Here is a 144,179-nt window from a genome sequence, read left to right on the forward strand (position 1 = left end):
CTTTCAAGTCCGCCTGCTTATTATTTTAAAGAAGGTTACATTTGTCCAAATTTTAATTGATATTCTTGCCATTGGCTAAGCAGCCTCTCATATTATTATTATTTATGTATTTAGGTTGTTTAAAATTTTTAAAATTTTATATTACTGAAGGTAAAATTGTATTACCTTCTTAAAAATAATAATAATTTAATTTAATCTTTTAAAATTTATAAAGATATAAACAATTAAAATGATGAAATTAAATTTTACTATCGTAAAAATTATAATTTAATTTCGATTTCTCTTAAAAAATTATATCAAATAAGTTTTTAATTCATAAAATATGATCGTTAAAGGTTGACGAGTGAACCATTTAGTACATATATCATATCACATGGCCACTCTCGTGATACTATTTTATTTTATATATCATATTATAATGGTGTTTTGGATCACTAGAAGAATGTTAGAAAAAAATCATAAAAATATCAATTTAAAAAAACAAATCTATTAAAAATGAGAGTACACATTAATCTTTTTAATTACGCATTGATTAAACAATTATTAAATCTCATTTTATAAAAAATTTAAAATACATTTAAATTAACTATAATTTATTTACACAAAAAAAACTATAATTCATAGAGTCTACATTAAAGAATGAGTTAGTATAGGAAAGGTTATAGCAATGGATGTTTAATCTTTTTGGTGCTGTGATCTAAGCCAACAAAGGAACAATAGAAAAGACAGAAATTGAGCGATAAAGTATATACATATTTATTATGTTTTTGAAGGTTTCATTAACCTGGAGTTTTTATATTATAAAACTTTTGGGTTTATGGACTGCATACTTTAAGGTTAAAAACTTGTGTTCATCCATGTGATCTAGTTTTATCCAATGATAAAACTATGCCTTTTGTATGCCCATACTCCAAATGTAAACAACTAGCATCTACAATAAACTTCATATTTCACTAGCATTGTATATCCCCTCCACCGCCACCCCTGTGGCTATCAATAAGTTCAGAATTAAGTAGCTGTGGTTTTCTCTTGTAAGGATGAGAACACAAGTTTCAATCTAAAAAAATATTATTTGTTGTGTTAAGATATAATAAATCTGTTAAAGAAGTAGTTACAGATTAGCTGAGTTGTCAACTATATTGTTAAGAGAAGCAGTTAGTTAGAGAGTCTATAAATGTTCACGATTGGCATTGTATTGAATCAAGTTAGCAGTCTAAATTCAGAATTGAAAACATTGTTCATTAAGAATTCTTTAGTTTCTTAGAACTTACCTATATTTCTTCATGGTATCAATCGCCAGGTGATCTTCTGACATGGCTACCACGAATTCTGCTGCTTCTGATTCTGTAGAACCGCAAGTGTCTGCGTTTGTTGCTAATCGAGTTGTAAATTCATTTCCTCGTCATGAGGTTGTGAAGCTAGATAAAGGCACCTTTGTTCAGTGGAAGCAACAGGTGCGTTTTATTGTTAATGGTTACGATTTGTTTGGATTTCTTGATGGATCGGTTTCTCCTCAGCTGCGATTCATGCAAGCACCGGATGGTGCCCTTGTGGTGAATTCAACAGCCTCTGTTTATCACCAATAGGGTAATTTGATTACATCCTGGCTTCTATCAACAATCAATTCTTCGATCTTGTCTTTTTTTACAGATGTGCAAACCGCTTCGGATGTGTGGACGACGGCGTTGGCCTTGTTTGCAGCGGACACAGATCTAAAACAGTCCCGCCTGAGACATGATCTTCATTCCATCAAGAAGGGAAATCTGTCCATCCGAGATTATGTTGGATGTGTGCTCTTTTGGAGGCCTCTGGTTCTTCGATCTCGATGGCGGAATGAACGACGGTGTTTCTTCCCGGTCTTCCCTCGGAGTTTGACGCCGTGGTGTCGTCTGCTTCACTGTCTTCGACCTCTCTTCCTTTCCAGCGTCTTGTCGATGTGCTGATCGAGTGTGAAAATCGTCAGGCGCAAGCGGCTAAAGAAGTTGTTTATGCCGTGAATTTAGTGGAAGACTGGTCACCGGTTGTGGATGTTTCATCACGTGGGGGACGTTCGATGGTGCGTGGCCGTGGTCGGAGCTTTTAGCCTCGGCTTCAGTTTCAGATCTGCTCAAGGTTTAGTCACGTTGCTCAACGGTGCTATTACCGGTACCATCGTGACGACGCATCTCCGGTGCAATTTCCGTCGTCGACTCCTCCTGCTCCTGGGTTTCGTGGCTGGCCTTCACAGCAAAATACAAGGCCTAGAATTTCTAATGTTGGTCAAAATGGTTATGGGTTTGGTCAACATGGTGATAATGGTCAAAATTGGTTTGTTGATGGACCATTTAATACACAGCAGTGGGGGCCGCATGAACTTCAAAATGTTGGGCTCAATAATGGTTGGCCCAGGCAAAATATTGATGAGGGCCGTATGTTTAGGCCTCCATATTATGGGCCGAATGTGCTTGGGCCTAATCATGGGCCGAATGAAGGATTAGACAGGGGATTTGGGCCTGCTCATGATAATGGGCCGAATGATGTTGGGCTGAATGCTTCTTTATTAGCACCTAACCCTGTTTCGAATAATGTGCAGCTTGACCCGGCTAAGCCATTCGGTAATGTTGGTGTTCCATGGCGTACTAAACCACGAGCCCATGTGTTTTCAGCGTCCAATATTTGTTTTGGGCTTCCTAGATTGGGAGATCTTCATGTGTCTGACTATTCTGATCCGTCTATCTCCGGTTCGCATATAAACTCCACACAACATGGGATTAGTGGAGATGGCTCTGACTCTCCGGTTCTTGGGCCAGCTGGCACTACATCCTGGTATCCTAATTCGGGTGCTAGTAATCACGTGTGTCAAGATCCTTCTGCACTGCGGATGCTGTTCCATATTCAGGTACGTCCTCTCTTTTAATAGGTGATGGTACGCCTGCTATGATATCGTCTGTTGGTCAGGGTTTTTTGTCTACACAGTCTAGGTTACTTCGGTTATCTAATGTTTTGTGTGTTTCGGCTATTCGAAAAAAATTGTTGTCAGTATCACAGTTTGCAACTGATAATGGTTTTTTTTTTAGTTTCACTCCACTTATTGTGTGATTAAGGACAACATGACACAAGAGATTTTGCTGACAGGCCGTATACATAATGGGCTATATCAGTTTTCTATATCAGATGCTTCTATTCCTGTTACATTTCATCCGTCTACTGCTCAGGTTAAAATTCCAACTCGGACTGCCGACAATGAGTTTTGTTTACTATGGCATAAGCGTCTTGGCCACCCATCATCGAATGTTGTTAAGAATGTTCTTGATAAATGTCATTTCCATTTGAATAAAGTTGCGATAAGCGATGTTTGTACTGCTTCTAAAAAAGGAAAGTTTCATAAGTTGTTGTTTCCTCTTTCTAGTACTGAATATACTGATCCCTTCTCTTTGGTTATTTCAGATTTGTGGGGACCTACATCAATTGCTTCTAGTAACAATTGGTATTATGTATCGTTTATCGATATGAGTTTTCGATTTACTTGGGTGTATTTGATTAGGCAGAAATCTCAGGCTGTGACTTGCTTTATTCAGTTTCAGAAACTTATTCAGAATCAGTTTGGCAAGACCATCAAACAGTTCCAAAGTGACTGGGGTGGGAAGTATCGAGCATTTGCTTCGGTTCTGGCCTCTCAAGGTATCATCCATCGCATTTCATGTCCTCATACCTCTGAACAAAATGGTGTTGCTGAGCATAAACATAGACATATTGTGGAAATGAGACTCACTCTTTTAGCTCTAGCTGGTCTTTCAATGGAGTTCTGGGCATATGCCTTTACATGTGCAGTTCATTTAATAAATCGTCTTCCCACACCAGTTCTGGATTGTAAGACTCCGTATAGAGCTCTGCATGGGACTGAACCTACCTATGATCATCTGCGTATTTTTGGATGTTACTGCTATCCGTATTTACGCCCTTTTCAGCGGCACAAGTTAGAGTTTAGGTCTCAACCGTGCACATTCTTGGGTTACAGCTCTTGTCACAAAGGGTATCAATGCCTTTTGCCTGATGGTCGAATTATTATCTCGCGTCATGTGGAGTTTAATGAATCAAGGTTTCCCTCTCCAACGTCTCTATCACGGTCTACTCGGGAGGTGAGTACTATACCTACATGTTTTCCTGTATTTAAGACTAAATCATTGTGTCAAAGGAACTCAGTAACTAGTCCTATTTGTCCGAGTACGGTGCATGGGTCTTCGATTCCTCAGAATGGAGTAGATAATAGTCCGGAAAATACTAATGGTTCTAATACTCCCTATTTAACTAGGTCTTCGATTCCTCAGAATGGAGTAGATAGTTCTCAAAATAATTTTTCTTCCTCTGGTGATCAGTCTCCCACACATGTGGTTCCAGTTCCATCTGTTCCTACAGGACCAGAGGTTTCTGTGCCTGACATGAATGTTCATTCCATGACCACTCGGTCAAAGGCTGGTATTTTTAAACCTAAAGTTCTTGCTATTGAAGTTGTAGAACCATCAACGATTGAGGAAGCCTTTACTAGCCTTGAATGGCAGACTACTGCTCAATCTAAGTATGATGCCTTAATCCGTAATGGTACCTAGGAACTTGTCCCTATGCCATCAGGCAGGAAAGTCATTGGCTGCAAATGGCTATTTAAGATCAAGAAAAACCTGGATGGTACGGTTGAAAGGTGCAAAGCATGTTTGGTTGCGAAAGGTTGTTCTCAAGTTCCGGGTTGTGATTTTCAAGAGACGTTTAGTCCAATGGTAAAACTTGCCACTATTCGAGTTATCCTATCGGTCACGGTCACTAAAGGATGGTCGCTTCGACAGGTTGATGTCGATAATGCCTTTTTAAATGGTGATGTTGATAATGAAGTGTTTATGCAACAACCCCCAAGATATGTTCAACTTGGCTTTGATGGGAGACCCTTGGTCTGTCGATTAAAAAAGGCTTTATATGGACTGCGTCAGGCTCCACGAGCATGGTTTGAGAAGTTGAGATCGTTTCTTCTAACCGTTGGGTTTGTTGGTTCAAAGTCAGATGCGTCGCTAATTGTTCATATCTGTTCTGACTCTACTCTCTATGTTCTTATGTATGTTGATGACATAATCATAACTGGTAATTTGTCGTCATCTATTGACTGGTTTGTGAAGCTGCTGAATGATGAGTTCTCGTTAAAAGACATGGGTGATCTTCATTATTTTTTAGGTATTGAGGTTACTAGGTCCTCCTCTGGGTGTCTTCATCTTTGTCAAAAGAAGTACATCCGAGATATGTTGGAGCGTAGTGGTTTATCTAATGCTAAAAGTGTCCACACGCCCATGATTAGCTCGTCACATTTGTCTAAAAATGATGGTGATCCTCTTTCCGATCCAATTGCGTATAGGAGCCTGGCTGGTGCATTACAATATGTTGTTATTACTAGGCCTGATATTGCATATGCGGTAAACAGGATTTGTCAGTTTATGCATAGTCCTACCACAGTTCATATGGCTGCTCTTAAGAGGATATTGCGGTACTTGTCTGGTACTCTTGAATTTGGGATTGTTTTTAGTCATTTTGATTCACTATCTCTAGTTGGTTTTTCGGATGCCAATTGGGGGTTGGATTTCGATGATCGGCGTTCTACTTCAGGATATTGTGTTTTTTGGATATCGTGGTCCTCTAAGAAACAGCAAGTGGTGTCTCGGTCTACGGCTGAGGCTGAATACCGAAGTCTTGCTGCAGTCACTAGTGATGTTTTGTGGTTACTCTCGTTGCTTCAGGAGCTACATATTAGGTCTGTTAATCCGCCTAATATCTGGTGTAACAGTTCCAGTGCCGTAGTAGTTGCTACCAATCTTGTGTTACACTCCAAATTTAAACACGTCGAGTTAGATCTGTTCTTTGTTCGTGAAAAGGTTACTGCTGGTTCTGTTCTGGTCGGGGAAGTTCCTGCGTCCGATCAAGTTTCTGATGTCTTAACTAAACCACTCTCAGTTTCGTATTTCACTCGATTTAGGAATTTTCTTCGGGTCGTTTCGGTGGAGAAGATGGATGCATGTTAAGATATAATAAATCTATTAAAGAAGTAATTCTGATTAGTGAGTTGTCACTATCTTTATTAAGAGAAGCGATTAGTTAGAGAGTCTATAAATGTTCACGATTGGCATTGTATTGAATCAAGTTAGAAGTCTAAATTGAATTGAAAACATTGTTCATTAAGAATTCTTTAGTTTCTTAGAACTTACCTATATTTCTTCATGTTGGAATGATTTTATAGCTACCAAGTTTCAATTAATGAGATCTGTTGAAACTTGTTTTTTTTTGGTTATGAAAATAAAAATACACATGTATAATATGTTTAGTGAACACATTTAAAATTAATTTGTAAAAATTATTTAGACATCTGTTGAAACAGATACAAAATATACTAAAGGTGCGACTGAAACAGAATGAAACTTTAGACTTGTCTTAATTTTCGATTAGAAAATTGAAGTGTTACAACAGTTAGTACACCACTTTATGCATAATCTACATGAATTACGGAATAACCAGCATCCTCAAGCTAAGATCATTGAAACCATTTTTATCAACCATAGCAATCACAACCAACAAACTATAACCTACACTTAAAACGGTTCCTTTCAGAAACTCATCATATAAGAAACGGAATAACAACAATTCTTGAATTATACCTAAATTTATTTGTAAATTATCTAAAGCCAAAATAGAAGTACAAGGAAATAATCAACTTTCTACTATTGAAACACTGAATTTTGACAGCTGGTATGCAATACACATGAACACCAAATTATTGAAATTATATGGATAAGTTTAGATGCTAAATGGGGAGTAGGTATATATAAAAGATATTGATTGATTGATTGAACCATAAGTAGTACTTGAAGCCTCACATTGTGCTTCCCATCTGTTGAGACAGTTACGTAAACAATAATTCGTGTAATGATGTAATTAGTGTTCATTGCGCTTGGGGCTGCACAAGTCACATAATTTGCTATATTTGGGTTTAATTATGGAGACAAGCCAGTAACTAAATTTTGGTTCCAAAGTTCACGGGTATTGAAACATGGGCCCTCAAGCAGTCGATTCTTGGGATTGTGAGGTTGGGGATGGTTGAAAATAGAAATCTTGGGATTTTTCAGTCCCATCCAAAGGTGTTTATCTTCATGTTGGAGCTACGGTTCACTTTTAGTGTAAAACATGGGAGAGGTTTCCACTTTCAAAGGTGCTTATATAAGAATTTATACTTTCATTCGGTTCTTATGACTTCTTTTTTAAAGTAAATCCTAATATGATATTAATCTCTAATGTTAATCTAATATTTATCCTAATTATATTGTCGTCAACACCAAGAAGAAGAAGAAGAAGAAAAAAGAAAACAGAAACTCTATCTTATTACCTAAAGGAATTTTGAAAAAATAAATCTAAAAATTATTTAGAATTCTAATTAGGTATTAATTTATTGGTATGTTAAAATAATTTAACAGTGTTATTGTAACTGACTTAAGTTGTTAATAATTAAAATGAAATGATTTTTTATTAAAATGAAAGTTTATAATGTAAATTATCTAATATCCATTGTATTTATTTTCACTAAATGAGAATTACAAGTTAAAATAAGTTAAAATCTTTAGTAGTAATTATTAATATTAAGTATTGTTTTTTATCTTTAATTTATTGGCACATATGGGAAAGATATAATTTTATATTCTTTTAATTTTTAAAACTTTTAATAATTAAAGCAAAAAATAAAAAGAATAGGGGTCAAATTTGTTATTGTATCTAATTTTTAACAGAGTTAATAGAAAAATGAACAAAGGGGTTGAAAATGAGCAAATTGAAAAGTAGAAAGATCAATTTTGAGCAAATAAAAGTAGAGAAACCAAATCTACACAAACTGAGAATCCAGGGCTATCCTTACAATTTAACCTAACATATAAAAAATTAAATACATAAATATTATTTTAGTAATTTCTAAACAAAGTTAGCACTTTAATGTAGGGGTGTTCAAATTTCAGTTAAAATCGAATTAATCATTTGAACCAATCTAATTCGGTTAATCGGTCGGTCAATTAATCTAATTCGGTCGGAGGCCGATTAATGATTTTTTTGAAAATTCGGTTGTCGGTTAATTCGATTTGAAATTGGGTAATTAACTGAATTTAATAATTAATAACACAATTATATGTATTTTTAATTCAGTTAATTCGGATAATTCAATCAAATGAACCTTATCAAATTATTTTTATTTATGTAATATTTATTTTAACCAAAAAATACAAATTTCGATTAACTGTTTTTAAAAAAATTCCGTAATTTTTCCTACAATTAGCGTATGCAGGTAAATTTTTTATTTTTTGCATTTATTGGTAAATTAATGGTTAATAAATCCTTTCATTCTTTAATCTTTCCCCATTTTCTCTCCTTTAATTATATTTATCCAAATATAGGGTTAATGTAGAATTTTTATTTTATTTTAATTTTTACCATTATCCTTTATATTTTATCTTTAAAATTAAAATTACATTTAATAAATAGTATAATTATATTTCGAAATAAATTTTAAATGATATATAAATATATTTTAAATTTAATTCTCAAAAACTTAACTTTTTAATATTTAATTTTTCTATTTATCCAACAACGTTTAAGTATTGCACTCACACTCGTAAATAAATAAATAAATGAAGGCCTTGTGTAATTAAGAAAGTTGAGAATGGGTTGCTCCTCATATGGTGGAATTGGCTACAATAATGAAGGAGAAAAACAGTAAGGAATATCCAATAATTGGGAGGCAATGGCATGCCCTACACATACTTTTTACTGTCTGTGGTAATGGATCAATTGCACCTATTTTGTTTTCTTCACTTGTTCTTGTCCTGCATTATTTGGATTTGTGAGTAAATTAACCGAGACAACTTATTCATCTGTACGAAGTATCATCTCTCGAGAGAGCACACAAACTCTTCATATATAGGTATCACTTAAGGAGAAATGTAAAATTTTAGATTACATTATCTTTTTTATCGATCTTACCCATTATATATAAAATTTGGGATTTAGAGATTAAGAAAAATGAAAAATAAAATTTTAATAATTTCTTTATTCGCACGAGTTATATTAAAAAAATTATTTATTACACATCCAGTAAAAGAGTGAATAAAAGATTTTGAAAATTAAAAATTATTAAAAGAATTGTGAGCTATATTTTTCAGTTTCCACATGACGATGGTCAAATTCATGCTTATCCAAACCTGCAGGTGTATGCAGAACGATAAAGCTAATCTTTACTGCTAGTCTTTCTTCTTTTTTACTTTTTAATACTCTTCTCTTGTTGCTTTCATTGAAATAATGTCGGACTGTAATCTTGAATACCATTTAAATTTTTTTAGTATAAATATTAAAATTATAACCATTTTAGTTATTTAATTTAATCAAATATTATAACTTGTTGAAATCATAAAATAAAAATCAATTCAAAAACAAAATCTCTTTTGTTCAATTCTAATTGAATTGGTGTCTCTAATCAATTGGACATCAATTCGATTAGGGAATTACGAAAACATCTTTTCATATTTAAAATAATTAATATTATTCGAAAGTATTTTAATCTTTTTATGCAAACTTATCAATAAAAACATGAATCTAATGGGATTTGACGTAAGACTCATCTATAGATGAATTCAAAATTTTTACTCGATTCAATCGAACAATCACCCCTAAGTATTACACCTTTTGAATCTTCATGTTGGTAAAGATAAAATGGAGAAGTTATCCTTTATGTGTATGTGTGTTTTAGTATTTCCTTTAATTGTGTGGCTAATTAAGTGCCTTTAATGACACTTTTAAGCAATCATATCCATTTTATTTATGAAGGAACTTTATGGTCATGATCGGGAGATCCGAATTTAGCATATTTACAGAGAAAGAAATCTTGTTTCAGATTTCTTGGCCCATACGGGATCTGGCTCCGGCTTTGATCTAAGTTTACTACGAGAGCCACCTGGAAATGCTCTCTCAACTTCAACTACACTATGTGATTATATTGCTGGTTCTTTGCCCTAGCGCCTCTGTTCGTTTGTGGGTAATTAGTTGTTGTTAAGGCTTTTGCCTCTTTCTAATTTTATTTAAAAAAAAAAAAAGGAAAAAACTTGGCACGATGGATCCATCTTAGCTAATAAAAATTTTCAATCACCAAATTGTACAAAATTCTAACTTAAATTTAAATGTAACAACCAGAATCATTCATCAATCCACAATATCAACAAATCTCAATTCAAACACAAAAATAACGAGTGAAAAAAATAGTTCAACCCATAAACATTGACCACAAAGGGAAATTTGAAACACTTACCACCATCCCCATCAGAAAGTCTTTCCCCCATTCAACAACTAGAAATCAGAGCTCACCAAAATGTCTATTCTTTTCAATCTGAACCGACTCTACAATCACATATTGCTCATGGTCATCAGCCTATAAAGCCAGGAGCATTATTAACTTCTAAATCCAAAACACTAATATCAGCATCCAACCCTACAATGATAGTCTAATTGACTCATTTAAACAAGTTTCGTTTGTCAATCTACATTCCGTATTCGGTAATCTCCAATATTGTCTCGGAATTTAGGATAGCTGGAACAAGAATACCAGCAAAGATGCAAAGGGAAACGACTTGTAGGAGGAGGAAGAACCTTCTTTTGGGTACAAACCTGTATAGCATATAATAGGATGTCCTGTATAACGTCACGAGAGCCAGTACCGTTGCCAAGCAGTAATTAGCAATGCTGAGACGAGGATAGGAAACGGATCCAGGAGTCGAAAGAGAGAACAAATACTCAAGTGCGAGTGTCCGTATGGAAACAGCAACTAAAAGCATGTAACAGGTCCCAAACAAGGAAAGTGTTATGAGAATAAACAAGCAGATTGAACGGCTGGGTAGGAGATAGGCCGTTAAAACAGTTGCTGCCCAAAAAGTTAAAGTGTTGTATAACCAAAACATTGTGGACACGTCTAGTATATTTTTAAATTTTTCTTCTTCAGCGGGTGGAGGAGTTGGTGCGGGTCCAGTGCTGGTTGAACCTACAGATGCGTCATACCTGAGATGGAAATTCCGGGAATTTGAAATGGTATCAGGCTGCTTTGGAGGGTTCAAAGTGGCAGTGTATGTGGCTGTTATAATTAGCACTGTGACCACTAAAAATGTGTTACGCATCTCATGTGGGATTCCCTTCTTTCCACGACTTGCCATTGTTGCAAATTTTTGAAGAACTGACACCTTTCCTTTTAAAGATTCGATGTGGACTGAGGTTTTGGGAAGCGAGGAACCACTCAAACCTCCTGCTTTGCTTATCATGTCTTTAATGGACGCCTTATAGTCCACTTTCCCTTCAACCAATGGGTATTGTGATGGGATATCAAGTGCAGTCAATCCCTCCGCATTTTTGGCATTGATATGGTCACCACACAAGCGTTCCAGCAGTACTTTTACCACCTGTTAATTAGAATATTCATACAAGAGTAACCTTTGAGTATATATATATACATAAATAATTTCACTAGCAAAATTATCATACCTGAGGTCTGTTTCTGATAGCAGCGACATGTAAAACAGTGTTGCCATCAATGTCTGCCCAACTCAGTAGTTCTTTCTCCCAACGGTTGGCAGCTTTATGGCGGCTCCTTATAAGCCACCCCACCAAGACTTGGAAAGCTTCAAACCTGTCATTTTTTACGGCAAGATGGAAAACCGTCTCATCTCGAACAGTCACATCTTCAATAGCCTCGGGGCAAACCTCAAGGAACTTGATCAAAAAATCAACATTTCCATTTTGAACCACATGATGCAAAGGAGTGAAGCCCTCCCGCCCTTTGACACGAACAAGGCCTTCATCAAACCTGAGGAGTCGAAGCACTGCTTGAGTGTGTTGATTTTGCAGAGCCAAGTGCATGGGGCTAAACCCAGCTTGGTTTAGCTTTCTTGCAAACGATGGCTTTAAGTTGATCATCTCCATCATAAAATCAATATGCCCTGCAGAGGCTGCTACATGCAAAGGAGTATGGAAAAAAGGTACATCATCGATACGCTGAAAAACATATGGATCATTCAGAATTAACTCATACAAGATGTTTATGTCTCCTGTTTGTGCAGCACCTATCATCCTCTCATCCATAGCAAGGTGCGGAAATTTGCAGAATATAGAAATGGAGTGAAGAAAAAACGCTTTAGCAGACGATGTGATTATGTTAAGGATATACTGAAGTGTTTGATTATTTTTTCCAGATGGAGTGTGTGACATTTTATAGCACTTAATTATTTTGGATTTATATGTGATGTCAGCCACTACACGTATACATGTGAATGTCACCTATTAGAAAGAAATAGTAATTATATTTAGTAATTAAATTCATATTTAATATATATTTTTAATCTAATTTTTAACTCAATTTAATTTTAGTTAAAACGTTTAAAACATTTATTTAATTTCTTTAATATATTAAATAAATTGAATTAGAGAATATATTAAATATGGATGAATACTATATCATACTAATTTTATGTCTCTAAAAATTAATAAGGTGTCATTATTTTATTGGTGCTTAAAAATTAAAATATTTAGAATCATCCTAATATAAGTTATTCTATTAATAATAATATTTTGTACTCCCACGAGTAAGTTCAATAGTTTGACAAATATCTTATAAAAGTATAGTAAAATATAAAAAAATTATTTAGTGACTTAATTTTTAAGAACATTTGATAATTTATAAAGAAAATAAATAATAATTTTTTCAATAAAAAAGTGTGAAAAAATGATAAGTAGATAATAACTATTATCACTTACAACATGTTTGGATTAAAAAGATAGAAAAAAGGAGGGAAAATTAAGTAAAATGAGGGAAAGAAAATTCGGTTTCTTTGTTTAAGTTAAGTAAATATCGTATTATTAGATTTTATATTTTAGGGTCTGTTTGATTGAAGGAATTGATTTTCCGGAAAATCATTTCCAACTTTTCCAGCATTTGATTGGCGGAAAACATTTTCCATTTGGAAAATGAACTCCAAAACATGGGAAAATGGGTTACATTTTAGGGAAAATGTCTTACCCTTTCAATTTCCGTAAGACATTTTCCGTGCTCTCCTCTCTATCGCCTCATTCATTCCTTCCTTCATTTCCGGTAAAAAATTGTTACTGTTTATCGATTTTCTAGTAACTTGTTTTTTTAATTATTCAATACTTGTTTTTTTAACACAATTACAAATAATTTATTTGATATTAATTTTTTTCAATTTATAATGATTAATATTGTAGCTTAATAATTGAGTATTATTATAAATAAATCATTGCAATATATGTAAAAATAATTTAAAATATAAAAATTATTAATATATATCAATATATGTAAAAACAATTTTTTCGAAAAATATTTCCAAGAAATCGCCAAAAAATTGAAAATATTTTACACTGATTTAATCAAACACCAGAAAATATTTTCCACTAAATCATTTTACAGAAAAGTAAAATATTTTCCCGAAATCATTTTACGGAAAATATTTTACTGGCAATCAAACAGACCCTTAGATTATTATCTCTTCTTCTTCTTCTTCTTTTAACTTGTAACCATCTTATTTTTATTTTTATTTGTTTAGGTTACTAGAAATATTTAATTTTAAATTTGTTTGATATATATTTTAAAAATTTTAACAATATTTTTTATTAACTATTTTGTTAAATTATTAGGAATCCTTCATTTGTAATTTGGTTAGGATATATTTTTAGTTTGATCAAATAAGCTTATTTAAAAAAGAGAATATACCAATATATTATTGGTTAACATTTTAATTATTATTTTATATAGACTATTGATATTGTTCTATAATTTTAATTTGCTGTGATTTAATTTTGTTATTATATATTATTTATGAACTGTTAAAATTAAAAATAAAAGTAAAATAATTCATTTTCTTTCCTTTTCACAGTTTAGCAAAACAAGTCCACAAGGTCGCCCCATTCAACAAAAATTAAATTGTTTAAATATATATATGTATATAGGGACTAGTTTTAACAAATGAAAAATATAGAAAAACTACATTAAAAAAATGGAGAATGGAGGAAAACAGAGGGAGAAGCAGAAGACAATAAAAAATAAAGGAAAGTTAAAAGAACATAAAAAAAATTAAATTGAATTGCTCAAAATGAAAAAAATATGGGGATCAGTTGTATAAATCACCCTAAATTTTTTGTTTGAAAGATGATTTAACATGTCACATCAGCTTATCGTTATATGGTTAACGGAAATTAACAGCTCAGTGACTAAAATGTTACAACGCGATAACGTAAGTGACTAAAATGTAACATTTCAAACATAAATGACTAAAATGTAAGCAAAAGTGACTATTTTAATAATTTACCCTTACATTTATCTAAACATACTCTTAATGTAAACATTTTCAATTATTTTATTTCATTTTATTTTTAACCATTATCCATTATCCTTACTTTAAAAAGTATAATTAATAAATCGTATAATTATTTTTCAAAATTAATTTTAAGTAATACACCAAATAGATTTTATAACTTAAATTTAATATTTAAGTTTATAATATTTTTTTATCAAACAACATTTACTCCTAAGTAAATAAATAAATAAAGGCCTTGTGTAATTAAGAAAGTTGAGAAAGGGTTAATCCTCACATGGAAAAAATTGGCTACAATAATGAAGGAAAGAGAAAAACACTAAGGAATATCCAATAATTGGGAGGCAATATGTCAATTATGAGCATACCCCATACTGTCAATGGTGATGGATGAATTGTCTACTATACATGGATTTTGTTTTCCCTTTTTTTTTTCTTTTTTTTTTGTTCTTGTCCTGTATTATTTGGATTTGAGATCCCAAGCTATGTATGTCATCACATTTTAAATATATATATATTTATTATGTATTGAATATCAGTTTTATTGGTATAAATATTATTGTTAATGTATGAGAATATAGGTTCAAGTGTGCACTACACCAAAACAGGCTTTTAGCGGCGTTTTGAGCGAAGACGCTGCTAAAAATCGAGAAATAGCAGCGTTTTAGGAAAAGCGCCGCTAAAGAGTGAGCATTAGCGGCGTTTAAGTAAAAGTGCCGCTAAAGAGTGAGCATTAGCGGTGTTTATAAAAAACGCCGCAAATAATACACCTAGACGGTGCCGTTTTATGTCCTTTCGGGGGAATTAGTGGCGTTTTTTGTAAAGCGCCGCTAAGGCTAAGACTTTTAGTGGCGTTTTTTGAAAATCGTCGCTAATCTAGGTGTTTTAGCGGCGTTTTTTGTTTATGCGCCGCAAAAATAATTTATCTTAATTGAACTATTATTTATATTGTTTAAATCAAATTAAACATATTTCTAATAGAATATTTAAAATCTTCAATAAAAAATTACAGGTATAAATAATTTGAAATAAAACACATGGAAAAATTAAAATAGTATTATTTAAAATAATTTTAAAGTTTGTTGGGTACATTCTTGATTGTTTTTAATTTATATATTAAAATTTGAAATTATTATCGTAATTAAAAGAGATAGTATTAATTTAAATTTAAAATATTGAATTAAGCGTATCACTATAGTTAATATAGGGTTTTAGGTTTTAGGGTATATATATGATATTATTAATTTAAGATTTTAAGTCGATTTAGGGTTACTATTTTAAGGTTATTATTATAATTGATCAGAGTATATATATAATATTTGATTTAAGGATATGGTTTAAGGGTGAGATATAATGTTTAGGGTTAGGGTGGGGTTAGCACTTAGGGGCTATTAATTAGGAGTTAATTAAGGATTTAGGGTTTAGTTAGGGTTGGGTTAGGGAACGTAGGGTTTTAGATTAATTAGTATTGCCAAATTATATTTTAAATATGTTCTTATATATATAATTGTAAAAGAGGTAATAATAAATTTGTTTAGGATTTTTCGGTTCGGTATATGATTTGGTTTCGTATATTATTAATTTAAATACTAATTTGAATAGTAATGCTCAAATATATAATTCATGAATAACACTTAAATACTTAAATAAATTTGTGAATTTGAATTGAAATCATCCAAAATATGCATATACCGAAGTCGGTATCTTTCCTATTTTGATCACTTCAATAAAAAATCCCATATATATATATATATTTAGTACTCCTTAATTATTTGTTTTCATTAATTTATCTATTTGATGAAGATCAATATAATAAATTAGTTAATTACACAAATTTATTCATTTATCAATAAAATAAAATATTATAAATTTCAAATTTTATACAAAAAATAAATATTATAAAGATAATATTGTTTATTGCTACTTTATACAAAAAGTTTTTAGTATTAATTATTCTTTAATCAATTATAACTATTTTATGATATTTATTAAAGATTTAGGGATTATTTTGGATGGCCGTGCTATTTTAAGGATTAGGGGTACAGATTTAGGGTTTGGGATATAAGAGTTATCTAGGGGTTTAGGGGTTACAAGTTATGATTTAGGGGTTAAAGATTTAAGGTTTAGGGGTTTAGGGGTCGGATAAGGATTTTAGGTTAGTTTAGATTAATTTCTTTAAATAATTTTTTAAAAAACCAATCTAAAGTACCAATTGATATATTTAAATATTATTTTAAATAGAATTCATAAATAAGTTAAAAAATATATTGATTTATATTATATGGATATGGTTATATATATTTAGGTATAATTATTTATTTTGGAAATATATATATAGGACCAAATACATAAGAAATGAAGTAAAAAAATAATAAAAAATTTTAAAACGGCGCCGTTTTCGAATGAATAGTTAAACTTTTAGTGGCGTTTTAACTATTAAACGCCGCAAATATGGGAAAGCAGTCGTGGCGTTTGTACAAGAAACGCCGCAAAAGTGTCTTTAAAATTTGAGTAAACGACACCATCTGTCTACACGATTTTTAACTTATAAAAAGTTTAGAATTATTTACTTGAAACGTCACCATTTGGCTTGTTGTACGTTAAGTATTAGTGGCGTTTTTACAAAAAGCCACAAAATGTACAATTTGAGAACCAAAAAACAGCGCCGTTTCTGCATACAGGTTTAAATTTTTATGGCGTTTTCGCAAAAACGCAGGAAATTTAGGAAGCAATAGCGGCGTTTTTCAGTAAACGCCGCAAAAGGGTATTAAAATAATGTCTAAACGGTGCCGTTTCTGTACATGATTTGTAACTTAGAAAAATTTTAGAATTATTTATTCAAAACATCAATTAAGTATTCGTGGCGTTTTTACACAAAACGCAACTAATAATACAATTTGAGACTAGCAAAACGGCGACATTTCTGTTTCAAACTTGAACTTTTAGTGGTGATTTTATATCAAACGCCGCAAATGGGTTTTAAAAAAATGGGTAAACGGCGTCGTTTCTGTACAGTATATTTTACTTTGACAAAATTTAGTGGCATTTGTGCTTAAAACGCCAGAAATAATGCAATTCCAGACCACGAAAACGGTGTCGTTTCATTCACGGTAGTCATCGTAGTGGCGTTTTTAGGAAAACGCCGGAAATGTGGAAGAAGTTGCGGCGTTTGTACCTAAAACGCCGCAAAACGATGTTAATATAATGGCTAAACGACATCGTTTCCGTAACCGATTTTTAACTTATAAAAATCTTAGAATAATATATTTAAAACGTCACCATTTGGCTTAAAATAGATTAAGCATACAGGTTTAAATTTTTATGGCATTTTCGTAAAAACGCAGGAAATTTAGGAAGCAATAGCGGCGTTTTTCAATAAACGCCACAAAAGGGTATTAAAATAATGTCTAAACGGCGCCGTTTCTGTACATGATTTGTAACTTAGAAAAATTTGAGAATTATTTATTCAAAACATCAATTAAGTATTTGTGGCGTTTTTACACAAAACGCAACTAATAATACAATTTGAGACTAGCAAAACGACGCCATTTCTGTTTAAAACTTGAACTTTTAGTGGCGATTTTATATCAAACGCCGCAAATGGGTTTTAAAAAAATGGGTAAACGGCGTCATTTCTGTACAGTATATTTTACTTTGACAAATTTTAGTGGCATTTGTGCTTAAAACGCCAGAAATAATGCAATTCCAGACCACGAAAACGGTGTCGTTTCTGTTCACAGCTGTAATATGTAGTGGCGTTTTTAGGAAAACGCCGAAAATGTGGAAGAAGTTGCGGCGTTTGTACCTGAAACGCCACAAAACGGTGTTAATATAATGGCTAAACGACATCGTTTCCATAACTGATTTTTAACTTATAAAAATCTTAGAATAATATATTTAAAACGTCACCGTTTGGCTTAAAATAGATTAAGTATAAGTGGCGGTTTTTATTAAACGCCACAAAAAATGCAATTTCAGAGTAACAGAACGGCGCCGTTTCTGTTAAAAGGTTTAATTTTTTGTGGCGTTTGGTCTATAAACGCCAGAAATTTGGAATAAGTAGTGGCGTTTTTTCAAGAAACGCCACAAATGTGTTTTAATATTTTTTTCTCAACGATGCCGTTTCCGCAGATGTTCTTTAACTTAGCATTTACACTCGACAAAGCACAAAAAGCAAAAGCCAAGTGCAGAGGCCAATTGGGAAGGGGAAAAAACCTAAGAAAAAAATCTAAGGAAGAAAGTGGAGGAGAAATCAGAAATCATCAAAAAGGAAGCAACGATTGCGTCATTCTTGACAGTAGTTGCAGAATTTCTGGTTAAAAGGTATGCGTTTAATCCTTCTGAAGAACATCGTCTTGATTTAGGGTAATTTTGGGTGCATTGTGTTTTGCAAATTTGGGGTTTAGGAAAAAAATTTAGATTTTAGGGTTTGCGGTTTAGGTTAAAACACCATTCTTGTTTGGGAATTTGGGGAACTTGTAAATTATTTATTTAGCAATTTAAATAGAAGGGTTTATTTAGGAAAAATTTGTGTATTTAGGGGTTGCCTGAATACAAATATGGGTCCTTAACACAGCCTGTTGTTTCTCCATTACAGCGATTTTTGGAGAAGCATAAAAGGGTAAGGACAGCCCTTCTGGTTGTGGTAGTATTTGGTGCTTCTATGGTCATCTTTATGGCTGTGGATTCTAGAGTTTAATCTCGGTTCCTCTTAAACATATGTGGCAACTAGGACAATAAGCAAAACTATTAATCATGACAGTATATATGATTGTGGATGGTGCTAGTGAGCTTGAGAATACATTCCCTTTAATAGCTCTACTAATATTTTGCATATGGACTAGACAAGAGATACCAATAAATAACTCGTCTGGTCTTACACCTGAAAGACTCAAATTAACACAGATTTAAACCCAAGCTAGCTGGTGAAGGTTAAACAAACCATTTTCCTAAAATTTTCTTGGCTGAGCCATTATTCGGACCATGCAATCATTGTTGCAATAGTGCATAATTATGTTTGATTCGTTTAGTGTGCTTATTTCTCAGCTGGACATAGTTGATCTCCCATGACAGAGTTATGGATACTGATATCAGAAGTTCTTTAATGAACATAGTGGTGTCATCCTAACTTCCACATTACTTTGATAACTTTAATTGGTTGCATTATTCCTCCTATCTATAGTATATTGTTTGTGGTGGATGGTTTGACATGTCTCAGTGCTGATGTTTCATTATTCAAATAAGATTTTTAATTTTGGATTTTGTTATATTTAAGCTTTATACTAATTTTTTCCTAGTACTAACTTACTTGTGTTTTCCTTTTTATTTTTTTTTTGCAGTAGTTTGCTTCGAAGTCCAGGAAATTGAGGTATTTATTCCTATGTTTCCCACCTTGGTTTTCTTAAAAAAACACCTCCAAATGTTTAAATTTTGGATTTTGTTATATTTTATCTATGTACTTTAATTATTATTTTTGAGTTTTAAAAGGGAGTTTTAATTAAGAATTTTTTTTTAAGTTGTGGGTATCGGTTTTAATTATCATTTTTGATTTATATGTTGCTAGCTCAATTTGCATGTTACTTTGCCAAATTTTTCCATAACTGCAAGGTATAAATTATGATTGTAAATCTTGTACGTATTTTTACCCAAGCAAAAACAATTACATAAATTATTAAAATTCTTAAATCACTTTATATATTGGAGTAAGTGAATAAATTATGGGCGAATAGTGGATTCGTTTTAAAGTGAACAAATTATCGATTTTCAATTTTATGCCAATTAATAAATTATCGACGTTAGTTCTCATTTATGCAATTGAATGTTAATGTTTAATAATATATGATTATTCAATAAATTGATCTATTAATTGATTGAATGTCAATGAATTATCAATTTTGTAAGTTAATTTGGTTAAATTTATTACTTAAATACATTACTTACTAAAATTTGTTTAAATTTATTACTTAAATATGTTACTTAAATACATTACTTACTAAAATTTAAGTATATATTACATTACTTACATAACTTGTTAAAATATATTATAATTTTAAAAATAATTATAATTAAGATACATAAAAGTGCAATACTTACATCATACATTATTTACACAACCAAAAATTGAAATTTACAAGAACTTACATAACTTGTTAATATTTATATAAACTTACATAACTATCACATAAACTTACATAATATATAACTTACATGTTACCTTACATAATACATAACTTATATAAAATTTTATATAAACTTACATAATACATTATTTACATATTAACTTACATAAGTTATCTACAAGCTTGTGGTTAAACTTGCATAACTTACATAATAACATAACAACTTACATAATATATAACTTACATGTTACCTTACATAATACATAACTTATATAAAATTTTTATATAAACTTACATAATACATTATTTACATATTAACTTACATAAGTTATCTACAAGCTTGTGGTTAAACTTGCATAACTTACATAATAACATAACAACTTACATAATACATAGCATACATAACTTACATAACTTACATAATACAAAACTTACATAACTTAAATATCTTACACAACTTACATAACGTATATAATACATAACTTACATAATACATAATAACTTACAACTTACATAACATACATGACTTTGATAACTTACATAACTTACATAATACACAACTTGTTAAGCTTACTTAATACATAACTTACATAACTTATACACGTACATAACTTACATAATTTACTTAATACATAAATATATATCATATGATATACTTACATAACTCATTTATACTTACCACTCAACAACTTACCCTTGTAATTTCTGGTGAAAATCAGACGTCAAGAAATAAGAAATGGACCGGTCTTGGATGAATTTATCAAGGGTAAGTGACGGTTATCGAAATGGAGTACAGACTTTTCTAAATTTTGCATTTCAATATGCAAGCCAGGAGAACATGATTCTTTGCCCGTGTAAGAAGTGTGTCAACATAAACTCGCATTATCGTGAAGTGTGTCAATATGAAAACGATGGGTTTGTTCGGGGTTATAAACAATGGTTTTTTCATGGAGAATGCCCGCCTAGTACTTCCTCATCAAGGATGGATGTATCTTATGACAGTACTACTTACCATCAGTCTGTTAGAGGGGATGGCATGGAAGGGATGTTGCGGGAAGCATTTAATATTCACAACCATGGTTTACAGTCGTTCCCAGCCGACTTTGTGGCACCTGATGATTGTAATATCGGTGGAAATGCTTTTACCGAACCTGAAAGAAGTGTACATCATGAAGAGCCGAATGGAGAAGTGGCAAAGTTCTACGTGCTACTTAATGACATGAATGAAGAACTGTTTGAGGGATCAAAATTCTCGAAATTATCTTTCTGTATTCGTCTTTTCCAGTTAAAGTGTTTGGGAGGGTGGACCGGGAACTCTTTAACAATGCTGTTAGAGTTTCTGAGAGAGATGTTTCCGTTTGCAAAAATCCCTCAATCATGCAAAGATATAAAGAAAATGATAAAAGATTTAGGTCTTGGGTACACCAAAATCCATAGTTGCCCGAATGACTGCATGTTGTATTGGGGCGATCGAAGAAACCAGCAATGCTGTCACATATGCGGCCAATCACGTTGGATAAATAGAAACACAGAAGATGGGAACGACGATGAAAATGATACACTGGCAAGAAAGAAGCCGGTCAAGATTTTGTGGTATTTTCCGCTCATACCAATGCTTCAAAGGCTTTTCATGTCGTCGAAGACAGCGGAGTCTATGACGTGGCACCATGATGGACGAACCGATGATGGGAAGATGAGGCATTCAGCAGATTCTTTAGCTTGGAAATCATTTAACAATAAATTTCCAAGCTTTGCAAGCGATCCTAGGAGTGTAAGGCTTGGCTTAGCATCTGATGGATTTAATCCGTACAAGATCATGAGTACTGCGTACAGTACTTGGCCAGTAGTGCTTGTTGCTTACAATCTGCCTCCGTGGATTTGCATGAAGCAATCTTCCTTTATCTTATCTATGATTATCCCTGGAGAGAAAGGGCCCGGGAATGATATCGACATTTATTTACAGCCACTTATTGAAGAGTTAAAACAATTGTGGGCTGGTGTCGAGACATACGATCTGCTGAGAAAGGAGAACTTTAATCTACGTGCAGCTTTGATGTGGATCATTAATGACTTTCCCGCTTATGCCAATTTATCCAGTTGGAGTACAAAGGGTCGTTATGCGTGTCCTTGTTGTGCTGCACAAACATGTTCGCAATGGTTGTACAATGGGAAGAAGTTCTCTTACATGGGGCATCGTCGGTGGTTACCGGAAAATCATAGATTTAGATTTCAAAGTTCAGATTTGATGATCTTGAAGAGTTCAGAGAAGCTCCTTCGTAGACCAGTGGCTCTGAAATCTTGTTCATGTTGGAAGATATGAATTTCATTTATGGGAAGATGAACCAACCGCCAAACACGCAAAGAAGTAGAAGATCAAACGATGAAGCTGATGATGACTCTGATGAAGAGGACGATCCTAATGAGGCGGACTTGTGGAAAAAAAGAAGTATTTTTTTTGAGTTGCCTTATTGGGAGCATCACCTTTTACGACATAATCTTGATGTTATGCACATTAAGAAAAATGTCTGCGAGAACATTGTGGGTACAATTTTGAATGTCGACGGAAAATCAAAAGACAATCTTCAAAGTCGACTTGATTTAGTACAAATGGGAATCCGACCTGATCGTCATCCCAATCCACTTTCGAATGGGAAATATCGGTTGCCGCCATCTATTTTTTCAATGTCGAAGACGGAAAAAGAAGTGTTCTGCACGGTGTTGAAGGATATAAAGGTTCCAGATGCGTATGCATCAAATATATCTCGATGTGTTAGTGTTAAAGATCGAAGATTATATTCGCTAAAATCACATGACTATCACATCTTGATGCAAGATTTACTGCCAGTGGCTCTACGATGTTGTATGTCCAAGAAGGTGACGTCTTGTATAATTGAACTATCCAACATAATGAAAGCCATTTGTGGCAAAGTTTTGGATGTTCAAGAACTTCAGAAGGTACAAGATCGAGCCGCTTTGACTTTATGCAACATGGAGAAAATCTTTCCACCTTTCTTCTTCACCATTATGGTTCACTTGATAATCCATCTCCCACACGAAGCAATTCTTGGCGGACCCGTTTTCTATTGATGGATGTATCCCATAGAAAGGTGTTAATTAAAATTTTTAAAATTTTCCTTCATTCACCTCTATCCTTTAGTTTCAATAATTAAGAAATGTTATATATTGTGTTTAGGTTTCTATCCAAATTAAAGTCTTACTGCCGCAACAAGCGATATCCAGAAGGATCAATTGCAGAAGGCTACTTGGCAGAAGAATGTATGACCTTCTGCTCAAGATATTTGGAAGATGTTGAAACAAGGTTAAACAGACCAAATAGGAATGCTGGACTCACGGACCATAACTTAGCCGATACTTATTTGTTCCAAAGTTTTGGAGAACCAATCGACAAAGTTGAAATTGCAGAATTAGATCATTTATCGTGGGTACAAGCACATCGATATGTTCTGTTTCACCACGAATCATTGGAACCTTTACGGAAGTAAGTTCTACAAATTTGATAAATATTTATCAAACTAATAATTGTTTATCTTCTAACAAAGTGAACATTTTTTTAACATAGTGAGTACAAACAAATATTGAGATCTCGTTCGCGCTCCCGAAGAATACAACATCGAGATATCAATAAGTTGTTTACAAAATCTTTTTATGAATGGTTAAGCCAAACGGTATGCAGTTCGAGCTTCCGCTTACAAATAATAAAATCTGTTTTCTCATAACATTTTTAATTACTCAGTTTACTTTCCATTCAATAGGTTTGGAGTGGGAAGAACGTAAACGACGAAGTTAAATGGCTCTCCCAAGGTCCAAATCGAGTGGTTAAAAGATATAGTTCGTTCCTCATCAACGGATTCAGATTTCATACAAAATATCGCGAGAGGTTGAGGAGAATGCAAAATTGTAGAATAGTTGTCAATTCTACAATTACAAGTTATGCTAGTGCAAGGGACAATAATCCTGTCGAGGGAAATATGGAATATTTCGGACATCTTACTGACATAATTGAGTTGGATTACTACGGCAAATGGAAAGTTGTCTTATTTCGTAGTGATTGGGCCGATGTTAATACAACTCATGGAATTAAGCAAGATCAATTTGGTTTTACAATGGTGAACTTTGACCGATTGATTCACACAGGACAACAACTGATAGATGAGCCGTATGTATTCTCATCTCAAGTCAAACAAGTTTTTTACTCAAAAGATCCAACTGATGAGGGTTGGTACGTTGTACTCCGTAACATCCCTAGAGACTTGTTTGACATGGGCAGTGGAAGTAGAGATAACATCGACGACAGATCAGAAACTTTGCCCTTTCCAGAACAAAACTTAAACGATAATATCCCTAGTACTAGTGCACAATTTCAATGTGTTCGTCAGGATACCGATGAAGATATTTACGAATAATGATGTAGTAAGATTTTACGATTGTTTAATTATAAGTATTTTGTCATAATTTAAATATTGGTCTTATTATATATTTCAACTGTTTTATATGTGCTGTTATTGTTGTAATTAGTTATTAAGTTGTCAACTATTTTATGTGTATTGCAGATAAAATGCCTAGAAGAAAAATTCTAAGGGGAAGCATTGTTCAAAATGATCCAAACACGAGCGAAACAAATAGTCTTGAACAATGAATGACAATTGGATCTTGAATGTTCCGATTACGGTGATGATCCTCTGAAGTTCAAAGTAATTTTACATTTAATTTACATGTGTGTTGACTTATAGTTGATTTTTTTTTCAAATTCTTATATTATAATATACCATTTGTAGCTGAAAATGGTGGGATGCGCAGAGGTCGAGGACGTACGCTACTTAGAGAGTTATACGAGTTAGATCCAGTCGAGCGTGTCAAAGTTGGACGAAACAGTTTTGGTCAGCCTGTTGGATCAGAACCTCGACTTTTAGCAGGATACATGGGCATTTTAGCACGAAATCCGAATATGTTGCCTATCAACTACGACTCATGGCATCAAATGCCCGATAGCAACAAAAACCAAGCCGTCGATAATATTAAGGTAACAAAATGTTAATGTCATCTGTAATGCTTGGGAAATAGTTTCATTTATATTTACTTTATTAACTTGTTTTTTTTATTTTTTGTAGACGAGGTTTGCTTTAGAGGTCTCGGATGCTTATGTAAAGAAGGCATTGGGAAAAAGATGGAGAGACAATAAAAGTACTTTGAAGAGAAATTATTATAAGACAAAAACAACCCTTGATGAGAAATTACAAAATGTCCCGCCGGGTATGTTGAGGTACCAATGGGAAGATGCGGTTAGATTTTAGCATTCGAAGAAAGGCGAGGTATGACGTACTTCCAAACTATTGTAATTATTTTGGTAAATAGTATTTTCTATTTACATACTAAAAATTTCATAACGTAGGATCGTGAACAAGTTGGAAAAAGTAGCAGGCAGAAACAAAAATTCACCCACACAGCCGGGTCGAGAAGTTTTGCATGTGTAGCTGAGGCGGAGGTATTTTTAATTTTTTAATATTGTCGAATATGTATAACTTTCTATTAAATAATATTTTTACTACTATATTGTAGGAACTGTCGTCCGGTCAAAAAGTTGGACGCCTTCAACTTTTTGAAATTACACATAGGAAGAAAGATGGATCTCCCATGACTTCTGAAGCTGGTGAAATAATGGTACGTTTACTTAATACGATTTGACTTGTTTTAGTTATTTATAGTGTTTATTTTCTAATGGTTTAATTCATTGCTTGTAATGCGACTATTGTTATGTTGCATATGTTTTTTAATATATAATATTATGTTCCTAACTATGTGATTTATTTATTAGGAAAAACTAAAGGATAAAAGGTGGAGTACTGGCGATTGCTTCTAGTGATAGTTCTGTTCATCTTGAAGACATTGATAATCGGATTATTATGAAGTTTTGGGTCCCGAAAGGTATGGTCGGGTTCGATTTCAAGGATCTTTTGTTAGCCCAACCCAATATTTTGGATCCAGCTCCCACCAATACATGGCTTGGGAGTCGGGCTCAAGTCAAGTTCGGAGGTTAAAAGACCGATGGCTCGGATGCAAGCGACCACAGTTGAGGTTCAAAGGAAATATGAAGAACTCCGGCTACAACTTAAAAAGAGGCAATGAGGGAAGCAATGCTGCGAGAGAAGCGAGAAAGGACCAAAAAGTACAACGAACTCCAGCAGCAGCTTCAGATTATGATGAAGATGTTTCAGTCGCAACTTCCGCCTTCATAGTGTATGGCATAAATATTTTTATCATTTTATCATTTAACATTTTTGCAAAATAATATGAATTCACTTTTATTTATTGATATTAATATTATTTTATTCGTTTAATTTGAAATATTATATAAATTTATTGCTTTTGGCTATTTTAGATCTGGTTGCTTTTGATTTGTTGTTACAGGAGGGCTGAAAAAATGAAAAATTTAATAAAAAAATCCCAAAAATAGTGGCGTTTTTGTATAAAAACGCCGCTAAAGACCGTGTTCTTTAGCGGCGCTTAGAAAAAAACGCCGCTAAAGAACATGGTCTTTAGCGGCGTTTTTTTTTTGTAAACGCTGCAAATGTTTGTGACGTTTTCCTTAGCGGCATTTAGTGGCGTTAAAAAGCGCTGCTAAAGGCTTAAAAAAACGCCGCTAAAGACCTGTTTTGGTGTAGTGGTGTTAAAACGCATTATCCTCTTATTTATGAATTAGGAAGTAGTTATTGGTAGTTCTAGACATTGCGTAGAAAATAATAGATATGATGAGAATCTATATTGAAACTTTTCGAAAAAATATATTTATTACACATGAACTAAAAGAAATTTCTTTATGGGTAGTTCAAGAATATTGTTGAAGCTATAAAATAAAAATTCAATTGGAAAATAGAAATCTCTTTTGTTTAACAAAATATTAATCATTGATTGAGTTAATATTATGAGTCAATCGGACACCAATTTAATTAAGAAATTACAAAATATCATTCCATAATTAAAATAAATTATATTATTTGAGGATATTTTAATATTTTTATGTCAAAAAATCAATAAAAATATATATTTATTTTTCACAAATATATTATTCTATCAATTTTCATCAACCAAAAAAAAGTAATTAAAGTAAAATTTACCTTTGATATACCAGATGATTTCAAAGAGAATGATTATATCAATGAGTTTAACAATTAAAAATATATTTTTTCAAAGATTTTATAATATCAAAATTTTAAAATTTTATATAAAAATTAAATAAATATTTTAAATGATATTTGGACCAATTTTAATAATTAGTTTATAATTTAGAGTTGTATATAATATGGCTGATATATATAATGTCTTGGTCAAGTCATGGTTTTATATATGTTTATTTGTGAGCCCTACACTCACATCAAATTTAGATATCACAAACATGATTTAAAATATTATTAACTGTGAGCAATTTAAAGAAATTTAATTTCTTTTTACAATTTTAAGTTAATCAATTATTTGATTTTTTTAGGCTAATTCAGAAAAGTTTTTAGGGGCGAAATGAATTTTTAATTTTATTAGTCTATATATTTATATTTTTAAAGGATTAAATTAAAATTTTTATAATTTTAGGGGGCCAAAATGTAATTTTATCTCTACTAATTTAAAACTTTAAAATTTTTAAAGGACCTAAATAATAATTTTTCATTTTAAGGGGCAGGGCCCCTACCAACCCTTTAGATTTGCCTCTGATATATATATTATTTATGTTTTGCAACTCAAAATTTAGTCATATTATCAATAATATTTTAATATGAAAATTTACTTTTTAAAAATTTATGTTGAACAAACTTATTTAGCTTGTCTCAATTAAATTAAAAAATTAAAATCAAATTAGAATAATAAAATAATACCCATTTACGCGATTGAATCTAATACTCACCTCTCAATATTACACCTTTTGAATCTTCCTAGATCATAAAAGGGAAGTTATCCTTGGCGTGTGTGTTTTAGTGCTCCTTATTTCCTTTAAAAACAGAGTTTATTTTTTCCTTTTTATAGAAATGAATTGATATTTAAACTGCAAAAGAAGAACCACTATTTGAACATGTATAAATTAATATTGTACGCAAATATAAACTTTAATACCAATTAGAGAAGTAAAATAAGATATTGGTGAATCAAATTTATTAAATAATTTATATACAGAATGGATGATATAATATTTCTGAAGTCTTCCCTTGGTTGACCATAAAAGGAGAAGTCATTGTTTTGTTTTTTGGTATTTATTTGTGACCCTACACACACATCAAAATCACATATCATAAACATTGATTTAGAATTAAACTATATAATATTAGACCTTTTGTAATCTTCCTATTGTTGACCATAAAAGGAGAAGTCATCCTCTTCTGTCTTTTGTCCCCTTTAACTCTGTGGCTAATTATGTCAAAACAAGGTTTTTTTTTCCCTTCTTTGGTAGGAATTAAATTAATAAAGATTATTGTAATTTAAAATCCAATTAAAGTTACTATTTGAACTGGTATGAATTAATATGGTTATGTCTAACATTTATATCCAATAATTTTTACTATAGAGAAAAGAAGTAAGAAAATAATATATGATGTAAAATTGTTAATTTGAGTCTTAACACGTCGGTATTTGTATGTTGTTTATGTAATTTTTCTTTCTAGTTAAAGGTTGGAGAGGAGTTAGGGTGAAGCTAGAAATTTCTTTTTTAGGAGACGAAATTAAGTTGTATATTTTACAAGAGTTAAAATATAATTTCACAATTTCAATAGCTTATATCTTTACAATTTTAATGGACTAAATCAATATTTTATCATTTTTAGGGCTAAAGTACAATTTTACTATTTATTAACTTAATTTAAAGGGTTAAATTTTAAATTTCACATTTTAAGGGGAGGGATAGAACCCTGCTAGGCTCCCCTCTTGCCGCCCCTGAGAGGATATAAAGTAAAGCCATAAGGGTCTAAAATATATGAATTATGAGTACTTATTACACTTGACCAATTGCTTTTCTTCAAACAAAACAAAAACTAATGCACATGAAAATGCAAATTCACATGCAACCTAGATATGCATTCTATATACAATGCAATGCAATAAATAAATAAACAAATATTATTTAACTATGGAGTTGCCTCTCCGTAAGCACTTTTGTTTAACATTTTCTACTAGATGTTTTTAAATGTTATTTCACCATAGAATGATTCGGATAACATCTTGACTTAGTAAAATTGAACATTAGGAACAACTTAAAAGTCGAGGGAACTTGAGAGTTTTGATCCCCTTTTGGTTCTTTAACCAACCATTCTCACCCCTAATTATAATTCCAATACAGTAAAAGTACGTGATTGAGTTGAATGGATGGTGGTTGTTTGACATAATATGTAGAAAGTGAAAAAATAGTTGAAAATAAATCAAGTATTAAAACTAAAAGTTTATGAAAGAAATTCTAGTATTATCAATTTTTCGTGAGGCTCAAAGCTATTTGGAACAAAAATAAAATCAATGTGTATAGGCTTAACAAAATAGCTATTATCTTGCATTGTTATTTCATCCTAACCTCTTCCCTCATAACTTCATCTTCTATTTTCTGTTCGACTTTATCAAAAGTCTCAAGAATTTCCTCCTCGTCCTTTTTAACTTCAACGAAACTTTCTAGGGAAGGAAGCTCTATCGTGAATGACTTCGGTTCTAGTCAAAGTAAAACATAGTTTTTTTAGGTTTTTCGACTATTTATGCATCAAACTTTTAGGCCATTTTGGACATCTTCCTAATGTTTTTAGGCTTTAATCTGTGAAATAAATTTAGATAAATCTTTCAAGTCACATCAACATTTTATTAATGATTTAATAAATTATTAATAAAAGATTTAAGGTTAATGTACAAATTTGTCACTATACTTCAATTTGATTGATATTTGATATTGAATTTTATTGCTTTACTTTAATTTAATTGAATTTTGCCACTAAAGTAAGATTTTTTATTGAATTTTCTATTCAATTTAATTTTAAAATAACTTGAAGGCTAAATTGAATAAAAATAGTTTTATATTTCGCTTTTATATTTAATAATTATCCTCTCATCCATGGCAAGGTGCGGAAATTTGCAGAATATAGAAATGGAGTGAAGAAAAACCGCTTTAGCAGACGATATGATTATGTTAAGGATATACTGAAGTGTTTGATTATTTTTTCCAGATGGAGTGTTTGACATTTTATATCACTTAATTATTTTGGATTTATATGTGATGTCAGCGTCTACACGTATACATGTGAATGTCACCTATTCGAAATTAAGAAATAGTAATTATATTTAATAATTAAATTCATATTTAATATATATTTTGATCTAATTTTTAATTCAATTTAATTTTAGTTAAAACGTTTAAAACATTTATTTAATCTAATTTCTTTAATATATTAAATAAATTGGATTAGAAAATATATTAAATATGGATGAATACTATATCTCTAAAAATTAATATATTATTATTTTATTGGTGCTTAAAAAATTAAAATATTAAGAATCATTTTAATATAAGTTATTCCTTGATAATAATATTTGGTATTTCCACGAGTAAGTTCAATAGTTGACAAATATTTTATATAAGTACAATAAAATATTTAAAAAGTTATTTAGTGACTTAATTTTTAAGAATATTTGATAATTCATAAAGAAAATAAATAATATTTAAAAAAAAGAGTGAAAATGATAAGTAGATAATAGCTATTATCACTTACAACATGTTTGGATTAAAAAGAAGAAAAAGGAGGAAAATTAAGTAAATTGAGGGAAAGAAAATTCGGTTTCTTTGTTTAAGTTAAGTAAAGTTGTTAATTTTTATTAGATTTTATATTTTAGATTATTATCTCTTCTTCTTCTTTTTTAGCTTGTAACAACCTTATTTTTATTTTCTATTTGTTTAGGTTACTAGAAATATTTAATTTTAAATTTGTTTGATATATATTTTAAAAATTTTAACAATATTTTTTATTAACTATTTTGTTAAATTATTAGGAATCCTTCATTTATAATTTGGTTAAGATATTTTTTAGTTTGATAAAATAAGCTTATTAAAAAAGAGAATATACCAATATATTATTGGTTAACATTTTAATTATTATTTTATATAGAATATTGATATTTTCTATAATTTTAATTTGCTGTGATTTAATTTTGTTATTATATATTATTTATGAACTGTTAAAATTAAAAAAATAAAAGTAAAATAATTCATTTTCTTTCCTTTTCATAGTTTAGTAAAACAAGTCCACAAGCTCGCCTCATTTGAAAAAAATTAAATTGTTTAAATATATTTATCTATATATATATAGGGACTAATTTTAACAAATGAAAAACATAGAAAAACTACATTAAAAGAAATGGAAAAGGGAAGAAAACAAAAGGAGAAGCAGAAGAGAATGAAATATAAAGGAAAGTTAAAAGAACATAAAAAAATTAAATTAAATTGCTCAAAACGAAAAAAATATGGGGATTAGTTGCATAAATCATCCTAAAATTTTTGTTTGAAAGATGATTTAACATGTCACATCAGCTTATTGTTACACGGTTAACAAAAATTAATAGCTCAGTGACTAAAATGTTATAACGTGATAACGTAAGTGACTAAAATGTAACATTTCAAACATAAATAAGTAAAATGTAAGCAAAAGTGGCTATTTTAATAGTTTACCCTAACATTTATCCAAACATAAGCTTAATGTAAACATTTTTTCAATTATTTTTATTTTATTTTATTTTTTACCATTATCCTTTATCCTTATTTTAAAAAAGTATAATTATTTTTCAAAATTAATTTTAAGCAATACATCAAATAGATTTTATAACTTAAATGTAATATTTAATTTTATAATATTTTTTATCAAACAACGTTTACTCCTAAGTAAATAAATAAATAAAGGCCTTGTGTAATTAAGAAAGTTGAGAAATGGCTAATCCTCACATGGCAAAAATTGGCTACAATAATGAAGGAAAGAGAAAAACACTTAGGAATGTCAATGAGCATACCCCACACACATACTATTTACTGTCAACGGTGATGGATGAATTGTCTACTATACATGGATTTTTTTTTTTTTTGGTTCTTGTCCTGTATTATTTGGATTTGTGATCCCATGTAAAATTCCAGTCACTATTTCATCGCATTTAAAAAAAATTATTTATTATCAATTGAGTATTAACTTGATTGGTATAAGTATTATTGTCAATGTATGAGAACATAAGTTCGAGTGTATTAAAGCTCATTATCTTTTATTTATGGATTAGAAAGTGATTATTGGTAGTTCTAAACATTGTGTTGAAAAGAATAGACATAATCGAAGTTATGTTGAAATTTTTCAAAACAATTGTTTATTACACATTAATTAAAAGAAATCTCTTTATGGGCAGTTCAAGATTGTGAAGTTATAAAATAAAAAATTCGATACGAAAACAAAAATCTCTTTTGTTTAACAAAATATTAATCATTGATTGAGTTAATATTATGAGTCAATCAAACATCAATTTAATCAAGAAATTACGAAAATATTATTTTATAATTAAAATAAATTATATTATTTGAGGATATTTTAATATTTTATGTCAAAAAATCAATAAAAATATGAATATGATGGGATTTGAAATAAAATCTTGAATTTACCACTCAACCAAAACTTTATTTTATCATATTTTATACATTTTTATTTTAATACGCACAATTTATTATCTTCATCAGTTGTATATATATTAATAAATTTATTGATTGAGTTGATATCACAAGTCAACTCAACACTAATCGACAATTGACGACAACACTTTGATAGACAGTTGTATTATGCTTAATTAGTATTTTTAATTTGATGTATTTATATGTTTAAATTTTATTTTTGCTCCCAAATTAATTTGATTTTTTATTTTAATGCCATACATATTTTATATATTCTTATAATTAATTATCTTGAAACCATATGTTTCATTATTTACTTCTTTCTTTTAAGCATGCATCTGTGTTTCAAATCTAAACATGGTTGATTATGTTAATTAATGTTACAAATTGAGAAATTTATTAAAAGTATTGAAAGATGTTGGAAGATGCTATTGATCTTCTTCAAGTGGTTTTTCACAAATATATTATTCTATCAATTTTCATCAACCAAAAAAAAGTAATTGAAGTGAAATTTACCTTTGATATACCAGATGATTTCAAAGAGAATGATTATATCAATGAGTTTAACAATTAAAAATATATTTTTTCAAAGATTTTATAATATCAAATATTTTAAAATTTTATATAAACTTAAATAAATATTTTAAATGATACAATTCGACCAATTTTAGTAATTAGTTTATAATTTAGAGTTGTAGATAATATGGCTGATATATATAATGTCTTGGTCAAGTCATGGTTTTATATATGTTTATTTGTGAGCCCTACACTCACATCAAATTTAGATATCACAAACATGATTTAAAACATTACTAGCTGTGAGCAATTTAAAGAAATTTAATTTCTTTTTACAATTTTAAGTTAATCAATTATTTGATTTTTTTAGGGGCGAAATGAATTTTTAATTTTTAATGGTCTATATCTTTATATTTTTAAAGGATTAAATTAAAATTTTTATAATTTTGGGGGTCAAAGTGTAATTTTACCTCTACTAATTTAAAACTTTAAAATTTTTAAAAGACCTAAATAGTAATTTTTCATTTTAAGGGGCGGAGCCTTACCAACCCTTTAGATTTGCCTCTGATATATATATTATGTATGTTCTTTAAATCAAAATTTAGTCATATTATCAATAATATTTTAATATGGAAAATTTACTTTTTAAAAATTTATCTTGAACAAACTTGTTTAGCTTAACTCAATTAAATTAAAAAATTTAAATCAAATTAAAATGATAAAATAATACTCATTTACTCGATTCGATCTAGTACTCACCCTCAATATGACACCTTTTGAATCTTCCATGACAGAAGTTATCCTTAGTGCTCCTTATTTCCTTTAAAAACAAGGTTTATTTTTTCCTTTTTATAGAAATGAATTGATATTTAAACTGCAAAAGAAAAACCACTATTTGAACATGTACAAATAACTTGTAGTTGATAGTTATATACAGAATGGATGATATAATATTTCTGAAGTCTTTTGGTATTTATTTGTGACTCCTACAAATTATATATAAGAAATTCTAGTGTTATCAATTTTTTGGAGGCTCAAAGCTATTTGGCATTGTTATTTCATCCTAACCTCTTCCCTCGTAACTCCATCTTCTATTTTCTGTTAGACTTTGAGAGTTCAATTACGAAAAGGGAAGTGTTTTTTTCGGCTCTTAATGTAATTGATAGTAGGCTAGGAAATAAAGATTATTCGTTTGTTTGTTTAAGCCTGATTTTGACTTGTGTACTATAATTAAATTATCACACTAATATATTTTTATCAGTTTGATTTATGTACTTTCATTCTATATACTTCGTTATCTTATTTATATTTTTAGAAAAAAATTTTCTATCTAATTAAATGCTGTCACCTATGAAAAATTTAAAATTCCACTAAAGTATATAAAATTCATAAAAATCGTAAAAAATAAAAAAAGCATAAAACTCTAAAGAAATTAATAAAATTTTATAAGCACAAATTTCCAAAAATAAAATTAAAATATTTTATTAAAATTTTTAAATTTTTAAAGTTTCATATATTTATTGTTTAAAATTATATCATTTTCAAAAAAGATTATGAATTTTTTAGGTATTTTAAAATATTTTTCTAAGTCTTAAGATTTTATTTTTGCATTTTATGATTTCTTTTTGGATTTTTAATGGTTTTAAAATTTTATAATATTTTCTAAAATGTTTTAACTATTTTGGTCGTCCAGGTTTTGTGAATGAAGCGAAGGGTATCTTTATTGTGGTGAACTTTTAATTTACTCAAAACGAAGTGATTTATTACGTTGTGTGATTTGCAGATAAGTGTTAAATATGAAATGTGTAAGGCCCAATATTTGCCCGGCCCGTAATAAATAAACCAAATCAAAATTTAAAAAGTCCAAAGTCCAAAATTACAAAAATCTATCAGACCCAAAATATAAATCGAGCCCATTTATAAATGGCCCAGTACAAACCCAAATTACAGCTAGCCCAATAGCCAAAACCAGCCCAGATTTTTTCATTTTGCAGAAACCCTAAACAGTTTCAGAGGTACCAGGCGCCGCAGCCAAGCCCTCGCACATGCCCCACGAACCACGCTTCCAACGCCTCTCCCCACATACACCTAGCCACGTCCCTGACACCGTACGGCCGTACCTGCAGCAAACGCAAACGAAAAACGCAGCAGAGAAAGAAACTGTATTTTTCATTTTTATTATTTTAAAACGAAGGGATATAAAACAGGAGAAACCTTTTGTATTTGAGGGGGGATTGATACGCAATATCAACACACGCATATTGTATCAGAAAAACGAAATCAATACAGAAGAAAGGTTTTCTTTTTCTCTTTTCTCGATTGGGTTCCTTTTTCTTTGGCTTTTCATTTTTCTGTTTTGCTGTTAGCCCTATACATAAGCATATGCATATAATAAAAGGGAAAGGAAGTACTTACCTCGGTGACCCTGTCGTCGTTCTCATCGGTTTCGTGGATACCAGAGAGGCTAGGTATGGTTTTAGCCTGAGAACGGCGCGAGGGGAGAGGGGAAAGGCAAAGTTTTTTTTCTGCTGTTTTTTTAGTGGCCGAATAACCTTGTTTAGGGTTTTAAAATTGGTTTTTTTGGGGTGTTGAAACGGCGTCGTTTGGGGCCTGAATCAGTGGCCACCAAAACGGCGTCGTTTCGCGCTTAGTCCCTTGCCTTTAAAGCGCATCCAAATCAATCTTTTTATTTTTTTAGATTTTGCCTGATATGTCACTGTTGTTTCATTTTGGTCCCTTCTGCCAATATGCGTTTTGAAGGGCGGGGAATATTTCCCATTTAATCCCTCATGTAATGCGCAGGCTTCATTTTGCCTTTTAATTTCCTTTTAATTTATTTTCTTTTTTCGATTAAGCATTAAATCCATTTTAATCTCTATTTTAGTTTGTTCATATTAATTAATTTAAATATTTTGGTTCTGTTTTCTTTAATATATTTCAGTTTAATCTAATGTTATTTTAATAATTCAACTTATTAGTATAAATTCATTATTGGTATTATTTAAATCTATTGAACCATTATTCTAAAAGTTCTCTTTCGTGTGTTATTTTAAGTTTTCATATATTATTATTAAAATTTAATACTTATTATTTTTATGATAACTAAATATAATTTGTACAATTCTATAGTTTTATAATATTTATTTTTAAATTTATTGGGATACTATTATTTTATGAAGTATTTGTTTTTAATTATATTTTCATTTATTTCAAACTTTCATGTGTATATATATTATTTTAAACTTATTTTAATATATAATTTCCTTCTTTTATGTTACTTTTTTGTTTTTGTTATTTAAAAAAAACTTGTTACATTTTATTTAATTCGCTTGTTACCCTTTTTAATAATAACTTTTTAATTCATTTTGCTTGCTAATATGGATGTTAGTATTTGCATAATGTAGGATATAAAATTGTTGCTCTTTTGTATATGATATTGTTTATTCATATATTAAATTTTTGTTATTCATTAGTGTATGCTTTAGTTTACGAATAATCAATTCGCATAGTACATTATTATACGATCGTTTTTATTTATTCAAAAGATTACAAATTACAAAGTTATTCTATTCAAAAACTTTCAAAAATACTCGAAGTTTGAAATCCTCGAGAGAATTGAGCCCTAACGTATTGGGTTCCAATTTTCTTCGTCGAATCTAAATAATTGAACATTTTTTAACATACAAATTTCAAATAACCCATTCTCGGGAATTCAACACGTTGTGTCCTAACGTATTGGATATGACATGTTATTTTCTCGAGATGAGGATTTTAAAAAAATAATAAATAAAGGCAATGTTCGGTATTTGGGAATTTGGTGAAATCGAACCCTAACTTACTGGGTTTTGATCTTCTCTTTTGGCCCAAATAATTAGATATCCTTCTCAAAATGCATAGTTTTAAAAATCAAATTTAACTTCAAAATAAAAGGATTGTATTTTAAAATTTTTTCAAAATCTCGACATTAAGACATTGAACAATCAATTTGGTACCAATTTTGGGCGTATCGAGGGTGCTAATCCTTCCTCGTGCGTAACCGACTCCCGAACCTGTTTTTTTGAATTTCGTAGACCAAAACCGTTGTTTTAATAAAATCAAATCGTTTATTAAAAACAACCACTTTTTAAGGTGATCCGATCACACCTTATCAAAAAAAGATTGGTGGCGACTCCCTTTTTCCGTTTTCGTTTTCAAAATCCAAGTCGACCCCGTTTTCATCAAAGAAATGGTGTCTACAAAATGAATTGTTGAATTTGAAAACAATGGTTTAATATTGCAGGGATTTCCAGCATTATCATAAATTTTAGTGAATTTAGAGACGAAATCAGAGTTCCACTGAGTTTTGTTCAAATCTGGGGATTTCATCGTCATATAGGGTCGATTTGGATATCTAGGATACAAAGCTTCATATCATTGATGTTCGATGGCCATGGGTATATGTTGATTTTGAGTTTATCGTTGCCCCATAAGTTGGTTGCACTAAAAAAAATGGGTATTACCAATGCTAAAAATTGTTACTAAAATTTTATTGTAGCAATAAAAGTTGTTACGGGATTGTTGTGTATATTTTCGTTGTTTAAAGTATACGCAACTCTACTCAATTATGTAATATCTACTCTTAAATATGGTCTATTTAACTACATATTTAAGCACATCAAACACAAATTAATAATTTAGAAATATCAAACCAAGAATTAATCACACATAATTGGGAACAATAAACTAAGTATTTATTGCATAAAATAAAAAATGATAGAATCCATCATAGGGTTCATTTCCCTAGGTATTTAGAAAATTAGTTCAAGCTTGAAAATAAAAACATCCAAGATATAGTATAACCGAAAGAAATAAAAAAATTCATGATAATCTCCTAGGAAATCAACTGAGAATCTTCAATCTTGACGTAAATTTGTTTTCAAGATGGCTTCAATGGCATTTTTCGAGTTGCTTTCTTGAATATTTTATGACGGCTCTCTCATATATCTTCTTAATTTTTCACATATACGTTTCATAATGCCCCAAAAATCTAAAAATCTTGATTTTACATTGTTTGTGTGGCAATTCCATGAAATTGACATAGCCTACCACACACTCGTGTGGGTCACATGACTATGTGGTTTGCTCATGTGAAATTTAGAAAATGTAAAAGATTCAAATATGTATGCATCCGTATATTGCATATATTGTTGGGATGTTAGACAAACATTTAAGCAACTCTAGTATAGGCCATTAGATAACAACCAAGAGGGTTATGAGGTATCTTTAGAAAACAAAATATTACATGCTCACATATTGGATGTTTGATAAGTTAGAGAACATCAAGTATACAAACTCCAATTTTGATGAAATATTGATGCAAAATTTTGTCACTAGAGTGCAAATTGTAACAATAGTTAGTAGTCTTTTATTCCAATTGTACAAGCCCAAATTTGCCCGAGGCCCAAAAACCCAATACACCCAAACCTCAGCCTAATTACAATATTTAACTCAGCAGACCCAACCCAACACCGATGACCCAAACCTCAATCCAATAGCACCTAGCCCAACAAGATTAAACCCAAACCCGAGGCCCAATATCCAACCCAAAAAAAATGAAGGCCCAGTAGCCCAAAATGTTTGAGACTTTTTCAGAAAAAATGAAACCCTAGCCTACTGCCTAACCCTAGCCGCCTTTGCCTCCTCTGACATCTTCTAGTCTGGCTGCCGCTCGTAGCCTCTGCCACCGCCACCTCTGACGCCGAGCCGCCCATCAATCACCTACTCCATCAACGTCAACACCTGCAAACAAGAGAAAAAGCAATAGCAAATAATAGCAAAAATATTGTAAAAAATGGCTATAAAGCCATAACCACCACTGTAAACGGGGTTCTTCCCCCCCTCCCCCCGATTTTTGTATAAAAAAATATTAGCAGGGAAATAAAGGAAAAAAGATTGAAGGTGATTTTTTCTTTTCTTTTCTTTTCGGTTTTGTAGACCCGTTTTTCTGTTCTCTTTTCTTTTTTCGTTTACACGTATGTAAATAAAGGTAGTAAATAAAAGGAAAGAATGAAGACTTACCCATTTCGCCTTTCGGTTACGCCGCCGTCGGGGTCTGCTCATAATTGAAATCGGCCCGAAAGGTCGAGTTAGGGGGTCCTTTGTCTTGATTTTCGGGCCAAACGAATCTAGCCTTCGATTGGGTCTTAAAACGGGGACTAGAATGCCCATTTTGCGCAACGCCGGCCACCGTCCACGATGGCGCTATGGCGGTGCTAAGAAGACCCAAAGGCCGAACGTTTGAGAGGGATGAGGAAATGTTTTTTTTGTTTTTTTTTTAAATTAGTGGCTGATATGTTTTTTTTTTTGAAGAAAATATGGCTTAAATACTATTTTCGAAATAGCATAGTTTCAATTTGGCCCTCCAGATGCCAAAACGGCGTCGTTTTGAAAGGGGCCGGTTCTACTCGACCCGTTTGGCCAGGATCCGCGTGTTTTAGCCTTGAGGGGTTATTTATGCGGGGAGTCCCTCCGCTTCTGCAGCGTAGCCGATATGATCCTTTTTGGTCTTTTTGTTATTTGGCCCGCGAATTTTGCCTCTATTTCGATTTGGTCCTTAGACCATGTGCTGCCCCTAGTCGAAACGCAGCATTTTAGGACTGGGAAATATTTCCCCACAAGTCCCTCACGCTTTAAGCGCGTTTTACTTCAGTCATGCACTATTCCTTTTGTTTGTTTGCATATTTAAACCCCGAAGTTCGTTTCAAGTTTTAATTTAGTCCTTTTGTATTTTGTTTATTTTCTTATTAAGTAATAAATTTGATGTTATACTGTTATTATTAATTATAATAAATATTATTTGCTCATTTTTACCTTTAGAATTTCAAATTTTATCATATATATTTGTATATACTTATTTTGATATTTTATAATTTATATCTATATATCTATATACATATTTATACATATATACACATACCTATATGTTTTATATTTTCATATAGTTTTATATACATATATATTCTTATATGCACATGCTTATGTTTTTTATACTTTATATATATATATATATATACACCTAAACATGCATATTTTTTATATGTACATACATTCATATATTTTATAATTTAAGTACATATACATATATATGTACATAAACTTTATTATTATTATTATTTTGTAATTTATATTGTTATTAATTGTTTTATTTGATATTTATTTATTTGCTCATCTTTATTTTTATGAAATGCTTTAGTTCTTTTTACATTATTTTTATGAAATGCTTTAGTTCTTTTTACTTACTCATTATTTCATGTATAATTGTTTTTTTTATATATGTGTCCTTTTTATTGTTGCTCGTATTATTTTACTTACATTATCATAATTGTCATTCCATTACGTCAATTTTCACCCAAATTCAAAAAAAAAAATTTTAAAAATATAAATAATACTCGGTATTTGGGATCTTCGAGAGAATCGAGCCCTAACGTATTGGGTTCCGATTTTCTTCGTTGAATCTAAATAATCGAGACTACTCTTTTTTATATATAAAAAAACATAAATAAAAGCTCATTATCGGGAATTCAATACGTTGTGTCCTAACGCATTGGATATGATACATTGTTTTCTCGAGATGAGGATTTTTCTAAAAAAATAAAAATAAGGCAATGTTTTGAGTTTGGGAAATTCAAGAAAACGTGCCCTAATGTGCTGGGTTTCGATTTCTCGTTTAGCCAAATATTCTCTTAAATCTTAATCTATGTCATTTAAGTTTTTTTAGGATTGTATTTTAAATCTCTTTAAAGTTTTCAGTTTTTCGACACTAAGATATTAAGTAATCAACTAGGTACCAATTTTGGGCGTATCGAGGGTGCTAATCCTTCCTCGTGCATAACCGACTCCCGAACCCATTTTTCTAAATTTCGTGGACCAAACTTGTTGTTTTAATAAAATCAAATCATTTATTAAAACAACCACTTTTTGAGGTGATCCGATCACACCTTATCAAAAAAGATTGGTGGCGACTCCCACTTTCGTTTTCATTTTTCAAAACCCAAGTCGACCCCGTTTTATCAAAAAAATGGTGCCAACAGCTTGGCGACTCCACTGGGGACCCAAGAACGAGAGTCAAGCCACGAGTTGATTATTTTTTTATTTTTTTGTCGAAAATCAAAAAATTGGTTTAAACATACGATCCTTTCGTTGCATTTCATTCGTCTTTATTATGATCTTCATCATTATAGTTTATAATTGTTGTGTTAGTTTAAGTTTTGGTATCAATCTGTACATTGCATTGCATAACCGTTGGTCACACCCTTCTTAGTGGGAGTGAGAAACTACGCTTTCGTGAGGTTTTCACCTCCGCATAGGATAGTGAATCGCTTCTGGTATATATCCGTACCTATGTTTTCGTGAGATTTTCATCTCCGCATGGCCATAGGGAAATGTATTCCCCTGAACTGAACTCAGTCTGCATGAGCCTATAATGGGTCAGGACCGAGGAATCTGCTGGTTCAGGTACCCTTACTTTAGAGCCGAACAGCATGTAATGAGCCCTAGGAGCCTACCCTAGGTAGAACCACACCAAATACCTAGAGGTCACCTGAAAACTTGGTTTAAATTTACGATCATTTTGTTGTATTTCGTCCGTTTTGGTATGATTTTCATTACTTCGGTTTGTAATTACTCTATTGGTTTGAATTCTCGATATGTTTCTGCGCATTGCATTACATGACCACTCAGTTACACCCTTTTAAGTTTGAGTGAGAAGCTACTCCTTCGTGAGGTTTTCACCTCTGTGCAGGATAGTGGATCACTTTTGGGATACATCTGTACCTATGTCTTCGTGAGATTTTCATCTCCGTGCAGCCATAGGGAAATGTATTCCCCTGAACCGAACTCGGTCCGTATGAGCCTATAATGGGTGAAGATCGAGGAATCGGCTGGTTTGGGTACCCTTGCTTTAGAACCAAACCACATGTAGAAGACCTTAGGAGCCCACCCTAGGTATAACTACTTTGAACCCCTAGTAGTTACCCTAATATGTGCTCTTTTTGTTTTTTTTTCTTGTTTACTTTTGCTTTGTACTAACCTGTTTTGTTTTGGTTATAACTGCATTGCATTTTCATCATAGAAAAGAGGTGTTGATTCAAATTTGATTGCTAAATAGAAAAGCTTGTCATGGAAAACGAATTTCTTGATAAAGTAGAATATGATGCGACTGTCTGATTATGGACTAATTAAACACAACAAGAGAAGGTTAGAAGTTTGTGGAGGAATATACGACTATGCTTCACTGCCTGAGGATTCAAACCGACAAAGATCATTCGAGAGTGGTCACGAAACTAAAGAGCATCGTAAGGGAGCAATGGGTCGTGGCTCAGATCAATCAAAAAAGAAGATAGTAAAGGTAAATTTTGGGAAATTCGCAAGATTTGATCCTAACATCTGGATATGAAGAAAAGATCGATGTATTCGCCAGGAATATGGGGGCAAAGCAGCAGATGTAATCTATTTTATGTAAAGAAATTTGTTCTCTAGAAAAGTTGTTCTAATGGAATTGAATTAGGAATCAATGCCTCTCTTTCTTTTTGCATTCATTTCACGCATTTGTATTACATAACATCACATGCATTAAGGACCATCAAAAGACTCTAATTGAGTAAAATGATTTCAGCTAATCTAGAGAACCAACACCCTTACGGAATTCGAGCAAAAACTAAAAGAATGGACCAAAGATTGGAGAGATTAAAGCAAAGGCAAATACAGATGCAAGAGCAATTTACCAAATTTCAACAAGATATGAAGGATCAGATGCTAGAAGTCCAAAGAAATCTAATAAGTCAGTTAACCCAGTTATTGGATAGAGGGTTAGAAAAAGGAAAAAACCCAGTGGTCCACTTTGGAGATAATGATGAAGACCCTGCTCATTTTCTAGGTTTTACCCCAACAAACCTCCAAGCACAACCGAATGCATGTCCACAAAAGGTAAATGTTAACATCCGACCACAATACCAGACCAGTACCTCGACACCGGTGAATTTCACGACAGGCTCAGGTTACAACCTTAGGGGAAATCTAACTAGTCCCGTTGTCCTTGATGATCTAGCGGGAACAAAACAGGTGAGAGTAGAGCTCTCAAAACCATTTGGAGATCGTTACAAACAGAAAGGGCAAGAGTGGAATCCTCAAATCAATACTTCGAGGGCCCCGAGGAAGAGGAAAGATGACGTGAATGATGTGAGTAGGTATAATGAGGGTTATTCAAAGCTGATTACAACAAGCCAGAAAAGGACGGTTGATTCTAGCCATCAGATCTCCCAGAGCAAGAATTCGGCACAAAGAAAAACATTGAGAAGTCCAAATTTGTACCAATCCCAATGTCATTTCGGGAGCTGTATCATAATTTATTTAACGCACACATCGCCTCCCCTTTCTACTTGAAGCCTTTACAACCTCCGTACCCTAAATGGTACGAAACGAATGCACAATGTGACTATCATGCAGGAATTACGGGGCATTCAATAAAAGATTGCGTTACCTTTAAAAAGGTGGTTGAAAGGCTCATCAGTATAGGCATTGTCAAGTTCGATACAAAAAAATCTGCTGCCTAATCATATTGATAATCGGGGTGAATGCGATGAATGAGGAAATATTAGGAAACGTTCAAATTAACGCTGTGCGAAGAAACAACTGAAGAATGGACCTTGTTAGATATTTACCCGTACATACTTAGGGGTGTTTTGAGCAATGGGACTGTGGAAGAGATCCCTGTATTTTGTAGAGCTAATTCTGAGTAATATCCAAAACACGCTTATTGCTTTAAGCCTAGGGGCAATAAGAATCCTTTTGTGAGATAGGCTTATGTCCAACATCTTTATTTCAATAAAATGCATCTTTGTTTCTCACTTCGAGCAAATTTTTATTCTTAGATTCTTTTATTCTTTGGATATACTTTCGTCCCTATAATAGGTCTTCAGATATCAATGATATGAGCGACACTGCTATTGACTCAGAACCTCCTTTTGAGCAAGATATGTGTCCAGATTAAACTTCAAGACTTTGGAGATAACTGAGACTGTAGCTTATCTCTTAGTTTGTTAAGGACGGGAGAACAAGATCCTACCTTACAAAGAATCAATGGAAGCCATGGCCTTTCTCTGGATGGGGCACGGATGTCATTAGGCCAATCTCGCCTAAGGTTTTTGACGGCTATCTTTATAGTCATCGATTACTTAACCAAGTGGGCAGAAGTTGCTTCATATGTCAATGTCGCAAAGTTAACAGTTTGTAAATTCTTGAAAAATCATATGTCAGTATGGAATGTCAAAAAGGAACATATCTGACAATATACTAAAAGTGAACAACGACACAATATCAGAAGTTTGCAGTCTGTTCAAGGTTAACACATTTTGCCCTAGAATGCACGGTGCAGTGGGAGCAAAAACAAAACAAAAAAGAGGAAAAATTACTGCAATGGCAACACATTGGCTTAGCGCAGTTTTGCTCATTGAGGTCAAGATTCCTTCCCTCCGAGTGTTGGATCAGATCCCGATTGAAGAGAAATGTTCAAAGTTATCCGTCTGGGTCAAATACACCAAAAACAAAAGATGCGAGCTCACCAAAGAAGGTTCACCCTAAAGAGTTCCATGAATGGAACCTAACATCGAAGAAAATCCTCCCCATACAAAAAGGACTTTATAAGAAAGAGGATCTGAAAAAGTGTTGATTTCGACCAGAAAGGATAGCAAGGACTTACCTAATCCTATGAGTGCGGATTCAATCAAAGAATGTAAAAAACAAACAAACAAACAAACGAAAAGAGAAAGAAAAGAAAAGAAGAATGAAAAAAGAAAAAGGAGAGGCCAAGATGAAAACCCGCAAAGGGCGCTTTGAGACCAAAGGGGTTTTGAATTGAAAACCCAGGAATGAGTAGTTCAAATTTTGATCAAAGGTGGGGCATACGGTGGCCTTGTCCTTTCTGAATTAGCAAGAAGGTGAGACGCTACATCTCAGGCCATCAACAAAGTCTTTTAGGGCTTCTAGACACATATCAAGTTCAAAAGAGTCCTCAAGAAGCTTATACAGAAAAGCTCATGCTGCGATATCTGGGGCACCTGTTTCCATTTTATTCATTTTTATTTTGGCAAAATATGCCATCTTGATTAATTTATTCTCATTTCGTATCTTAGCAAATTTACTATCTTGATTATTTATTTCAAGCTTTGTTCTTAATAAAATTTCATCTTGTCCATTGTGATAATCCTTTTCATCTTATTCATTTTGAATCTTAGCAAAATTCGCTGTTCTGCTTAATTTATTTGTTTAGAGCTCTGCTCTCAATAAAATTTCATCTTTCCCACTATGATAATCTTTTTCATCTTATCTTAGCAAAATTTGTTATCTTGATTAATTTATTCATTTTGAGCTTTGTTCTTAATAAAATTTCATCTTATCCATATTGATAATCTTTTTCAAGCATTTTACATTGAAATAACGATTAATTGACTGAATATTCAAGCAAAAGGAGTTTTGCATATTACTCTGAAAGTTTCTAAATAATACAGGAACCTGAAATAGGACTATTGTTTAGAGCATACCAAGTTTAAAGGGTGAAATGTCTAAGAAGGAAAAGTCTAAATTAAGACTATCCTTTCGAACTTTGTTGTCCAAGCATGAATTGAACAAAACGAAAAAATGTCGAGATGGTGACAAAGTTTCAATGAACAAACGAGCAATGATCACCGAGTGATAAAAAGAGGTTTTTGGAAGAGAAAATTCCACAATCGTGCATAAACATTTGGTATGACACCTTGGGAATGGTGTAGAAGACCAAAGAGATTCAGATACTGTATCCCTGAATTACAGTGGGAGAGGATTGAGAAAAGTCAGATCTTATACTCAGTGGGAGGAAGATGGCTCGAATTTTATGCCCCAAAATTACCATGGACTTAACCTTGAAGATTACAACGGATTGAACTCTGAAGATTACAGTAGGGGGCAATCTGGCTAAGTAAGAGATGAGTGTTACCAGCTGAGCAAGATAGCATTCTGATATGTTGGTAATAAAACCTTATTGAATAACGAGCAATAACAACCCTAACATTAAAAAGGGATCATTCTCATGACATTCTGCATTCATGCAAATATAATTCACATACACACCTAGTTAGGAGCATTTGATTCGTTCTGATCATAATATCCTAATCATTAGGCATAAATAGATTCATAAAATGGACTTTACAGGTCATGTTCCCCAGAGAACATATTAATAAAGTTACCCATACCCCTAAAGTTGCAATGGGATGAATTGAAGTTGTCATATCAAGTCTTATCTCTCAGAAATTACAGAGGAGTGGACTAGAGATAGCAGATCTTATCTTCCTGTATTTGGCAGCGAAGTAGATCGTAGATAGCAGATCTTGTCTTCCTGTATTTGGCAGCGAAGTAGATCGTAGATAGCAGATCTTGTTTTCCTGTATTTGGCAGCAGAGTAGATCATAGATAGCAGATCTTGTCTTCTTATATTTGGCAGCGGAATAGATCGAAGATAGCAGATCTTGCCTTCCTGTATTTGGCAGCGAAGCGTAGATAGCAGATCTTGTCTTTCTGTATTTGGCAGCGAAGTAGATCGTAGATAACAGATCTTGTCTTCCTGTATTTGGTAGAGGAGTAGATCATAGATAGCAGATCTTGTCTTCTTGTATTTGGCAGCAGAGTAGATCGAAGATAGCAGATATTGTCTTCCTGTATTTGGCAGCGAAGTAGATTGAAGATAACAGATCTTGTCTTCCTGTATTTGGCAATAGAGTAGATCGTAGATAGTAGATCTTGTCTTCCTGTATTTGGCAGTGGAGTAGGTTAAAAATTACTGATTCTGTCACCTTAAGCAGTAGTGGAGCAGATTAAAAGGATGGATCTTATCTCTCCGAAGTTGCAGTAGAACAGATCGCATCAAACTTTATTGAAGCTACAAGTCTTATCTCACTGAGGTTGCAGTAGAATAGACTGAAGATAGCAGATATTATCTCTCTGGAGTTGCAGTAGAGCAGACCACCATGATTTTATCTCCCTAAAGTTGCAATGGAGTGTACCAAAATAATAAATCCTATACCTCTGAAGTTGCAGTAGGTCGGACTAAATCTACCATAACAAATCCTATCTCCCTGAAGATGCAGTGGAGCAAATTGAAGACCGACTACAAGTCTTATCTCCCTGAAGTTGTAGTGGAGCAGACTGTCGATAACGGATCTTATCATATTAAAACCTTATCTTCTTGAAGTTACGTGAAGCAGGTTGAAGCAACAAGTCTTATCTCCCTGACGTTGCAGTAGAGTAGATTAAAACCACGGATCTCGTCCCCCTGAAGTTGCAATAGAATGGATTGAAGCTACGAGCTGTATCTCTCTGAAGTGCAGTGGAGTGGATTGAAGCAACAAGACACAGTGGATTGGAATGAGGCTACCTGAAGAAGAGAAGCACTAGAAGAAGTCAAGACTCGGCGAGACCGGGTAAATTTGGTCTTTCTTGGTCTTTGCTCTATTCTCATTACACGACAACGAGGAAAGAGGGGCAGCTGTACAAGCCCAAATTTGCCCGGGGCCCAAGAACCCAATGCACCCAAACCTCAGCTTAATTACAAATTTAACTCAGCAGACCCAACCCACCTAAACACCAACCCAACACCCATGACCCAAACCTCAATCCAATAACACCTAGCCCAACAAGATTAAACCCAAACCCGAGGCCCAATATCCAACCAAAAAAAAATGAAGGCCCAGTAGCCCAACATGTTTGAGACTTTTTCAGAAAAAATGAAACCCTAGCCTACTGCCTAACCCTAGCCGCCTCTGCCTCCTCTAACATCTTCTAGTATGGCCGCCGCTCGTAGCCTCTGCCACCACCACCTTTGACGCCGAGCCGCCCGTCAATCACCTACTCCATCAACGTCAACACCTGCAAACAAGAGAAAAAGCAATAGCAAATAATAGCAAAAATATTGTAAAAAATGGCTATAAAGCCATAACCACCACTGTAAATGGGGTACTCCCTCCCCCCCCGATTTTGTATAAAAAAATATTAGCAGGGAAATAAAGAAAAAAAGATTGAAGGTGATTTTTTCTTTTCTTTTCTTTTCGATTTTGTAGACCCGTTTTTCTGTTCTCTTTTCTTTTTTCGTTTACACGTATGTAAATAAAGGTAGTAAATAAAAGGAAAGAATGAAGACTTACCCATTTCGCCTTTCGTTCTTGCCATGTAGGGTGCGCTCATCGTTGAAATCGGCCCCGAAAGGTCGAGTTAGGGGGTCCTTCGTCTTGATTTTTGGGCCAAACGAATATAGCCTTCGATTGGGTCTTAAAACGGGGACTAGAATGCCCATTTTTATAGCAACGCCCTTTATCCTGAGTAGCGCTATGGCGCTTAAGAAGACCCAAAGGCCGAACGTTTGAGAGGGATGAGGAAAGGTTTTTTTTTGTTTTTTTTTAAATTAGTGGCTGAAATGTTTTATATTTTCATATAGTTTTTATATACATATATATATATATTCTTATATGCACATACTTATGTTTTTTTATACTTTATATATATATACACCTAAACATGCATACTTTTTATATGTACATACATTCATATATTTTATAATTTATAATTTAAGTATATATATATATATATATATATATATATACATAAACATTATTTTTTTGTAATTTATATTGTTATTAATTGTTTTATTTGATATTTATTTATTTGCTTATCATTATTTTTATGAAATGCTTTAGTTCTTTTTACTTACTCATTATTTCATGTATAATTTTTTTATATATGTGTCCTTTTATTGTTGCTCGTATTATTTTACTTACATTATCATAATTGTCATTCCATTACGTTAATTTTCACCCAGATTCAAAAAAAGAAATTTTAAAAATATAAATAATACTCGGTATTTGGGATCTTCGAGAGAATCGAGTCCTAACGTATTGGGTTCCGATTTTCTTCGTTGAATCTAAATAATTGAGACTACTCTTTTTTTATATATATAAAAAAACATAAATAAAAGCTCATTATCGGGAATTCAATACGTTGTGTCCTAACGCATTGGATATGATACATTGTTTTCTCGAGATGAGGATTTTTCTAAAAAAATAAAAATAAGGCAATGTTTTGAGTTTGGGAAATTCGAGAAAACGTGCCCTAATGTCTTTGGGTTTCGATTCTCGTTTAGCCAAATATTCTCTTAAATCTTAATCTATGTCATTTAAGTTTTTTTAGGATCGTATTTTAAATCTCTTTAAAGTTTTCAGTTTTTCGACGCTAAGACATTAAGTAATCAACTAGGTACCAATTTTGGGCGTATCGAGCGTGCTAATCCTTCCTCGTGCGTAACCGACTCCCGAACCCGTTTTTCTGAATTTCGTGGACCAAACTTGTTGTTTTAATAAAATCAAATCATTTATTAAAACAACCACTTTTTGAGGTGATCCGATCACACCTTATCAAAAAAGATTGGTGGCGACTCCCACTTTCGTTTTCATTTTTCAAAACCCAAGTCGACCCCTTTTTATCAAAAAAATGGTGTCAACAACAATAACAATAGAAGCACATCAAAGTCAAAGCACATAGGCTTTAAGTTCATTGTTATTATAATAAAAGTTCAGGGTGGTTAGATGTCTATAAAGTATATTGAGACGAACTCCATGATTACGGATTCGCTTATTAAGTGACTACCACCCAAAGTTTTTTTCCTGAGCACACTGTTGATATGGGTGTAATGTCATTTAAGAATATTTGATTTTAGTAGGAGTTTGTACTTTTAAATGTTTTTATGTTATAAACACATTTTCAATTATTTTAGTTTACGAATATTAAGTTTATTTTTATAGAAATAAAGTTTTTTGGTAAAGTTTGATCTCACTAAGGTTAATAAGGACCAGTTAGAATATGCATGTTTGAATCATATTACATATAATTTTCATGTTACACATCCATACTTGATCTATGTCATTTGGTTGTGCTAATATATGTGATTAGGGATGTATTTAATTATGATATATGTAACAAAAGTTGCATTCGTTCTATGTTAACATAATTAATGGACGAGATTGTTCGAAATATCTTTTGGATATGATAGTAAAATTTTGAGCTCATAAGATTATATAATAACATGTAATTATAAAGTAATCGGTATATATCAAAAGTCTTTCCCACATTCATCAACTAGAAATCAGAGCTCACCAAATGTCTATTCTTTTCAATCTGAACCGACTCTACAATCACTTATTGCTCATGGTCATCAGCCTATAAACCCAGGAGCATTGTTAACTTCTAAATCCAAAACACTAATATCAGCATCCAACCCTACAATGATAGTCTTATTGACTCATTTAAACAAGTTTCCTTTGTCAATCTATATTCCGTATTTGGTAATCTCCAGTATGAATTCAGAATTTAGGATAGCTGGAATAAGAATAGCAGCAAAGATGCAAAGGGAAACGACTTGTAGGAGGAGGAAGAACCTTCTTTTGGGTACAGACCTGTATAGCATATAATAGGATGTCCTGTATAATGTCACGAGAGCTAGTACCGTTGCCAAGCAGTAATTAGTAATGCTGAGTCTAGAATAGGAAACGGATCCAGGAGTCGAAAGAGAGAAAAAATACTGAAGTTCGAGTGTCCGTATGGAAACAGCAACTAAAAGCATGTAACAGGTCCCAAACAAGGAAAGTGTTATGAGAATAAACAAGCAGATTGAACGGCTGGGTAGGAGATAGGCAGTTAAAACAGTTGCTGCCCAAAAGGTTAAAGTGTTGTATAACCAAAACATTGTGGACACGTCTAGTATATTTTTTAAATCTTCTTTTTCAGCGGGTGGAGGACTTGGTACGGGTCCAGTGCTGGTTGAACCTAAAGATGCGTCATACATGAGATGGAAATTCTGGGAATTTGAAATGGTATCAGGCTGCTTTGGAGGGTTCAAAGTGGCAGTATATGTGGCTGTTATAATTAGCACTGTGACTACTAAAAATGTGTTACGCATCTCATATGGGATTCCCTTCTTTCCACGACTTGCTATTGTTGCAAAATTTTGAAGAACTGACACCTTTCCTTTTAAATATGCGATGTGGAATGAAGAGATGGAGGTTTTGGGAAGCGAGGAAGAGGAACCACTCAAACCTCCTGCTTTGCTTATCATGTCTTTAATGGACTCCTTATAGTCCACTTTCTCTTCATCCAATGTGTATTGTGATGGGATATCAAGTGCAGTCAATCCCTCCGCATTTTTGGCATTGATATGGTCACCACACAAGCGTTCCAGCAGTACTTTTACCACCTGTTAATTAGAATATTCATACAAGTAACCTTTGAGTATATATATACATAAAAAATTTCACTAGCAAAATTATCATACCTGAGGTCTATTTCTGATAGCAGCAACATGTAAAACAGTGTTGCCATCAATGTCTGCCCAACTCAGTAGTTCTTTCTCCCAACGGCTGGCAGCTTTATGGCGGCTCCTTATAAGCCACCCCACCAAGACTTGGAAAGCTTCAAACCTGTCATTTTTTACGGCAAGATGGAAAACCGTCTCATCTCGAACAGTCATATCTTCAATAGCCTCGGGGCAAACCTCAAGGAACTTGATCAAAAAATCAACATTTCCATTTTGAACCACATCATGCAAAGGAGTCAAGCCCTCCCGCCCTTTGACACGAGCAAGGCCTTCATCAAACCTGAGGAGTCGAAGCACTGTTTGAGTTTTTTGATTTTGCAGAGCCAAGTGCATGGGGCTAAACCCAGCTTGGTTTAGCTTTCTTGCAAACGATGGCTTTAAGTTGATCATCTCCATCATAAAATCAATATGCCCTGCAGAGGCTGCTACATGCAAAGGAGTATGGAAAAAAGGTACATCATCGATACGCTGTAAAGCATATGGATCATTCAGAATTAACTCATACAAGATGTTTATGTCTCCTGTTTGTGCAGCCCCCTTCATCCTCTCATCCATAGCAAGGTGCGGAAATTTGCAGAATATAGAAATGGAGTGAAGAAAAAACGCTTTAGCAGAGGATATGATTATGTTAAGGATACAATGAAGTGTTTGATTATTTTTTCCAGATGAAGTGTTTGACATTTTATAGCACTTTAATTATTTTGGATTTATATGTGATGTCAGCCTCTACACGTATACAGGTGAATTGTTGCCTATTAGAAAGAAATAGTAATTAAATTCATATTTAATATATATTTTAATCTAATTTTTTTAATTCAATTTAATTTTAGTTAAAACGTTTAAAACATTTATTTAATCTAATTTCTTTAATATATTAAATAAAATAGATTAGAGAATATATTGAATATGGATGAATACTATATCATACTAATTTTATGTCTCTAAAAATTAATAAGGTGTTATTATTTTATTGGTGCTTAAAATTTAAAATATTTAGAATCATTCTAATATAAGTTATTCTTTTAATAATAATATTTGGTACTTCCACGACAAGTTCAATGGTTGACAAATATCTTATAAAAGTATTATAAAATATTTAAAAATATATTATTTAGTGACTTAATTTTTAAGAACATTTGATAATTCATAAAGAAAATAAATAATATTTTTTTCCAATAAAAAGGTGGGAAAATGATAAGTAGATAAGAGCTACCATCACTTACAACATGTTTGGACTAAAAGAAGAAAAAGGAGGAAAATTAAGTAAAATGAGTAAAGAAAATTTGGTTTTTTTGTTTAAGTTAAGTAAAGTTGTTTATTTTTTATCGTATTATTAGATTTTATTTTTTAGATTATTATCTCTTTTTCTTCTTTTGTTGACTCTTTTTCATTAGTTTGTTATTTCTCTATGAATCAGTATCCCAACCAACTCAATTTTGTTCAGGTAACCATGTCTATATGTTTAAAAGCATTAATGCACTAATCGAAATCTGAACGTAATAACTGTTCTCACATTGAGGTATAGAAGGTTCTTTTGGTGAAAAGATGAAGCATTGCAAAAAAAAATTGAATAAGATATTTTGAAAGAAAGCGGAGAGGAAGACTAAAACATATTTAGTAACATTAAGCATCGTACAAGTAAAAAAAAATAAAGTAAATAATTTTAAAACACAAAATTATAACTTTAAAAAGATAAAACTCACAATAAAATATTTTTTTATAATTTTATACTGTTTAATATAACTTTAATAGTTTTTAATTTTTAAAAATAATTTTATATTTTTTGAATTTTTTAAATTAAAAAATAAATTAATTGCTTACATGACAATTTAATGTATGTCATGTCAACAAAGTTAACAAACGCTAACTTTTCTATTCATTTTGGGGCGATTTGATAAACCAACTTAGTTTAGCTTTCTAGCAAACGACGACTTTAAGTTCATCTCCATCATAAACTCAAAATGCCCTGCAAAGGCTGCTACGTGCAATGGGGTATCAAGAAAAGGAACATGATCAATACGCTCTAAAACATATTGATCATTCTGAGTCAACTCATATAAGACGTTAATATGTCCTTGTGCAGTCTTTCTCATCGTCTCATCCACGGCAAGGTGTGTGTGTGTTGGGGGGAGAGGATGAAATATGCCGGAACATAAGAGTCCAACCAATTGAGAAGGTACACATATATTGAAAGGACCGATGAAATCTTAGACCGCACAAAACGGAAGCTAAAGGATTGATGAAAGAACGCTTTAGCAGAAGGATAATATTGAAGTGTTTGATTTTTCTTCTTCTTGTTATAATGTTTGACGTTTTGTTTGATACCAAATCCCACTTGTTAAAAAATATACAATAATTATATATTTTTTTAATGATTTTTTAGATATTAAATAAATGGTAACACGTCATAATAAAACTCTAAAACTAGATGCATTTAATTTTAATATAAATATTATATCAATGTATCAATATGGTTGACTTAAATACAAATAGTTGATTAATTAATAAAAAATATTTATTGAATTATTTAAATATTATCTAAACTAATTTAATTTTTAATTTTCAACCCTATAAAACATTTCACCATCATTTTTAACAATAATACCTAATATTTTAAATTAACAAACCACAACCTTTTAAATATTAATTATCTTGAAATTCAACTTTTTAGAAGTTATTTTTTAACCGTCAACAACGTCAAACTGGCACTAAAGTCTTCCACTCACACTTGTAAATTAATAAAAGGACTCCGGTAATCAAGGGACTTGAGAATTTAATCCAGTATGAATCTCCGTCACTCACGTATTTGCTGTCAATAGTGATGGATGAATACGAATTTTGTCCCATATACTGCTTGGATTTATAACCCCAAGCAATGCAAGTGGTAATATTGTAGGGATTTTCAACATTATCATAAATTTTAGGGAGGAATTAAGTGAATTCAGAGACGAAATTAGATGCCCATTGAGTTTTGTTCAAATCTAGGGATTTCATCGTCATATAGGGTCGATTTTGATAGCTATTTTTAGCAACAACTTGATTTAATTAATTAAATTAATTATGATTAGTTAAGTTTAATTTAAGTATAAAAGTTAAAATTAAATGAAAAACAAAACATTTTTCTCTTCATCTTCTTCTCCACTGTTTCTAGGGTTTTGGAGCTTTCTACTTTAGCCCTCAATTTGGTAAATAATTTCAAGTTTTTTTTATTATAAATTTGAGCTTGATTTGATTTAACTAAACCATATTCTATTTTTGCAAAACCGTTAAAATTTTCAAACAGGAAATGTTGATCTTTTGATCAAGTTACTTAAGGTTTGTCCTGAGGCTATTGCAGATGTGACTGTTCGAGATGAGACAATATTCCATCTTGCTGTGAAAAACGACATGTTTGAAGCTTCCAAGTCTTGGTGGGGTGCTTATGAGAAGCTTCCATGAGCCTGCCCAATGGAAGAAATAACTGCTGAGTTGGCCAGACATCGATGGCAACACTGTTTTACACATTGCAACTATTAGAAACAGACCTTGGGTATATGCTCATTTTTGTCATTAAGTCAGTTACTGATGTGCATATATGCATGATAAAAGGGTTACTTATAGGAATATTCTAATTGATAGGTGGCAAAACTATTGCTGAAACACATGCCGTGACCAAATCAATGCCAAAAATTTGGAGGGATTGACAGCACTAGATATCCAATCTCAGTACCCATGGAATGAAAGGCAAGCAGATAGGATTATAGATGCTAAGAAAAGCAGGAGGTTTGAGTGGTTCCTCTTCCTCACTTCCAATACCTTCATCCCTTCATTCCTAATCGAATCTTTAAAAGACAAGATGCACGGTCTCAAAAATGGGCAACTTCTGAATTTCCACAATACTTACATTAAGAGTTCTTATCAGAATTTCCAGCACCACTACCACCACTACCTTTTGCAGCAACTTCTGATCCACTACTGGCACCACTCTTCTTCCCTTTCCACTTCTAGTCCTTTCCTTCTTCACCCTGCTACATCTTAGCCTTCAATGCTTCCTTCCTGCCTCATTAGTCTCTTCTACTACTGTGCTTGTAAAGCACTGATCAACTCGACTACTCTCAGTTGAGTCAAGTCATTTGTGTTCTCCAAAGAAGTAATTGTTCCTTCATACTTCTCAAGCACAGAGATTAGTATTTTCTACATTAGTCTACAATCAGAGAGATTAGTCACTACAACAAAATAGACTTTTAGCGGCATTTTTAAGCGCCGCTAAAAGTATTAGCAGCACTTTAACAAGTGCCGCAAAAAACGCCGCTATAGACAACGCTGCTAATTTTAGCGGTGTTTATGTGAAAAAACACTGCTAAAGATCATGACCTTTAGCGGCGCTTCTACCACAAACGCCACTATAAAGAATGACTTTCATGATTTTTAAAAAAAATATTTTAATTAAATAATATTTATTTCTATGATAAATATTATATTATGTTTTATTTTTGAAATTTAAACTTTAAACTATATGCTTTTAAGGATAAAAATATTAAATAAATTAAAATTTCTATTAAAATTTTAACTTTAAAGCTAAATATAAAAATTAATGAATTTAAATTTAGAATTAAAATATTATGTTTAAATAAATGAGCAATCTACCTCACAGCTCATCTGATCTATATTAACTCGGCCAAATATAAAAGAAGCTACAAAACACGTAATAATTAACAATCATGGTTAAAGAAGCTAGTACACAAGGTAGCTACAAAACCCTGTTTCAATAACACCAAATTCAAGTTCCGACTAAGATAAAAGACCATGACGATGTGCTTGTTTCCTTCTATATATCTTTGGAAGAATTCCTTCAAGAAATCATCCATGGAAGTCACTCCACCTGCAGTCAATATTAAAAGATAAACAGTGTCATCATCTTGAAATAAGTATCTTATTGAGCTCTTTTGAATCAAATAACATAAATCTTCTAGCAAAAAGAAACAAATACATAATCTATAATGCAAGTAGCTTAGGAATCATTGATAATTCCCAAATACCAAATAATATATGAAGATTATATTTTGACGATTAAAGAAAATATGTAGAGAGGGTTCTTCTCAAGACATCATTTTGATTGAAAAGCAAATCAGTAAATCTGGAAGATAGGATACAAATCTAAAAAGATTTCAGCAATTGCTAATACTTAATATAAATGAATAGAATTCATAAACAGGCTGAAAAAAATGCCGCGAATGCTCATTTTTAGCGGCGTTTTTTCAAAAATTGCCGCAAATGCTCAATCTTTAGTGGCGATTTCCATAAAGCGCTGCTAATGCTCAATTTTTATCGGTGTTTTTTGTCCAAGTGCTGCTAAAAGCCTATTTTGGTGTAGTGAGTCCCGAAACCCTTACCTTATTAGCAATATCTATCAACTTGTTTGAGTATTCTTTGATTGACTCAAAATCTTTTATTTGTAGCCTATCGAATTCCCTGGTCAAGTTCAACACCTTCATGATCTAGAACCTCTTATCTCCTTGATACTCAACCTTGAGGTAGTATCTCCTTTATTGATCCAAAAATAATAATTCTATTGAATATGGCTAGTGAAACAACAACATAAAGGCAAACCTTTACATTTGCTTTCCAAGTGGTTCTTTCTTTGTGCAGTTTGATCTGGTTCATAGTTGGATTTTTGGAAAGTGAAACCACCTCATAGTCTTCCTCGATAACTTCCCAATAATCACAACCATCCATGTATGCTTGCATTCTCATAGCCTATGCTTGATAGTTCTTTCCATCAAACACATGTGGGGTTAAGACAGACAAATTGCTTGATCTTGATTCCATTTTTCTCAATTCCTTACAAGTGTATCTCTCAATTTTTGTCTTAGGATTCTCATAAGGCCTCTCTCACAGGTCCCTCAAGAAAAAGAGGCTCTCGATACCACTATTGTTTCAATGGAGAACTAACTAAAGGCACAAAAATTGAAAATGGAGAAAGTTGATTAAAATTTATTAACCAAGCAATGCTTATTTACATGACTCAAGCAATGCTTATTAAATCAAATTTTTATTATTTTTGGGGGCCAAAGTGTAATTTTACCATTACTAATTTAGAATTTTATAAATTATAAAGGGTCTAACTGAAAATTTTTCTATTTCAGGAGGGCCGAGGGCCCTGCCACCCCCCCTTGGCTTCGCCACTGATATTAGTTCTCGTGGTATTATACTAGATAGCCAGTTATATACTATATAGGTTTGTACCCAAAAGAAAAATATCTTCCTCCTTATGGCATACTAGTTCATATGCTTTTATTTTTAAGAATTTAAACTATCCTTAATCATATAGTCCGCTATATCATTCAGTCATCACTCTCTTCACCGCTCATTTATCTTGTTTTTTATTTGATTTAAGATTTCGTACATCGAAATTTCCTTTGACCTTTCAAGAAGTTTTATTTTCTAAAATTAGTGCGTTTTAATCACCTATAAAATCAAAATTTTTATTCAAGTTGCAGTTGATTTGGACTGGATGTACATTATCTATGGCTTTGGGATACTTGGAAGTTTCCTACGACCTTCGAAGAAATCTGTTTTTTGAGACAAGAGTGATCGAGTCGTGTATAAATTTTGGTCAGGTTCCTGTGTTTTGCAAATTTCCTTTCCTACATTCTCTTCTGGTTCTTTTTTCTGTGTTTCGTTGCAAATTTCCTTAGTTTTCAATTTTCAATTATCTGAAGATTAACTGCTCAATTTATTACCCCCAAAAGAAAAGTTATGGATGAGAGGATGATAGAGGCTGCCCAAACAGGAGATTTTAACCTCTTGTATGAGTTGATTCTGAATGATCCATATGTTTTAGAGCGTATTGATGATGTGCCTTTTTTCCATACACCATTGCATGTAGCTGCCTCTGTTGGGCATATTGAGTTTATGATGGAGATGATCAAATTAAAGCCAACGTTTGCAAGAAAGCTAAACCAAGCTGGGTTTAGCCCCATGCACTTGGCTCTGCAAAATCACAGAACTCATGCAGTGCTTCGACTCCTCAGGTTTGATGAAGGACTTGTTCGTGTTAAAGGGAGGGAGGACCTCACTCCTCTGCATCATGTGGTTCAAAATGAAAACTTGAATCTTTTGAAAAAGTTTCTTGAGGTTTGTCCTGAGGCTATTGAAGATATGACTGTTCGAGATGAGACGGTTTTCCATCTTGCTGTGAAAAACGACATGTTCGAAGCTTTCCAAGTCTTGGTGGGGTGGCTTATGAGAAGCTGGTATGAGTCTCCCCGATGGGAGAAAGAATTACTTAGTTGGCCAGACATTGATGGCAACACTGTTTTACACATTGCAGCTATCAGAAACAGACCTCGGGTATATGCTAATTTTTGTCATTAAGTCAGTTATTGATGAGTATATATGTATGATAAAAGGGTTACTTATATGAATATTTTATTAACAGGTGGTAAACGTATTGCTGGAACACATGAGGCGAGACCAAATCAATGCCAAAAATTTGGAGGGATTGACAGCACTAGATATCCAATCACAGTACCCATGGAATGAAAGGCAAGCGGATAAGATTATAGATATGCTAAGCAAAGCTGGAGGTTTGAGTGGTTCCTCTTCCTCGCTTCCCAATACCTCCATCTCTTCATTCCACATCGAATCTTTAAAAGACAAGATGTCACGGTCTCAAAAATGGGCAACAAGAGCAGGTCGAGGAAAGAAGGGTATGGGACATGAGATGCGCAACACATTTCTAGTAGTGACAGTGCTAATTATAACAACCACATACGAAGCCTCTTTAAACCCTCCAAAGAAGCCTAATGACAGTCCATCCATGAAATACCAAGTCTCTTCAAGTCAAGATGAGCCTCTCAATTCCCACACATTTTTGCATAAAACCGACTTCAATACTGCTCCCATACCCAGTCCCTCCGCAATTGACGTTTTGGATCTAGATGATTGGACATTTAAATACTCCTCATTTTTGTTTTGCAACACGTTCACCTTTTGGGTAGCAGTGTTCTTAACAGCACTTCTCCTACCACCTCATTCATTCTCTTCCTTGATTCTCCTAACACTTTCCTTCTTTGGGAGATCTTACATGAATTTATTTGATGTTTCCGCATGGTCATGGGGAGATTCATATGAGTTTTCCAATGAAAACGCACACTTATTATATGTTGTAGCCTCCTTTTGTAATGTTTTCTTCTCAACGTTGCTAGTTTTCCTTGTATCATACCAGACAATATTTTATTTTTGCAGTAGGGTAAACATTACCAAACCAAAATTCTTCTTCCTCCTACTAGTCGTTGTCATTGGCTGCATGGTTTTTATGTTTGGTTAGCTTAGTGATGTGATGGCCATCGATAAATAAAATCAAGTTTGGTGAATGTACCCTTTCATTCCATTGATAAAAGAAGTTTATCTTTAAGTTTTAAAGTTGTTATATATCATCTATCTTGCTCCATATATAAATATGGAGTGCAAATCTGTTAAATACTTAAATGTGATAGACTAAAACATCATTCTAATATATTAAATTTAAAATATTTTGATATTATTAAAAGCAATGATTAAATTATTTTAACATATAATATCTTTTTTAAGAGTATTGATTTTATTTTTAGCTTTAAAAAACACAAGTAAAAACAAAATTTAATTAACAAAATTTTTATACAATGCCACAAATTTATGTTTTCTTTACACTAATAGTAATATCGATACTAACTAAATTAAAATTCAATCGATAAATAATTTAAATTATTAATAAATTAAAATCTATATTATATATTATACTTTAAAATATTTATGATATAAAAATATATTAATATAATACCGACATATTGATTATTGATTGTCGTGTTTAATTAAGACTAGTATAGCGTCTTAAGGTCAGATGGGACTATTGAAGAAACTTTTACCCTAAGTGCCAATTCGTTTGGAATAAGAAAAAACAATAAAAAGTGCTACTACTTTTTCTTTTCTTCTTTCTGTTTAAGACTTCTATGGCTTGGGACCATACGAGAATTGTATGTTCTACTTTTAATTCTAGGACGACGTGAGTACAAATTAAATATTTTTGTATTGGTAACAATATTGATTGTAATCAATTAAAATATTAAATTTTACACTAAAGAACTTAATAGAAAGAATGTTGATGATGCTAACAACTAAACTTGAATTTTAAATTCGAAAATTAGAAAGATTAAATCTTAAAAGTAAAAGTAGATGGACTAATTAAATTTCTAATGTATAAAGTGATAAGGACTTAAAGTATATTTTAACACTTAAATTTTTATTTTATAATTTCAGACAATCAAATAATCAATCCAATATAAAACGTGGTCAAAAAAATTCTATTTTCATTTCAAGCCTTCAAACAAACAAGCAAAAACAAAATAAAATCAAAAGAAGAGATCAAGTTGTCACTAGATAACAATTCTAGGTAGGATTGGACCGATGAGGTTCCGGTCCACAATGAGCAAAACGGTGAGAGTGATCCGATTAAGTGAAGAAATTTGAGAAGGGGGGGAGGGGGAACTTTCATCGTTGTAAAGTGAAAAAGCTAAGGGAGTGATTACAATTTGATTATTATTTCATATGCAAATTCAATTTTAATTTAAAATAACTTGAAGGCTAAATTCAATAAAAAAATACTTTTATATTTCACTTTAATATTTAACAATAATAAGTTAATTAATATAATATTAAATTTAAATAAAATGGTTATTTTATAAAATAATTGTTTTTTCATTTATGATATATGGACTTTTATTTCTCAAGTTTTTATAAAATAAGGCTGTTAGGGTTGTTGCGTATGTATGCATGTGTGTATGCCTTGCATGGGTGACATTAGCAAACAATATCCCTCAGTTAGTATATAAGCTGAGCGATAGTTGCTGAAATGTGTGAGTTCCGGAATAATAAAAGTTCAAGTTTATGCTTCTATTTACTTTCTTGGCAAGTTTTCTCAGCTGCCAAACAGCTACATATGATCGTTTGATGTTCTTAACTATCGACTTGTTGGAGTTTAGAGAAGTTGAGAGAGCAAATAAAGAGAAAAAAAAGGAAAATATTTGCTTTCAAAATTTTTCATTATTATTATTTTTACACATGTAATACAATATATGGGTGTAGTGGTTACAGATAATTCAACAAATCCTACTAATACACCTTGAAAATATAAAGCTAAAATTTATACAGAAACTGATTAGGTAAAATCAATACCTAAAAATATCAATTCAATACTAACTCTGCTTGCTTTAACAAGTAATCTCAGCAAATAAATTAATTACAAAACATTTATATCAGCAAAGGTGAACCCTACCAGCATTACAACTAGTGGTTCACCAAAAACTTTACTAGCTCATACTTTGATGAGCTCCCAGCTTCAATTGAACTCGCACTTTTTGTTCAACTCACAGCTTCACCGGAAGAATTCGCCACTGCATGCCACTTCACAACACGATTGCAAGAAAGCTAAACCAAGCTGGGCTTAGCCCTCTGCTCTTGGCTCCTCAAAATGACAAAACTCAAGCGGTGCTTCGACTCCTCAAGTTGACAAAGGCCTTTGTTCGTGTGAAAGGGAGGACGGCCTCACTCCTCTGCACCAAGTTGTTCAAACTGGAAAGGTTGATCTTTTGTTCAAGTTTCTTGAGGTTTGTCCTGAGGCTATTGAAGATCTGACTGTTCCAGATGAAACGGTTTTCCATCTTGCCGTAAAAACCAGCATGTTTTAAGCTTTTGAGCTCTTGGTGGGTGGCTTATAAGAAGCCGCCATGGAGCTGCCAAATGTTGGGAGAAAGAACTACTTAGTTGGCCAGACATTGATGACAGTACTGTTCTGCACGTTGCAGTTTTAAACTCACCTCAGGTATGCTAATTTTGTTAGTTAATTCAATTATTAAATATACATATAATAGGGTTACATATTTGATTTTTTTTTAACTAACAGGTGATAAAAGTATTGTTGGAACATTTGTGTCGACATCTGTTGGAACAAAGAGACAATAACAGGCTGTTTTGTATCTTGCTTGAATAGCAAGCCTCGAGCCTTGGTGAAGAAACAAACTCAGAAGCAGAAACAGAAAATGAAACTAGCAAGTGAATAACAGAAAAGAGAGAAGAAGAATGAATGAAAAATGAGCTGATATTTTTCATTAACACACAACAAGGCATTAAGCCATTACATATTTCAGTCAACAAGTAAAACAAACAAGTAATCACCTAATCAACTACCTAACTCCACTAATTTGCATTGAAACTTACAAGATTAGCTTGTACAACTTGCATTGCTGACTTTTCAGTCAATCAATATCAAAACATTTACCTACTTAGTTCAACATGAACTAGATTACAAAACAATCAAAATGGAACTAAAAAGCAGCAAGTGGATTGGCGACTTCAAACTTGATTCTTGCACACAATGACATCATCGCTTGTCGCTATTTCTTCGAGCATGACCACCTTTGCATGTCGTGCATGGCCACCTTTGCATGGGAACTAAACTTAACACTCCTCCTTAGTTTCCATGCTAGTAACACCTAATTCCCTTTTAAATTTAACAAATTTAGACACATTGAGTGCCTTTGTGAAGATATCAGCAATTTGCGCTTCTGAATTGCAATGAATCAGCTCGATTTCATGAGCTTGTTCCATCTCCCTTATAACATGCAACTTAATGTTGAAGTGCTTGGTTCTACCATGAAAAATGAGATTTTTTGCAATTGCAACAAGCAGATTTGTTGTCACAATAAATCTCTGTTGCCTCTTTTGGTTTTGGTTTAAATCACTAAGATTTTTCTAAGCCATATGGCTTGATTCACAGCAGATCTGCTGAAGAACATATTAAACCTTCTTTGTTGATTGTGCCACCTGACTTTGTTTCTTAGAACTCCAGCAAAACATGCCTGAGCCAAGACTAAATGCATATCCGGATGTGCTCCTCATGTCATCACTCGATCCAGCCCAGTCACTATCAACATAGCCTATCAGCTTCATGTTTTCAGCCCTTTTGAACAATACATCATGATCAATGGTGCCTTTGATGTATCTTAGCACTCTTTTAGCTGCTTGAAAGTGCTGATCATTGCAGCAATTCATGTATCTCGATAGCATACTAACAGCAAACATGATATCGGGTCTTGTTGCAGTCAAATACAACAGACTACCAATGAGACTCTTGTACATAGTCTCGCAAATTGGTTCACCACTCCCTTGCCTCGAAAGCTTCACTCCAATGACCATTGGTGTGTTTGTTGGCTTGCGTTCTTCATAAAGAACTTATCCAGATCTTCATAGTAAAAGAACTCGACTAAGAAAGATTCCCTTTTCATTTGCTTCACTTCCATTCCAAGGAAGTAGTTCATTCGCCTAAATCGGACATTTCAAACATTTCCATCATTTTCTTTTGAAATCTTGAGCATTCTTCTATCTCCTCCAGTTACCAATAAATCATCAACATAGAGTGACAGGATAAGCTGAGTTTCAGCTTGGTTCTTCTTCACATACAGTGTTGGTTCACTGGGACTTCTCTCAAATTCCAAACTGAGCAAGTAAGAGTCAATTCGAGCATACCAGGCTCGAGGAGCCTGTTTCAGCCATATAAAGCCTTTTTTAGTCTGTACACCATGTGTTCTTTGCCAGTGATCACAAAACCTTGAGGCTGCTCGATGTAGATCTCTTCTTCCAGGAAACCATTAAGAAATGCAGACTTAACATCAAGCTGATGAATGGTCCACTGATGTTGAGCAGCCAAGGCAACTATCATTCTAATCGTGTCAAGCACAGCTCATCGGTGCAAATGTCTCCAGGTAGTCCAGACCATACCTTTGGCTAAATCCTTTGACAACAAGCCTGGCTTTTAGCTTGTTCAGACTGCCATCTGCATTCTGTTTTACTCGATAGACCCATTTTACTCCAATGGTCTTCTTTCCAAGCAGTTTATCAACTAGCTCCCATGTCCGGTTCTTCTCAATCATGTTGATTTCATTGACCATAGCTAGTTTCCACCTTCATCGCCTCACCTCTTCAAAACTGCTAGGTTACGCTATTGCAACTGTGCCCTTTCATAAATATCATCTAGGGCCTTGTGCCTCTCACAGCACATCATCAACATCCATTTCAGTCCTAGCTGCTCAAGTTCACTTGATTAGGCACTAGGTCTTCAAACCGCTTCGCTCATTTTTCTCCCAATTCCAAAGAGCTTTTTCATCAAAGATGACATCTCTGCTCACTGGACTTTGTTTGTCAAGGGATCCGAACCTCAGCCCTTCTTGGACCGAAATGTAGCCTACTAGAACACTGGTTGAGCCCTTTTAGAGAGCTTGTCTCTCTTTTCTTGCTGGTATTTGTGCATAACACAGCAACCAAACACCTTCAGATGTGCCAAAGAAGGCTTGAAATCGAACCAAGCCTCGAAGGTGTCTCGGATGCAAGAGCTTTGGTAGGAAGCCTATTCGAAGGTAAGCAAAGAGTGTTCTTGCCTCGGCCCACATGGTTTTGGGCGTTTCTTTTCAAACAGAAACATCCGCCATATCCATCGAGCTTCGTTCTTTCTTTCGGCTACCCCATTCTGCGAGGTGTGTAGACATTTGTAAGCTGATGTTTGATACCAGCATCATTGCAAATGGCTTGAAACTGAGCTGAAGTGTACTCAGTGCCATTATCTAACCTTATCGATTTCAACTTGCTGCCTGTTTTTGTTTCAACAGCAGTTTTAAACTTCACAAACACTTGAGCTACCTCAGACTTGTGTTTTAAGAAGAAAATCCAGCAAAACCTTGTAAGATCATCAATGAAGAGGATGAAATACTTTTTTCTTTGAGTGATTCGATCCTCATCGGCCACATACATCAGAGTGCACCAGCTGCAGTCTTTCAGTAGCTCTCCAAGCTGAATTTGTAGGAAATGGCAGTCTTGCCTGTTTCCCCATTTGGCAAACTTCACATACATCCTCATGCTCCACCGAAGTGGTGAAGTTCTCTTGCCAAACCCTCTTTGGCCATTCGAGCCATTGATCTGAAGTTGGCATGTCCAAGCCTTTGATGCCAAAGCTTGGAGTCATCAACAGAGGTGTATCTTTGAGTTTGAGTCATTTGCCTAGTGAACCTCAAAGCATTTATCGGTCATTGTGGATCATAAGGCTTGATCCACTTGGATCAAGAATGTGGCATTGTTTGTCCTTGAACACAATGAATAACCTTTCTCGGCAGTTGAGCTATCTTGAGAAGGTTTCATCAATTCGCACCAACAAGACATTTGGAATGATCTTGTTGCTGTGGGAGTACATATCAAGACTTCTCCTCTTCCTCCATCCTTATAAATCGACCATTTCCAACCTTGACCTTGGTTTTATAACTTCGTCCAAGGTTTTAAACAAGGAGGCATCTCGGTGACATGTGGTTAGTGCAACCACGCGTCAAAGAACCAAATTTTTGAGCATTTCTTCGAACAACTAAGCGAGAAACAAGAAAGACACATTCTTCTTGGTCACTACTGTCCTCAGCTACTCGAGCTTCAACCTTTGACTTCTGAAATTGATTCTGCCTTGGCTTACTCCTGTTTTTACAGACCCTTTCAACATGGCCCTTCTTCTTGCAGTGTTGGCATACTGCATCTGGCCTAAACCAGCATCTGTCTTCTGGATGACCTGGCCTCTTGCAATGTCTGCAGGGCTGGTCATTACTCCTTGCAGTATCAGTCTTAGGCCTGTTTTTCCAAGGCCTTTTGCCTCTTGGAGCTTTGAAGCTCGAGGCTTCTCTGGCCTTGGCATTGAATGCACCTTCCTGGTGATCTTCAGCTCTGCTAGCTCTCCTTTGTTCCTGAGCATAGAAAGTGTTGATTAGCTCAGTCAAAGAGATGGTAGCAAGGTCTCTTGAGTCCTCTAAGGAGGATATCTTGGCCTCATATCTCTCAGGCAAAGTGGAGAGGACCTTTTCCACAATTCTTGCCTCATCAAAGTGCTCACCAAGGAGCCTTATCTTTGTTAACCATCTGCTATGATTACATCTGATCTCGCTTCACTGCTTTCTTCTTCCTTCATCTTTAGATTCTCAAATCCTTCTCAAATTTAATAGCTGCTGTTGCCTTGTTCTCTCAAAGTGCCTTGAAACTCCTCCTTAAGCTTATCCCAGCCTGTTTTGGAGTCTCACAGCCATAATTCGTGAAGATGACATCGATACATTCGGATGCGGACATGGCTTTATGCCTTTTGGTCCTCTCATCAGCATGCTGCCTTATCTGAGCTACTGTGGGATTAGCCCTCAGTGGTGCTGGCTCAGCATCTGTGTTAACAACTTCCCACAGATCAAAGGCCTGCAGGTAAGTCTTCATCTTGACCAGCCATATGTGGAAGCCATCTCCATTGAAGACTGGTGGGGCTGCTGGTGAAAAACTTGAGGAAGACATTCAGCTTTCTTAGTTTAATACAACAGGTCCACTAAGAATGAAGCTCTAGATACCAATTGTTGGAACAAAGAGACAATAACAGGCTGTTTTGTATCTTGCTTGAATAGCAAGCCTCGAGCCTTGGTGAAGAAACAAACTCAGAAGCAAAAACAGAAAATGAAACTAGCAAGTGAATAACAGAAAAGAGAGAAGAAGAATGAATGAAAAATGAGCTGATATTTTTCATTAACACACAACAAGACATTAAGCCATTACATATTTCAGTCAACAAGTAAAACAAACAAGTAATCACCTAATCAACTACCTAACTCCACTAATTTGCATTGAAACTTACAAGATTAGCTTGTACAACTTGCATTGCTGACTTTTCAGTCAATCAATATCAAAACATTTACCTACTTAGTTCAACATGAACTAGATTACAAAACAATCAAAATGGAACTAAAAACAGCAAGTGGATTGGCGACTTCAAACTTGATTCTGTTGCACACAATGGCATCACCGCTGTCGCTATTTCTTCGAGCATGACCACCTTTGCATGTCGTGCATGGCCACCTTTGCATGGGAACTAAACTTAACAACATCATATCAATGCCAAAAATTTGGATGGATTCACTGCCCTAGATATCGAACCAGAGTTACCAGAATGGCCATTGGATGAAGGGCAAGTGGATAATCGGGACTCCATTAAAGATATGCTAAGCAAAGCAGGAGTTTGAGTGGTTCTTCGCTACCTATGAGGCTCCGGTCTACAATGGGAAAAACGGTGAGAGTGGTCCAATTGTGTCGTCCTTATTTGGGACCTGTTGCCCGCTTTTAGCTGCTGTTAACATATGGGCACTCATCCTATCATGATGGCCACAGCATTGTTAATTACTGCTGTTAACAATGTTAACAAAAAATTGTTAACTGTTTATCCTGAATTTTAAAATATGAAAATAAAAAAGATTAAATTATTAAAAATAAAATATATGAAAAAAAATTTAAAATTTTGAAAAGTACATCGTCAATCATATGGTCTGCTAAACCATTCTTTCATCACTCCTTCCACCACTCATTTAGGTTGTTTTCTGTTTGATCTAAGATTTCCTACTTGGAAATTTCCTTTGATCTTTCAAGATGTTTTATTTTCTCAAATTAGTGCGTTTTACTCACCTCTCAAATCAAAACTTTTATTCAACCTGAGTTGCATTTGATTTGGACTGGGTGTCTATTTTCTATGGCTTTGGGGTACTTGGAAATTTCCTTCGACCTTGGAAGATAATTGTTTTTTGAGACAAGAGTGTTCGAGTCATGTATAAATTTTGGTCAGATTCCTGTGTTTTTGCAAAATATAAGTTCTATTTCCTTTCTATCTTGTCTTCTGGTTCTTTCTTCTTTGTGTTTTGTTGCAAATTTCATCAGCTTTCACTAATCTGAAAATTTACTGCCTAATTTATTACCCCCACAAAAAAAGCTATGGATGAGAGGATGATAGAAGCTGCCCACATGGGAGATATTAACTTCTTGTATGAGTTGATTCTGAATGATCCATATGTTTTACAGCGTATTGATGATGTGCCTTTTTTTAATACTCAATTGCAAGTAGCAACCTCTGTTGGGCATATTGAATTTATGATGGAGATGATCAAATTAAAGCCAACGTTTGCAAGAAAGCTAAACCAAGCAGGGTTTAGCCCCATGCACTTGGCTCTGCAAAATCACAGAACTCATGCAGTGCTTCGACTCCTCAGGTTTGATGAAGGCCTTGTTCGTGTCTAAGGGAGGGAGGACCTCACTCCTCTGCATCATGTGGTTCAAACTGAAAACTTTAATCTTTTGAAAAAAATTCTTGAGGTTTGTCCTGAGGCTATTGAAGATATGACTGTTCGAGATGAGATGGTTTTCCATCTTGCTGTAGAAAACGACACGTTTGAAGCTTTCCAAGTCTTGGTGGGGTGGCTTATGAGAAGCTGCCATGAGTCTGCCCAATGGGAGAAAGAACTACTGAGTTTGGCAGACATTGATGACAACACTGTTTTACACATTGCAGCTATTAGAAACAGAGCTGGGGTATATGCTAATTTTTGTCATTAAGTCAGTTATTGATGTGCATATATGGATGATAAAAGGGTTACTTAGAGGAATATTCTAATTAACAGGTGGTAAAAGTATTGCTGGAACACATGCGGCGAGACCAAATCAATGCCAAAAATTTGGAGGGATTGACAGCACTAGATATCCAATCACAATACCTGTGGAATGAAAGGCAAGCGGATAGGATTATAGATATGCTAAGCAAAGCAGGTGGTTTGAGTGCTTCCTCTTCCTCGTTTCCCAATACCTCCATCTCTTCATTCCACATCGAATCATTAAAGAAAAAGATGTCACGGTCTCAAAAATGGGCAACAAGAGCAGGTCCAGAAAAGAAGGGTATGCCACATGAGATCCGTAACACATTTCTAGTAGTTATGACACATGCCCATGTGAAGGAGGCACACGCCTATGTGAAAAGAGGCACACACACGACCGTGTGCCCTAGAGACATGACTGTGCGAATAACCCATGTTACTCTTTGTCCGAAATTGTTAAAATAAGGTGCAAAGAAGACACAGCCGTGTGAAAGTCTCACATGCTCGTGTGCCACGGAACACTACTGTGTGCCCAGAACACACGCCCATGTGATTATCAACTAAAATCTCCAAATCGAAACCACAAGATCGTATGACACCAAAAATCATCGAAAAACCCTAATTCCTAAATTCGCACAGCCGTATGAACTGCCCGTGTGTGGCACAAGCCCATGTGGTTACGAAACCACACCGAAACAAGCTACAGAACATGCATTTGCTACCGAAACAACCCTCAATCCTCGTTAACATAGTAATACACCAAAAACAAATAGTATTTCAAGCAATTCCACAACAATCGACACTTCGATTGGTAAATTTCAGAAACACACAAAATATGTCGAATTTCACGGAGCCAAATCAAAATTTTAAAAATGAAAATGATGAGTTTTCAAACCCACACCTAAATTTGTGATCAAAGCACGAGGAGAACAACAAAGAAGAAAGCCAGAACGTAGGAGAAGGAAATAATAAAATCTCCCCAACAAAAACAAAAAAAAATTTGGAACAAAAAAAAATGGAAACAAATCTAACGTGAGGAAGAGGGAGGGAGAGGAGGAACGTGAAAAGATTTTTTAGGATAACTCCCTGTTTTAGACACAAAATAATAATAATAATAAAATAAAAAGAATTAAATTAAATAAAAATAACAAATAAGTATTGAAACTTTAAACAAGCTAAAATAAAATTGATTCCTCTAAAACACTCATGAGGGCTCAAACTTGAAATCCGAAGGTAAACTAACACACTCGCCACTACCAACCAGCAGACTCATTCTAACATTAAAACGCAAAAACAAGCACAATTACTCAGCCTACTCACTAACCCTTACTTAAAACCTCAAATCTTCTAACCCCAAAATTTAGGATGTTACATGTAATGTCCATATTTTTCTAATACAATTTTATACATGAATTTTGGTTTTGTGCAGTTTTGCACATGATTTTTTTATTTAATTTATTTTCACAAACTACTAACAAAATTATTGATATATATCACCATTTTAAGTTTACATATTATATACATAAATAAGTATATTTATAAGATATCAAAATAAATCGATGTCTTTAAACGTAACACCAAAACAAAGTTTGATATATAACTCAACATATAAAAAGAAGTTATTAAACAATACATATAATGTTTAGAACTATAGTTCTAATATTATTGGTAAATTTATAATTTTCGGTTCACGTAAATCGTAATTATAAAAATAAAATTATGACTTATCTTGGATTAAACTTACATTATATTATTTAAATAAATAATTTACTAGTTTTTAATGTCAGGTAGATGTATGTAATTTTATGCTTTTAATATTTAATTAATTTTAAATATTATATTTTTAATTGAAATAATTAATGTAAAATAATATTTTTATTTGAATTATTGAATGTAATTAAAATATATTAACTTATCACTTCAAATATTATAATAGAAATTTTTAAATCAAAATTGCATTTTTAACATAATCGACCTACAATGTAATTTTACTTTTATGTAACTAATACAAGTAACATTATTCAAAACAATAACTAATCAATATAATTAAATCTAGTAATAATTAATTTTTAATTAAGATACTTAAAATTTTAGTAATAATTCAATTTTACATTGATAAATATATTAATATAATTTTTATTTGTAAATATAAATATAATAATATGATAGAAAATAAAAAGTATTTTAATATGGATAAATAAATTTTAAAATTTAAAATTCAACATATATATTTACATATTTCGCTAATTCACCAACGTATATGCCTTGATTTGATATAGTTAATATTCGGATAATGTTGTGAATCACATATATATATATTTTGAAGTTTTATCATATTTTCATGGGTAAAATACTTTAGAAGTTGTTGTACTCTTTGAAAATTTAGAATTTAGTTTTTATGCTTTTATTTTTAAGAATTTAGTTCATTTATTTTTCAGATTTTAAAATTCAAATCCAATTGTTAATATTGTTAATATTTTTAATTTCTTTATGTTAAATTCAAGTTCATTACAACATATTTTTAGTTACATGGTTTCCAAGTGTTTTTTTTTTAAATGTCACACCAACAAATTTAACAAAAAAATTTGAGTGTTAACAATTGGACCTGAGTTTTGAAATTGAAAGGTAGAGGACTAAGTTTTGGAAATAAAAGTATATGGATTAAATTTCAAAATTTTGAAGAGTACAGATACTTATAACATCTTTTAACCTATTTTAAAATGTTTTGAATCATTACTTAACTTATTTAGCTCTTCCAATAATTATTTTAGAATCTTTTAAATTTTATCTTTCCTTATATAATCTTTATAATTTTTAAAATAAATATTTTGAATTTATTTTTGTAATTTTTGTTGAGAGAGAGACTAACCTACTCATTTTCAAAATTGTCAAGGACCAAACGAATATTTACATCAATCTAATATTTGAATTATTTGAATCGAAACTCAAATTACTAATTCGAGTTGAGTTGAAAAATCGAATAACTCAGTTTCATTAAATAGAAATTTAATTTTTCTTTCTTTATTCGAATTAAATTGAGTTTAAGTCGCCCTTAGTTTTACTCTATAAATAGGATATTTTTAATAATTTTTACCGTTCCTTCAACTTGCTTTTTGTTTGGTCCAAGGTTTTATAGTTGGAAATTCCCTTGGACCTTTAAATATGTTTATTTTCTCAAATTAGTGCGTTTATGTCATAAATAAAATCAACCTTTTTATTTAATGTGTATTTCATGTGGACTGGATACCTGTTTTCTGTGGCTTTAGTTCTTGGAAATTTCCTTGGACCTTGGAACAAATTTGTTTCCTCAAACTAAAGTGTTCAAATCATGTATAAATTGTGGTCAGATGCCTGTGCTTTTGCAGAATACAGGTTCTATTCCCTTTTCTGTATTGTCTTCTGGTTCTTTCTTCTTTATGTTTTGTTGCGAATTTCATCAGCTTTCAGTAATCTGAAAATTTACTGCCTAATTTATTACCCCAAAAAAAGCTATGGATGAGAGGATGATAGAGGCTGCCCAAACAGGAGATATAATTAACCTCTTGTATGAGTTGATTCTGAATGATCCATACGTTTTAGAGCGTATTGATGCTGTACCTTTTTCTCATACTCCATTGCATATAGCAGCCTCTGCTGGGCATATTGAGTTTATGATGGAGATGATCAAATTAAAGCCAACGTTTGCAAGAAAGCTAAACCAAGCTGGGTTTAGCCCCATGCACTTGGCTCTGCAAAATGACAGAACTAAAGCAGTGCTTCGACTCCTCAGGTTTGATGAAGGCCTTGTTCGTGTCAAAGGGAGGGAGGACCTCACTCCTCTGCACCATGTGGTTCAAACTGGAAATGTTGATCTTTTGGTCAAGTTACTTAAGGTTTGTCCTGAGGCTATTGCAGATGTGACTGTTCGAGATGAGACGGTATTCCATCTTGCTGTGAAAAACGACATGTTTGAAGCTTTCCAAGTCTTGGTAGGGTGGCTTATAAGAAGCCGCCATGAGTCTGCCGAACGTTGGGAGAAAGAACTACTGAGTTGGGTAGACATTGATGGCAACACTGTGCTACACATTGCAGCTATCAGAAACAGACCTCAGGTTTGCTAATTTTCCTAATCAAGTCAATTATTGATATGTATGTATATGATAAAAGGGTAATTTACATTAATTAATTTCCAATTAACAGGTGGTGGAAGTATTGCTGGGACACTTGCGTCGAGACCAAATCAATGCCAAAAATTTGGAGGGATTGACAGCACTAGATATCCAATCACAATACCCATGGAATGAAAGGCAAGCGGATAGGATTATAGATATGCTAAGCAAAGCAGGAGGTTTGAGTGCTTCCTCTTCCTCGCTTCCGAATACCTCCATCTCTTCATTCCACATCGAATCATTAAAGGAAAAGATGCCATGGTTTCAAAAATTGGAAACAAAAACAGGTCGACTAAAGAACGGTATTTCATATGAGATGCGTAACACATTTCTAATAGTGATAGTGCTACTTATAACAACCACTTACGAACCCTCTTTAAACCCTCCAAACATGCCTTATGACAGTCCATCCATGAAATACCAAGTCTCCTTAAGTCAAGATCAGCCTCTCAATTCCCACACATTTTTGCATAAAACCGACATCAATACTGCACCCATACCCAGTCCCTCCGCAATTGACGTTTCCAAAAAAGATTGTTGGACATCTAATCACTCGTTTTTGGTTTTGAACATGTTCAACTTTTCGGTTGCAGTTCTTTTAATAGGACTTCTCCTACCATATCATCCTTTCTCTTTGTTGATTCACTTACCACTTTCCGGCTGTATGGTATCTTACACGGAGTTATATGCTTCCTTATGTGAGTTTTCCAATAAAAACGCACTTCTTTCTGGCGTTTATAATTTTTCCTTTACAATGTTGCTGCCTTTTCTCGTAGTATGCGGGTCAATCTTTTATGTTATGGGCAAAGAGACAAAATTTTCTAAGAATCTGAATTAAATTGTATATTTGTTGAAGTTAGCTTCCATGCAACACAAGCAGCAACAAACGTGTCCATGCAAGCCACATGCAGAAAAGAAGCAGCACATGAAGGCAGCCGCTTGAGCTCGACATTGCTGTCCAAATTCAACTAGTTTTGTTGGATTAAGTTTATATTTTGTAACTTAGTTCTTATAGAACTTAGTTGGTAAACTTTTGATGTAATTTTTGATGATTGATTGACTGAAAATCCGGCCAATGTAACTTATGCAAGCTGATTAACAATTTCCAATGTATTAAGTGGAGTTAGGTACGTGATTAGGTAGTATTTTGATTTGTAAGTTTAACTCAATGTTTGATATTTGTAATGCCAACTTGCCAATGTTTTGTTAATGAAAAATTAGATTCTTTTTCATTCAAATTCTCTCCTTTCTTTGCTTTTGTTTTCTATTTTCCACTTGCAAAGCTTTTCTTCTGTTTTGTTTCTTCCCCAAGCCACGAGGCTTGCTGTCCAAGCAAGGCTAGACCAGCTTGCTTACTGCCTTTAACACCAACAATATTTCTGTAATAATAAAAATAAAAATTTATCAATTTAATAGTCTATATTTTTATATTTTTTAGAAGATTAAATCAAAATTTTGTCATTTATAGGAGCCAAAATATAATTTTATCATTACTAATTTAAAATTTTATAAATTATAAAAGACTTAAATAGAAAAAAAAAATCATTTTAAGGAGGCTCCAGCTCCCTGACTCCGCCTCTGCAGGTGGGTAACCAGTACCAATCCAAAATTCTCCAACCTCATAATATAATCTTTTACATTGGCTTCCTCCTTTCTACACTGTGTCCAGTTTCGTGGATCCTTCTAATGTAAATGCCGAAAGCGTAATGAAGTTTTGGGGTTTGTATTAGAGATGGTGATGGAGTAGTTATTGGGTTGAGCTGGTTCATTAGTTCCCTTCATCTCTTCTACCGGACTCTTATTCCTTTTTTATTATCAAGGGTGAAGGTCTGCACATACTTTTGTTTAGGCCTAATCGTCTCTTGAGGAAGAGCTATGTTGTAATGATAAAAGAAGTGCGAATTTGTTTGTCAAGTAGTTGTTGAATAAGGATCTTAACTAGGATCTTAAATAAAGGGAAATGTATTTGTTATGTGCTCATGATACATACCATCGTGATTCATCAAAACAGCATTCTAAAATATTTACTTTAATTGTAATTACTTGGTATGCTTTACAAACGAGGTTGAGATTTTGTTACATATTTTGTTTATTTTTTTTAAAAACGAGGTTGAGATTTTGTTACATATTTTGTTTTTTTTTAAATGAGATTGAAATTTTGTTACATATCTTATTTATTTTTCAAAAATTCAATATAATTTAAAGGCACGTGATGATATAAATTCTACTTGCACAATTAAAAATTTCCATTGGCAATATTTTAAATAATTATCCTTAATTCAAAACAAATAAGTGTTGAGTGTAATAGTAAAATATATTGCATTTCCAAGAAAAGATGTAAGTTCAAACCTTGGAAATAATATTATTAGAGCGGCACCATGAACTCGAATATGGACCATAAAATAGATATAAAAATATGTAAAATATTTAGAAAAATAATAAAATATAAAACATCACGTTAGAGTACTATTACATATTACTATAGATTTAATTTTATGTGTTATAAATAATATAATATATAAAAATAACAAAATATTTAACATTACAAACTTATAAAAACGGGTTTAACCTGGGCTGACCTGGTCTTTAAATGTTCAAGCCCATTTTTCAAATCTAATCTTTTTACCTAAATCCTCCTCATTTTTTAAACAAGCGAATATTCGGAGGATTCTTCTAACCAAAATAGAAAATATATCAAAAAACTAAAAAGTATAACAAAAATAATAAATAAAAAATTTACATATAATTTGGAATTTCTAATTGTACTTAGAATTGTATAACGTATAATTGTAATTTGTCAGCAAAGTTGTTTCTTTTTTTTTCCCCTTAAAATTCAAAGAATTCTTCTCCCTTTATACATAGGTCATCGATTCAGCATTAGAAAAAGGGGCTCAAATCGTTTTATCGACATGAGTGTTTTATGTCGAAAAAATATTTTTGTTTTGAAAATATTTCTGTATTTAGTAACATAGTAGTAAAAAGAGTACCCAATTGCATCTGAACTTCAAACGGGTTTGGCCTTAACCATGTTAATGGTCCCAGATTATTGGTTAATAAAGAATCAAAGTCGATGTGCCAATGAATCACGAAATGCTATAGTTCTATAGTATGATTTTAAAAATATATTCAGAAGTAATTCGCGAGATCATGCACTCTTTTATTTCCTAGTTATAATGAAAAAAAGTACAACTGGGTGAATCCAGCTTATTCTTGAAATAAACAACTCACACACACTCACTTTCCAAAAAAGATTAATACACCAAGGACTACACTTAGATTTATTAGATTTGTTGCTAAAATATCGGTATTAACCCCGAAACTCTCGGCAGATGGCCAGTGACCCAAGGAAACGAAAGAATCGATTACATTTTTCATATGATCTCCTATTTTATTTTAGATAGACTAACAAAAAGAATTCAGTTTTTTTTTTGTATTATATCGCTTTGACTCCTTTTCCATTTATTCTATTCTATCATATTTATATTATTCTAATTATTCTAGTTCTATGTATTTCTTTATTTGTTTTAATAAATTATTAAATTTATTATAAAATTATTCATTATTATGATTATGAATTTTCATTTACCTATGTCTAAACGGAGTTAAAAAAATATATTCTATTTATCTAGTTAGCTAGAAATGTATTTTTTTAATTGAAAATTCCCAATAATAATAATTCTTATTAGAATTAGGGAGCAGGTTTCATATCAATGGCAAAATACCTCATTTGTTGCTACACTCCTTTAAACAATAAATAATAAATAAGGGGTTCTTTTGAACTAAGAAGGAGAAGGAAGAAAGCGAGTTGGCGTGATAATTCTTCAGCCTCAAATTAATCCTTTCCACGGATTATTGTCCTAACGAATATTAATTGTAGGGGTGAAATCTTGATAGAATTCGAAAAAGCGAGGAGTAAGTCCCAAGCCATAAAATAAGAAAAACAAATACAAAATTCTCATGTTTATAGGATTAAATAAAGGGATTCACAAATAAGAGTGCCAGTGGTACAACCAGCGCATAAATTGTTAAAGCTTCCATAAAAGCCAAACTAAGCAATAAAGTACCTTGTATTTTTTCCTCCGCCTCAGGTTGTCTCGCGATACCTTCTACAGATTGGCCCGCAGCAGTACCTTGACCGCCTCCAGGTCCAATAGAAGCAAGCTCGACGGTGACCTGCGCAATAATAACGCAGGCGGCGTAAATCATGGATTCATGATAAGTTCCTCGCACCAAAATAAAGAAATAGTTAATGATACAATCATCCAATGAATTTTGACTTAATTATATTATATCATCCATATGTTTTACAGCGTATTGATGATGTGCCTTTTTTTAATACTCAATTGCAAGTAGCAACCTCTGTTGGGCATATTGAATTTATGATGGAGATGATCAAATTAAAGCCAACGTTTGCAAGAAAGCTAAACCAAGGTGGTTTAGCCCCATGCACTTGGCTCGCAAAATGACGAACTAAAGCGGTGCTTGACTCCTCGTGTTTGATGAAGGCCTTGTTCGTGTCAAAGGGAGGAGGACCTCACTCCTCCGCACCATGTGGTTCAAACTGGAAATGTTGATCTTTTGGTCAAGTTACTTAAGGTTTGTCCTGAGGCTATTGCAGATGTGACTGTTCGAGATGAGACGGTATTCCATCTTGCTGTGAAAAACGACATGTTTGAAGCTTTCCAAGTCTTGGTAGGGTGGCTTATAAGAAGCCGCCATGAGTCCGCCGAACGTTGGGAGAAAGAACTATTGAGTTGGGTAGACATTGATGGCAACACTGTGCTACACATTGCGCCTATCGTAAATGGACCTCGGTATGCTAATTTTCCTAATCAAGTCAATTATTGATATGTATGTATATGATAAAAGGATAATTTACATTAATTAATTTCTAATTAACAGTGGTGGAAGTATTGCTGGGACACTTGCGTCGAGACCAAATCAATGCCAAAATTTGGAGGATTGACAAGACTAGATATCCAATCACAATACCTATGGAATGAAAGGCAAGCGGATAGGATTATAGATATGCTAAGCAAAGCAGGAGGTTTGAGTGCTTCCTCTTCCTCGCTGTTGGAACATTTGGCAGCAGCAAAAGAAGAGAACAGAGAGCATAACAATGAAGCAAGGTGCAAGAAGGATTTTACTTGCTCACAAATGTGCAAAGAAGGGAGCTTATGGTCGATAGCCTATTCATTTCATTCATTCAACTAGAAAAACAACATATTTATAGTCAAATACATCACCAAATACTACCTACTACCACTAGTTTTACTTTGAAACAAGTAAAACTTAACTTACACAAGTCGATTATGTCAATCAGCACCTAAAAACATCAAAACAATACCAACTTAGTTCATTTTCAACTAAGTAGCTTAACAAAGAAACTAAAGAGAAAACCTTGTCACATAAACAAGTATACGTCTTCTTGACATGTCATCAAGTCGCATGCACTTCAAACAAAGACATGGTTGGCCAATTTCAACACTCCTCCTTTGGACTCCATGCTGCAAATACATATCATTCATCAAGTTTTTGAACTTGGCGCCCTTAGATGCTTTGTTTCAAGTCGACCAATTCATTTTCAACCTTGGCCTCATTCACAAACAAATCGACTTACACACTTGACTATCCCGTCTTTTGTGCCAAAGATTTGTTCACCAAATGGAGTCTTCTCCTCCTTCACGACCTTGGTTGACAACTTGTTTCTTCTTGCACAAACAGTTCTGAGTATAGTTGCTTGCCTTCATTCGCCATTTTGGCTTGCAACTATACAACACACATTAAGCTTCCACATGTTCTTGAGCTCACACCTTTGACAGACTCACATCTTTGCATATTGTCTTCAACAGTGTCTTCAACAGCTCAAGACTTTGCTAAGCTTGCAGCTTTGACATCTTGCTAAGCTTGCACATTTGGAAAGCTCACACCTTTCCTTGAAACTCCTCCTTCAGCTTATTCAAGCTTGTTTGGGGGTCTTATAAGTTTGAGCCGGTGTTGAGCAGGGGAAGCAAAATCAATGGTCCCTTAAGACTTAGGCTCTTGATACCATTTGTTGGAACATTTGGCAGCAGCAAAAGAAGAGAACAGAGAGCATAACAATGAAGCAAGGTGCAAGAAGGATTTTTACTTGCTCACAAATGTGTAGCAAGGGAGCTTATGGCTGATAGCCTATTTAGCTCATTCATTCAACTAGAAAAACAACATATTTATAGTCAAATACATCACCAAATACTACCTACTACCACTAGTTTTACTTTGAAACAAGTAAAACTTAACTTGCACACAAGCTGATTATGTCAATCAACACCTAAAAACATCAAAACAATACCAACTTAGTTCATTTTCAACTAAGTAGCTTAACAAAGAAACTAAAGAGAAAACCTTGTCGCATAAAGAAGTATACGTCTTCAAAGATGTCATCAAGCTGCATGCACTTCAAACAGCAGCATGGTTGGCCAATTTCAACACTCGCTTTCGAATACCTCCATCTCTTCATTCCACATCGAATCATTAAAGGAAAAGATGCCATGGTCTCAAAAATTGGAAACAAAAATAGGTCGACTAAAGAACGGTATTTCATATGAGATGCGTAACACACTTCTAATAGTGATAGTGCTACCTACAAAAACCACTTACGAACCCTCTTTAAACCCTCCAAAGATGTCTTATGACAGTCCACCCATGAAATACCAAGTCTCCTTAAGTCAAGATCAGTCTCTCAATTCCCACACATTTTTGCATAAAACCGACATCAATACTGCACCCATACCCAGTCCCTCCGCATTTGACGTTTCCAAAATAGATTATTGGACATCTAATCACTCGTTTTTGGTTTTGAACATGTTCAACTTTTCGGTTGCAGTTCTTTTAATAGGACTTCTCCTACCATATCATCCATTCTCTTTGTTGATTTACTTACCACTTTCCTGCTGTATGGCATCTTACACGGAGTTATATGCTTCCTTATGTGAGTTTTCCAATAAAAACGCACTTCTTTCTGGCGTTTATATTTTTTCCTTTACAATGTTGCTGCCTTTTCTCGTAGTATGCGGGTCAATCTTTTATGTTATGGGCAAAGAGACAAAATTTTCTAAGAATCTGAATTAAATTGTATATTTGTTGAAGTTGGCTTCCATGCAACACAAGCAACAACAAACGTGTCCATGCAAGCCACATGCGTAAAAGAAGCAAGACATGAAGGCAAAGACTTGAGCTCGACATTGCTGTCTAAATTCAACTAGTTTTGTTGGATTAAGTTTATATTCTGTAACTTAGTTCTTATAGAACTTAGTTGGTAAACTTTTGATGTATTTTTTGATGATTGATTGACTGAAAATCCAGCCAATGTAACTTATGCAAGCTGATTAACAATTTCCAATGTATTAAGTGGAGTTAGGTACGTGATTAGGTAGTATTTTGATTTGTAAGTTTAACTCAATGTTTGATATTTGTAATGGCAACTTGCCAATGTTTTGTTAATGAAAAATTAGATTCTTTTTCATTCAAATTCTCTCCTTTCTTTGTGTTGCGCGGAAGCGTGTAAAAGAGTAAAATTATTGTACTAAAAAATCACACTAAGTTCAATTCCTAGGAAAGAGAGGTGGATCACGAGGATCGCTTAAGTACCAGGTCTTTCCTAGCCAGAATATCCCTCTATCGTAATTTAATAGCACAATAAATCACTACAATCACACTCGCAAAATATGCAAAATAAACAATAAAGAACACTAGAATTTTAATGAGGTTCAGAAAATTTTGCCTACGTCCTCGGGCACTACCAAATATATTTCACTCCAAAATACAAGTGAAAGTTTACAAATAAGGAGAGAGAACAATTGCCTTAAGTAGAGAATGGCAAATGTGGGATGTAGAAAATGAGAAATAGTTAGGCCTATTTATAGTTGAAGCTCAAGGATCAACTTGCAAAGTCCCTATACAATTAGGGACCAAAATTGCAATTATCCCAAGCCAAATTTCAACCCTAAAATCTATGCCTTAAATGTTTTGAGTTTCGGTGCCAAATTTCTGACACCATCCATCGTTGAAAAGTCAAAGATGGTTGCCAATAATCTCCACCTTGAAGATTTGATTAGGATAATCTTATCTTCACACAATTCTTTCTACCTTTGACAACAATACTTGATAGTGCCTTCTTCAACTGTTAAACTTACAGGATATTGATCAAGTTCAGACAATGTTCGAACTTGATTGTTGTTACCACTTTGGTCATCATATCTGCAGGATTATCTGCAGTCTTGATCTTCTGAAATTTTCCCCCCATCAATAATTTCTCGCACAAAATGGAATCGTACGTCGATATGCTTTGTACATGCATGATAGACTTGATTCTTTGCTAAATGAATAGCACTTTGACTATCACAATACACGTTAATATGCTTCTGAACAAATCCCAAGGTTTTAACCATACCTTGTAACCAAATAGCTTCATTTACAGCCTCTGTTACAGCCATGTATTCGGTTTCTGTGGTTGACAACGCAACTGTAGACTGCAGTGTAGACTTCCAACTTATAAACACATAACCGGTGGTTGATCTTTGTTTGTCCAAATCACCGGCATAGTCAGAATCAACGTACCCAATAACACCTTTACCAAGTGTAGTATCCTGCTTGAACAGTAATCTAACATCCACGGTCTTCAGACTATATCGTAGAATCCATTTCACAGCTTGCCAATGTCCTTTTCCAAGATTATGCATATACCTGCTCACTATACTAACTGCCTGTGAAATGTCGGGTCTTGTACACACCATTGCATACATCAAGCTACCCACTGCATTAGAATACGGAACTTGTAACATGTATTCTTGTTCCGTATTCGTCGAAGGAGATAGTTGTGCAGAAAGCTTGAAATGAGAAGCCAACGGGGTACTTACAGGTTTTGTTTGCTCGTTCATGCCAAATTGCTGTAGTACTTTCTTCAAATACTGCTTCTGAGATAAACTAACTCTGCCATGAGCTCTATCTCTACATATTTCCATGCCAAGAATCTTCTTAGCTTCACCTAGATCTTTCATCTCAAACTCGAGATTGAGCTGAGTCTTCAATCTCTCAATCTCAACTTTGCTCTTAGATGCTATCAGCATATCATCAACATATAAGAGCAAGTATATGAAAGTTCCTACTTGTTGCTTCTGAAAATACACGCAATGATCAAATTTACTTCTTGTGTACCTTTGTCCTTTTATGAACTGATCAAATCGCTTGTACCACTGCCTCAGAGATTGTTTCAATCCATAAAGCGACTTCGTCAGTTTGCAAACCCAATTTTCTTTATCAGCAACCTTGAATCCATCAGGCTGAGTCATATAGATCTCCTCTTCCAAATCACTGTGTAAAAAAGCCGTCTTCACATCAAGCTGAACTAGTTCAAGGTCATATTGCACAACCAGGGCTAGCAAAATCCGAATAGACGAATGCTTCACAACTGGAGAAAACACTTCATTGTAGTCTATTCCTTCTTTCTGAGCGTAACCTTTTGCTACCAATCTAGCCTTGTATCGAATTTCATTTTTACCAGAAAATCCTTCCTTCTTTGTATATACCCATTTGCATCCAATTGCCTTATTTCCCTTGGGCAGTGTCACCAACTCCCAAGTCCTATTTTTATGAAGAGACTGCATTTCTTCATTCATAGCCTGCTTCCACTTTACACCATCAGGGTTACTTATTGCTTCTGTGTAAGTAGAAGGAACATCATCATCTGCAATTGGAAGTGCATAGGCCACTATATCATTAAAGCGAGCAGGCTTACGAATCTCTCTTCTTGGCCTCCTATATGCAATTGAATCTTGTTGCTATAGAAGTTCTTGAGTCGAAACTTCTTCATCATTTGCTCCTTTAGTATTAGCTGGATCATCATTAACCTTTTCAAGCTCCACCTGCTGCAAAGTGCCACTAGTTTTGTCATCCTTTTGTGAATCATTGTTCTTCATCATGGTTGATTCATCAAAAGTCACATCTCTACTGAAAACAATATTCCTTGTATCAGGACACCAGAGACGGTATCCTTTTACTCCACTAGTTATACCCATGAATAATGCTTTCTTTGCTCTTGGGTCTAACTTAGATTCTTTTACATGATAATATGCAGTGGAACCAAAAAACATGTAAAGAATCATAATCAGTAGCAGGTTTACCAGTCCACATCTCCATAGGAGTTTTTCCATTTATTGCAGCTGATGGCAACCGGTTAATTAGATGGCACGCATATGTAACTGCCTCAGCCCAAAATTCCTTGCCCAATACAGCATTGGACAACATACATCGAACTTTCTCCAGTATAGTCCGATTCATACGTTCTGCCACCCCATTCTACTGTGGTGTATCTCGAACAGTGAAGTGTCGCACAATGCCCTCATCTTGACATACTTGTAGAAATGGATCATTTTTGTACTCAGTACCATTTTCTGATCGAAGTCGTTTGACCTTTCGACCAGTCTGAGTCTCCACCATCTTCTTCCACTTCAGAAATGCATCCAAAACTTCACTTTTTCTTTTCAATAGATACACCCATACTTTTCTTGAATAATCATCAACAAAAGTAACAAAATAGTGCATACCTCTCAAAGAAGCCACTTTGGTAGGTCCCCACACGTCACTGTGAACATAGTCCAGAATTCTTTCCGTATTGTGAATTACTGAACCAAATTTTACCCTCGCCTGCTTGCCCAGAACACAATGTTCACAGAATTCAAATTTGCAAGAATTTACACCTTTCAACAAGCCTTGCTTCGCCGAAGTCTACAAAGCTTTTTCACCAGCATGTCCTAATCGCATATGCCATAACCTGGTAGCCTCTGAATCTGCATCTTTCGCAAAAGCTGTTGATGTTGATCCAATAATTGTACTTCCATTTAAATAGTACAAGTTATTTCTTCTAGTGCCTTTTATCACCGTCAATACCCCAGCTACTACCTTTAGTAATCTATCTCTCAAAGTGACTGTGAGCCCTTTAGGTTCTAGGGCCCCTAATGAGATGAGATTTTTCTTCAAGCTAGGTACACAGCGAACATCTGTCAAGACTTGGATTGAGCCGTCGTGATTCTTCAATTTGATTGTACCTACTCCTATTGTCTTACAAGCACTGTCATTGCCTATAAAAACAACTCCACCTTCTAGTTTTTCAAGACTAGAAAATCAATCCTTATTAGGACACATATGTTAAGTACATCCCGAATCCAAGATCCACTCATCCGTATGACATGTCATTGCCATGCCAACCAAGCTAAAGTCTGACTCCTCATCATGCTCCGCTACACATGCATCAGAAATAGCCTTGCCCTTTTGTAACTTAAGACAATTCTTTTTCCAGTGCCCTTTCTCACGACAAAAAGCACATTCATCTTTGGCGGGTCTCCCTTTGGACTTGCCCCTTCTACGAGGTTTGTTGCTGTGTGAACGACCTCTTACTATTAAGACTACTGCAGTTGTATCTCTGTGATCTCTTTTATCTTTCTTTCGAGTCTCAGATCTGTACAACGCACTACAAACTGCATCAAATGTGATCGTATCCTTCCCATGAAGCAATGTGGTGGTAAGATGATCATATTCATCGGGAAGAGAATTCTACAACAATAATGCCTTGTCTTCATCTTCAAACTTCTCATCCAAATTTAGCAAGTCTGCTAAAATTTTATTGAATGAGTTCACATGGTCATTCATCGACATTCCGGGTGCATACGTGAACCGAAAAAGTTTCTTTTTCATATAAAGCCTATTTTCATGACTTTTCGTTAGAAACTTTTCTTCCAGTGTATCCCACAACTTCTTCGCTGATGTCTCCCTCATGACAGAGTACTTCTGCTCTTTGGCCAAACATAGGCGGATTGTACCACACGTCTGTCTATTGATCTTGGCCCACTCCTTGCCATCCATCTTGTCAGGTTTTTCTTCAAGGGCTATATCCAACTCTTGCTGACATAAGACATCCAGGATCTCACACTATCACATACCAAAATTATTGGTACCATCAAATTTATCTACAAATTTTGCATTGGTCACGGTAGTCTTTGTTGATGACGATGCCTCTGCCATTTTTCTCCTCAATCCCAACATCGATATGTGAAAGACGCTCACGTGAATAGTGCAAAGGATGAACAATACCAGATACGTAAATAGTATCGTAAATGGCGGTCAGACTCCCAAGTACGAATCTAGCTTCGATACCAATTGTTGCGCGGAAGCGTGTAAAAGAGTAAAATTATTGTACTAAAAAATCACACTAAGTTCAATTCTCAGGAAAGAGAGGTGGATCACGAGGATCGCTTAAGTACCAAGTCTTTTCTAGCTAGAATATCCCTCTATCGTAATTTAATAGCACAATAAATCACTACAATCACACTCACAAAATATGCAAAATAAACAATAAAGAACACTAGAATTTTAACAAGGTTCAGCAAATTTTGCCTACGTCCTCGGGCACTACTAAATATATTTCACTCCAAAATACAAGTGAAAGTTTACAAATAAGGAGAGAGAACAATTTCCTTAAGTAGAGAATGACAAATGTGGGATGTAGAAAATGAGAAATAGTTAGGCCTATTTATAGTTTAAGCTCAAGGATCAACTTGCAAAGTCCCTATACAATTAGGGACCAAAATTGCAATTATCCCAAGCCAAATTTCAACCCTAAAATCTATGCCTTAAATGCTTAGATTTTCGGTGCCAAATTTCTGACACCATCCATCTTTGAAAAGTCAAAGATGGTTGCCAATACTTTGCTTTTGTTTTTTGTTTTCCACTTGCAAAGCTTTTCTTCTGTTTTGTTTCTTCCCCAAGCCACGAGGCTTGCTGTCCAAGAAAGGCTAGACCAGCTTGCTTACTGCCTTTAACACCAACAATATTTCTGTAATAATAAAAATGAAAATTTATCAGTTTAATAGTCTATATTTTTATATTTTTAGAAGATTAAATCAAAATTTTGTCATTTATAGGAGCCAAAATATAATTTTATCATTACTAATTTAAAATTTTATAAATTATAAAAGACTTAAATAGAAAAATCATTTTAAGGAGGCTCTAGCTCCCGACCGCCTCTGCAGTGGGTAACCTGTACCAATCCAAAATTCTCCATCCTCATAGTATAATCTTTTACATTGGCTTCCTCCTTTCTACATTGTGTCCGGGCCAGTGGATCCTTCTAATGTAAATGCCGAAAGCGTAATGAAGTTTTGGGGTTTGTATTAGAGATGGTGATGGAGTAGTTATTGGGTTGAGCTGGTTCATTAGTTCCTTTCATCTCTTCTACCGGACTCTTATTCTTTTTTTGTTATCAAGGGTGAAAGTCTGCACATACTTTTGTTTAGGCCTAATCATCTATTGAGGAAGAGCTATGTTGTAATGATAAAAGAAGTGTGAATTTGTTTGTCAAGTAGTAGTTGTATCAGGATCTTAACCAGAATCTTAAATAAAGGGATATGTATTTGTTATGTGCTCATGATACATATCATCGACTCCAACACCCTTAAAAGTGATTCATCAAAACAGCATTCTAAAATATTTACTTTAATTGTAATTATTTGGTAGGCTTTACAAACGAGGTTGAGATTTTGTTACATATTTTGTTTATTTTTTTAAATGAGATTGAAATTTTGTTACATATCTTATTTATTTTTAAAAATTCAATATAATTTAAAGGCACGTGACGGTATAAATTCTACTTGTACAATTTAAAATTTTCCATTGGCAATATTTTAAATAATTATCCTTAATTTAAAACAAATAAGTGTTGAGTGTAATAGTAAAATATATTGCATTTCCAAGAAAAGATGTAAGTTCAAACCTTGAAAATAATATTGTTAGAGCGGCGACCATGAACTCCAAATATGGACCATAAAATGGATATAAAAAATACGTAAAATATTTAGAAAAATAATAAAATATAAAACATCACGTTAGAGTACTATTACATATTACTATAGATTTAATTTTATGTGTTATAAATAATATAATATATAAAAATAACAAAATATATAACATTACAAACTTAGAAAAACGGGTTTAACCTGGGCTGACCTGGTCTTTAAATGTTCAAGCCCATTTTTCAAATCTAATCTTTTTACCTAAATCCTCCTAATTTTTTAAACAAGCGAATATTCGGAGGATTCTTCTGACCAAAATAGAAAATATATCAAAAAACTAAAAAGTATAATAAAAATAATAAATAAAAAATTTACATATAATTTGGAATTTCTAATTGTACTTAGAAGTATAACGTATAATTGTAGTTTGTCAGCAAAGTTGTTTCTTTTTTTTTTCTTCAAATTCAAAGAATTCTTCTCCCTTTATACATAGGTCATCAATTCAGCATTGGAAAAAGGGGCTCAAATCGTTTTATCGACATGAGTGTTTTATGTCGAAAAAATATTTTTGTTTTGAAAATATTTCTGTATTTAGTAACATAGTAGTAAAAAGAGTACCCTATTACATCTGAACTTCAAACGGGTTTGGCCTTAACCATGTTAATGGTCCCAGATTATTGGTTAATAGAGAATCAAAGTCGATGTACCAATGAATCACGAAATGCTATGGTTCTATAATATGATTTTAAAATTTTATTCAGAAGTAATTTGCAAGATCATGCACTCTTTTCTTTCCTAGTTATAATGAAAAAAAATTAATACACACTCACTTTCCAAAAAAGATTAATACACCAAGGACTACACTTAGATTTATTAGATTTGTTGCTAAAATATCGGTATTAACCCCGAAACTCTCAGCGGATGGCCAGTGACCCAAGGAAACGAAAGAATCGGTCACATTTTTCATATGATCTCCTATTTTATTTTAGATAGACTAAAAAAAAGAATTCGGTTTTTTTTTTTTTGGTATTATATCGCTTTGACTCCTTTTCCATTTATTCTATTCTATCATATTTATATTATTCTAATTATTCTAATTCTATGTATTTCTTTATTTGTTTTAATAAATTATTAAATTTATTATAAAATTATTCATTATTATGATTATGAATTTTCATTTACCTATGTCTAAACGGAGTTAAAAAAATATATTCTATTTATCTAGTTAGCTAGAAATGTATTTTTTTAATTGAAAATTCCCAATAATAATAATTCTTATTAGAATTAGGGAGCAGGTTTCATGTCAATGGCAAAATACCTCATTTGTTGCAACACTCCTTTAAACAATAAATAATAAATAAGGGGTTCTCTTGAACTAAGAAGGAGAAGGAAGAAAGCGAGTCGGTGTGATAATTTTTCATCATCAAATTAATCCTTCCCACGGATTATTGTCCTAACGAATATTAATTGTAGGGCTGAAATCTTGATAGAATTCGAAAAAGCGAGGAGTAAGTCCCAAGCCATAAAATAAGAAAAACAAATACAAAATTCTCATGTTTATAGGATTAAACAAAGAGATTCACAAATAAGAGTGCCAATGCTACAACCAGCCCATAAATTGTTAAAGCTTCCATAAAAGCCAAACTAAGCAATAAAGTACCTTGTATTTTTCCCTCCGCCTAGGGTTGTCTAGCGATACCTTCTACAGATTGGCCCGCAACAGTACCTTGACCAACTCCAGTCCAATAGAAGCAAGCTCGACAGCCGACCCTGCAGCAAAAACGGAAGTGGCAGAAATCAGTGGATTCATGATAAGTTCTTCGCACCAAAATAAAGAAATGGTTAATGATACAATCATCCAATGAATTTTAACTTAATTATATTATTCCATCGCTAAGATTCAACCTGCCGAAGTAACTAAGAACTCCGAATGGAAGTGAGAAGATTATTGAACTGTCAGAACTATTTTGACATCTTTTTTTTAGGTCCTATCAACTAGATTTTTTTTGAATCCGCATATATTTTGTTCTTCCCTTTCTTTTTTCCAACCCATTCTTTACTTTGAATTCTTCGTTTTTATCTTTATTTTATCTCTTTATTCGTTCAATTCAGAGTCAAAGACAAAATAGAGGAACTTCTATTCTTCTATTGGAATACCTATCTAAGTCCACAGTAGTAGGTTGGATTAGATATATTTTAAGTTCGTATATAACTAGTCAATATCTCATATCCCATATACATGTGTTTCTTACATAACGTAAACCAACTATTCATGTCTTAGATTCAATTGGATTCTAGAATTATTCCTCAAAGGATAGACAAGAGTCGTCTTATAGCCATTAGATTCCATATACCTAATTTTACCCCTTTTTTTCCTAATAATTTTTATATCGCTTTTTATTGTAAATTGTCTCTTCCTTTTATTTTTTATTTAGCATTATCTCACATGGATACAATCTAAATGGACGAATTCATTAGACCAAATCATTGCATACAAATAAAACATCAATATCAGATTTGATTGAGCTAAATTCATGCAATTTATTTTATTATTTATGAAAAAATTCTTTAGGTCAATCATTGAATTGAATGTAGAAATTGACTAAAATGGGAATCATTCTATATAAAGAACAACTTTTTAAAATCATAGACCCTAAATTGATAAGAATTCCTATTCTAATTAGGACTCATAATATTGAAATTGAATAAACAAAAACAATATCAAGATAAAGATAATATTGATTGAAGGTAAATATGATATAAATATAAGTAATAAAAAATGGACCAACCTCGAATTTTAGGAAAAGATCTTTTCAATTAGATCTCTTTCCTTTTTTTATTACAATTCTCTAATATCATAATCTTTTTGTTATTACTCTAGATCGTCGTATTTGTATATTTAAGGTCCCTAAGTAAGTAGATTATCCTGAGTTGTGCATACATTGGATTGGACCAAGCTAAACTAAAAAAGGGCTAGGCTATTTCAAAAACAAAAACTAATCAATGATGGCCCTCTATGGATTCGCCTATATAAGCCGCAGCTAAAGTTGCAAAAATAAGAGCTTGAATCCCACTTGTAAATAATCTAAGGAACATGACAGGTATAGGGACTACTGAAGGTACTAAAGAAACAAGAACAACAACTACTAATTCAACAGCTAATATCTTCCCAAAAAGTCGAAAAACTAAGTGATAAGGGTTTTGTGAAATCCTCTAAAATGTTAATAGGTAAAAGAATTGGAGTGGGTTGAATGTATTTACTAAAATACCCCAATTCTTTTTTTGAAAGACCTGCATAGAAATATGCTACTGACGTGAGTAAAGCTAAAGCAACAGTAGTATTTATATCATTTTTGGGTGCGGCTAACTCTTCATGATGTAATTGTATGATTTTCCAAGTTAACAGAGCGTCCGACCAGTTAGAAACAAAAATAAATAGAAACATAGTTCCAATAAAGGGAACCCATGGACCATATTCTTCTCCAATCTAAGTTTTGCTTACTTCTTGAGTGAATTAAAGAACATATTCGAAGAAATTTTGACCGACAGTTTGAATTGTTTGTGGATTCCGAACTGCGATAACGACGGAACCTAATAAGATAGCAATTATAACCCAAGAAGTAATAAGTACTTGGGAATGGACTTGGAAACCTACTATTTACCAATAGAAATGTTGGCTTACTTCCACACCAGAGATATCGTATAACCCGTTTAGTGCGTTTGATATACCATTCATATTGCCCTCTGACAGAAATAGAAGTTTACTTAAAAAAAAGGAATTATTTTTATTCAATCTTCTCTTGCCTACTCAAATTCTATATTTTTGACACCGACGAAACTAATCACACAATATTCACAATTTTTTTTATCTCTTTTGTGCGATTCAGGATATAGTAACTGATTCCATAGATCTATGTAGTTCCAAAAAATAATTTATTTATCTTATTATTAATAAAGGATTTCGTATATAACTAGAATGACCCTCACAAATTGCGACTACTAATTTGTTAAGAATTAATCGAATTAAAGCTATAGAGTCATCATTTGCTGGAATCGAAATATCTGCGAGATTAGATTGCTATTTGTATCGATTAAACAAATTGCTAGAATTCCCAAATTGATACATTCTCGCAGAGCCGTATATTCTTCTTGCTGATCAATGATGATTACAATATCAGACAATCTCGTCATATATTTAATCCCGCCTAGATATGTTTGTAAGCGAGTTAATTGTCTTTTTAACATAGCTGTATCTCTTTTCGGAAGATAGTTGAGTCCCCCGGTCTTTTGTTCTGTTCTCAAGTCCCTGAACTTATGAAGCCTCGTTTTTGTAGTGGGCTAAGTTGTTAACATACCACCGAGCCATTAGAAAAAGACAATTGAAGAAGAATTGTCCATAAATTTGCAGTCAATAGTTAATGGTTCCAATTTATTTGTCCTGAATTTTGACTTTTGGAACTGAGAATCCACATTTTCTTTTTCAATAGAAAAGAAAGGGAAAGTTTTTAGATATTGTGTGTCTTGAGATACTATAACCAATTGAAGTTATGGATCCGATCTAAAAATGAAAAAGAAAAGGGAGATACTCTCCTTTTTTTGTTTGTAGCCTTTTGGTGACATGGCTGAGCTGTAAGGCGGGGGACTGCAAATCCCTTATTCCCCAGTTCAAATCCGGGTGTCGCTTGATCAACAAAAAACTCGAAATCCTAACGTTTCCTAACATCTAGGATTCAAGGAAAAACTAAAGTAGTGGAAGGGAATCGATAAATCTTGATATGGGAGCCCCCCTTACTAATGGAGTGGCTACTAGAGGAGTCTTGAATTAGATTGGATAACGGGAGTGTCTAATTAACTAATGAATGGTTGTAGAAGGGTTGGAAGATACTTTGTATACAGACGGATGAAAGTCTCTGAGTGTTTAGACATCCAATTAATATTAGATTGGATAGATAATTGACTTTTACTCTATGAGAGACACCAAAAAAAAGAATAAGTCTTATTATTGATACATGTGAGTAACATTCTTTTGATACTTCCAAAAGTGTTACTGCGCATTTTGTTTGTGCTTAATGGTTCTCGATTTTACTCGAAATCATATATATGTCTAATTACAATCTTAATCCCCATCAAAGTAGCAACAAAATCAACATTTAGTATCTTAATAAAGTCTAGGATCTCTGAGATAAGTTTTAAAGAGATTTGATCCTGTCTCCTTAAAATAGGGGATTCGATTGTTTGATCTAATCCAATATTCAAGATACATTTTTTCTTCTAGATCGATTTCCAATATAAAATAACACACGTCCAAAATAACAATAAAGATCATGAGCTAAATGTTTTGTTTTAAAAACTTACCAACTCTAAATAAAACAAGTTATGTAATTTACACAGCACAGAATGCAGTTGTAACTTCCATCCTCATCATTCCTTCAACAATTTTCTCTTAAATTTAACATCTTTGAACAAAACACTAACAAAGGGGAATCCCACATTGTGCGGTTTCATCAACGTTGGTTTCTCCTTGTTTTGGTTTAAAATTAGGTCATTTCAAGGGTTTTCCATTATATGAATGAGGTTTAACATAAAAAAAAAGTACACATTCCAATAAATAATCAGAAAATTAGCGTAATTTTAATAACTAGAATAAAATTTATCAATATTATAAAGAAGTGATAAATAGCGATTCCGAATTTGCTATTAGCTGATTTGGTCAAGATTTAATACTTCAATTTAACCATTTCCAATTTCCTGGAAGGGAAGGGACCCCTTTTCCCATACACATTCAGCATTGCTCACACTTTTTAGTGCATGTTCTTTAATGAAGTTTACTTATATTACAACATCTAGACTTAATTATAAACAAATTATTTATATTTATCTACTTAAATAGATTATCCTTTACAATTAAAGACAAAAACATTCCACTAACCTTTCCTGTCGGAGCAGCTGCCAGGAAGGTACCAATTGACATAGGAGGAAAATTAGAAGTTTAACCACCGAAAGCGATTAATTCAAAAATTAAAGACTAGTATGGTCCGTCAACAAGGAAACAATATAAAGTCAAAAAGGGCAGACAAACAAAGTAGAGATTTATGCCTAAATGGCACCATATCAAAGCCAACTTGATATCAAGAAAAGAAATCATAAATAATATAATTGTTTTTTGAAAGTAAAAACAAAATTGTGATGAAAAAATAAATTTACTTTTTTTTTTCTAATTCATTATAAATAAAAGGTGAATTTAATCTCTTTTACTATAGATTATTAGTAAAAATAAAAGTTAAATTTAAAAGTTTTTCATTATTATAAATATATTATCATTGTTTATATTTAATCACATTTCTATTTTTTTAATAAAATGTTTAAAATTATCCATAATTCCTTCTCAATATTTTAATAGGAGGATAAATACATTCTATCGTACTCGAACCCACATCCTCCTATACCAACAATAATGCCGATACTAACTGAGCTAACACTCAATTAGACTATTGAGTAGAGAAGTTCATTAACCCAACTAGATTATTACTTAAAGTTCTTAGGCACATCATATGTGAATAAATTTGAAATAGAAAGAAAAAGAACTTTCAAGGAAAAGTGAAAAGCAAAGGGAATGATTATTATTTGATATATAGTAGAATCTTTTAATTCTATAAATGAGATCTTTTATAATTTTTATTTACTTTTTGGATTTATCTATTTTTTTGAATTTTTAGAATTTAATTTAAATTGATAGAATAGGTAAACAATAGAATTAATTTTGTCATATTTTTAAAATTATCAAATTTATAGAATAGGTAAATATTAAGAGCTAAAACATCAATATTACATTAAAATTTAACTTATGAGTAACCTCTTGAAACCGTTTTTGAACAAAATTGGCTTATGATATTATAGAAAACATAAAATTTTAATTTTTAAACCGTTGGGTTTTACTAAGAAAATAGAAATCGCAACCAATCATTTTGATAAGGTGCGATCGATCACCTAATAAATTAACTTTTTAAAATGAAAATTTTTTGAAATTCTCTTAAAAGGATAATTTTTTGAAACTACGTTTAGGGTTTGGGATATGTACAAGAAAAATTATAACACCTTCGTAATGCCCAAAAATTGATAACTTGTTCATTACGTGTTGTATCATATCTTAGAAATATGAGTTCAAACTTGCAGTACTTAATTGTCATCCTTTAAAATTAAAATGAATACAAATTTATTTAATGAGCGAATTTAAAATTGAAATTTGAAAAATTGTCAAATTTTGCATTTTGTTTATTTAAAAGACATTTTTTTATTCATCCGAGTTTGAAAACAGCATTCCATCATTAAACACAATCAACAATATCATATTCCAAAATTTTGGTATCGACCTCATCAATTTTTAATATTGAAATGTCAGCAAAATATATTTAACGAATATACATAATATCACAATTAAATGTCAATCTCAATCACGAAATTCAACTATATTTCAAAAAAAATATCTTCACATGGATTTTATTTTATGGTATATGTCATGACAGTTATTATATAACAAGAAATTGGCAATCTAGCAATGGCATGGCGATATAATTAGAACAAAAAATTTGGGATATTCAAGTTTGAAGAGACATGGAATCACACTATAATATTAAGGCATTACAATATCTTCAAAAACATCAGTCACATATCTCAACAACATGAAGAGAAAAAAATAAAGCTGCATAAGGGAACTATACCGAAGTGCCAAGAATTGTAATGTTGTGAGTGCTTACATATATGGACGCATAGAAATTAAATTTGAGAACAAAGACTCCTGGGGGAAACCAAAACTTCGAATATAGATCTGGGTGAAACCAGAATTTTGAAATGACTAACTGGACGAAACTAAAATTTGGAAAGTAGACTGAGCAAAACCAGAATTTGATTTTTTAGGTGATTATTTGATGCTAATGGTGAATTTTATACTCTTAATCCTTTAAATTCATGTTTTAATGCATAATAGAGCATTTGGGTGCAAAATGAGTGAAAACCGAAAAATCGGAGCAAGTTATAGGAGCCACATGGGTTGACCTATTCCACACGACCTAGACACATGACCGTGTGAGCCACACAGCCATGTAGTAGGCCATGTTGATTTCGTGAATTTGCACCCTAAACTGTGGGAAATCGCATTTTTTAGATTTTTCAGGAATTCTAAGACGTATATATGATAAAAGTAAAAAGATAGGAATGAGTCGTCATAGAATACTCAAGAAAACATCTCGAAAAACACCATTGAAACTAATTCTAAAGTAGATTTCCGTCAAGATTGAAGATTCTCATTTGATTTCTTTGGAGATTGTCATGAGTTTCTTTATTTCTTTTCAATTATACTGTGTTTTGGATTTTTTTATTTTCTTTTCAAGCATGAACTAATTTTCTAAATACCTAGGGGAGATGAACCCTATGATAAATTCTGTCTTTTGATTTTTATTTTTCGCAATAAATATTTAGATCTTGTTTTCAATTAAGTGTGCCTAATTCTTGCTTTAATATTTCTAAATTATTGATTTATATTTGATGTACTTAAATCAGAGGAGGAAAAGACCCTGTTTGAGAGTAGATCTTGTGTAATTGAGTGGAGTTACATGCAATTCTAGACATAGAATGACATAAATATACTGGATTAGATTCAAATCTAATGGGCGAATCCATAGCACGAGTTAATGCGATAATAGGGGTCTTAATTAGAAAGAAAATTCAACTAATCAACCTAGAGTCAGTTACTCTTACTCTCGAAAGTGATATTAACATAATTTAGAGATTTTTACAGATCAATATACTAAGTAAAGAAATAGCGTAATTTAGATTGATAGTTACAAATGAAATTTAGGCGAATTCTTTCCTGAGTATTGTTTCACTTCTTGGTTATTACTCTTTTTTTTATTTGTTCTTTGATCGTGTTCGTTAGTTAATTAATTTAGTTAATTTTAGTTTTAATCATTCACTCGAATTTATCGGTTAAATAATAGAAAGACAATAATAACTAGTACTTTTAGTCTTCGTTGGAATGATATATTTGCTCATTGTAACTATATTATTAATTGATAAGTCCACTTGCCTTAGCCAAATTTTTAATTAATTTCGTGAGACATTAATACTTTCTTGTTATACTACTCTTACATTGTTCTATAAAAATTACTACAAAAATACTTTATAGAAATTTATTTTCTTGCTATACTCTACTCAGTACTTAATGAACTATTTTCTTCAGTATAAAACACAAACAATCACCAGACTTCATTGTATTCTCAAAGTTTATTTTTTCTTAAAACTCATTTGCACACTAAGTATAGGTGCGGTGGATAGGACTTTAAAAGTAATGACTTGATACATGTCTTGAAGCCTTATCTTATTGCTTTGATTTTCTATTCGAGTTGTTGTTCATGCTTCGTTCATATGTTTGAGATTTTCCTCACCAAAATTCGGCATTACCATTTAATTCTTCTTTTAAGTCATCCCATAACTATTTGTTCCATTAAATTTTGGTCATATCTACTTTCATTTTTCAAGGGTTTGATTAAGACTTCATTAATTTGTTAACCATTACAGAATTTGGGCCGAAGCCCATAGATTGTCATGAATATTGGTTTAATAAGCTCTCCTTTTGAAAACATCACAACCACTTATGCTCCTCAATGAATCACTACTTTCCCACTACACAAACAAATTGTCACTCACACATCAAACAAATCACATTCAAGAGACTACAAGGCCTTGTTAACAAAAGCAAACAAGACCTCATACAAGAGATGAAAGGGGACCAATTAACCAGCTGAAACGAATAAGAATTCAACGAAGATCACTCAAAGAAATTGGAGTCCTTCAATATGGTTTCGGTATTAAGGATAGCTGGAACAAGAATAAAAGCAAAGAGGATAAAGGAAACGATTTGTACGAGGACGAACATCTTTGTTTTAGGCACAAACCTGCAGAAAACATAACGGGCTATCCGGTATGAAACCAGCAGTGCTAGCGATGTTGACAAGCAGTAATTTAGAATGCAGAGAGCACGATAGGTCAAGGGTATAGTAGTTTGAAGAGAAACCACATACTGAAGTTTCCACGACCATGTGGACACAGCAACTAAAAGCATGTAACAGGTCCCAAACAAGGAAAGGGTTATGAGAAGAAACAAGCTGATTGAACGACTTGGTAGGAGATATGCTGTTAACCCGATTGCTGCCCAAAAGGTTAATGTGTTGTATAACCAAAACATGGATGATACGTCTATTAAATCTGACCAATTAATCTGATCATCGGCCAGTGGTGGCAGAGGACCTGGTAGGGGTGCAGTGCTGTCGGTTGATTCTAAAGATGCGTAATACTTGATATGGTATTTCATGGATGAACTGTTATCAGCTTTCTTTGGAGGGCTTAAAGAGGCAGCGTAAGTGACTGTTATAATTAGCACTGTCACTACTAGAAATGTATTACGCATCTCAAGCGGGATACCCTTTCTTCCTCGACCTGCCATTGTTGCAAATTTTTGAAAACATGACATCTTCGGCCTTAATGATTTGATGTGGATTGAAGAGATGGACTTATTGGGAAGCTTGGAACCACACAAACCTCCTGCTTTTGTTATCATATCTTTAACCGAGCCCTTATAATTATTCACTTGCCTTTCATCCAATGGACAGTCTGGTTGGATATCTAAAGCAGTGGATCCCTTCAAATTTTTGGCATTGATATGGTCTCGACGCAAGTGCCCCAGCAATACTTGCACCACCTGTTAATTAGAAAATTCATGTAAATAACCCTTTTATCATATACGTATATACATCAATAATTGAGTTAACTAGCAAATTAGCATACCTGAGGTGAGTTTTTGATAGCTGAAATGTGTAGGACATTGTTGCCATCAATGTCTGCCCAACTAAGCAGTTCTTTCTCCCAACGTTGGGCAGCTTCATGGCGGCTCCTTATAAGCCACCCCACCAAGACTTGAAATGCTTCAAACTTGTCCTTTTTTACTGCAAGATGGAAAACCGTCTCGTCTCGAACAGTCACATCTTCAACAGCCTCAGGGCAAACCTCAAGGAACTTGATCAAAAGATCAACATCTCCAGTTTGAGCCACATGATGCAGAGGGGTCAAGCCTTCCCTTCCTTTAACACGAACAAGGCCTTCATCAAACTTGAGGAGTCGAAGCACAGCTTGAGTTATGTTATTTTGCAGAGCCAAGTGCATGGGGCTAAACCCAGCTAGATTTAACTTTCTTGCAAACGATGGCTTTAAGTTGATCATCTCCATCATAAAATCAACATGCCCAGAACTGACTGCTACATGCAATGGAGTGTCAAGAAAAGGAACATGATCAATACGCTCCAAAACATATGGATCTTTCTGAATTAGCAAATACAAGACATTAATGTTTCCTGTTTGTGCAGCCTCTATCATTCTCCAATCCATAGCTATGGAGAAGTGGAGGTAATAAATTACGCAGCAAATTTTCAGGCTACTGAGAAATGATGAAATTTGCAGGAAAACACAGAGAATAGAGACACATAAGACAATATAAAGGGAATAGAAGCTATATTTAGCAAAACACACAGCAATCCAACCACAATTTTATACATGACTTTAAACGCGCTAGTCTGAAGAGAAACTTCTTAAAAAGTCGAAGGTAACTTTCACACTCCAATTACGACTTGTTTAAAAGAATAGAAAATATAGAACCCATTTTGGTTGAATGGAAATCTTACTTCCGAAAAAAAAAAATCTAACCAAAAGGTTAGAGGTACATAAAATCGAAATGAAACCCAACTCCTAGAACAGGAGGACAACAAACAGCTATCATCCTGGATTAAATATAAATGTTAATTTCATTCTAGATACACAATGCTTAATATAATATACTTCAACACACTCGAATCCACATCCTTCTGACAACAATGTCAATTGAACTAATACGCAATAAATAACACCACTATATTTAATTTTTTTAAAAAATAATAACATATATTTTAAAAAATTCAATTTATATGAGCCGGCCACCTTGCTAAGATGAGATTTTTTTGTTGTTTTCGGTCATTTGCTTGTTAAATTAACAATTTTATATGAATCTATGTCAAAGCTGAACATTTGGCATACATTCATATTATAGATGAGATAGGTGATTCACATCAAAATCAAAATGTCGAGAGTCAATAAGAAATTTGAAAAATACGAAAAGAGCTTCCAATGATATCTTTGACGTTAAAGTAGGAAGAAGAAACTTGATCTCTTTTTGTGAAGAAAAGGAAGAGATCTTATATTGGTGGTGGATTTAATAATGAGCCGGCCGTGGACCTCGATGAATGGTTGCTTTATTTATATAGGATTTGGTGGTATGTAACAGGATATGGCTAGACCTCACTAAGATATGATCAACCATGCTGTAGATAGTTGGTGGCAAGATTTCTATGATGTGTATTGGTAGGATGAAGCTAGAAAATTTTGTAGGGATCAAAATTAAATTGTATTTTTACGATAATAAAAATATAATTTCATCATTTTAATAGTCTACGTTTTATAATTTTTAAAAGATTAAATCAAATTTTTATCATTTTTAGGGGGCAAAGTGCAATTTTACCTTTACTAATTTAAAATTTTAAAGAGCTTAAATGAAAAATTTTCTATTTTAGGGGAGACGGGCCCTGCCAGCCCCCTTAACTAGGCCCTTGTGTACTAGGAAGCAACAAATGTAATTGGAGGGTTCCGATTGGATTTGATGGTGATTCCATAAGCAAACAAGACCCTAGTAAGGGGCGAACGTTTGATTGAATCGAGTAAAAAATTGAGTTAGTCGAGTTTACAAGCCTTGTTTTTATCATCTTATCTCGACTTGAATTTTTTTGCATTCGAGTTCATTGAAATAAAATTTCATTTAAGTCGAATCGAATCAAGTGAAATTGTTTGAGTTAAATTTAAAAAATTAAACATGTCAAGATAAAATCTTGTTACAATATAACTAATTCTATGTAAGAGCACATAAATTTGAAACAATATATATATATATATATATATATATATATGAAAACTATAAGAGAAAAATATAATATATTTAATACGATAAACTTGAATTGGTAAATTTACTTGTTTAGATCCTCAAAATTAATGTATTGAAAATTTTAAACATTTTTATATATTCTTTATTTTTTTAATTTTAAAAATTATGAATTTTTGGAATTTTGAAAAATAATTTGAATATTTGAAATTTTTTGAATTGTTTTGTAAATTTTTGTTGAGAGAGATCGATTTGATCATTTTTAAAATCGATAGGGTCAAAGGAATATTTACACTAATCAATTACACGAATTGTAAAATTCAACTCGACTTCAATTCAAAAATTGAACTACTTGTTTAAGTTGACTTGAAAAATTGAATAACTCGATTATTTCAATTGATTAACTCAAATTTTGAAAAAATATTTTTAAATTAAATCGAGTTTTGATAAACCGCATCTATCTAGATGAAATGCCTTGAAATTAGTTCATCATCAATTAGAAATTAGTTATTTGACTCCTACTTTATTTAATAACAGAAGTCCAATAAATTTTAACTTAATTAGATCACTTTAAATTTGGGCTAACCTTTTAAGATAGTAAATAATAACATGTAGTTGACATTATTATATATGTTATGTCCATATTTTTCCAACACAATTTTATACATGACATTTGGTTTTGTGCAGTTTTACGCATGAATTTTTTATTTGATTCACTAAATCAAAGTATCCACTGGAGCGAGCTCAATACTAGCCTTTCGCGTTCCGTAGGCCCATTAAATAAGTAGACGTTTGCCACGAGTTTTAAAGTTACTCCATACTTGGACACAGTTATATATATTACTTTATTTTGTGTGATGCACAAATTTAATTGTGTGGATCAATTAAAATGTATTCTCAATGTTTCTAGTTGTTCGTGCATTATGCTACTTAATCTTTGATTTTGTCAGGTCGGTAAACAGTACGAATAAAAAATTCTTCGTCCTCGTACTAATCGTTTACATTGGCATGGTTTCTAGCCCAATCTAAATACCGAAACTGTAATGAAGTTTTGGGTTTTGTATTAGTGATAGTGATGGGGTAGTTCCCTTCATCTCTTGTACCGGAGTCTTTTTCTTTTTCTTTTTTTTGGTATCAAGGGCGAAGGTCAGGTCACAAACTTTTGTTTAAGCCTAATCGTCTATTGAAAGGGTGAATTTGTTTGTGAAGTCGTGGTTGAATAAGGATCATAACCAGCTGTGCTTTTATTGTATTTTGTTCTTTTTGTAATACATCTTGAAGACAATTCGAAGTCACATATCTTATTTATTTAAAATCAATAAGACTCATGCCAAAATTCCATTTTCACTTGTAGGTTAAAATTTTCATGTTCAGTGTCTTAAATAATTATTTTAATATAAAATTAATAACGGTTAAATACAATGATAAAACACAGTGCATTTTTAAAAAAAGATATAAGTTTAAATATTGAAGATAATATTGTTGAATAGACAACTATAAAATTTAAATATAAATTGTAAAACAGACATAAAAAAGATATAAAAAATTACCTTTATTTATTTAATTAAATAAATTACCCTTTACAGTTTAATTTATACAATTTCACTAGCCTTTCCCGTAGGAGCAGCCGGGAGGAAGCGACGAAATGACAATAGAAGGAGAAAAATTGGAAGGGTTTAACAAGGAAACAATATAAAGTCAAAAAGGGCAGACAAAAAAATTGCCTTTTCCATTGATTTTAGTTCTTGTCTTATACTAATAAAATTATGCCATTGATATGTTCATAAACAAAAGTTTCAAGGAAATGGCACCCCCTGGTCTGAACCACAAAGCCAACTTGATATCAAGAAAAGAAAAGAAACCATAAATTCTTATTTATTGAAAAGGCTAATATTTAAAGTATAAACACAATTGTGATGAAAAAAATAAATTTACCATAATTCCTCTTCAACCACAATCTTTAAATAAAAGGATAAATGTGTACCAACTATTAATCGTGCATCTATTTTGTTGATTAGAGAAGTTCATTGAACCAATCAGGCTATTAGGTAAAGTTGTTAGAGATGTCTGAAAGAATTGGGTAAATAGAGAGAAATATCCAGCCAAACAGAGAAATATAAAATGGAAAACTTCTTTTTGTTTGTTTATTCCAAAATCTTAACTCCCTGAATACACATGTTCAGTATTTATAGGCATGAGTAACCGCTCCATATTGAGCAACAACCTTCACCGGATACATAACTAACTAACAACCTATAATACTCTAATATTCATCCATCTTCCCCACAGGCAAAACCCGTAGACAATTCCGAAACCGAGCAAAAATCGATAGTGAAAGTGGCTTAGTGAGAACATCAGCAACTTGATCACACGCCGGAACCTCACCAACGGCAACAGTACCATCAGCAACCTTTTCACGAACAAAAAACAAATCTAATTCAACATGCTTAAACTTTGAATGAAGAACAGGATTAGCAAAGAATCGCAACCGCATTCGTAACTATCACACCAAATATTTGGAATACTAGAAGACCGAACATGTAACTCTTGAAGTAACGACAAAAGCCATGTAACCTCACTAGTAACCGCAACAAGACTCCGATATTCTGCCTCAGCAGTAGACCGAGCAACAACCTGTTGTTTCTTCGTACACCACGACACAGGATTACATCCGAAATAAACACAGTACCCGGTAGTAGACCTTCGGTCATCAAAATCTAACCCCCAGTTTGCATCAGCATACCCAACTAAGGACAGATTAGGTGACGGACGAAACACAATCCCAAATTCAATCGTTCCACCTAGATACCTCAAAATACGCTTTAGAGCCGTCATATAGACAGAAGTGGGACAATGCATAAACTGACATATTCGATTCACAGCATATTCAACATCTGGTCGCATAAGAGTGACATACTGTAGTACCCCAGCAAAGCTCCTGTATTCAGTTGGATCCTCTAAACACTCACCACCATCTTTAGTTAAGAAAGAAGAACTAACCATCGGTGTATTAACACTCTTCGCATTTTCCATCGAACACCGAATAAGAATATCACGTATATACTTCTTCTGACATAGATAAAGACAACCTGATGAAGAACGAGTAACTTCTATCCCAAGAAAATAATGAAGATCGCCCATGTCCTTAAGTGAGAACTCACTATTCAACAATTTAACAAACCATTCTATAACAGATGGCACATCACCTGTCACAATAATATCATCAACATACACAAGAACATACAACGTTGAACCGGAAACGACCCGAACAAACAAGGAAGCATCAGACTTCGATACTACAAAGCCCACAGATACTAGAAATCCTTTTAGCTTCTCAAACCAGGCACGAGGGGCCTGACGAAGACCATACAACGCTTTCTTCAGACGACATACCAGAGGTCTGCCATCGGAACCATACTGTACATAGCCAGGAGGTTGATGCATGAAGACTTCAGTATCAAGATCTCCATTTAGAAACGCATTATTCACATCCACCTGTCGAAGGGACCACCCCCTAGACATAGCAATAGACAAAATAACTCTGATAGTAGCCGGTTTTACCACCGGACTAAACGTTTCCTTAAAATCACAACCTGAAACCTGAGAGCAGCCTTTCGCAACCAAGCGAGCCTTATGGCGAGTAATAGTACCATCAGAATTCCTCTTAATCCTGAACAACCATTTGCATCCTATAATCTTACGATTAGACGGAGATGAAACTAGCTCCCATGTGGAATTGCGCATAAGAGCATCATACTCATCTTGCGCAGCAGCACGCCACTCAGCAGTAGCAAGAGCTTCTTCAATTGTAGAAGGTTCTTTAACCTCAACATGTAAAACCTTAGGCTTGTAAACTCCCGCTTTAGCTTGAGTGACCATTGGGTGAGTATTACCCACAGGTGGTCTACTAACTTGACTGTCAGATGACGACGAAACGCCTTCAGACAGTCTTGAGATAGACTGAGGATGATCAGTAAAATCACCTAGTGAAGCCGACTCATGCAAAATTGAAATAGCATCCGACCCAGACCCAACATCATCCGAAGGAGCATGAGATTGCACCAAATCTGTATTTGAAGTAGAAACATTAGGCTGAGACTGGAACCCTTGAAGAGATGGTGGCACAACACAAGGCACAGGAGAGGACGAAGAAGAAACAGTGGGCCACACAACGGGAACAACATTCGAACTAGTCTGACTGGTCTTTGTCATAGACTTATCAGGGCTAGACTCAGCAAACAAAAATCTCTGCTCATCAAACACGACATGTCTCAAAATAATAACCTTACCATCCGGTAAAAGACACTGATACCCCTTATGACGAGGACTGTAACCCAACAATGTAGACGGATGAGACCGAAAATCCAATTTATGATCAACAAACGGACGTAAATAAGGATAGCAGCAGCAGCCAAAAACTCGAAGATGATCATAGGTCGGATCATTACCATAAAGTGCCTTAAACGGAGAATTGCCCTGAAGCACAACAGTAGGAAGTCGATTGATCAGATGAACCGCGCAACAGAACGCATACCCCCAGTACTGCATAGGCAAACTCGCATGAGCCAATAACGTAATACCCATTTCAACAATGTGACGATGTTTACGCTCAGCCACTCCATTTTTTTCAGAAGTGTACGGACACGTCAATCGATGAATAATTCCCTGGGATTCCAAAACAGATGTAAAACCACGGTATTCTCCTCCTCAATCACTCTGAAACTGCTTAATAGACTTGCCAAACTGTGTCTCAATTAACTTTTGAAACTGAGTGAAACACTCTATTGCTTGAGCTTTTTGACGTATAAGATAAACCCAGGTAAACCTAGTGCACATGTCAATAAACGAAACATAATATCTCTTTTCATCACATGCAACAGATGCGGGACCCCAAAGATCAGATACAACTAACTCAAAAGGTTGATAACTAGTAGTAGAAGGTTAAAAAGGCAACTCAAATTGACCTCCTGTAACACCTGAACTTGACGATTCTCACAATCAACCAACGCATCAACCACACGCTTTAACGGCAGTACACCAGTCGACAATCGAACAGACGAGATGACCGCCTCATATTCCGACGGCAATCCCGCAAGCACCACTTCAACCTTCTCTTCATCAGAAATACGCGAACCGGACGCATCTAACATAGCACAGAGATCTTTAATCTTAGCAACATAAGTTTTAATAGAGAGGTTACATTTCTTCAAGGAATGAAGCTCATGCCGAAGTCTCGATTGCTTGGCGCCAGTATCGGTCGCAAACAGATTAACGGCCATACTCCATACATCACAAGCCGTGCAAGCATCATCAAAGGAAGATTGATGAGAAGAGCTTACTGTAGATAAAAGCCAGGACGTCAGAAGTCGATCTTGCTGCATAAACACCTGAGCCGCCGGATTTGGAGCACGCGAGCCATCGGGTAGAAGATTGAAACGTGATGGTAGAGCAATGGTGCCATCTAAGAAGCCTGTAAGTCCATAACCATCAACTATCAGTTTTACCTGTTTGCGCCATTGAAGATAAGTACCTTCATCAAGTTTAACGACTTCATGCCGAGGAAAGACATTCGTGACACGATCGGCATCAAACACACCGGAGCTAGGTTCACCAAACTCAGAATCAACGGAAGCCATACTAAGCAAAATCCAGAATCAACCTGCGAATGATACCATGAAAGAATTGGGTAAATAGAGAGAAATATCCAGCCAAACAGAGAAATATAAAATGGAAAACTTCTTTTTGTTTGTTTATTCCAAAATCTTAACTCTCTGAATACACATGTTCAGTATTTATAGGCATGAGTAACCGCTCCATAATGTCATACGTGAATAGATTTAAAAAAGAAAGAAAAATAACTTTCATCATTATAAAGGAAAAGTGAAAAGCAAAAGGAATTATTATTTGATTTATAGGAGAAATTTTAACTCTATAAATGATAATTTTTATAATTTTATTTACTTTTTATAATTTTTATATTTAACAAAATTATTTTTAAAAATTTTACAATCTAAATTAAATTGATAAAATATATAAATAATAAGGTTAAATTTTTTTAATTATGATAAAATTGATAAAATATATAAATATTATTAAAATTAAATCATCAACATTATTCTATACTAACGATTTAACTTATAACCTGTTAGAAACAATTTTGAACAAAATTGGTTTGATGATGGCTCCAAATAAATTTCAAGTCTAACGAACTTGTATCAACATCACGAAATTCAACTATATTTCAAATATATATATATATAAAATATATATATTTAGGACTTTTATGGTGCATGTCATGACAGTTATTATATAACAAGAAATTAGCAATGTAAAAAAGGCATGGAGATATAATTAGAACAAAAAATTTACAAAATAGGGACACTTGGGCTATGAAGATACTTAAAGTTTGAAGAGACATGGAATATTAAGGCATTAGAATATCTTCAAAAACATCAGTCACATATCTCAACAACATCAAGGGAAAGAAAGAAAGAGTTGCAAAAGGTAACTATACCAAAGAGCCAAGAATTGTGAGGTTGTGAGTGCTTACAGATATGGAAGCATAGACATTAAATTTGAGAACTTGAACACTGCCACACAGATCAAATACTTGATGGTTTAGTTTTAAGGAAGAAGGTAGTGAAGATGTTGATGGGAAAATGGAGGTTCTAATCCCGCTCCTTGTTGGAGACAATTGTCTCTAAGCTTTTTCCTTGTTTAAAGGTTCTCACCCCAAAACCCTTGCATTCTTTTTTTAAAACTCAAAAAGGAACACCTTTTAACTTCCTTTCTCCCCACCGCACCCATGTAACTGCATATAATATTATATGTACGTAATATGTATATATTATATGTATGTAATATGTATTATATATTATATAACCCCACATATATGTGTATATATATACACACATATAGCATTTTGTCTCTCATTGCACATCGGGGTTCGACAAGTGTTGCGGCTGAAGTAGTGAGAACATACATTGTTGTCTTGATAGTTTTAAAAAGATTGTTTTTAAAGATATTTTCGATATTTCTAATTTAAAAAGAAATTTAATTTTAATTACTTGTTAATTTAAAGACAGCTTTACTATGACTTTTAATAATAATATTGTAATTTTTAGAAATTGTTCACTTATCTATAAAGGATTGATACAAAACAATCTCTATTTTATCGGACCAAAGATGTACACAATGATAGAAACCGAAATTGCAAATAAGGAACTTAAAACTTTGTACTTTTGACATTTGAGATTTGACCGTATTAAGTAAGAAAAAACCACCTTGTGGAAGATGACAATTTAAATACACTTAGGGAAGTTTATCTCCAACAATGTGAATCTTACTTGAAAAGTAAGATTAAGAGAGTAATTCAACCTTCAGAATTTGTGCACACTAATGCATGTGGCCCCAAAAATTTATTGCATGAAGTGATTATGATTATTATATTAATTCAAAATATATACAATTGATTTACCATGCATTGTATTTTTTTTATGATTCGTTTTACTTTTAGATTAGGAAGGCCTACAATAAGTATGAAAATGCAAAGAAAAACTGAGTCCAATATATCAGGTAGGAAAAGTTTGTACATTTATTCAAGGTTCTTTAGTTGTAAACTATGTAATTTGGTTGGTGTTGATTAATAATGATCTAAAGTTTGTACATTTATAGAAGTAGATGATCTAAACCGGTGTTGATTATGGATGGCAGATATGTGCAGTGCAGTGTTGCTGTCTTCGTCATTTTTGGTTCATCACTTGCCAATGAAAGTCTTTCTTTTTAAGCATTTGAATAAAGAGTTGAGAGAACATCCAATCTATTGATTTTAGTTTCTTAGCCGAATGACGGCTTTTAGTTCATAATTTCCATTGGCGAACCCAATGCAGCACCTAAGTGTAATGAAGTGTCATCAATGCGGCCTGAAAACATTTCCATCTCAGTAGATTAATCTATACAATTCACTCGCCTTTCCTGTACGAGCAGCTGTGAGGAAGGGGCCAATTGACAATAGCAGGAGAAAAATTGGAAGGGTTTAACCATCGAAAGCGATTCATTCAAAAATTAAAGACTGGTATGGTCCGTCAATTACGGTCGACAAGGAAACAATATAAAGTAAGAAAAGGCAGGCAATTATTTTGGTAGTGGTGAAGGTTAAAAGAACTGCTTCTTCCATGGATTTTAGATTTTAATCATTCTGTACTAATTGGATGATGCCTTTGATATGTTCATACTTCATATTCAAAAGTTTAAACAAACTGGCACCCCGTGGTGTGAACGAGGAAGCCACCTTGATATCAAGAACAGAAAATAAATATCAAAATTATGTTTTGTTAATAAATGAACTTCATTTAATTTTAATTAAAAATATACTTTGTTAATATTAATAAGATTTTGAAATATATTGTCTAATATTTTTAATAAAGAATAAATCTTAAAATCACATAAAATTTTAGTTCCATGTGTATTGTGTTCTAACCGGAAATATGATATAAATATTAATAAACAAGGATATGTCATGTCAAATAATACAGAATAAATTAAGAACAAAACTAAATGTGAAAGCGTACTTGAATTCATTGAAATCTTGTGGTTTTGATCTTCAAAATTAACACATAAGTGTTTTAGAGAAGGCGACACTCTCTTTTTTGAATAAATCGATGTTTTATTTCTTTAAACTTGAATAATTGAATCAAAATTAAAATTTCAAGTATACATTTAAACCACAATCAAAGTTTCATGTGTATAATGGCACCAAATTAAAGTTCGTGTATTGATTTGCATATCCAATCAATGTTTATGTACAGATTCTGAGATTTATCTCTTTTAATAATTTTGAAATGCATTTTAATAATTTTAATTTTTTAATTGAAAAATATAGTTTAAGAAAATCTCAAATTTTAGGTTTTCTTAAGGAAAGTTCAGAATTTTACAAAAAAAAATTAGAATTTTTCGATTTTTAGTAATTTTAGAGATCATAATGTGTTTTATTTTTATTTTGAATTTTTAAAATATTAGTTAAATACATTTGTCAACCTCTTAATCCCAATTGTGGAGTTAAGAAGTTATATTATATGTGTATCAAATAATTATCCTTAGCAAAGGGAAGTAAGGATTATTATTTGATATATAGGGTTCTTTCAACAAAGGATGAGTGTTCAATCAAATCAAGTGAAAAAAATTAGAGTTAATTGAGTTGATGAGTCATATTTTATCATCTTAAATTGATTTGATTTTTTCAAATCAAGTCGAGTGAAATAAATTCAATTTAAATCAAGTGAAATTGTTTGAGTTATTTTAAAAAAATTAAACATGCCAAATTGAAATCTTATTACAAGTACAACTAATTTTACATTAAAACACATAAAATTGAAACAATATATATATTTGAAAAAAATTTTAAAGCAAAATAAGAAAAAATAAATATTCTTTAGTATGATAAACTTATTCAATCATCAATTATTTTAATTTTGTATATAAAATATATAAATGTAAAATGATGTTATGTGAATAGTTTTGTTAATAATTTGTATATGTAAAAGTGAACACATATATTATACATTTCCCTAATTCACCAGCAAATCTGCCTTAATTTTGATATGGATATACTTAATACTCGGATAATGTTGTGAATCATATATATTGTTTAATTTTCTTTTTGAAGTTTTAATATATTTTAATGGGTAAGATATGTCATTTTTACTCTTTGAAATTTTGGAATTTAGTTCCTAGACTTTTATTTTTAGGAATTTAGTCAATTTACTTTTTAGATTTTAAAATCAAATCCAATTATTGACCCTCTTAAATTTTTTTGTTAAATTCAAGTTTATTATAACGTTATTTTTTTAGTTATATCGCTACCAAATGAGTTTCTTTTCAAAATGTCACACCAAAAAATTTAACAAAAAAGACATTTAACAATATTAACAATTGGACCTGAATTTTGAAATTTGAAAAGTAAAGAGACTAAATTCTTAGAAATAAAAGTACATGGATTAAATTTCAAAATTTTGAAGAGTATAGAGACTTATGGCATATTTTAACCTATTTTTAAATTGTTTTGAATATTTATCTGCTTGTTTAATTTTTATATTTTTTGGATTTTAATAATTTTGTGAAGTTTTTAGAATCAAGATTAAATTGATATAATATGCAAACATTGAGGGTTAAATTTATTAATTTTAGAATTATGATTAATTTGACAGAATGTGTAAACATTAAAGGATGAATTTATTATTATGTCAATAAAAAAGTTACGTCAACATTCTATTAACATTTAATAGATAATTAACCAAAAAAATTACTATTGATAACATTGGTGACAAAACCAAAAAACGTGCTAATACTTAGTGACTAACAACTCTTGGATGCAATGATACGACTCATTATACTCTCAAGAAGAGAACACGAGTTTAAAAATGAGACACAACATTATTAAGAGGGGGATAATAACAAACCTTAAACACTTACAGCAAATATATATCCAGAATCATATGGTGCATTAAACCATTCATTCATCACTCCTTCAGCTAGCTTTTTGTTTGGTCCAAGAATTCATAGTTGGAAATGTCATGTATAAAATCAACCATTTTATTTCATGTGGACTGGATACCTTCTTTCTGTGACTTTGCTGCTTGGAAATTTCCTTGGACCTTCGAAGAAAATTAACTCCTTAAACTAGAGTTCTGTTCAAATCATGTATAACTTGTGGTCAGATCGGAAACATGTGTTTCCGGAAAATATAGGTTCTATTTCTATTTCTATGTTGTCTTCTACTTCTTTCTTCTTTGTGTTTTGTTGCAAATTTCCTTAGTTTTCAGTAATCTGAAAATTTACTGCTTAATTTATTAAACCTCAAGAGAAAAGCTATGGATGAGAGGATGATACAGGCTGCCCAAACAGGAGATATTAACCTCTTGTATGAGTTGATTCTGAATGATCCATATGTTTTACAGCGTATTGATGATGTGCCTTTTTTTCATACTCCAGTGCATGTAGCTGCCTCTGCTGGGCATATTGAGTTTATGATGGAGATGATCAAATTAAAGCCGACGTTTGCGAGAAAGCTAAACCAAGCTGGGTTTAGCCCCATGCACTTGGCTCTGCAAAATGACAGAACTCATGCAGTGCTTCGACTCCTCAGGTTTGATGAAGGCCTTGTTCGTGTCAAAGGGAGGGAGGACCTCACTCCTCTGCACCATGTAGTTCAAACTGGAAATGTTGATCTTTTGATCAAATTACTTGCGGTTTGTCCTGAGGCTATTGAAGATGTGACTGTTCGAGATCTTGCAGTAAAAAACGACATGTTTGAAGCATTTCAAGTCTTGGTGGGGTGGCTTATAAGGAGCCGCCATGGAGCTGCACAACGTTGGGAGAAAGAACTGCTTAGTTGGGCGGACATTGATGGCAACACTGTGCTGCACATTGCAGCTATCAGACACAGACCTCGGGTATATGCTAATTTTCCTAATCAAGTCAATTATTGATATGTATGTAAGTATGATAAAACGGTTATTTATATATGAATATTCTAATTAACAGGTGATGGAAGTATTGCTGGAACACTTGCATCCATACCAAATCAATGCCAAAAATTTGGAGGGACTGACAGCACTAGATATCCAATCACAATACCCATGGAATGAAAGGCAAGCGGATAGGACTATAGATATGCTAAGCAAAGCAGGAGGCTTGAGTGGTTCCTCTTCCTCGCTTCCCAATACCTCCACCTCTTCATTCCACATCGATTCTTTAAAAGAAAAGATGACATGGTATGAAAAATGGATAAAAGCAGGTCGAAGAATGAAGGGTATGCCACATGAGATGCGTAACATATTACTCTGCTAATTATAACCACCACTTACGATGCCTCTTTAAACCCTCCAAATACGCCTGATGACAGCCCATTCAAGAACTACCAATTCTCTTTAAGTCAAGATCAGCCTCTCAATTCCCACACATTTTTGCATAAAACCGACATCAATACTGCGCCCATGCCCAGTCCCTCCGCAATTGACTTTTTCATAAAAGATGAATGGTCATCTGAATACTCCTCGTTTTGGGCTTACAACTCGTTAACCTTTTGGGCAGCAGTTTTTTTAACAGCAATTCTCCTACCACCTCATTCATTCTGTACGTTGGTTGATACTCCTAGCACTTACCGTGTTTGGGAGATCTTACATGCATTTAGCTGCTGTTTCGACGTGGTCACGGGTACCATTACCATATGCCAGTGAAAAGGCATACTCATATTTTTCTTCAGGCTCCGTTTATAATCAAGCATTCTTAACGTTTCTGCCTGTCCTTATGGTATTCCGGGCAATCTTTTATGACCCGCAAACATTACCAAACCAAATTTCTCCATGCTACTATTATTTGGTAAAGTTCTCTGGCATTGTATCTTGGGAAAGTACTTAAGTAGTTAAATTAGTTACTTAAGTTCTTTGCTACATTGTAATTGATGATCTGATTCAATACACAAAATGAGCTCTTTTCTCTATTTTCTAGTTACTAGTTCGTTTCTCTGATTCTTTTCTGTTTTGCTTGCTATCTCTGGTTGCCTTCCTTGCAACTGTCGCCGGAGCACTGCCATTTTCACATGGTATCAAAGCAAAGGTTTTTCGACCAGTAGATCGACGATTACTCATTTTTATGGATCCACCATCAATTCCCATTGTTGCTTAGGTCAATCTGTCTTTTACAAATAACAAAATCAGTGTTTATCTTAATGATCAATGTTTATCAAATAAGAAAATGGTGGAAATCCACTTTCAAAATGAAAATCACCTAAAAATTGAATTTATATTTTTTTGAAGTTTGAAAATAGAAATAAATCATTTGGTTATATTGAATCGTTGAATATGAGAATATTAAATATATTTTATTCTAGATTCTTCTACGTAAAGTCGTCATGATTTTAATGGAATTAGAATTGGATTGAGAAAATTATTTAAATAAAAAATATCGGGTTGAATCGAATTATAAAATATTGGATTAAAAGCTCAAAAAGTACTTGGACTTGGACCCAATATGGAATAGTCCCAAAAGCCCTTTATGTGAAAAGAGGTGGAAGTCTAACCCTAGTAAAAATAGCTAGGGTTGTCGCCACCTATATTCTTAGTTGGACCAGGAGTTCGTTTTACTAGTTGAAATAAACTTCTATAATTCAACAAGAATTCTACCTTATTTCCCTATAAATAGATTACATCAGTAGGGTTATTTACATAACTTTCAGATATTATTATTTTGCCTGAAAATAGAGAGATTTTTATTCTCTAAGAATTAAATATATTTTTTGGAATAATGATTATATCGGTTTCTATTTGAGAAGAGATTTTCGTTTCCACAAAAAAAAATATTTCTAGTTCTGCGTTTGATTCGATTTATTCGAGCCCACACTCAAAGTAGCTCGTGGTACGAGAATAGCATAAAATATCATTTGGTTGAAAGTCGGGAACGACAATAATCCGTCTATCCAAAAATGCAGGTGCGAATTCAGCCTAAAGTTTATTACTATAAAACCATTTTTGAACCTAATTTTTTTCAACAAGAAAATCATTTTCGAACCTAATTTTTTTCAACAGTTAGTATTAGAGCGTCAAGTTGTGCTATGTTTATAGTGTAAACCGATATCAAAATTCTCTCTCTTCTTCATGATTAATTATATTTGATAAAATGTGACATTCTTGTGATAATATGCATGCATGTTTACGGGAATGTATGCGGATGAATATATGATATTATTTTATTGCTATGGATGATAAAGTAAATTTGCCAAAGTTGTGATTCCTAGAAAATAATAATAATTTATTATTAATTTAGATTGTGAACTATCATCTTCATGCAAGATTTATTTTATTTTAGAATAAAATATGTGAGTAGGAAACGGAAATAGGAATTTCGTAACCTAAATTTTCCCACCGAAACCCGAGAACTGAGATAACGCAAATTCAACCTAGCCAAAACAGCAATGGCCGGAGGTGGTTCGATGAAAGTGGTCGGTGGTGATCCGACGGTGATCGGCAATGGTGACAACACAAAAACGATGGCGGAAAGACGATGACAAAAACATGAACCGCTAAAGCAGCAGAAGCCTGTGGCGACAAAATTGAAGACTCAAAGTATGCTTTGGGGTGAATTTTGTAATCTTATTTTTATTTATTTTTGGCTTGTTAGAGTTGCGACCCAAATTCTTTTTAAAATAAAATACCAGTGGCAAGATGAGGGGATCCACGAGGGCGACTTCTATTAAAGTCATGACGACTTTATCATACTAGAATCTATGAGTAAATAAATTTAAATTGTCTTATTTCGTAAAATTGCAATGACTAATTGATTTAATTCCCACTTGAAACTTCAACTATTTAATTATAACAAATTAATTAATAATTTAAATAAATTAAATTAATCATTAAGTTATCTTTTGTACCTCATGAGAAAATGCATTCACTTGAATAGTGATACATGCAATATGTTTCTCTATTTGTTGTTTTCATTCACTCAACATATCAATTCAAATGCAATTTATAAATGGTTGTGTTGAGCTAGCAAAGGACAATTGAATATATATAATTAGGGCTCAAATAATTTAAAATTAAGTTCTAACTCTTCCTATTAATTACAACATTATTTAGTCATAGAGTTAATCCACTAAAAATACCATAACTAAATTCTCTCTTATTATATACCATTACGAAAGCAACTGAATTTATATTTGTCTAATGACCTTGTCATATGTGTGTTGCCCTCATAGGATATCATTTATCTCATTGGGTTAAATCTGTTCACACAATATGATCATATTTTATCTCATGATGACCACCGCATCTTCCACCATGAAAAAGCCAATTACTAATACATAGTAATTAAATCATTTTTCCTAAACAAATGACCCATGACAACGTTACTTCTCCATCAACCACGCAATGTCAAAGAGAAGATATCATTAACCATTTATTAGGCTATGAATTTCATTGTTGTAAGTAAACCAATGTCATGCATAAGTGTAATACCCAATATACTGACTTTTGGCTCTATTACAAATTGAACTCTGGCTTTCAATATATCAAAGTATACAAGTTACATACACATAGTCAGTTACTTATTTAGGATTGAGGTAAGTCATACTATGAATGTCACAAGCAAATAAATCCATAAACAAATGTAGGATAAATTCAACTTGGGTCTTGTCTGATGTATTATCAATCTAGACAATCACACCTATGTCTCTATGTTTTGGGGAGTCATACGTTCCAGTGAGCCAATATTTACTTATACATTTTGGTTTTTAATAAAAAATCATTGAGGATAGAAAAAGGATAATAATGTAAATGATGGAATTTTACTAAATAATTTTATTCAAAAATTACAAGCATATATGACAAAATAACTACACTAAAGACACTAGATCATAATGAAAGAAGCACTCTCTATTTTTACATTTCATTTTAGAGTGACTAGCATAAGCTTATGGTGGAAAGTGATAGCCAAATCATTTTGAATCCAATGTAAACATGTTATTTGTTATGATATATGGAAAAATCTGACAAAAATTATATAAAAAAGGAATGGTAATATTATTAAAAGTGTAACATTTGAAGTATAATGTAATAGAAAAATATTTTACAAATAGACAAAATATTAATTTTAGTTGAGATGTACTTTAAAATATATAATAAAAATGGAAGAATTTAATTCAATAGTTATTATTATTTTGTTTATGTTCAAGTAAAATGAATTAAAATCATTAAAAATAAGAGTAAAAAAAAAAGGTGATATACCTTCTAATTCTTTGGTATTATTGGGAATATAAGGTTACCTACTTGTTAGTTGGATTTTATTTTTGGATTGTATTTTGTCCATTTTATTAAAAAATGATAAATTAATCTTGTTAGATTAAAGAGCAAATTAGTACTATTAAAAGTTGGTTCATTTACATCAGCATGAGATACACATGGCACGACGCGTGTAACTGTTTGATTATGTCATCAGTCATACCAATTTTTAACGGTAAAAAGAGAAAAAAATTTACAAAAAGAAATTATTTCCTTTTTGATCCAACCTAAAAGAATTAAACAATTACATTGTTTTTAAATAATAGTTTAAGAACAGATAACAATTACATTGTTCTAAGCATTGTATCAATAAAAAAAGAAATCAAATAATTAATTGCCAGCTCATCAATATATATATTTCAGAATGCCTAAATGGACAAATATAAAGTTTTGAAGGGTGAAATTTTATAATTTGAAAAATAAAAACAAAGTTAAAATATACTAGCGGTTTGAGAATTAGGTTATTGCATGGGAACCATCTATTGTAAGAATGTTATATGGTCTAAGAGGGCAAATGATTCTGCTCATTTTATAAAATATACATCATGTTTGTTTTTCCTTATGGAGTCTTCATTTTTCTTTTATTGGGAATTATCCATATTTATGGAAAATCAAAGATATGGGTATCAAATAATAGAAAGTCAAAGATATGGATATCAAATATTGGAAAGTCAAAGATATGGGTATCGAGATATTGGCATAATAAAATCTGAGATATTTGCAATATATGGTCCCTAATTGTAAAGTGACTTTGCAAGTTGATCCCTGAACCTCAACTATAAATAAGCATGACCATCTCTCATTCTGTATCTCAAACTTGCCATTCTCTACTTAAGGCATTGTTTTCTCTCTCTCTCTTTGTAAATTCTCACTTGTATTTTGGAGTGAAATATATTTGGTAGTGGCCGAGGACGTAGGCAAAATTTGCTGAACCTCGTTAAATTATTGTGTTCTTTATTGTATTATTCTGCATGAATTGTGTGTGTGATTGTAGTGATTTATTGTGCTATTAAATTACGATTGAGGGATATTCTGGCTAGGAAAGACCTGGTACTTAAGAGATCCTTGTGATCCACCTCTCTTTCCTGGGAATTGAACTTAGTGTGATTTTTTAGTACAATAATTTTACTCTTTTACACGCTTCCGCACAACAATTGGTATCAGAGCTAGATTCATACTTGGGGAATACGATCGTTCACGGCACTGTTCACGTACTGTAGTTGGGATTGAGGAGAAAAAATGGAAAAGGCATCGTCATCAACAAAGACTACTGTGACCAATGCGAAATTTGAAGTAGAGAAATTTGATGGTACCAATAATTTTGGTATGTGGCAATGTGAGATTCTGGATGTCTTATGTCAGCAAGAGCTGGATATAGCCCTTGAAGAAAAACCTGACAAGATCGATGAGAAGGAGTGGGCCAAGATCAATAGACAGGCATGTGGAACAATTCGCCTATGTTTGGCCAAAGAGCAGAAGTACTCTGTCATGGAGACATCAGGGAAGAAGTTGTGGGATACACTGGAAGAAAGTTTCTAACAAAAAGTCTTGAAAATAGGCTTTATATGAAAAAGAAACTTTATCGGTTCACGTATGCACCCGATATGTCGATGAATGACCATGTGAACTCATTCAATAAAATTTTAGCAGACTTGCTAAATTTGGATGAGAAATTTGAAGATGAAGACAAGGCATTACTGTTGTTGAATTCTCTTCCTGATGAATATGATCATCTTACCACCACATTGCTTCATGGGAAGGATACAATCACATTTGATGCAGTCTGTAGTGCGTTGTATAGATCTGAAACTCGAAAGAAAGATAAAAAAGATCACAAAGATACAACTACAGAAGTCTTAACAGTAAGAGGTCATTCACGCAGCAACAAATCTGGTAGAATGAGTAAGTCCAAAGGGAGACCTGCCAAAGATAAATATGCTTTTTGTCGTGAGAAAGGGCATTGGAAAAAGAATTGTCCTAAGTTACAAAAGGGTAAAGCTATTTCTGATACATGTGTAGCGGAGCATGATGAGGAATCAGACTTTAGCTTGGTTGGCATGGCAATGGCATGTCATACAGATGAGTGGATTTTGGATTCAGGATGTACTTACCATATGTGTCCTAATAAGGACTGGTTTTCTAGTCTTGAAGAACTAGAAGGTGGAGTTGTTTTTATGGGCAATGATAGCACTTGTAAGACAATGGGAGTAGGTACAATCCAATTGAGGAATCACAACGGCTCAATTCAAGTCTTGACAGATGTTCGCTACATACCTAGCTTGAAGAAAAATCTTATCTCATTAGGGGTCCTAGAATCTAAAGGGCTCACAATCACTTTGAGAGATGGATTACTAAAGGTAGTAGCTGGGGTATTGACGGTGATGAAAGGCACAAGAAGGAATAATATGTACTATTTAAATGGAAGTACAGTTATTGGATCAACATCAACAGCTTCTACGAAAGATGCAGATTTAGAGGCTACCAGGTTATGGCATATGCGATTGGGACATGCTGGTGAAAAAGCTTTGCAGAGTTTGGCGAAGCAAGGCTTGTTGAAAGGTGCAAATTCTTGCAAATTGGAATTCTGTGAACATTGTCTTCTGGGCAAGCAGACGAGGATAAAATTTGGTTCAGCAATTCACAATACAAAAGGAATTCTGGAGTACGTTCACAGTGATGTGTGGGGACCTACTAAAGTGGCTTCTTTGGGAGGTATGCACTATTTTGTTACTTTTGTTGATGATTATTCAAGAAAAGTATGGGTGTATCTAATTAAAAGGAAAAATGAAGTTTTGGATGTATTTCTGAAATGGAAGAATATGGTGGAGACCCAGACTGGTCAAAAAGTCAAACGACTTCGATCAGACAATGGTACTGAGTACAAGAATGATCCATTTCTACAAGTATGTCACGATGAAGGCATTGTATGACACTTCACTATTCGAGATACACCACAACAGAATGGGGTGGCAGAACGTATGAATCGAACTATACTGGAGAAAGTTCGATGCATGTTGTCCAATGCTGGATTGGGCAAAGAATTTTGGGCTGAGGCAGTTACATATGCGTGCCATCTAATTAATCAGTTGCCATCAGCTGTAATAAATGGAAAAACTCCTATGGAGAGGTGGGCTGGTAAACCTGCTACTGATTATGATTCTTTACATGTTTTTGGTTCCACTGCATATTATCATGTAAAAGAATCTAAGTTAGACCCAAGAGCAAAGAAAGCATTATTCATGGGTATAACTGGTGGAGTAAAAGGATACCGTCTCTGGTGTCCTGATACAAGGAAAATTATTTTCAGTAGAGATGTGACTTTTGATGAATCAACCATGATGAAGAACAATGATTCACAAAAGGATAACACAACCAGTGGCACTTTGCAGCAGGTGGAGCTTGAAAAGGTTAATGATGATCCAGCTAATATTGAAGGAACAAATGATGAAGAAGTTTCGACCCAAGAACTTCTACAGCAACATGATTCAATTGCATATAGAAGGCCAAGAAGAGAGATTTGTATGCCTGCTCGCTTTAATGATATGGTGGCCTATGCACTTCCAATTACAGATGATGATGTTCCTTCTACTTACACAGAAGCAAGAAGTAACCCTAATGGTGTAAAGTGGAAGCAAGCTATGAATGAAGAAATGCAGTCTCTTCATAAAAATAGGACTTGGGAGTTGGTGACACTACCCAAAGGAAAGAAGGCAATTGGATGCAAATGGGTATATTCAAAGAAGGAAAGATTTCCTGATAAAAATGAAGTTCGATACAAGGCTAGATTGGTAGTAAAGGGTTACGCTCAGAAAGAAGGAATAGACTACAATGAAGTATTTTCTCCAGTTGTGAAGCATTCGTCTATTCAGATTTTGCTAGCCTTGGTTGCGTAATATGATCTTGAACTAGTTCAGCTCGATGTGAAGACCACATTTTTACACGGTGATTTGGAAGAGGAAATCTATATGACTCAGCCAGATGGATTCAAGGTTACTGATAAAAAAATTGGGTTTACAAACTGACAAAGTCACTTTATGGATTGAAACAATCTCCGAGGCAGTGGTACAAGAGATTTGATCAGTTCATGAAAGGGCAAAGGTATACAAGAAGTAAATTTGATCATTGCGTGTATTTTTAGAAGCTACAAGAAGGATTTTTCGTATACTTGCTCTTATATGTTGATGATATGTTGATAGCATCTAAGAGTAAAGTTGAAATTGAGAGATTGAAGACTCAACTCAACCTTGAGTTTGAGATGAAAGATCTAGGTGAAGCTAAGAAGATCCTTGGCATGGAAATATGTAGGGATAGAGCTCATGACAGAGTTAGTTTGTCTCAGAAGCAATATTTAAAGAAGATACTACAGAAGTTTGGCATGAACGAGCAGACTAAAGTTGTAAGTACCCCGTTGGCTTCTCATTTCAAGCTTTCTACACAACTATCTCCTTCGACAAATATGGAACAAGAATACATGTTACAAGTTCCGTATTCTAATATGCAATTGTGTGTACAAGACCCGACATTTCACAGGCAGTTAGTATAGTGAGCAGGTATATGCATAATCCTGGAAAAGGACATTGGCAAGCTGTGAAATGGATTCTACGGTATATTCATAAGACCATGGATATTGGATTACTGTTCAAGCAGGATACTACACTTGGTAAAGGTGTTGTTGGGTACGTTGATTCTGATTATGCCGGTGATTTGGACAAACGGAGATCAACCATTGGTTATGTGTTTACTCTTGCTGGAGGACCAATAAGTTGGAAGTCTACACTGCAGTCTACAGTTGCGTTGTCAACCACATAAGCTGAATACATGGCTGTAACAGAGGTTGTAAAGGAAGCTATTTAGTTACAAGGTATGGTTAAAACCTTGGGTTGGTTCAGGAGCATATTAATGTGTATTGTGATAGTCAAAGTGCTATTCATTTAGCAAAGAATCAAGTCTATCAGGCACGTACAAAGCATATCGACGTACGTTTCCATTTTGTGCGGGAAATTATTGATAAGGGGAAAATTCACCTTCAGAAGATTAAGACTGCAGATAATCCTGCAGATATGATGACCAAGGTGGTAACAACAATCAAGTTCGAACATTGTTTGAACTTGATCAATATTCTGCATGTTTAACAGTTGAAGAATCCACTATCAAGTGTTGTTGACAAAGGCAGAGAGAATTGTGTGAAGATAAGATTACTCGAATCAAATCTTCAAGGTGGAGATTATTGGGAATTATCCATATTTATGGAAAATCAAAGATATGGGTATCAAATAATAGAAATTCAAAGATATGGGTATCAAATATTGGAAAGTCAAAGATATGGGTATCGAGATATTGGCATAATAAAATTTGAGATATTTGCAATATATGGTCTCTAATTGTAAAGTGACTTTGCAAGTTGATCCCTGAACCTCAACTATAAATAAGCATGACCATCTCTCATTCTGTATCTCAAACTTGCCATTCTTTACTTAAGGCATTGTTTTCTCTCTCTCTCTTTGTAAATTATCACTTGTATTTTGGAGTGAAATATATTTGGTAGTGGCCGAGGACGTAGGCAAAATTTGCTGAACCTCGTTAAATTATTGTGTTCTTTATTGTATTATTCTGCATGAATTGTGTGTGTGATTGTAGTGATTTATTGTGCTATTAAATTACGATTGAGGGATATTCTGGCTAAGGAAGACCTGGTACTTAAGCGGTCCTTGTGATCCACCTCTCTTTCCTGGGAATTGAACTTAGTGTGATTTTTTAGTACAATAATTTTACTCTTTTACACGCTTCCGCACAACATCTTTAATGATAAAAGCTTAAAGAATAATCTTTAAAATTTGGTTGTTGGTAGCTTTATTTGGGTAGAATTTGAGATTTAGTTCATATATTTTAAATGTTAAAATTTTAATTTTTTTTACTTTTTCAATTTAATATTGTAAAATAAAACCATAAAAAATTGTGTACAAATAGTATTGAATTTACATAAAAATATATAAAAATGCAAGCATAAATTTGAATAATAATACATGAACACTTAAAATGATAATATATGAAAAAAACTTAAGATAATAATATACGATAAATTTAAACAATATTAATAATGAATTTAAAATAATATTAAGCATAAATATTAAAATAAGGTTAGATTTAAAATATATAAAAATAATGGAATAATAAATACTTAAATAAATTAGAAAAATAAGCAAATTAAATCAAGCTAATAAGGATTAAATTGGATTTAAAACAAAATTAGAAGGCAAAAACGTAAATAAAATAAAATAAAGGACCCAATTGAAAGGCGCGAATAACTCAAAGGGACCAAATGGGGAAATATCCCCGCCTTTTGAAATGCATCGTTTCACCAGGACCAAATCAGAAACCAAATAAAATTTAAAGTATCAATTGAAGAAAATAAAAAAAATTTGAATTAAAATAATAAAAAATACGGAGGGGGCAAATGCATAAATATCCTTACCAAGACCAGAACAGGCAGATCTAGCTGCCTCTGGGTCGAGTCATCGGGTATAGTCAATACGGCACCGTTTTGGAGCCATTGAAACAGACTTTAAATGGTGCCGTTGCATGGCCTTTATAAAACAAAAAAAAAAGAAAAATAAACAAGTTTTTAGCCATTTCGAATCAGATAAAAACCTTAGCCACACGCCGTTTAGAAGCCTGGCCATTCAAAGGCCAATCGATCCCTGTCTGAACTTCGATTGCGACAGAGTGAGCAAGGATTCGACACCACCAAGTAATTTTCTCACCTTAAATCGTTTTTTTCTTTTTTTACACATGATGAGTAAACAAATAGATGAGTCTAGAACAGAAAAGAAAAACAACGAAAAGAAAAAAAAAGGTTTCAAATCACCTTTAGAAAATTCTGATTCTTTGATTTTTAGTCCCCTTTTATAGATTTGTAATTGGCTTTTTATAGCCGAAACGAAAAAAAGAAAATATGTAAAAAAGAAATCTATTATGTTATCTAGCTATTTTCATTTGCTGGCATATTGTTGCTCGCTTTTTACTGTTATTCGTTTCTGTTTCAGGTGTACGAAGGAGCGATGACGTGGAGGTGCAACACGCGTGGAGGCCTGGTTCCAAGCTGCGGCGTGGACTGTTCCAAAAACCCTAGGGGTTTCTGGAGATTTCAAATTGGGCCACTTCAAATCGGGCTAGGGTTTAATTAAGTCTAGGATTGTATTGGGTCTAGGATTGGGTTAGATTTTGGGTTTAGGCCTCAATCCGAATTTGGCCTATTGTAACTGAACTTTTGGACTTATTAATGGTTATTTTGGGTATTGGGCTATTAGGGTTTGTTGGGTTTGGGTTTTAGATATTTGGGCTGATTTGTGTTTGTTTATTTTGGGTTGTTTGTGTAATTCTGGACTTTTTATTTTATTGGACTTTTATTTTTTGATTTGGTTTTTTTTTTGTGTGGGCTCGAGCAGATTGGGCCTGCTACAATATTGATGTAAAACTTTGTCACTAAAGTGCAAATTGTAACAATAGTTAAGTAGTCTTTTGTTCGAATAACATTAGAAGCACATCAAAGTCAAAGCACATAGACTTTAAGTTCATTGTTGTTAAAATAAAAGTTTAGGGTGGTTAGATGTCTATAAAGTATATTGAGACAAACTCCATGGTTGTGGATTCGCTTATTAAGGGACTACCACCCAAAGCTTTTTTCCTGAGCACACTGTTGATATGTGTGTAATGTCATTCAAGGATATTTGATTTTAGTAGGAGTTTGTACTTTTAAACGTTTTTATGTTATAAATACATTTTCAATTATTTTAGTTTACAAATATTAAGTTTTTTTTTTGTAGAAAGAAAGTTTATTTGGTAAAGTTTGATCTCACTAAGATTAATGTGGACCGGTTAGAATATGCATGTTTGAATCATATTACATGTAATTTTCATGTTACACATCCATACTTAATCTATGTCATTTGGTTGTGCTAATATATGTGATTAAGGCTGGATTTAGTTATGATATATGTAACAAAGTTGCATTCTTTCTATGTTAACATAATTAATGGATGATTGTTCAAATACCTTTTAGATACGATAGTAAAATTTTGAGCTCATAAGGTTATATAATGACATGTAATTATAAGGTAATCGGTATATATATATATGTCATCCAAGTGGTATATATGGACATCACATATATAATAAGCATGTTACATGTTATTATTTACTATCATAAAAGATTAACTCAAATTAAAAGTGACATAATTTGGTTAAGATTTATTGGATTTTAGTTATTAAATAAAATATAGGTCAATAATATGTGTAGATACTCTAGTAACTAATTTCTAATTTATGATGGGTGATTAGAAATTAGGTTAATGTGAAAATGTTATATATTAGGATTTTGGTCTCCAAGTTACGCATATGTAACTTTTCTAATATCCCATCTTGAGAAAAGAGAGAGTCACCTTCTTTAGATTACTTGTGAGCTAATTTGGAAGATCAAAACCTTAAAATTCGTAGATTTCAAGAAATCGGTAAATTCAAATACGCTTCTGCATTTAGTTTTGTTCTTAATTATTTGACATGATAGATGCTGATTTATTAAGTTTTGTAAAAGAGTTTTACGGTTTTAATAGGATAATTACGAATCCCAAATATAAACTGTAAAACGGACATGAAGAATATAAAAGAAATATTACAAGAATTTTGAAAGAGAAAATTAAATTGAAAATTTTAATGTTATTTTATCTTTCATAATTATTTTATTTATATTCTATTTACAAGAACATTTTATTAAGAGTTTATTAGGATTAAGTTTATTTTACTTTTATTAAATAAATGTTAGACTAAAATAAACTTTTTTCCACTGTTGGTATAATGGATAGTAGGCTAGGTTGTCCTTTTTATTTGTTTAGGCACTCGTGTATGAGAATAATTTATATTAGAATAGTCCTAAAAGTTAAAGATTTTAATATTAATAAAATTTTGTCACATCATCAAATTTTAAAATATAAAATTATTATTATACACTCGTTCATATTAAATTTACTTTTTAACTTTCGTTCTTCTTAAACATAAATAATTAAAATAAAAATAGAAAAATAAAATATTTAAAATTTATACAATCCTTAAAGATTTAATCCAATATTTTTTTTGTTTTAAAAATGTATAATATGAAATAGAAAAAAATTAAAATGGAAAAACTCCATTGCCTATAAACTAATTTTTTTAAAAATTGGTTACAAAATTAAAAATATTAACTTCTGAAAAAAACTAAAAATATTAACATTTATAAAAGAAGAAAAGATGTTTATTTATAATTTAAAAAATTAATTATTTTAAGTAATTTAATTGAAGTTAAATTAAGTTAAGAAGAAAAGAGAAATGGATAAGTATATAATAATACATAATTTGTTAAATATATAAAGAAATTTATTTAATTTAGTACCTAAATATTAATATTCGAAACTCTCGATTTTTCACAATTTATTCAATCAAATTTAGATCCAACTTTAATTATATTACAAAGACATTCTATTTTATTATTTATTAACGGGTGAAAAAACATAGTTCAACCCATAAACATTGACCACAAAGGGAAATTTGAAACACTTACCACCATTCCCCTATCAGAAAGTCTTTCCCACATTCAACTAGAAATCAGAGCTCACCAAAATGTTTATTCTTTTCAATCTGAACCGACTCTACAATCACTTATTGCTCATGGTCTTCAGCCTATAAACCCAGAAGCATTATTAACTTCTAAATCCAAAACACTAATATCAGCATCCAACCCTATAATGATAGTCTTATTGACTCATTTAAACAAGTTTCCTTTGTCAGTCTATCATATTCCGTATTTGGTAATCGCCACTATGAATTCAGACTTTAGGATAGCTAGAATAAGAATAACAGCAAAGATGCAAAGGGAAACGACTTGTAGGAGGAGGAAGAAACTTCTTTTGGGTACAAACCTGTATAGCATATAATAGGATGTCCTGTATAATGTCACGAGAGCTAGAACCGTTGCAAAGCAGTAATTAGTAATTCTGAGTTTAGAATAGAAAACGGATCCAGGAGGCGAAAGATGGAGAGGATACTGAAGTTCGAGTGTCCGTATGGAAACAGCAACTAAAAGCATGTAACAGGTCCCAAACAAGGAAAGTGTTATGAGAATAAACAAGCAGATTGAACGGCTGGGTAGGAGACAGGCAGTTAAAACAGTTGCTGCCCAAAAGGTTAAAGTGTTGTATAACCAAAACATTGTGGACACGTCTAGTATATGTTTTATTTTTTTTTCTTCAGCGGGTGAAGGACTTGGTACGGGTCCATTGCTGGTTGAACCTAAAGATATGTCATACGTGAGATGGAAATCCTGGGAATTTGAAATGGTATCAAGCTGCTTTGGAGGGTTCAAAGTGGCAGTGTATGTGGCTGTTATAATTAGCACTGTGACTACTAAAAATGTGTTACGCGTCTCATGTGGGATTCCCTTCTTTCCACGACTTGCTACTGTTGCAAATTTTTTAAGAACTGACACCTTTCCTTTTAAAGATTCGATGGGGATTGAAGAGATGGAGGCTTTGGGAAGCGAGGAAGAGGAACCACGCAAACCTCCTGCTTTGCTTATCATATCTTTAATGGACTCCTTATAGTCCACTCTCCCTTCATCCAATGTGTATTGTGATGGGATATCAAGTGCAGTCAATCCCTCCGCATTTTTGGCATTGATATGGTCTCCACACAAGCGTTTCAGCAGTACTTTTACCACCTGTTAATTAGAATATTCATACAAGTAACCTTTGAGTATATATATACATAAATAATTTTACTAGCAAAATTATCATACCTGAGGTCTGTTTCTGATAGCAGCAACATGTAAAACAGTGTTGCCATCAATGTCTGCCCAACTCAGTAGTTCTTTCTCCCAACGGTTGGCAGCTTTATGGCGGCTCCTTATAAGCCACCCCACCAAGACTTGGAAAGCTTCAAACCTGTCATTTTTTACGGCAAGATGGAAAACCGTCTCATCTCGAACAGTCACATCTTCAATAGCCTCGGGGCAAACCTCAAGGAACTTGATCAAAAAATCAACATTTCCATTTTGAACCACATGATGCAAAGGAGTGAAGCCCTCCCGCCCTTTGACACGAACAAGGCCTTCATCAAACCTGAGGAGTCGAAGCACTGCTAGAGTTTTTTGATTTTGCAGAGCCAAGTGCATGGGGCTAAACCCAGCTTGGTTTAGCTTTCTTGCAAACGATGGCTTTAAGTTGATCATCTCCATCATAAAATCAATATGCCCTGCAGAGGCTGCTACATGCAAAGGAGTATCGAAAAAAGGTACATCATCGATACGCTGTAAAACATATGGATCATTCAGAATTAACTCGTACAAGATGTTTATGTCTCCTGTTTGTGCAGCACCTATCATCCTCTCATCCATAGCAAGGTGCGGAAATTTGCAGAATATAGAAATGGAGTGAAGAAAAAACGCTTTAGCAGAGGATATGATTATGTTAAGGATATAATGAAGTGTTTGATTATTTTTTCCAGGCGAAGTGTTAGACATTTTATAGCACTTAATTATTTTGGATTTATATGTGATGTCAGCCTCTACACGTATACACGCGAATGTCACCTATTTGAAAGAAATAGTAATTATATTTAGTAATTAAATTCATATTTAATATACATTTTTATGGGAATATAAGCATGATAAAAGGGTTACTTATAGGAATATTCTAATTGATAGGTGGTAAAAGTATTGCTGGAACACATGCCGAGACCAAATCAATGCCAAAAATTTGGAGGGATTGACAGCACCAGATATCCAATCACAATACCCATGGAATGAAAGGCAAGCGAATAGGATTATAGATATGCTAAGCAAATCAGGAGGTTTGAGTGGTTCCTCTTCCTCGCTTCCCAATACCTCCATCTCTTCATTCCACATCGAATCTTTAAAAGACAAGATGTCACGGTCTCAAAAATGGGCAACAAGACCAGGTCAAGTAAGAAGGGTATGGTACATTAGATGCGTAACACATTTCTAGTAGCGATAGTGCTAATTATAACAACCACTTACGAAGCCTCTCTAAACCCTCCAAAGAAGCCTGATGAAAGTCCATCCACGAAATTCCAAGTCTCTCTATAAGTCAAGATCAGCCTCTCACTTCCCACATATTTTTGCATAAAGCCGACATCAATACTGAACCCATACCCGGTCCCTCCACAGTGGACGTTTCCAAAAAAGATGATTGGACATTTGAATACTCCTCGTTTTGGTTTTACAACACTGTGACCTTTCGGGCAGCATTGTTTTTCACATCACGTTTCCTACCACCTCATTCATTCTCTTCGTTGGCTCTCCTAACACTTTCCTTCTTTGGGAGATCTTACATGAATTTATTTGATGTTTCCTCACGGTCATGGAAACATTCATATGGGTTTTCCAATAAAAACGCACACTTATTATATGATGTAGCCCCCTTTTGTAATGTTCTCTTCTCAATGTTGCTAGTTGTCCTTGTATCATACCAGACAATGTTTTATGTTTGCAGGAGGGTAAACATTACGAAACCAAAATTCTTCTTCCTCTTACTAATCGTTAACATTGTCTACATGGTTTTTATGTATGGTCCAGCTTAGTGGGTCCGTATAATCTAAACTCCGAAACCGTAACGAAGTTTTCGGGTTTGTATTGGTGATGGTCATCGACAAATAAAATCAAGTTTAGATGAAGTGGTTTATATATATATATATATATATATATATATATATATATTAAATTGAGTGAGTTAATATTATTTTATAATTCTAATGAGTATAATATATTATTAAAGGAAATAAGATTCTAAAAGCTAAAGTTTGTAAGTACCAATAAAATTTTGTCACATCATCAAATTTTAAAGACATTAAATTATTATTATACACTCATCTATGGATAAATTATTTTATGGATCTTTTCCACCATATTATTCATGGTCTCTTTCAACAAATTTTTTCCATGTTATTAACACATAATTTTGATAATTTTTTACTCTGAACCCTGAATCTAGAATCCTGAACCTTGAACCCCAAACTCAAATTTTAAGCCCTAAGTTTTTAAACCTTGAACCCAAACCCTGAACCCTTGAATCTTAAATTTGAACCCTAAACTCCAAATCTTTAAACCCTCAACCTGAACCTTGAACCTCGGGGTTCGAGGTTTAAGGTAAAATAATTACCAAAACTATGTGCCAATGACATGAAAAAATTGCATAAAATTTACTAATATTTTTAAAAATTGGTTGCACAAAAATAAAAAATATTAACTAATTATGAAAGAAAAAATGATTAAAATTTGTACAAAAAGAAAAAAAAAAGATGTTTGTTTATAATTTAAAAACTAATTATTTTGAGTAAATTAATTAAATTTTAAATAAGTTGGAGAATATATTAGGTATACATTATTGTTTAATAATAATTTATTATCTTTAAAATTTAATGACATGGCGCTATTTTATTGGTACCTAATAACTATGCTTTTTAGAATCATCCTAATATAATTTATTCCCATTATTAAATACCTATTGTTTTATTTAAGTTTTGAGAAAAAAAAATAAAGTAAATATGGGAGGATTGAGCCTAGCCTGAAATCTTTTAATTTTATACGGGCTATATTTGGATAAGATGGGAAGCACATATCTCGAGTCGAGTCAGGCCTGAGCAAACATGTTGTTCATAAATACTTTGTTAGACGGGTACATGTTTGATAAAAATTTTAACCATCATCCCATAGAAATTAAATTACTATTTTTCAATTTTAGAGTTGGTATATATATATATATATTATAGAGAGAGATTATTAATATTGATTGATATATCATCTATCTTTCTCTCTATATAAATATCAAGGCCAAATATGTTAAATACTTAAATGTGATCAATTAAAAATCATTTTAAGATATTTAATTTAAAATATTTTGATATGAATAAAAGAAATGACTAATTCACATTTTCAAATTATTATTTTTAAAATTTCAAAATATCACATAAAAATTTTAATAGAAAATGTTAATACTGTTAAACTTGAATTTTAAACTCGAAAAATAGAAAGATTAATTCTAAAAAATAAAAAATAAAAAGACTAAATTTTAAATATATAAAATATGTAAGGAATTAGAACATATTTTAACATTTAAATTTTTATTTTATAATTTTTCACAAATCGAAAAACTTTCTATTTCAGACAAAATAGACCAACTTGTCAGTAGATAGCAATTCTATGTTGGATTGGACCCATGAGGTTCCCGTCGACAATGGGAGAGTGGTCCAATTGAGGCGTCCTTCATAACCAAGCGGCTGCCTAACATAATTACAAATAAGTCCACATCTCCCCTATATTAACCTAATAGGCAAAATAATATGGAAAATACAAATGTGCCCATAATTTCATTAATCAGAAATTTTCTAGATAATTCAAGGGAAAAAAATATCATAAATAATTGAAAATTTTCGCACTTACCAATTATTTACGCAATTTAATTTCTAAGCCTTGCCTAGCTAAAAAGAAAACCCCACTATATTTAATCTAGAAAAAACATTGATTTAAGTCGTATCACACATCGGTATAAAAATTACACTTTTACACATAAAATCAAGATCTCTCCACTAAGTTCTCCCTCTAAAAACTTTATTTTAAAAATTGATAAAACTTTTTTTAAAAATAATTTCATATCTGCTCTTTTTTATACAATGCTTAGAATTATTCATAGCCCCTCTCAACCTATAAATAGGAGGATAATGCACTTCAGCGCACTTGAACACACATTCTTCTACATTGATAACAATACCCAAATCAATCAAACTAAGACTCAATCAATAAAATTGTTTGTACAAATAATTCAAATATCACAATTTTGAAGGTAGATATTTTAAAATTTTATTAAGCATTACTTGTATGGAATATCCTCGACAATTTTTTTTACAATTATAGCATGTAAGACATATGTTTGTAATCAGAAATTAAGAAAAAAAACATTAAATAAAAAAAAGCTATAAAATGACATAAGAATATAATTCAGAAAGAAAATCTATTGAACATAATACAAAAATTTAAGTATATGTGATACTAACAAAACCTACTTTCCAAGCATTGGTGCTTCGTGGCAACAAAAATCTTGTTCAGTAGAAAACTCCAATCTGCATCCTTTAGGAGAGCACTTTCTTTTTCCCAGACCTGCTATACAATGATTATGTAAATCAAGATTTTGAAATATAATGCAGCAATTGGTTATACCACGGTAGAAGAAAACCGAAGTTTCAAATTAGCAGTACTGGTGATGTGATTTTGTATGTTAGAATGACGTATTTGTAATGGTTTTCAATTTTTGGTTGACTCTCGACTGTCAAATAAAGTTGGAAAATTTTATTTATTAAGTTTCCATATTTGAGAATGTGAACATGACATGTTTATGGGTCAATGGAATATCTTTAGGGCTTTTTATTTTTAAGTTTAATGGTAAATTAACATGTTTTATTAAAATAGTTTTAATTGTATATTTAAGTTTTTTTAATAGATTTGATGAAAGTATTATTAAGAAAAGGTAACGGAATTTAATATGTGAAATATTTTAATGAGATATAATTTATTACTTAGATAATCTAATAAGATAATTACATGTGAAAAATAATAAAATAAATAAATAATTGATGAAGTTAAAAAATAACTCTTAATTTAAAGAAAATAAACATAATTATTATTATTTTTAAATGAATGCATATTGAGAAATTTCAAAAGATAATTAATAAATCAAATCGAAAATCTTTGGATGTGTGCATAGGTTAATATCACTAATTGCAATAATTTAGTTAAATACCCTTTAAGATTAAAGGTAAGTTGATTTTGATTTGCACAAAAGATGTAATCTAATTACAATTAAAATTTATAATTTTAGGTATTCTAAAATAAATTGAATTTTTTAAATTTATTCTGAAATGTTAAGCATTAAATTGTAACATCTCGAAAATCGGAGGTTAGTAGAATCAGGTTTGGGAATCGAGAGAGAGTGGTCATGCCTTAATTTTTAAGATTATCTATGCATTTTTAGAAAATAAATGAGGTATTGGTAAATTTTGTAAATTTTGAAATGAGGTCCCAAGTTTGAATCCCTTCCTTTGTGAAATAATTAAATTTTACAAAATTCCTTGTTTTTTTAATGTGTGTGCCATCCGTACCCTTGAACCCTAACTATAAATATAACTTTTTACTGTATTTTTTAGCCTTTAATTCAACTTTTACCTACCCAAGCCGTTCACCACTTCCTCTCCTCTTTTCTCTTCAATTTTCTTTCTTTCTCCCATTGTTGTTGTCACCTACACCTAGTTTTACCATCTCTTTCTTCTTTTTCTTTCTGCCACAAGATTCGTTAACATATTCTCCACCATATTGTTGTCATTTTTCCTCATTAAAATTAGCCTCAAATCTGAAATCTTGAACTCCAAGATCGACCCCGAACATTGCCAAGAAAGTGCATTGTCGTTTCTCTGAATTGTCGTTTCTCTCGACCAGCTTGGGTAATGTCTCTTCTCTCTTTAATTTCTTAATTAATCTTGTCCATTAAAAATCAAAATTTACAAACTTTGAATTTGGGGGATTTTAAATGATTTCAAAGGTATTTTTCCAGAATTTAACGAGATCTCAAACCGTTTTAAAATTCAGCACCAATTTTGGCCACCATGGGTGGTGGTGCGTGCGCCTATGTGCAAGAAAGGGGGTTGTTTTATTTCTTGGTTCTTGCCTATATTTTTTCAGAATTAATTTGAGTTCTTGAACCCTCCTAATAAGCTTTTAAACCCATTTCAATTAGGGAAAAATTTTCTTGATCGATAGGCCATTAGGATCCCACAAATTGTGAAGCGTAAGTGTAATTAAGGGTAACTAGTTTGTTATTTCGATATAATTGTTGGGTAATTGTTATGATTTGATTAAATGAAGTAATTTAATCATTAATTAACTACTGATTTTCCAGTATATTATTGAATTAGGTGCTGACTCAAACATCTTAAATCATCCGTAAAGGCAAAGAACGATTGTACGTACAGTTTGCATCGATACAGTGTAAGAAATCTAACTAGTTTGGATTCATAAAAATGCGGTTGCAGCAATACAAGAAAGAGTTTAAAGCTTTAACAGAGAAGAAACTGCAGAGAATAGTTTTTATTTGTATATATATATGTTTTTTAAGTTATTCAGTATTCAGCCCTTTAAATAGCTGAGTTACAACGTAGGTTGTTTCCAAAAATATCAATTCTGAGAATCAGAATACTAACAATTCCCTTCAAAATAGGGATATGCTCTAACTGTGAAACAAATTTATTGGATTTCAAATAAACAAGAAATCAAACTAACGTTCCTTAAGCAAATAACTAAAAATTCTGAATGATCCATATGTTTTAGAGCGTATTGATGATGTGCCTTTTTTTCATACTCCATTGCATGTAGCTGCCTCTGCCGGGCATATTGAGTTTATGATGGAGATGATCAAATTAAAGCCAACTTTTGCAAGAAAGCTAAACCAAGCTGGGTTTAGCCCCATGCACTTGGCTCTGCAAAATCACAGAACTCATGCAGTGCTTCGACTCCTCAGGTTTGATGAAGGCCTTGTCCGTGTCAAAGGTAGGGAGGACCTCACTCCTCTGCATCATGTGGTTCAAAATGAAAACTTGAATCTTTTGAAAAAGTTTCTTGAGGTTTGTCCTGAGGCTATTGAAGATATGACTGTTCGAGATGAGACGGTTTTCCATCTTTCTGTGAAAAACGACATGTTCGAAGCTTTCCAAGTCTTGGTGGGGTGGCTTATGAGACGCTGGTATGAGTCACCCCGATGGGAGAAAGAACTACTGAGTTGGCCAGACATTGATGGCAACACTGTTTTACACATTGCAGCTATCAGAAACAGACCTCGGGTATATGCTAATTTTTGTCATTAAGTCAGTTATTGATGAGTATATATGTATGATAAAAGGGTAACTTATATGAATATTTTATTAACAGGTGGTAAACGTATTGCTGGAACACATGAGGCGAGACCAAATCAATGCCAAAAATTTGGAGGGATTGACAGCACTAGATATCCAATCACAATACCCATGGAATGAAAGGCAAGCGGATAAGATTATAGATATGCTAAGCAAAGCAGGAGGTTTGAGTGGTTCCTCTTCCTCGCTTCCCAATACCTCCATCTCTTCATTCCACATCGAATCTTTAAAAGACAAGATGTCACGGTCTCAAAAATGGGCAACAAGAGCAGGTCGAGTAAAGAAGGGTATGGCACATGAGATGCGCAACACATTTCTAGTAGTGACAGTGCTAATTATAACAACCACTTACGAAGCCTCTTTAAACCCTCCAAAGATGCCTGATGACAGTCCATCCATGAAATACCAAGTCCCTTCAAGTCAAGATGAGCCTCTTCCTCTCAACACATTTTTGCATAAAACCGACTTCAATACTGCTCCCATACCCAGTCCCTCCGCAATTGACGTTTTGGATCTAGATGATTGGACATTTAAATACTCCTCATTTTTGTTTTGCAACACGTTCACCTTTTGGGTAGCAGTGTTCTTAACAGCACTTCTCCTACCACCTCATTCATTCTCTTCCTTGATTCTCCTAACACTTTCCTTCTTTGGGAGATCTTACATGAATTTATTTGATGTTTCCGCATGGTCATGGGGAGATTCATATGAGTTTTCCAATGAAAACGCACACTTATTATATGTTGTAGCCTCCTTTTGTAATGTTTTCTTCTCAACGTTGCTAGTTTTCCTTGTATCATACCAGACAATATTTTATTTTTGCAGTAGGGTAAACATTACCAAACCAAAATTCTTCTTCCTCCTACTAGTCGTTGTCATTGGCTGCATGGTTTTTATGTTTGGTTAGCTTAGTGATGTGATGGCCATCGATAAATAAAATCAAGTTTGGTGAATGTACCATTTCATTCCATTGATAAAAGAAGTTTATCTTTAAGTTTTAAAGTTGTTATATATCATCTATCTTGCTCCATATATAAATATGGAGTGCAAATCTATTAAATACTTAAATGTGATAGACTACAACATCATTCTAATATATTAAATTTAAAATATTTTGATATTATTAAAAGCAATGATTAAATTATTTTAACATACAATATCTTTTCTTAAGAGTATTGATTTTATTTTTAGCTTTTAAAAAAGAAAAATAAAAACAAAATTTAATTAACAAAATTTTTATACAACGCCTCAAATTTATGTTTTCTTTACACTAATAGTAATATCTAACTAAATCAAAATTCAATCGACAAATAATTTAAATTATTGATAAATTAAAATCTATATTATATATTATACTTTAAAATATTTATGATATAAACATATATTAATATAATACCGACATATTGATTATTGATTGTCGTGTTTAACTAAGACTAGTATAGCGTTTTAAGGTCAGATGGGACCATTGAAGAAACTTTTACCTCTAAGTGCCAATTCTTTGGATTGGGAAAAAAGAAATTAAAAAAAAAATAAAAAGTGCTAGTACTTTTTCTTTTCTTCTTTTTGTTTAAGATTTCTATGGCTTGGGACCATACGAGAATTATATGTTCTACTTTCAATTTGAAATAGGAGGATTTGCATTAATAACAATATTGATGTTAATCGATTAAAACATTGAACTTAACACAAAAGAATTTAATAGGAAGAATGTTCATGATGCTAACAATTCTAAACTTGATTTTTAAATTGAAAAATAAAAAGATTAAATCTTAAAAATAAAAGTAGATAGACTAATTAGATTTCAAATATACAAAAGTGTATAAGAAGTTAAAGTATATTTTAACATTCTATTTTTATTTTATAATTTTACACAATTAAATAATCAACCTAATATAGAACTGGGCGAAAAATTCTATCTTCTTTTAAGGATGTTGAGTTTATTTCAAGCCTTAAAACAAACCAGCAAAAACAAAATAAAATCGAAAGAAAGACCAAGTTGTCACTAGATAACAATTCTACGTTGGATTGCACCGATGAGGTTCCGGTCCACAATGGGCAAAAAGGTGAGAGTGATCCGATTAAGTGAATAAATTTGAGAGGGGGGGGGGACTTTCATCGTTGTAAAGTGAAAAAGCTAAGGGAGTGATTACAAATTGATTATTATTTCATATGCAAATTCAATTTTAATTTAAAATAACTTGAAGGATAAATTCAATAAATTTAGTGTTTTTCATTTATGATATATGAACTTTTATTTCTCAAGTTTTTATAAAATAAAGGCTGTTAGGGTTGTTGCGTATGTATGCATGTGTGCGTGCCTTGCATGGCTGACACTAGCAAACAGTTTCTCTCAGTTAGTACTTAGTATATAAGCTGAGCGATAGTTGCTGAAATGTGTGAGTTCCGGAATAATGAAAGTTCAAGTTTATGTTTCTATTTACTTTCGTGCATGGCAAGTTTTCTCAGCTGCCAAACAGCTAAATATCATCGTTTGATGTTCTTAACTATCGATTTGTTGGAGCTTAGAGAAGTTGAGAGAGCAAATATAGAGAAAAACAAGGAGAATACTTAGCAGAATTTTTGAACTGCTTTCAAATTCTCTCTGTCGAAACTGTTTTTTTGAAAACAAAAATTTAATTGTCGACTTTAAAAATAAAATTGGGGTCGCCACCGATCCTTTATTAAGGTGTGATCGAGCTTAAAAATTATGTTGGTCTACGAATTTTGAGAAAACGAGTTCGGAAGTCTGTTACGCACGAGAAAGGGTTAGCACCCTCGTAACGCCCAAAATCGGTACCAAATTGATTATTTGATGTCTTTGTGTCAAAAGTTAAAAAGATTTTAAAATAAGCTTGAATGATGAAATTTGCAAAAGGATAACCAATCGTTCAAGTCATGTAAAGAAATCAAGTCCCAATACGTTAGGGTACAATTCCTCATAATTCCCCAAACTTGAATATCACTTTTATTTTATACGAAAATCTTCATTTCGAGAAAGTAACATGTTACACCCAATACGTTAGGGCACAACGAGTTAAGTTCCCAAAAATGATTTTTATGTATTTTGAATAAAAAATATTCTCGGTCATTTAGGATTGACAAAGAAAATCAGAACCCAATACGTTAGGGCTCAATTTCCCTCGATAATCCCAAACTTCCAAAAGTGCTTTTATTAAAAAAAAACCTTTAAATCAAAAAAATAACTTTGATGAAGGGTTAAAACCAAAATATATTTTCATAAGGGTATGTTAAAGAGCTAATATGCAATATGATACAGATCCTTTAATTTTCAGCATACACGAATAAATATTTGCAAATATATATATACAAATACAATATAACAATAAAGTTGCAAAGATATATACGCATATATCTAACACATATACAAGTATACATACCAATAAAAGGAATAAAATACACCCAATAAAACAAACACAAAAACATGTATTCAAAATAAAATAAAGGAAAAAATGCATATGTATATATTTACAAAATAGAAAAAAATGTATAAGTCTATATATTTACAACATAAAGGAAATGTATATGTATATATTTATAAAACATAAAATATATAAAAGTTAAAAAGATAAGGAAAATAAATAAAACGTATGTAAATAGGCATATGTATTAAATAAAACGACGCATGTATGTATATATTATATACAACAGTGCATGCATGTTATAAAATAATAATAATAATAATAATAATAATAATAATAATAATAATAATAATAATAGAATAGTATAACATAATTTAAAAAATAATAATAATGAAACAGTTTAAAAATGATAGAAGGACTAATTTAAAACTTAAAAGCAGTAATTTGGCGGCAAATCAGTAATTAAACAAAAATAGCGAAACAGGACCAAAATGAATGCGAGACAACAAAAGGGACCAAAAGAAAATATTTCGCCCTTCAAAACGCAGCACTTTGCAAGACTCAAATGAAATCAAAGCAAAATTTTGGGAAAAATTGAAAAGTAAAACAAAACTTAATTACAAAGTGATAGAAAATCGGAAGGACTAAAAGTGAAATTAGCCCCTCCATTAAGAAACGCGCCGATCTTGGGACCGGGTCAGGTCGACGCGCTGATCTTGCCCTCATTAAACGGCGTCGTTTCAATTTTATTATAAAACCAACATTTTTTAAAAAAATCACTTTCGCCATCTTTTCAACAAAACAAACTTATGAACCCTAGCCTCCTCTGCTAGGGTTCCCACATTCACCGCCGCCATTTTCAAGAACCCCACGCCATGACTTTAATCGTAGTCCTAGCCTCCGGTCGAGACAGAGGAAGGAGCAGAACAGCGACAAGGCAAGGTCAGTTTCTCTTTTCCCTTTTATTCTTGTTGAAAAATAAAACAAAACAAAATAAAATAAGAAAATAACAATGTAGTTCACCTAAAAGCAAATCTTTGTATTCGGTGTTATCTCTCGACAAGATTCGACTATATTTGTCGATTTTCCCTTTTTTCATGAAATCTCTCCCTTTTATATTTTTATAATCTGTTTATATAACCGAAATAAAACATCCAAATATCAAATAAAATAAAAAATCCATATTTTCTTGTTATTGTTGCGATGAATACGATGTTGGATCCGCTTTTCTCGCAGTGCGTGGAGGCGCAAGGAGTGGCATTTACGGAGGGGTGGTGCGCAGACGGAGGCGCGCAAAGAGGGGTGCACGATAGTTGCGGCGGCTGGTGGTTTCTTGCTTAGGGTTTCTGCTGAAATTTAGTTAATGGGCTGTTAGGGTTTGGGCCTAGGTTTAGTTTATTCTTGTTTTGTAATGGTCTGGGCCAATTGGGCCTTATTACAGCTGCCCCTCTTTGCTCGTTGTCGTGTAATGGGAACAGAGAAAAGACTAAAAAGCTCAATTGTGCCCGGTCTTACTGAGCTTCAACTTCTTCAATGATTTTCTTCTTCAAGTAGCCTCATTCCTTCCTACTGCATTTTCAGAGGTATAGGAACTAGTGCTTCGATCCACTCCACTGCAACGTCAGGGAGATAAGATTCGTACTTTGTGGCTTCTCAAAAGAAAAATTTGCTATCTTTAGTCTGCTCCACTACAACTTCAGGGAGATAAGACTTATAGCTTCAACTAGTTCTGCTACAATTTAAGGGTAAATCTTGATGCAATCTGCTCTACTGCAACTTCAGAGAGATGAGATCTGCGGTTTTAATCCACTCCATCGCAACTTCAAGGAGATAGGATTGGTTACTTTTGTCTGCTCCACTGCAACTTCAGGGAGATAAGACTTGTAGCTTCAACTAGTTCACCACCAGTATGGGAAGACAATATCTGCTTTCTTCGATATACTTCACGCCAATACATGAAGACAAGATATGCTTTTTCAATCGATTCCACTGCCGACCGGAGAGGTAGAATTACTGGCTTCAATATACTCCACTGCAACTTCAGGGAGGTAAAATCCACCATCTTCGATCTGCTCCACTACTGGTTAGGGAGGCAAGATCTGTAATCTTCAATCTACTTCGCCGCCGGTATGGGAAGATAAAATATGTATATTCGATCCACTTCGCTACCAATATAGGAAGACAGGACCTACTATCTTTGATCTCCTTCACGCCAGTACATGAAGACACGATCTGTTTTCTTCGACCTACTCCACCACCAGTATGGGGAGACAAGATCTGTTTCGTTGATCTACTTCACGCCAGTACATGAAGACAAGATCTGCTTTCTTTGATCTGCTTCGCAACCAGTATGGAAGACAATATCTGTTGACTTTGATCTACTTCACGCCGATACATGAAGACAAGATCTGCTTTCTTTGATCTACTCCACCACCAGTATGGGGAGACAAGATCTGTTGACTTTGATCTACTTCACGCTGATACATGAAGATAATATCTACTTTCTTTCGATCTGCTTCGCCACCAATATGGAAAGGCGAGATCTGTATATTCGATCTACTTCACGCTAGTACATGAAGACAAGATCTGTATTCCTTCGCTCTGCTTCGCCACCAGTATAGGAATGCGAGATCTGTTATCTTTGATCTACTTCACGCCAGTATATGAAGACAAGATCTGCTTTTTCCTTCGATCTACTTCGCCACTAGTATGGGAATGCGAGATCTGTATATTCGATCTACTTCACGCCAGTACATGAAGACAAGATCTGTATTCCTTCGATCTGCTTCGCCACCAGCATGGGAAGGCGAGATCTGTTATCTTTAATCTACTTCACGCCAGTACATGAAGACAAGATCTGCTTTTTCCTTCGATCTGCTTCGCCACCAGTATGGGAAGGCGAGATCTGTATATTCGATCCACTTCGCTACCAATATAGGAAGACAAGACCTGCTGCTTTTCAACCTACTCCACTGTTGTTCAGGGAGATAAGGCTTTATGATTTCACCGATCTGTTCTCTGGGGAACATGACCTGTATAATTCACTTTATGAACCTAACTATGCCTAATGATTAGGATGTCATGATCAAATGAATCAAATGCTCCTAACTAGGCGTGTGTGAATGACATTTGAATGAATGCAGAATGTTATTTTTTCGAGAATGATCCCTCATTTTCACTTAGGTTATCATTACTCAAAGTTTATTTAAAGTTTCATCGCTAATGTGCTATAGCACCCTCTTGCTCAGCTGGCGTCTCGAAAGAAACACTTGACCAGATTGCCCCCCACTGTAAACCTCCAAGTTTGATCCATTGGGATGCAAAATTTATACCATCTTTCTCCCGTTGTAACCCAAAAGTAAAAAGGTTTGGTCTTTTCTCAATCCTCTACTATCACAATTCAAGGATACAGGATATGAAACTCTTTGGCCCCTTACACCATTCCCAGGGTGTCATACCAAATTCTCATGCACAAATGAAGAATATTCCTTTCCAAGAACAACTTCTTCTTATTATTCGGTGATCATTGCCTGCTTGTTCATTGAAGCCTTGTCACCAACATGACACATTGCCAATTTGTCCAATCGATGTTTTAGGCAACAAAATTTAAAGGGATAGTCTGAATTTAGACTTTTCCTTATTAGATTTCCAACCTGGTGCGTTCTAAACAATAGTCCTGTTTTAGGTTCCTGTATTATTTAGAAACTTCTAGAGTAATATGCAAAACTTCCCTTGTGAAAGTTTTATTAGTCTATTAACCATTATTCTAATGCAACATGCTTGCAAAAAGATCATGGATAAGAATAGAGTTGGCTCTGAGCATAGCTCGAAATGAATAAATTATCAAGGATAATAAAAATGGATAACAAAGAAATTGATTTAGGAATGCGTATCTTGGCAATGAATGAAGTGTTCCAAAAATAGCAAAAACGGTATAAGGATTAGGTGCCCCAGACATCGCAGCTTGAACTTCTCTGTACAAACTTTCTGAAGACGATTTTGAGCTTAACATGTGTTTAGGAGATCTATCATACTCTATCGATGCCCCAAGATGTCGCATACCCTTTCCTGCTGATTCTGGTATAGCAAGACCATCAGATATCCTATTCGATCAAGATTTAAGTCGCCTGATTACTTCATGCCCCATTCGATCAACATTTGAGCCGCCCTTTTTTGGGTTTTCAACTCAAATCCCCTTTGGTCTAAGGCGCCCTTTGCGAGTTTTCACCTTAGCCTCTCCTTTTTTTTTTACTCAATGCTCCCTTTGTAGGGTTTCACCGGTCTCTTTTTTTGACTCAAAGCGCCTTTGTAGGCTTTCACCTTGGTCCCACCTTTTTGAGCGAGTATTTCTGGTGAATCTGAGTTTACAGGACTTTGTAAATTTTACCATCCATCTCACTCAAGATCAAAGCTTCTCCGAAAAGGCTTTCTTTATAACATATGGACCCTTCTAATTTGGCCTCTATCTTCCTCTAAAATCCTTTTGTATAGGAAGGATCTTTTCAACACTAGTTCCTCTTGTGAAATTCTTTGGGACGAACCTTGGTCTTCCTCTTAGGATAAAATGTAGAGAAATGACAATTCGACTTCAATGAGTAAAGCTATGATAAGCCAAAGAGGAGGATATTGCCCAAAGAAAGAAAGTTTCTTGCATCGTTCATAGCATCGATGTTGAACCTCTCGCCCATTTCGACATCATGTGTTATTCGATTACAAGCTAGTGCTTAACCCGAGCATATCTGGGTATGACCATGTGAAGACATCATTGAATTATTGGGGTAGCTCTATAAGGTCCCGCCGTCTTTGTGATCATGTCAATTCCAATCTTCACCAAGCTCACAATTTCGATAATTCATTGTGATGTAGGATCATCTATCCTCTTATTCTATCACCCTCCTCAAGTCCGGAGATAAGCTACAATCTATGTCATCTTCAAAGTCATGAGATCCTCTAAACACATGTCTCACTCAAAAGGAAATTTTGAGTGCATGAAAGGCGTCACTCATGACATTGATATCGGGGACCCATAGTAGGTATCTGAGAATATACAAAAGAATGTATGAATAATATGAATGAATGGTTTGGTAGAAAAAATCCAAAAAAAATGAAAAAAATGTAAAGAATGAAAGAACATTTGCTCAAAGATGATTGCAATAATGTATTTCATTAAAATAATAATGTTCAGACGTGAGCCTATTTCACAAAGAAATCCTTATTGCTTCTAGGCTGAAAGCAACAAGTGTGTTCTGAACATTACTCTAACAGACTCTAAATACTTCAGGGGTTTCCTCCGCAGTCTCATTATTTAGAACACCTCTAAGGCAAATATCTAACAAGGACCCTTTAAATTGTGTCTGCATATATGGCATCGATGTGCAAATTTCTCACCACTTCTTCATACATTGCAGTCCCTCCATCCTCAATCATGATTGGGTAGCGGATTTTCTGCGCTAGACGAGTCACCAAACTTGACAATACCCATGTTGATAAGTCTTTCAACTTGCTTCTTGAAGGCGGTGCAATTCTCAATCGAGTGTCCCGTAATTCCCGCGTGGTAGTCACATTGTGTGTTCGCATCATACCATTCGGGATACGGAGGTTGTAGAGGCTTCACATGAAAAGGGGAAACAACATGTGCATCAAACAAATTTTGATACAGTTCCTTATACGGTACTGGGATTGGTGTAAACTGGAACTTTTCAGTCTTTATGTTGGAATCTTGCCTCGATGGATTTTGTTGATTACCAACCACCTTTCTTGGCTAAACAGTAACTGATTTAGAGTAACCCGTGTTGTTCACCTCATTTTCTCTTCTTTTTGAGACTGACCTCTTGTTACTCTCCTCTATATCAATTTTCCCACTTCTTATCGCATTTTCGATCATTTCACCATTCATAATTATGTCAGAAAAGCTTTTTGTAGCATTTCCTAACATATGCATAATGAATGGGGCTTTCAGTGTGTTAATAAATAGCATGGTCATTTCTTTCTCCAAGAACGGTGGCTGGACTTGGACTACGACTTCCCTCCATCTTTGTGTATATTGCCTGAAGCTTTCACTCGGCTTCTTCTCCATGTTTTGAAGGGTGATTCTATCAGGAGCCATGTCCGTCACATGACTATACTGTTTCATGAATGTTTGTGCCAAGTCCCTCCATGAACCAATCGTGGTACGGCTCAGCTGATTGTACCACTTAGATGCTGCCCCTGCAAGGCTGTCTTGGAAACAATGTATTAAGAGTTGATCATTGTTAACATATCCCGCCATCCGCCTACAGAACATGGTGATGTGAGCTTCTGGGTAGCTTGTCCCATTGTACTTTTCAAATTCAGGCATCTTAAACTTATGAGGGAGTACTAAATCTGGCA

General features: G+C 33.1%; 8 protein-coding genes, 1 long non-coding RNA gene and 3 pseudogenes across 9 annotated transcripts; 6 read left to right on the plus strand and 6 right to left on the minus strand.

Annotated features, from left to right (window-relative positions):
* Positions 1-10,161: 10,161 nt before the first annotated feature.
* Positions 10,162-12,268, minus strand: LOC105777621 (ankyrin repeat-containing protein BDA1). Its single transcript, XM_012600974.2, has 2 exons — positions 11,566-12,268; positions 10,162-11,483 (listed from the first exon to the last, which is right to left on the minus strand). Exons 1-2 carry the CDS (start codon positions 12,160-12,162, stop codon positions 10,575-10,577), a joined length of 1,506 nt encoding a protein of 501 aa, XP_012456428.1. The 5' UTR covers positions 12,163-12,268; the 3' UTR covers positions 10,162-10,574.
* A 23,270-nt stretch (positions 12,269-35,538) lies between these two features.
* LOC105774972 (uncharacterized) lies at positions 35,539-36,347 on the minus strand. The gene is made up of 2 exons (XR_001127625.2): positions 36,123-36,347; positions 35,539-35,827 (listed from the first exon to the last, which is right to left on the minus strand). It is a non-coding gene; the product is annotated as an uncharacterized LOC105774972 (long non-coding RNA).
* Positions 36,348-50,850: 14,503 nt separating this feature from the next.
* LOC105776332 (ankyrin repeat-containing protein BDA1) lies at positions 50,851-52,779 on the minus strand. Its single transcript, XM_012598923.2, has 2 exons — positions 52,090-52,779; positions 50,851-52,011 (listed from the first exon to the last, which is right to left on the minus strand). The coding sequence occupies exons 1-2, from the start codon at positions 52,684-52,686 to the stop codon at positions 51,088-51,090; spliced, it is 1,521 nt and encodes a 506-aa protein (XP_012454377.1). The 5' UTR covers positions 52,687-52,779; the 3' UTR covers positions 50,851-51,087.
* Positions 52,780-58,616: 5,837 nt separating this feature from the next.
* Positions 58,617-60,544, plus strand: LOC105775650 (ankyrin repeat-containing protein BDA1). Its single transcript, XM_052622233.1, has 2 exons — positions 58,617-59,463; positions 59,552-60,544. The coding sequence occupies exons 1-2, from the start codon at positions 58,870-58,872 to the stop codon at positions 60,440-60,442; spliced, it is 1,485 nt and encodes a 494-aa protein (XP_052478193.1). The 5' UTR covers positions 58,617-58,869; the 3' UTR covers positions 60,443-60,544.
* A 5,926-nt stretch (positions 60,545-66,470) lies between these two features.
* LOC128034017 (uncharacterized) lies at positions 66,471-67,506 on the minus strand. The gene is made up of 2 exons (XM_052622537.1): positions 67,204-67,506; positions 66,471-67,079 (listed from the first exon to the last, which is right to left on the minus strand). The coding sequence occupies exons 1-2, from the start codon at positions 67,504-67,506 to the stop codon at positions 66,471-66,473; spliced, it is 912 nt and encodes a 303-aa protein (XP_052478497.1).
* A 1,458-nt stretch (positions 67,507-68,964) lies between these two features.
* Positions 68,965-70,082, plus strand: LOC105776333 (ankyrin repeat-containing protein BDA1-like; annotated as a pseudogene).
* Positions 70,083-73,108: 3,026 nt separating this feature from the next.
* LOC105776334 (ankyrin repeat-containing protein BDA1) lies at positions 73,109-74,794 on the plus strand. The gene is made up of 2 exons (XM_052622234.1): positions 73,109-73,708; positions 73,797-74,794. The coding sequence occupies exons 1-2, from the start codon at positions 73,109-73,111 to the stop codon at positions 74,601-74,603; spliced, it is 1,407 nt and encodes a 468-aa protein (XP_052478194.1). The 3' UTR covers positions 74,604-74,794.
* Positions 74,795-78,030: 3,236 nt separating this feature from the next.
* Positions 78,031-79,670, plus strand: LOC105775651 (ankyrin repeat-containing protein BDA1-like; annotated as a pseudogene).
* A 17,741-nt stretch (positions 79,671-97,411) lies between these two features.
* Positions 97,412-99,024, minus strand: LOC105776337 (ankyrin repeat-containing protein BDA1). The gene is made up of 2 exons (XM_012598932.2): positions 98,428-99,024; positions 97,412-98,341 (listed from the first exon to the last, which is right to left on the minus strand). The coding sequence occupies exons 1-2, from the start codon at positions 99,022-99,024 to the stop codon at positions 97,412-97,414; spliced, it is 1,527 nt and encodes a 508-aa protein (XP_012454386.2).
* A 12,444-nt stretch (positions 99,025-111,468) lies between these two features.
* Positions 111,469-113,284, plus strand: LOC105775652 (uncharacterized; annotated as a pseudogene).
* Positions 113,285-125,861: 12,577 nt separating this feature from the next.
* On the minus strand, positions 125,862-127,945 carry LOC105776330 (ankyrin repeat-containing protein BDA1). Its single transcript, XM_012598922.2, has 2 exons — positions 127,256-127,945; positions 125,862-127,177 (listed from the first exon to the last, which is right to left on the minus strand). The coding sequence occupies exons 1-2, from the start codon at positions 127,850-127,852 to the stop codon at positions 126,254-126,256; spliced, it is 1,521 nt and encodes a 506-aa protein (XP_012454376.2). The 5' UTR covers positions 127,853-127,945; the 3' UTR covers positions 125,862-126,253.
* A 5,879-nt stretch (positions 127,946-133,824) lies between these two features.
* Positions 133,825-135,383, plus strand: LOC105774994 (ankyrin repeat-containing protein BDA1; the record flags this gene model as incomplete). Its single annotated transcript, XM_012597544.2, has 2 exons — positions 133,825-134,358; positions 134,447-135,383. Coding segments are annotated over 2 exons (1,425 nt in total), but the record flags the coding sequence as incomplete, so codon positions are not given.
* Between the last annotated feature and the right edge of the window lie 8,796 nt (positions 135,384-144,179).

This window comes from Gossypium raimondii, chromosome 10, assembly GCF_025698545.1.
Source record: "Gossypium raimondii isolate GPD5lz chromosome 10, ASM2569854v1, whole genome shotgun sequence".
Taxonomy (NCBI): Eukaryota; Viridiplantae; Streptophyta; class Magnoliopsida; order Malvales; family Malvaceae; genus Gossypium; species Gossypium raimondii.

Bases quoted from the DNA above. Each gene is read 5' to 3' on its own strand.
- LOC105776337 (XM_012598932.2), bottom strand. From the start codon at position 99,024: ATGGATTGGAGAATGATAGAGGCTGCACAAACAGGAAACATTAATGTC. The intron at 98,342-98,427 runs GTATGCTAATTT...TCTAATTAACAG, and splicing joins CTATCAAAAACTCACCTCAG to GTGGTGCAAGTATTGCTGGG.
- LOC105777621 (XM_012600974.2), bottom strand. From the start codon at position 12,162: ATGGATGAGAGGATGATAGGTGCTGCACAAACAGGAGACATAAACATC. The intron at 11,484-11,565 runs GTATGATAATTT...TCTAATTAACAG, and splicing joins CTATCAGAAACAGACCTCAG to GTGGTAAAAGTACTGCTGGA.
- LOC105775650 (XM_052622233.1), top strand. From the start codon at position 58,870: ATGGATGAGAGGATGATAGAGGCTGCCCAAACAGGAGATTTTAACCTC. The intron at 59,464-59,551 runs GTATATGCTAAT...TTTTATTAACAG, and splicing joins CTATCAGAAACAGACCTCGG to GTGGTAAACGTATTGCTGGA.
- LOC105776332 (XM_012598923.2), bottom strand. From the start codon at position 52,686: ATGGATGAGAGGATGAAGGGGGCTGCACAAACAGGAGACATAAACATC. The intron at 52,012-52,089 runs GTATGATAATTT...TCTAATTAACAG, and splicing joins CTATCAGAAATAGACCTCAG to GTGGTAAAAGTACTGCTGGA.
- LOC105776334 (XM_052622234.1), top strand. From the start codon at position 73,109: ATGGATGAGAGGATGATAGAGGCTGCCCAAACAGGAGATATAATTAAC. The intron at 73,709-73,796 runs GTTTGCTAATTT...TCCAATTAACAG, and splicing joins CTATCAGAAACAGACCTCAG to GTGGTGGAAGTATTGCTGGG.
- LOC128034017 (XM_052622537.1), bottom strand. From the start codon at position 67,506: ATGTCTTCCTCAAGTTTTTCACCAGCAGCCCCACCAGTCTTCAATGGA. The intron at 67,080-67,203 runs GCACTTTGAGAG...TGGTTAACAAAG, and splicing joins GCTTAAGGAGGAGTTTCAAG to ATAAGGCTCCTTGGTGAGCA.
- LOC105776330 (XM_012598922.2), bottom strand. From the start codon at position 127,852: ATGGATGAGAGGATGATAGGTGCTGCACAAACAGGAGACATAAACATC. The intron at 127,178-127,255 runs GTATGATAATTT...TCTAATTAACAG, and splicing joins CTATCAGAAACAGACCTCAG to GTGGTAAAAGTACTGCTGAA.